The following is a 110,201-nucleotide window of genomic DNA, read 5'->3' as shown; positions in this document are numbered from 1 at the left end:
TATTTTCTGTCTATGATCGATACACGTATATTTATGTTGATATGTGATATAAAAAATTATCATACCAAAGCGATTAGGAGGTAAAAATACGTGACAAAGAAAAAGTTCTTTAGTTAACCCGTATCACGTTCCGTGCCACGTGGATCACCGGTGACCCACATTTCCCTGAGTCGCGAGGAAACTTACTTCCGTGAAACAAACAATAGTAAAATCGGGACGAAACCCTACAAACGAATACGTACTGCGAGACCACGATTACTTTTGTTTGAATTTTAAATTTCCGCAGTTGAAACGCGTCGAAACATCTGCTATTCCATCGCAGAGTGGAAGAAGATCTTGAGCTGGAATTTTCGACGTTTCTAACTGAATGCGAACGGATTTATCGAGCTTATTGAATTAATGGAAACGCGGCGCACGTATAAGACCGTAATTAAAGCGAAAAAGAAAAAGAAGGATAGAAAAAGTTGGAAGAATGCTTTTCGTGTGCTTATTACTAAAGTTGCGATAATGAATTATAAGACTTTAAAACGCCAAGAGTACACGGTTACAGTGATGAAATTGTAAAATAAAAAAAAAATACTAAGTTTTTTATCTCGATTTTATACATTCCGGTAGTAACTTTCGTTGTTTTAAATTCAGTTCAGAAAACATTACTTACAGGATGACTTGATATCTACAACATCTAAAATAATTCACTGGTTGTAATAATTAATAGATGGAACAAATCTCTGTTTAGCTTCCATTCCTTTACTCGCGTCCATAAAAGTATGAATTCTGATATACGATTCTTTTTTACGGCTACGAATCTTTACGACCTGCTATTTCACTATGAGGGGCCGTATGTGCGTGTGTGTGAAGAGCTGGGAAGATGATTAGCGGTACATGTACAGTGGACAATAGTAGTACTGTTCTCTATCAATCACGCGTCGCTATATGATTTAGTTTGTGTATGTAAGATCCGTGAAAAATATGGACCACGACCAAGAGCCGTTCCCGCACCATCTAGGGTGCTCACACACTACAGGCCACAACTACTATTAGGTCACTTATCTCTTGCATTTACTGAAAACCTGCAATAAATTTTATTTTAATGAATATTTTACATTATGCGGTACATATGATGCGAATAAAATAACAGACTCGTGATAAAACAATTAGTAAATGAAAGCAACGAAAACCATTCGTATTTTCTTAAATATCATAGGGTATCCTAGTGGTTATTACCGACTGCGTACGCGACACTTTCGGCCAATATACGTACACTTATCTTTATGATTGCGTTGGGTCTATCAGAAAGAATTGATCAGACCTGTCATTCTTTTGTCTAATCACCTTTTCAACTTTTCTACTATACACACGATAAAACGTTGGAGTCCGCTCGCAGAAACGAGACGAGCCAGCGCCAGAGGCATCTTGTTATCCGCGAATTTCCGGCCGAGTTGTTTACCGCTTTAACCAACGACCCTTTAATTACTTCAACAACCTACAGCCACGAACTTGACCGACTCTAAGAGCTACTCCTGTCGAGCGTGTCATGTTAATGAAGTTTGTCACATTCGTTTGCGGAGTCACCAAGACTTCCCTACCGATCGAGAAACGGATAATCGATAAAGAAGATACAAAAAGATGCTAAAGTTTAAGGAGAACGTAAGTGTGTACATACACTGTCGCTCGCAAGTATGTGGACACTGGTGTATTTTTATTAACAATCAACAATACTCAGTATCTTCATGTAGAATCAGGTGTTGCGCATCATACAAAATTTAAATTGTTTAAAATCTTATCAATAGTATATTAAAATGAAGTACATGACTTGTCAAAGTATCAAAAGGTTTCAAATATTATAGTAGCAATCAAGTACAATAGTGCAATTTGGGATATGCTTTTCTATTTATAGCTTGACAATCATCATGATGAGCAGAGTATAATGAACTCGTTAACCAAAAAGCTGCCACAGAATGCAACTGCTTGACGCTTATAGATGTCAATCTTTTTATTGTATACTAACTTTCAAAAACAGATTTTATCGTGCGACATTCTGCGATAACTCTGATAATGGAGAAAATTGTTTTAAGACTTTCTATTCTTAAGTTTCGTAACTAATTTATATTCCATCAAAAATAAGTGAATGTCCACATATTTTTGGACGTCTGTGTAGGTGGCTTGAAAGTTTCAAAGATACCTAATCCGACGAATGGAGACTTGGAAGTAATGTTTGGAAGATTCAATCCTGGCTGGCAATGTCGCTTGAGTTTCCAGTAGAATCTGTATGAGGAACTGTAATTCTGTCGTATATTCACGAGAAAAAACACGAAGAACAAATCCTCTGTAAAATCTTCGAAATTCTTTCCTTTTCTTTGTTTTCCTTTTTAAAATTAAAAATTTAAGTGCTATTAGCGATCGAGGGATCGATTAATTTAAAAAATGATTCGATGTGGGACATTAAATGGAGTAATAAACGTAATTGGTACGTTCTTGAAAGAAGAAGGAAAACATGACGATAGAAGGAAGACGAAGGAGGAAGAATAGAGAGGGAAAGAGGGAGAAGAGAGTGTTGGTTCGATCGAAGTTGTCGAAGGGAGGGCGCCACTTTGCCGGCCATCCCATTTTCATTAGCTCCTACGGATCATACACTTATCAGATTATCTATACAATAGCCTTCATAACACGTAACATAACATGCCTCCACAAAATCCAAGAAAGGTGATAAATTTTTTAAAGGAAAAAGAAATTTTATAAAAAATTTTAACAACAAGAGAGGTGTCATATTTTTTAAAATAATAAATACCAAATAAGGAAACAAATATAAATACGGATACAAGGACTAAAGAAACATCCAGTAATAAACAAGAGAACGCAATGATGCTGCGAAAGAGTTACGGCAACAGAAAAGTAGTAAAAAATTATTTAAAAAAGAATTGAAATGAAAGGATTGTAAAACCACTTAAAGAAACAAGAATCCTGAGGTAAAAAATCCCTACAAGAACACCAGAAATCAGTTGCAGAAATGGCAAATACTGCCATGAAAAGGAAATAAAATGTCTTTAAACAAAACACTACGGACTAAAGTACTAAAAATATACCATAAAGATAATACCGACGAGATGACCGCTATGTCGATAAAAAAAAAAGGAAAAAGATCTAGCAATAAAAAAGTCCTATAAAAACACCAGAAGCCAGAAATAGAAACAATAAGTCCCATGCACTTTCACGAACTACTGTATATTTGCACTAGATACTTATTTTGTAGCTTCTATGATATTTCCATATTTGTTGCAAATTTTATCGATATAATCATAACATGACATGATGCTCGTACCATACTTTATTACAGTGCTAATGAAATTTCAAAATGTTTCGTATAACAGATGCAGTGGGGGAAAAAGTAAGTGAACTAATAAGTAGTAATAGTGGAAATACAAATAATAGTGGAAATTACACAAAATTATAAATCTTAATTTCTATTACTTACTAAATAATTTTGTATACCGTAAGAACATTCAATAAACAGAATTTAGGTATATAATACTGATACTAAATTGTTCGATTAAACTTCATTGATATCTACTACCTGTCCATTTATTTTTGTCCTCAACTGAATAATATGTATATTCATAGAGTGCATCTATGTCAACAAAAAGACAATGTAGAAATTCAACGAACTAAATCCCTAACGTGACCGGACAATTTCCATTCTCCATAAAGCAGATATCTTAGGAAAGGACGAGAAGGAAAATGTTTTGGTGACACCGAAAAGGAAAAAGCTGCCTGTCGGCTACGGATCTCGCGTTTGCCGACGGAATATTTACACGAGTAGCTGCGACACACAGGTGCACGCTTTGATTCGCTGACACTAATTGCGAACCGCGTCTGGCTAGCTCTTCTCGGTCTCAAATTAATTAATGGCATAGCAAATGACGAGTCGCTCGGAGATTCGCTCGCTGAGCTCTCGTCGCGCTGGGAAAAGCGAAATAATACGGCGTACGATCGTGCCGCGAATATCAATGCTTCCTTCGTTGTCATCAAGAAGCGGAGACTCGTGCTCGTTAATGATGTACCATCCTATATTATAGGATCGTTCTGTAGCTCCTCTTCTTTTTTCACTTTCTATCTTCCTCCTGTTTATTCGTTTTTCTTCTTCTCTTTTTGTCTCTTCTTCACAGTCGAGATGCAGGACAAACCGTGTATGTGTGTGTGTGTGTGTGTATGTGTGTGCGTTCGTTGCAATTTCACAGCCGGTGTGTATTTAACCGTCGAAATAATCGCTTTAATCCACGCTTCAAACCCGAGCCACTTTTTTGCAAACCGCGACATACTAATCCATTTCGCTTCGTTACGACGAAAATGGCAACCGACCATTGATATCCGATATTTTAGTAGTGTGAGTATAGACGATCCATTTTTGCATTCGTTATCCTTTCAGTACAGTCATCAATTTTCTGTACGAATCATGAGAGGTCTTTCACTATTGTTATGAGTTGAAAGATCGCTACGCATATGTTACTTGTTATTAGAATCTAATTATGTTTTTGAATCTATACATCGAAAAGAAAGATATATAAAAAGATAAAAATAAATTACCAGATCTTTCTGACAGAAAAGAAGTAGTCGTATTTTGTCAGTAGCGAATACGTTAATTGAATAATTTTAATGAGTTAATACCATTCAGTTATAAACAAATTATAATACCAGATAAATATGGATTACCCTATTAATTTATATTAATATAAAATGAGCTACCATTGCATATTAATATATCATATTATCAGATAATCAAGTGAATTAATTTAATACATGTACCATCTAACCTCTGTACTAAACCTTCGACACAATTCGAAGAAAGCTTCCGCCGCAATTCCTCTGCGTCGTAAAAGTGTTTAACAATAAAGATTTTGCTTAATTCCACATTCTGCAGCTCGTAAAACTGTTATGAAACAACGTCGCTCGGATTATGAGATAGTCGAAAAAAGTGTAATATTCCCCCACTTTTGAGTATTTCATTCGTGGTTCGATCATGAATTCGCAGAATCGAGTGTATCCGAGCGAAATCAAAAGGAACGCTCCAACGAAATTAATTACGCGCCATCTTCAAGCACTTCAGAAAGGAAGATACACTCAAAGAGTCAATTGGCCACTGGCCAAATGGACTTTTACATACGCTCCGCTTACGCAGTACTACTCAAAATCGGGGAAAGAGTTCACGATTGATTCATCGTTTAGCATAGATCTGTCGAAAACATTGATTTCTTTTGTTATGCATTTGTAGGGCATTTGAAAATATAGGGCATTTGACACGATTGTTGCACATTTATGGGAAAGTTGAAAATGTAACATAATATGCAAAAATAGATATTATATACAAAATGTGGCACTCTTTATAATATTTACTAAGTGAAGCAATTTTTTAATCAGATTCTATCATTTTATTTATATCCATGATATGAATTTACATAAATATCCGCACTCTACTTATGGATTTCCTTTTGATGATGAATGATCTTAGGTGTTAACTGAACTCTTTTACGATCTTTACCAATTAATATTATTGAATTGTCAAGTTATAGGTTATGGATTTCTCTTTTATAATTTTATAATTTTACATCGAATATCTTGGAACAGATAATCAAATGATTTTTAACTTGTAAATTTTTTTGTAAAGTTTCATTTGATTTGTACTAGTAACTTCTGTTACTATTAAAGCTTCGATTTCCATATGGATGATTTTGAATACACTGACGTTATACTATGGAAAGGTGATGTGAGAGGAAAAGAAAGAAGAAAACTTTTCCACCTAGTAAAATCATGAAACGATCTCCTATGAATATATATAAGTCTAAGAATATAAGGATTTTGCATGAGGTATTTAAATCGTGGCAAACGCAATGCGGAAGAATATGTTGTCACGCGTGCACGCACACGCAGAACATAAACACTCGTATCGCGACATGCGACCGACCTTGATCCACTTTTTCTCCCCCGTGTACTACCATTTCTTTCGGTTCAAAGAAAGCACGCGAGAACCGGCATTATATTTTGTAATATGCTGCAAAACATCGTACCTTCTCGAGATTCCTGACGTCAGATTTCTGATGATGATATATTAAAAAAACTGTCATTCTTCTACGTCATGTCATGTAAATGAAAACAATTTTATTGTAACAAAATTCAATAATCAATCAAACAATCGTTTTATTTACAAATTACAAATAGGCTAAATAGTCAAACATCTTTAATCCTTGCCTTCCTTTTCTTGAGACTCTTGCTTCTCTAAAAGTGCGCTTGTAATACCTACTTTTTTTAATTCAGCCACCAGTTCGCCATTTCTGTGCATTTCTAAAAGAATGTCACATCCTCCTACAAATTCTCCATTTATGAAGACTTGGGGTATGGTTGGCCAGTTTGAGAAATCCTTGATACCTAAACATAGTTATAAAAATTATATATTATTTTATCGTTATGTATATTTATTTATTTTAATTGTTCTTGGACTAATCCTCTATTACTCTTTGTACAATTTTCTTTCGGTTGTTTTTATCGTCTCAAAGAATTTCTGTAATGGTTTGGGATTTCGTCATACTTGTCAGGTTCAGTTTATTTCTATGAAATGCGCTATTGATTTTCCAAAGAATATTAACCTTGTCTAAGCAATTCATCTTCAAGAACATCATGAGCATCGTACTTGACATCATGCATCTTCAATATTTGTACAACAGCATTGCTAAAGCCACACTTGGGACTGTCTGGGATACCTTTCATGAACACCACAACTTTGTTTTTCTGTAAAATATAGTTGACACTCACTTATAATTATCTAGTAATTTAAACAATGTCAACACTATGTATACTTCCAATTGGTTACAGCTTTGGTTTACAAGTTTGACATATATTAAATATTGACGTAGTCGACAACGTATGATGGAAGATGCACAATAAATAATACAAATCATGGTAAATTCCATTCATTTAATAGCAAAATAGTTGACAGATGTAGACGCACCTTAACGAGGTTAGCAATCTTATCAGCGGTCGTTGAAAAACTTCTTATAGAATTATACAACCTAAATGGAATCATGTTTAGATACTATTGTTGAAAATCAGATAATCAAAACTCGAATTTTTTAATAGAAAAACAGCACAATAGATTACCCGGTCAACACATTAATAAAGAATGGATTGCGCCATATTAATTTTCTTTTTTTACTTAAAGCAACCAGTGTTGCTCTCTGCAGGCAGGCACTAGAAACACATAGACTAATTTTAATCGACATGAATTTTTATAGTATCTGTTTTCAAGTGTATAATTATAAATTTCATAAAATTATTTATAATATAGTAACATTACTAGGGACGAGACGTAACATTAAATGGAACTTTATATGTTAGGTTCTGAAGTACCGACTTGCAAGAAAGATCAGCATGCTTCTTACGCCCTCTGCGATTTGTTAAAGCAAACGCAGGAATTATATGTACATACATACATACATAATTCGTCTCATTTATAGGCATTTGTCGTGTAGTGACAGATATCTCGTTTGTGAGTGATCTGTTATCAGGTGATCCTCAAACATGAGATAAATTAGATCTCTACATAATCAGTACAGCAAGCAACCATGTTTTCTTTATCAATACCACCTACGTTAGATGTCTCCACCATTCCCTAGATTTTTTATTACATTTCTAATATTACATGCATTAAATTCTAATAAAAAATTCGTATGCGTGCATTTATGTAACTATTACATTACGCTTATATTACATGATCTGACGTTATACTAGATTATATCGAGCCACTTTCATCTAAATATTACACTAAAATTATTTCATGTTCATTGACAAAATGATATTGCCACTTTACAATATCAATTCAATGTATCTATTTCAAATTCTACTTTATCACACCGATATCGTGTATCGAGATTAATTTTACCTTCATGATATTTACTAACGACCAAAATAAAATCTTATGAACATTTTTAAGAGATATGACAATTTTTTGAGAAATACGGTGATGTTTCGGTGGATTCGTAAAAGATAGCGTCGTATAACCCCGTTTTACCGTAGCCACTTCAAATTCGATCTACGTTCATGGCCTACTTCCGAGGTCTACGCTCGTAACGCAAGGAATCCTGTCTACGATACTTTTCAGATCATTAAATATTCTTCTCTCGGTAAATATTAAACGTCATCTCAATGAATCACGTACGGTTGATTTATTCGAACCCAGAACAATGAAAAAAGATTCCTCATAGCAACCTCAAGGTCCCAGGATTGTCGAATTAAAAATAGAAGTTAAATTAAATTTTAATCGTAAATAAATTTTTAGTCTGTCGTCAACAATTTTGTGACGAAACATCCGTCCCGAGAGAATTTCTTAGAATTGTTTATTTTCGAGACAGTCAATCTGTATCGTCATCAATTTCGACGTAACAATACAACAGCGCAATTCGTTAGCCAGAATATCACTATCTTTCTTTCAAAAGGACTCATTGATGCGAAAAATATCGATTTTTTCAAAAATAATCTGTAACAGAGTGCATGAGCTACCTAGCATGAACGAATTAGAAAAATATACGAGTGACTTCATCCATGATTTTAGAAAGTATAAATTACTAACATTTTGTGTAATTTAATATACTTAAATAAGGCATTATACATATTTTTTTTAAGTTGACAATCACGTGCTCGTTCTATGTAATTATTATTTATTGAAAAAATATGTTATATATATTTTTTCTTTTCCATTCATAACCTTTAAAATGTCGTTTGAACAGCTATGTCTAAAAATATATCACAGTAAAATTACAATATTTGCATATATGTATTTTTCCATTAAAGTTATCATCAGAACTTAAGGTCGTTTGTTTTTGTAGATCTTGGCCAATGTACACACTATTATTAAGTATTGTTTACAAGTCATAATTAGTGTTTTTCTATTTTCTGTTTGTTACGTGTTGTCGTACAAGTTGTTTAAACGTGTCATAAGACAAATATCTTTCGTATCTTCGTACGTATCTTCCTTTTTCCATTGAAGTAACGTTGTACACATAACCCACGCAACTGTATTTTCCTCGTGACGTAACAGTGAAAAATCGTTACAGGGAAAACTCGTTAACCGATAACACGTCCGCAGCACGTGGTTGTCCTTTCCGAAGCAATGACGTCAGATTGAAATCATGGTCACCGTGACCGATCACCATGGAAACTGTGCTCGGAGCTAGTATACCGACGTGAGAACGCCCACGAGGATTTTAAAGTTCGAGTTAGCCTGACGGGAGAGCGTCCTGTGTATACAGCTTCACGGATGAGATCCTTGCGATAGGTCGGGGATGAAAGCACGAAAATAGCAACAGGTAAAAATGTTAAAAAATCTTTCGATTGCGAGCGGATCGCATGAAATCGTATGAAAACGTTTTCATCGTCAGCCGTCAGACTGAAATTCATTGGAATCCGAACGCGTCCGAACAAATAACGGCTAATTTTTTTTAATTCGACAAAAATGAAACAATTCAATAAAAAAAAAAAAACGATTTTTCACAATCAACATGAACATTGACAGTATATTTTAATTTATTCGCAGTGTGGTTACAAATTGTTTCAAAATATCGGAATTTATTATATTATATATACTATACATGCCTCGTAGAATTCTCACACGTGTCCATCTAACCTAACCTAACAGAAGCGCGTCCTTCTAGCGGATGTAATAGACACTTTTTTTTTTGCCATTGCGTAAGACGCGACAGGCCTACTTATTGTCCACCTTCTACGTGTCTCTGTTACAATCGTACAGCCAATGAAGTTCGAATAATTCCTCTTTCTTTCCTTTTTTAGAAACAGTTTCTTCTTCTCGCGACATTCCTAATGATGGCCGACGAAACCGGGCTAAATGTTACGTAGCAGTGGAATTCAAGGCGCAGATGAATATGTATTAAGAGTAGAGTATACGTATAAACTGTAGAAACACGGATAGAAGATCGAGCTTAATACACGAATTTACATACGCTTACAACTCTTTGGGTAAAGTAGAGTTACGCGAAGTACTTTACGGATACACGCAACAATTGCGTATATAGAATCTTGTAACGCATGCTTACATTTGGTTACTTTTCTCTGTGTAACTTACGTAAATGTTCTATAGAGAGTCGAGAAAGCAACGTTTCACCTAATAAGCGGAAAGAATTGTTTACGTAGGTTAGGGAGAAGAAGTAAGAAATAAGGGACAAAACGAAGAGAAACAGTGGTGGGATTATACCATACCTTATTCGGAGCCAGGCGATTGTTGCACTATTTTAACGCGGCTCGCTTTAACGTGACTACACCGTGACGAGGGGTTTCACTTTGCCGCAATGTTGGCAGCTACTGCCAGTTAATGCATTTTCACTGGTGGGACTGTGACGCTAAATGATACGGTTTCCTGTTCACGAGAAACTCGAAACTACCCACGATACAAGGTAGTATACCAAAACTCTACGTGCGGCTTTATTTGATAAGCGAAAATATAACCTTCGCACAAAAATTACGAATCCCCTCTGCACTATTTGCAACCGAAGCTTGTAGCGTATTTTATTACGTACAAATACAATCGTATACAATCGTATCAAATCAACCGCTCAACGCTGTACAGAATGACTATTTTACCAATTTTCTAACTCATAAGCCCCCAAATCGTTAAAGGAACAGCTTGAGGAAGTACTTCTCCTTATAACATGAAAAAAAGATGAAAAATATCATGAGAATGTTTACAAGACGTTAGTAAAATGGAATAGAAATAAGTAATCGGCGTCAGTAATAGGAAAATGGTTTTGGTAAGCACACAAGACTTCGATGTTCGTCAGCTTGTCTCGATCATTCTCGCGGAGCGACTCGGGTGGGGGAGGTTGTCGGCACTGGCGAGTGGCGAGCATCTGCGACGGAGAACAAAACGCCAGAGCGAAAAGGAACATGCTAGCCAGAACAACGAGGAGAAAACGATTCGTGAACGAGGAACGCGAACGTATCGCGGCACGTGCGACGAGGAGGGAGAAACCTTACGCCGATTCCTCTCGAGGTCGAACACGGGAACGAAACAGAAAAAGACAGAGACCGGTCCGCCGGTCGTTCTGGCGCATACGCAACGAACACGATGCACGTCAGCCAGAAATGAGAAAAGATTATCATGCGCACGTATATTGTGGCCCGTATATCGAATTCGTGATAAGAATGATAAAGACGTTTGCGAACCATGACGAGCGCTTTTTATACGCGACTGGAGAACGTTACTTAAAACAACAACCGGACACAGTTGACGTTATACGCGATTTAAGACGTGCTCGAATATAAACGTGTTTATGTCGTTCCTCGATGTTAAACGATTAACATTTTACCATATGCCTTTCCTGCTTTTTATCGATTCGCGGTATCAACGGTTATTAGAGGTATACAAACGTTTAAATTGCTACCCTTTATTGTGAATCAAACGTTACTGCGATTACAACAAAATCAATTCCATGCTCGTGTAGAACGATCAAAAATCGATGATAAAGCCATTAGAAAAAAGTAAAAACGGCTGGCAGATGGAATCGGAGAAAACAATGTGAATCGGAGAGACAGAGCAACGACTCGACTTCGTCCGAAAGAGAAAGAAACGTAATCGAATAACGCGCGAGAGAAGGACGAACGAACTGGTTGGTGGATAGAAAGAGATGGAGATAGGGTACGAGGAAGAGTGGAAGGGAGGAAGTGAGAGTGGAAGGGAGAGAGTGCCACGCGACGCGTTAGGCAGCGTAAGAGAGAGAGGCGGTTGGCGCGAAAGGAGTGGGGTTAGTAAATCGAGTGGCTTGGCGAGCGGCGGATGGTATCCTGCGAAAGAGGAAAGTGCGGTAAAGGGGGCGAGGACAAATGACGAGGCGCGCGAGCCATCAGGGCCGTATGCTAGAGAACACGCGACACGCGTTCCGGGAGCCATGGGTCGCGCGCGACCTTAACCCTTAAATAGTGTGGTTAATAAAAGTCAAGAAGCATATGAGAAAACACAATGTCTGATTTGGAGTAGGTACGAATAAGGATATATATTAAGGAATAAGTTTTGTATTGTAATATTGTAATGATATATGAAGAGCTGGAGTAACATTATTTTATGAAAATTTTTATGAAGGATCATGATCACAATATAAGTTATGAATGATAATTTGTATGAAATAATTTAATATTAGATAAGTTGCCCATTGTAACTATACTGAAATCGCTTTTATATCTTACCGCGGTGAGATTGCGTAAAGCAGTTCACGAGGCACTTGTGACGAGATTTCATACCGCCTACTCGATTCATAAGTCTCTGCAAGCTGTTCGCGATGATTCGCCACGAAACATCGTAATTCAGCCGAAACATGTTTACCCGAGATACCGCGGTCTACGTTTCTTACCTCAATCTTTTATAACCATACTTTCCATCGTGATTTTTTGTGAGATATTGAACGCATTTTCGCGAATCAAAATTCGAAATATTCGCTTTGAAGATTATTTAATTGACGATAAAATCGATAACTCGACTTTGTCAACTACCTGCCGCGTCCATAATATGGGTAGACGACAGAATCGGCTACATCTGTCTCGTTTCCCGGGAACCATCGCTAAAAAGTAGCGGGTTAAAACCTGGAGACGCATAACTTTGCGTTTACCGGCCGGTTACCGGTAACCCGGACTAGCTATAACCTGGAGAGCGGTGATGGAACCGTCGTGAAAGACAGAGCTCAAGAATCGTAACGTCGAAGCGAGATGGAGAATCGGGCTTGTCGATAGAGTGGGAGAGGATATGGACAGAGAGCGAGATGGCCGTTGAAATAGAACGGCAAAGAAGTTAGGGGCCAAGGGAGGAACTGAAATAGAGAGTAGAAGAGAATTCATGAGTGCCTCGCGGACTTCTCCTCTGCATTAACGGTCTCAGACTACAAAGTACGAGAGAGAAATGAAAGACGAAGAAACGCGTACACGCTCAACGATGAGACCTATACACTATACAGTTTGTGGACTCGAGCAGAGTGCTCGATGCGTCGCACTAGCCATTGCTTGTTCAATGCAAACGTATCGTTACAGTTTCTGGTAAAATTCCTTTGTCAATTAATATTTACAATATTCTATCTAACATTTTATATATGCTTTCAAACCCAATAAATCGATAACGTTATAGGTTAAGTATGTAACTCCAAAAGTAGTTTAAGTAATTCCTTTACCCTAACTTTAACAAGGTGCGTCTACACTCGACCCATTTTTTTAGTAATTTCTCTGAAAATCGAACAGTTGCGCGGAGAAACTCGATTACGGTTTTCCGACTCATCTTTTCTACTACAATCACTTCGTTCCAGAAGTTATATTACGATTTTTACCGCACCCTATATATTCGAAGGGAGAGGAGAAGGGAATGAGTGAGCGTGCAAAGTGCGGCAAAGGGAGATAGAGACGGAGAAAGCAGCGATAGAGAGAAAGGGGTGCGAAAAGTTGGTAAGGGACGGCGTGGGGTGAAGTGGGAACGACAGACGTTCTACCGTTGCTTGGAACGAGCAAGCTTGGTTCGTGAGCGCGGGGCGAGAGAGAGTGAGAGAGTGGGGGGATGAGGTTCAACCGATGGGTGGTGGGGGGCGGTTAGTGGGTGGCAGCTGAGAACGGAGTGATAGGGGAAATCAGTCGCGGTTCGAGTACCGCCACGTATGCACGTGAGCGGGTGTGCTCGTCTTCTCGGTGAGCTTCTCTCTCTCACTGTCCCTTTACGACGCACCGTAGTCGTCCTTCCTTCTCTTTTCTTTCCGTCCTACACAGAGGATTCCGTCAAATAAATACAATAGCCGCGTTCTTTGGAATTTTTTCTCTTCTGAAAAGGAAATTTCTCCCAACTTGTTCGAAAGAATTTTACATTAGATCTTTCGAAAGAATTGAGGGACGCTTGCGCGCCGTTCTTCCCCAGTCGAAGACGGGGAATCACCGACACCAGGCCAATCAGAAACATCGATGTAAACAGAGAGTAGAGTTTTAAACGGAAAAAGAGTTTCGTGGCTCTCGAGACGCTCGCGTTCCAGAAGCGCTATCTCGTCCTTTCCACCACAGCTCTCTATTTTTCTCTCGCTCTTCGCTCATTCACTCTCTTTCTAACTTTTTCCCTCCCACTCCCGGTCTCCTCTTTCTCTAACCGTCTTCTTCGCTCTTAGTCTCGTGACGAAAGGACGTTCGAGATAATCCGAGCGGACGTTTCTTCGAGGGGAAAGTCTGACTTTGATATACATACCAGTTTTCAATTGCCGTTCGACAGAAGATTCCGCGCGGTCTCCACGTTCTCTTTAAATACGAACGATATCATTATTCTTGCTTCTGTGGCCGTTCGGTACGATTCGACTTACGTATTGGTAACGTGGTCGGTTACTGTGGGAGGTGGAGTGATACAAGATATTTAGTCGGTGCTAACGGAGAGACTACAGAAGCCGAAGGGCCATAAAAAGGCAGGCCAGACTGGAACGAAGAGCCAAGATGCTCGACTTCGAACAACAGGCGAATCAGGCACAGGCTCTGGCTTCGCTCGACGAGGACTGGCACCTGCTCGAGGGTGAGCGCACGACCTTCGCAATTTTTCTTCTCCAACCTCTGTCCTTTGCGTTTTCGACACGCGCGCGTACACACACATACATATACGCATATATACATACATATGTACAGATGTACACCTATATATGTAGGTACATGAACAGTGGCGTCGATGCTAGATCGGTGTGCACCTGGTGAAAACCTGTATCGAGGTGGATGCCTGGTTGACCCTTTGGGGCATGTTGCTTCCATGCTCGTTGCTCGAGTACATTGGACAGTGTCACGAACGATAATCCTTGAATGCGTCGCCCGACCGGATATTGTTAGGGGTTAATCGAACCTGAAAAATGTCGAATAACATCGGTCCAATGAGGTATTAGATTTTTGCTGGAGAGATCGATTTCTCGATGGCGTTCGCTTTTTCTTAATTCGCTTTTGTCGCCAACAGCTGTTTCTAGGTTAGATTTGATTTCTAAGACGTTCATCGGCATACGTGTGCGCGTTCGCATCGATGTGTCACGTAACACACGGTACACAAAGCACCGTTGACTGTTCGTATTCGTCGACGATCGTATAGAAGGTAATGGAGAAATAATTAAGCTTCAAAACGACGATATCGATAACATTTCGATGAGAAAGAAAACGTTCTATATCCGTTCTATATATCGAGGCTACGGTGTTTCTTAAAGGGTCGCGTATCTTATCGAATCGAGCTTCGAACAAAATAAACTGCGAAGGAACATATTGTTCGAGGACGCATCGACATCGACCGAGTGTTTTACGAAGGATAAAGCCTGACCCGTAACACCCCATGAACCGCGCGTTACCGACATTTGTTTTCTTGCGCGCGGTTTCACGCGTTTTTACGATCGTTTGAAACGCGTCACCGCTTTACCATCCGAGTCGAGATTATGGAGGACCGTTTGATTTGTGGCTAGTTTCATTAGGTATGCGACTTTCATTGTCGTTGTCTTTTTACATAACGTTTACTCGTAATTCGTAAAACAATGTCACGGTGACGTTCGATCATTAATAACGTGCGCAAATTTTATCAGTGCGATCTTCAATAATAAATATCTTGTACTTTTCAACCGTTCGACAAATGCGACATATTCCTATTGTAATTTTTATTATCTTTGGACAACGTCCTCGTGACGAATAAGCAATGTTTTTCGAAGTGATAAAATTCCTGTACAACGAAGATTGTAAAAATGGTGACTGAATATGTTAGTACGTAAATGTAGTGAGATGCGAACCATGTGACATTTGGCCGTATAGGGTTTGAACATCCTTTTATTGAACAGCTGCTTTCCGGACCGGCCTCTCCACTTTCTTGTCCCTTTTACTGGCCGCACGAACGTCTGGCGCCGTATTCACGGCTTTTATTGTGATTTCTTAATACCCACCGCAAGAGAAGTAACGTGAATTTTGTGTTATATACAAAAATACAACAGATAAGCAGATCGGCGCCACTGTCCAGTTTAAATTTTAACGATAAGTAATACTAACCTAATATATTTCGTTCTGCTTGTAACATTGTTTTCTGCATGTGCATGCCTATATAACTTTAGAGGCGTAGACATAGTGTAATTAATACAGTCGAAGAAAGTCAGAAAGTTGAAAGGAAAGAAAAGTGAAAGGTGGGAGCGTGAGCATGTACGACGTGATCTAATGTAATTTATTCGAAAATTATATTTCGTGCAGCACTAAGATTAATAACGTGTATACATGGTTGGTACGGAAGAAACACTTTGGCGAAGAAAATCGAAAAGAAGAATGATTGGTTTAATAAGGGGAAAATCGATCGGCATCAATTGATATTACTGACTCGTTACGTTTATCGACAAGAAATTAATCGCGTTCGCATTTTGCACCAGGAAACTATGTAGTTACAGTTACAAATATTCCTTGCGCGCTTTGAACGCGTCGTGTGGGATAGTCTGGTTAATTGACTTTTAAATTTGTTTCGGAAAATTGAGATTCGCAGTTACGTCGGCTCGGAAAAACACAGTAGGAACTTTATTTAATATACAGCTCGTATTTCTGTTTGCTATTTTCAACATTTTTAATCGTATCACTCCAAGAATTTCAAATTAGCGAAATTTTGGTCTTTTTATTTTACATCGTTAATCATCTGGTACTAATTCGAATGAATTTTCAAACATATTAATATCTGAAAAATTCTTAAATGTATAGAATGTGTGAAATTCTCTATTTAATTCCACGTGCAATTAATGTAGTTAGATAATTTTAAATATTACTGGAGGATTCTTTATGGCCATATTTTGATAGCGATATTTTCAAAAATTTTAATCGTGTTGTTTCAAGAATCTGAAACTGATGAAATTTCGTTCTTTTCTCTTTCACATCATTGAACCTGGAAATGAATTTTCAAACATTTGAATATTTGAAATCTTTTTCAATATACATACATACGTATAGAATATAAAATCCCCTATATCAATTTTTGTTGTAATTAACACAACTAGATGATTAACGAAAGAAGTAAGTAAAATATAGCAGTAAATTCGAAAGAAACCGGTGGTTTATCGTGGGGATCTTTACGGGCATGTTTCGCTAGTAATATTTTCAAAGCACTTGTCCGTTATCCGTAGCGTACGGACACGGCACATCGACTGGCACGTATCGTGCCACGGGAAGCACGACTCGCACCTGTTTCACAGCACATAAATGTTTGCGGGAGCAATATCGTGTTTGGCAATGCCAACCTCACCTGGCCGTTTCTATCAGACGCGTATTTTTGCAACAGACGCGTAAATCGTTGTTGACAAATCGTCAACTTAAACTTTTAATATACCATTCAACTTCTATTGTGATTATCCTCGTCGTTTATTTCGTATTTATTATCGTTTAATATACGAACGCGTTGAGTATGAATTACGATTATCGTTATCACAAACAAACATCGACCTACGATGCTCATTGCCTACAAGCGTAAAATATACCGATAGAGAGTAGGGGGAACGACTGGTAAGAGAACGATTCTAGAGCGACTAGAAAATTTCGCGTTTACGTCAGATTTACACCTGTTGAAGTAGTGGGCGTCAATTTGTAACATCTGTCGCTCGCTATATCTGTTTAAGCAGGCAGTTAGCGTCAAAAGAGGTGTAAGTAAATTATTCCTTCATTCTTACCAACCTGAACATAATTGCTTGGCTTTTTCAACTTTTTCGAATTATATTTTTCAATCTTATCTTTTGATATTCAATCAATATAATAGAAATAGAAAATTATGAATTTATTAATGTTAAATAATATTGCGAATAGGTTAGGTAATGGTGGTAATTCTGTGGACGACCTTTTAAGATTGTATCATAAATTTTTTAATTTAATTTTTCGATATCCAGGTCGAAATGATCGAATGGAATAATTTAAACTTGCCGATTTTAAATAATGTGAATAGGCAATGGTGGTAATTCTGGTGAGAATGGAGGAGCCAGCAACCTGTCGTCTGAATTTTCACGGTTGTATCTCGTCGGTGCGCTAGGGAACTCCATTTTCATGAATATCTAAGGTCCCCTACAGCTAAAGCTTCTCATCAGACGAAGGTTTTGCCGCGAAGGGATCGAGAAATTCGTCCCTTCTCCGCGCACATCTCTCTAACTATGCGAAACTTCTTCTCTATATAACCTGCGTGAACTCGCATGTCGAGTTTCGGCTTTTCTTCCTAGATTGAAACAATATCGCGCGTATTTACATTTCTCAATTGCTAGTTACCTGATCACTAGATTTTTTTTACCATCTATAATTTTTCTCACTTTTATCATTTTCACGAAATTTGTACATTAGGAGACCGATTAGTTTTTCAAAATTAAATTTAGGTTAACTTAGTGTACGTTAACGAATGATCGAGTTCTATGTATATATATTAGTTAAGATTATCGACTGATTTAAAAGAAACTAGTAAATCGAAATATTTCTCCGTGACTCCGCGGTCAGCAGCAGCGTAGAGTTAGTGGCGAATAAGAACAATTTTTCGTCGGGTCATCGATTCGCAAAGGCATTGGCCTAATTGCCGAGTCAGGGACACGCTAACATTACAGGTGTATATGCGTTTCGATCGCAGAGCTCGCCCGTCTGAAGGACCTCCACCGGGAGTTCGTTCACTCCTTTCCTACACTGTATCTTCTATGTAAGTATACATATAGCGCGTTTTATTCCGACATCGCACCGAAAATATTCGAATCGTTAAATGCGTGGTTTCTTCAAATGCAACGAAATAATTTGAAATCGTCGGTCTATGATTCATAAGATGGCAAAATTAAAAAACTTATTTCATATTTGTGCATTTTTCTACGTAGTTTTTATTTACTAAATTTATGAAAAGTGGAGTTGATCAGAGAGGTTCGTATTAGATAATATAGGTTATGTTGTCATATACCAACACCGTACGCTTAAAAGTTAATTCCATGTGTTTCCATAATCTCTCACGTAACGATAGTATAGGTTATGTTGTCATATACCAACACCATACGCTTAAAAGTTAATTCCATGTGTTTCCATAATCTCTCACGTATCCTATCAATTTATTAAGAAGTTTTTCATCTCTGGTGTCAAAGAACCTAACGACGGACAAAAGAAAGATAAGCTTTTCTCAATTTCGATGATAGAAACTGTTTATACCATTGACGGCGTTGAATTTTCATCGTGCGGCAAGATTTAAAATGCATCCGTTTCACCGGTGGAACTATACTCGTCCGACGACCGAAACGTTTTGATGAAAAAAATGCAAACGCGTAGGGCGAGAGACACAGAAAGTGAAAGAGAGAGAGAGAGAGAGAGAGAGAGAAAGTGAGAGCAAGGGAAGCTGGGAAGTATGGAGGGAAGAGCGTAGCGGAGGAGAGTAGTGGCGTATATAGGAGAAGCGAGAGGGAGAGAGGGAGAGACAGCTTCGACACGGCAGCATTGCGGCAGAAAACTGGTCCAGGTGCAAGCTCGATACTCCCAGAGAGCGTGATTCGCGTTGAATATTCGCCGGTGTAGAATTCCTTATCCCGCTGCAAAACCGCGCCATTCTGCTCCCCACGCAACGGTACTTTTCGCGTTTCGTCGCCTTTCCCCTCGTCTTTCATCTTCTATTCCCTTAAATTTCATGTTTCCACGTTTTAGATACCAGTTACTATTCGATCGTTCAATCTCGTTGATAGATCCTTCGACATTTTTTTATAAATTCGTTATTGTTTCTTTGAAGTTCTTTAGGAATCTTCTAGGGATTTTTCGAGGAATATTTTGTACTCCTTATTTCGTTTCGCCTCTTTCAGCGTCTATATTCACAGTTTCGAACTTTACTTGTTATTTCTGATAATTTGATTATAAATATAATAACGCATTGCTCTGTTATAAATGTAAAAGCAATATATCCGTGTAATATGTACGTTACAGGGAATCTCATTTTTCATATTTTCCGTAACAGAATTTGGAATCTTAATTGAGAACTTGCATGGTGGATTGAAGCAACGTATCTACCATAGTGCAACGTATTTAGTAATATAATGTACTTTTATATATCATTAGAAACAATAAATGTATGAAATTTGTTTTCTTCTTTCTTAACCTTAAATTGTTACACATCTGCATGTGGCGCTAGTAACGTATATATTTGCTATGATCTTTTCCATTATGTACATATTTCTATTATCACGTATCTGTTCCACAAAGGTACGAATTAGGTTAAGGAAGTAAAAAGTGGAAAAAATATAGTAGAAAATATAGTACAAGAATGGCGTGATATAGTTGAATCGCGAAGAGCCTTCGAATGATGTTCATCGTGTATGCGATTCGAATGGCAAGAAATTAGATTTGTTTAGCTGAAACACGGATAATTGTCGTTCGGAGGTTTGTTCGGTGTTTCCAGCGAGGTCCTTCGAGCGCTGACCTTTCCCAAGGTTCCGAATTCGGCGCGTCCGAGTCTTTCTCCTATGAGGATACGAAACGAAATATGGGCAAGTCCATATTAAGAATGTCGATGACATTGAAATCGGACCGCAAAGAGCGAGCTGGCGGCTCGTGTACCAACGACCTTCTATTATCTACGTTTGTCTTTCTCTAGAAGGAAGATCTTCGAAATTCCACTATAGAAAAATTCTAAATAATTCCAGAAAAATCCTGATGATTATATAAATCAAAGGATATAAAATAACGTATACACCAATTACAATTAGAAGCATAATATATGAAGATGAATGTTATTATTACAATTTCAGGAAACGAAATCACCTATATCGTACACTACTGAAAATAATTAGAAGGCCATTATTATGAACAATTTTATTGCATCATAAGTTCCTTGTTTGATAAACATCTTTTTTTGAAATTGGTATATATCAGTGGAGCATATCTTTCCTGGAAGCGTTAAAGAATCTGAATTTTAAACCAAGTATCGTTGATTAAATTATTGCGAGATTGTTATTAACCATTACGAAAATTACAATAACTGAAATAACAGCTAGAAAAGGATCGTTCTCTAGTATTATATCGTTTTACGGTTGTACACGATAATTTTATTATGTCGAAATGATTAGAATCATAGTTTTGCACATTAACCGAGGGAAACAGTGAATAAAATATGGCGTCAGGATGGGAACGTGTTGCAAGTAATTCGACTCGGCTCGTAATCGAACGCGATCGGCCATGATTACCATTAATTACGAATAATAAATTACGAGGCCGTTCACGATCGACTTATCGTCACGGCGCGATCGATACGCGTCTCCTGCGCGTCCAACGTGTCCAACGCGTAAACACTCGTCGATTTCGAGCCAATGTGTTCGTATCGGCCACTACTAATAACTTACGATTCGATTCACGACTCACACTGGTTCACGAAGATATTTGAGCACTTATCTAACATATAACGCCTTTATCTCTTTGTGTCTGTGTATGCATATGTATAGGAGCTACGAGATATTTACTGTGAACAGATATAGTGGCAGACAAAAGAAAATGAAAAATTGATACATGCATATACAAGTAGAAGCAAAATATGTATTAAACATTCTTTCTGTGCTAAACACTCGTCCATTCTGAGACATACAATTATATTATACATTCGATTCTCTTGTGAATTATAATTCAGTTCTGTATCCTACTGTAATTGTACTGTATATGATACATACGCGTTCAGAATATACAAATACTATTACTTAGGTTTGTAACATGTCTTATGGTATTTTATAAAAGACGTTTGACGCGACCTTACATAAAATAAGCAATAAAAATGTAATTCAGTTTTCTAAAACTACAGCGTTTTTTCCCGTTTTACTCTTTAGACTATAATTCTTTTGGGGGTTAGGTTATACGTCGTTGTATGTATTTCATAAAAAATTAGTATACAGCACGAATTAATTATATAAAGAATCTAGTGAGCGTTAAATATGATTCCGCCGAATATTGAGGCCATTTTGCTGTTCATATGTCATACAGCAGAAAAATACAAATTGAAACCTATAATTATTATAACGAACAATTACGTATTCTTTGTTTTTAAATGTACTGTGCAACTACTATAAAATCCATGCTATTCAAATGTACTGTGAAAGATAAACGAGAATGCACAAGATATACGTAAGACAATCCTTTTTAAGTTTTGCAATACGTTGTCATTTTTATCGAAATGTCTTTACGAGAGACTAATCATCGAATTGGGCGAGAAGATTGTTGACGAGAAGATTGTTGACGAGAAAGAAAAAGAACGGAGGCCGAAATGTAACGAGGCTTGCGAAGGTCTCATCCTGCGGTGACGCAATGGAAAGTGGGAGCCGCAAGGCTGTTTCCACTGCGCGAATAACACGCGCAATACTCCTTGCAGCTTTATTATTATCCTATCGCCTTCGTGGCCGTGGCTCGAAATCACACTGCAAATTAGCAAACAGCCGCCATTCGAAGTATTCTTTGTCGAAACGCTGGAATCATTAAGTCTTTCAAAAGCAAATCTCCCTTTTTTTTTTTATTTTGTAAAAAAGGTTGTTTTTCAGTCATCACGAATAATGGAAACACATCAATTTCAACGGAAACGTACATGCTTATCGCTTACTTGAGTAGTAACTCATAGGTTAAAGAGTTTCGTGAAAGGTTTAACCTCTTGACTCGTGATTTTTTAGTAGCTATTATACTAGGGCGATGTTAGTTATTTACTGGCGTAACACCGCGGCAAACGTAATATTCAAATATTCTATATAACGTATATTTAAATAACCTTTGAAATTGAGGTTAGAATTCGAACTACGTTTTGTCATGGATATAACCTATCTTTATTAGATCGAAGCTGTAGTCTTTGCCATGTCTGTAACTCGACTTTCAATATTATGAAACAAGAGGCTAACAATCGTTTAATTGTACGAAATCTTGAAATTACAAATTTTTAATTTCTAAATTAATTAATAATTAAATTGATATTTGATCGATATTTTCTTTTTCGAAAATATCAACGTACGACAAGTTTTCTCGCGATAAACGTGGAGTTAGGAGAACGTTCGATAGACCGATTAACGAGCAACGTGTAATTAAGCAATGAGGGGGTGGGGGGAGTTGCGAGAAGGTGGCGGCCTTTAAGGAAGGTTTACGCACGGGCGAAAGTGCTTCCCTGCTCGTGCCACCTATCAAGCAGGCGCTCGTGTACGCAACCGCTACTTTAACCGGACTTCCGGAATGACATGCTACCGTAGGTCGCTAGTCTCAACTCTACCACTTTTTTTTACCTCGTTTCAGCTTTATCGCCCACTTCTCCTTCCCCGTGAAACGCTACCTTCTCGAACTATTTCGTTATAATATCATATATTCCATCCGTACGAGGAATAAGCTTTAATCTTTAACCTTGCTGCTTTCGGTCCACTTCCACTCACTGTATCTTTTTCACATCGAAAAGCGTTTCATGTTTGAGCGAAATATGAAAGAATTTCATATTGATTTCTTGCTTCGATTTCATCTTGAATATCTTAACATTTTGTGGATTGGAGACGGGAACAAAGTTTCTGAGCGACCGTGTGAACCGTCTTTTCAGTCACTAGAAAAATACGCGGGAATTAAAGGTTATGTTATACGCAATACACGGTGCCCATAGTGTTAAGACATTAAGAGCCTCCTTATTTGTAGGAATAAAAACAAGATTGCAAAATAAAAATTAAAAAGTCACGATAGGATTAACTCTATTATGTAAGACTCTTGTCAAACTTCTTTTTTAATCTGCATTTGATATCTTAACTAGTGTCGACACTTGTTCAACTGGTATTCACAGGTCCCGTTTTACTAAATACACGTTTCAGTCAAGCACTATTTTTATTTTCATACATTATTTCGATAACATTTATATTTGTTCAATTAACATTTATCGTTGTTCACCCTCAGTATCTTTTCTCATTTCGCAAGAACCATGAAATTGAAAGTATACATTCCTAAATCGATAGTGATCGTTTTCATATGTAACGTATTTGACTAGTATCTATTAATGCTGCCCTGGTAGAATTCGTTTTTTATTGTAAAAACTGTACACCTATCCTTCCTAGTTTAAATATGTTAACGCTTGAGCAGAGACGTACCGTATGCGACATCTTGTTTCTTCGTAATATCTTAATTAGTGGCATAAATTATCCGATAGTATTCTCGAATTGTTTAAAATCTATGCTCCTTGCAGAGCTTCCACATTCTCATTCACGCTTTTTGTACAACAACACGGTACCTCTAACGGTAAATTTAACCCTATTAACCGAATGCGTATGTCGGTTAACAAGCGTGATAACAAAATTGATAATTTTCACAAGTTTGTAACAGTCTTGAAAACAGTCTTCCAACGGGCCATCATCGACAGTTATTTGTTACTTGTAATGGCTATTCTCAATTATTTTTATCGACTATTATTTTCCTGTATCTTATTTATCGTTTTTATTTTCCATCTGCTTTGTTCGTCCTGTATTTAATATTTTTTGTATTTAATACACTAGCGGCAGTTTCACGTTAGTAAGTATTCACAATATTACAATTAACCTATCAAAAACCATTCTTATTCGTTTGATCTGTCATAAGTACCAATATGATACTAATGTTTCTCTGTATTTAGTTAATATATATCCATCCACTTTATTCTGCTAGATTTTGCTCTCAATTTACCAGAAACCATTACTAGTCCTCTTATTTAGCAAAATACCAATTTAGTATTATTTCTTTGTATTTGACTAGTATCTGCTAATCTCATTTCACTAGTATCTTTCATTCTCAATTCACCAGTAAACTGTCCTTATTCCCCTAGGTTAACACGGTACAATGCAGAAAAACCATTCCCTGTCCTTTTTTCTATTTTATTTAGTCAATGACCCGTTTAATGCTATCCTATAGTAGGTGCCAGTCTGTTAACACATTCTTTATTCCGAACGCGTGCAAATATTGGAATCTCGATTAGCACTTTGCCATTCGTTAAATATTTTATTGCCTGTTTCGGCTAAACATGTATAGTAGTATGGTACATGTATGTAAGCTTGTATGGTAGTTCCAATGTTCACTTCGTCTGGAATCTGTTCTATGTGCTATCTGATCACACAGATCTAATTTATTACATTGTAGTGTCTCTTTAATAGTACGATTACATATATGTATACAGTGGCGAATATGTAAACAGAAAAAGTATGTAAACAAAATAGACTGCGTTTACTGCCGTCTAGTGTCTAATTGGTAATATAATTACATATACAGGGTGGTTGGTAACTGGTGGTACAAGCGGAAAGGGGGTGATTCTAGGCGAAAAAAGAAGTCGAAAATATAGAATACAAATTTTTCGTTCGAGGCTTTGTTTTCGAGAAAATCGACTTTGAATTTTGGCTCGGTACGCGTGCACTTTATCGCGTCTCGTTATAACGGATCTCACTGTAGATCGTTGTCTCGATGGAAAAATTAAAAAAAAAATTTTTATTCTATATTTTCGATTTCTTCTTTCGCGTAGAATCACCCCCTTTCCGCTTGTACCAACCACCCTGTATATATATGGATATATGTATATATACTGTACTGTATACATATATATATATATATATATATATATATTGGCGAATATATAAACAGGAAAAAATATTTGATAAATAAATCACGGGTTTTTGTATGTTTACGTGAGATCTAAAAGTACAGAAACCCACAGAACGCGCATAATATTCAAAGCTGTATGAAATATACGAAGTTTAACACCTATTATAATACGTATTCTAATATCACAATTATTATTATAATATTTAATAGATAAAACATTCCGTGTAGAAACCTTCCTTCGTTTGTCTTTATGAAAATATGAGTTTGCATGAATATCTAGTATTACAATAATTATGATCTACAATTATCCACATCACAAACTATATGTACATATATATATATAAGTATCTACCAATATCTCCAAAATTCTATTTCAACCGAACTTAGACCAGTGCATTTTTTCGTATGTAGCTTGACATAAGCAAACGAGCACGCGACTAGGCGAAATAAGCGGAGAAGTGTAGACGTTTTGTAGTTCCGGGACGACGATGCATCGGTGATTCCAAGGTCAACGAGGCGATAACTGTCCGCGTATACCGTATGTATACTATGGGTTATCTTTCTTAGATCGACGGGACGCGACGCGATGCGGGGAACGCGTGGCGAATGGTTTGAGAAGGTGTCGAGAGGACGGTCAGCGTTTATTATGCCGGTGCTATGCGCGCGTATACACCGACAGAGAGGCGGAGTTGCAAATCAATAACCCGTGTTATAAGGCATTTGGGCATACCGAGAATATCGATTATGTAGCGTGGTCGTCACACGAGAGCTGTCCAAAGACGATGGCCACGCGTAAGCCAGAACTTGATTTTGCTTTGTAAATTAGGATGAACGTTCGAGTTTGGTCGATCGTGAGATTATTCGTAAAGAATACAACCAACGAACGATGTTAAGCTTTATATATTTATAAGTTGATAATTGACTAGAATTAGATATTACTATGCAGGCGTTTGTCGAATGATGCTTCTAATTTGATGTATGCTTGCATCGCTTTTAACTTATTATATATATATTATTAAATATATAAAGCTGAAAGATAAATCAGATATATACATATATGTAAACTCTTTAAGAGTTCAAATGCGAATACGTTTGTACGACCGTCTCTCGACGCACGACTTCTTTTGTTTCACGGACAGAGCGGCTTTCTTTGTTTTACGGAGAGCCATTTTGAGAGACATGCATTTCCCAAACGTACGGACAGAGATCAACATCGGAGATACACAAGATCACAGAAGAAAGAGTAATTATTTAAAACATTGAAGACTGACGGAGAAAGATCGGTATAGTTCAGGACGTTGAAAATCGATTCTCGATTTTCAGGTAGACATTGCACAGTACTTGCTATTTATTGTTTACTGTTATTAATTGGTTGTTGTTTATTTAATTATTACTGTTATTAATTGTTGTTAATTATTAGTTGTTGTTTATGTCTGTATTTCATTTAAGTATTTTCACAATAAACTCGATTTTCAGATTTTATACATCTGGTTTATTTTTCAGCTTTACTTTAACTCTCTATTCTGCTTCTAACCTCCACTCAATCCCATACTTCATTTAGACCACCCATCACATCTAAAGTGATACACCCACCCGTAATCCCATTGCAAACACACATATCTCAATTTGGTTTTAATATTTTGATGATTTATTTGAATGTCTTACGGGTACATCTCGATTTACAATATCTTATCCTATCTTATACACTATTCTTACCACAAAGGACATAACCTAACAAACAAACACTCACCTCAGTAAAGAAATAAATCAATCAAATTCGAAGATGGTATCTCACTGGGGGTAGCCATCCACATGTTATATTATTATACCACTAAGCTATAATATTTTACCAAATGTCCTACTGGACAAATTGTAAAATTGAAATAAATAAATAAAAAAGAAAACTATTCTTACCACAGAGGACCTTCTTTTTCTACCAGTGGAATCTTACTAAATTGGAATCAAAACTAAAGCTAAACCTAGCATAAGTTCGGGGTAACAGATAACAAAGCTAACCTTAACTTCAACTTAACTTCAGCTTAAACATATTCAACGTAAACATATCTTAGATTTATCTTTTATGGTACACTATATGTTGATGTGTCTTCATTACACGCGTCTTTGGCACACTGTGATTCGGAACGAATCCCATAGTTCCCAACTAATTAAAATACGTTGAATTTCGTTTCAATATATCTGTTCGTAAAAATTCAGTTTCGATATGGGCATTGTGACAACGATATACGTACTTGGAAATCTTTAATTGAAGATCTTTTGTATGCGATGCTGTAAGTGCAAAAAGTTAAAAAGTGCTTTTTTTTATAATGTCCTACACGCTAATGGAAATGCAATAATATAGAATCTAGGAGAAGTGTAAATTTGTAAATAACTACTAATAGCGTTAAAAGGCAACCGATAGGTAGAATTCAGTGAGTACACTGTAGCAGTACCGACAGTTTTTCGCGAATATCTCGGAAATTGACGATAATGTTACCAGGCCCGGTCAAATGACCGGCGACATAACCTAACATACAAACACTCACTACACTAAAGAAATAAATCAATCAAATTCGAAGATGGTATCCCACTGGGGGTAGCCATTCACATGTTATATTATTATACCACTAAGCTATAATATGTTACCAAATGTCCTACTGGACAAATTGTAAAATGTAAATAAATAAATAAAAAAAAAAAGAAAAAAATGACCGGTTTCAAAATTTAATTAAAAATCGCACATTCGTCGTTATTTCTTTTGTTCATCGAACTTTATGTGAATTCTTATATTAACAAAAATTGTGAAGTAAAATAGCCAAGGTTAGTGTTAATAGTCTAACATTTTCGTAGGGAGAAAAAGTTGTTCCGAATATGATATTTTAAATATATTAAAAAAATCGTCGAAATCGACATTGTGGAGAAAATTTTTTAATGCTTATCGAATTTTCTTCGCAAAGGTTCTACTTTTCCGAGTTATTTGGAATTCTTTCGATATAGAACCAGGGGCGGAGGACGTGTTGGGTGTTATTAAAGTACTACGATGTTTAACTTCAACAGTGTTTATTTCGATGTCGAGTGCGCGTCGTTTTTAGATCGTAACGTGACGCACGTCGAGCTCAAGCGATGACGATACAGTTCTGATGCTTACTGAACTAAACTGCTACTGTCCCGATACAGCCTTGATACAGGCTTCATACTAACTTGATACAGAATTGATACAAACTCGATACAACTAACCGTGCGACTACCAGCGATTATCATTGACTACCATCAACTACCGTCTCGAGCTTTTCTTCGTTTCCTTTTTTGTCGGAAGAGAAAGTTTCCTTTCGAGATTTTTTTTTTTTTTTTTTTTTTTTTTATTTGTTGAAATTACAATCGATTCTCGCGTTGAGAATTTTCAGTAATTTTTCTGGTGTGGCGCAGTGACATGGCTGTTTACTTACAATAAGTTAATACTTATTATAGATAGGTATAATTTATAAGTATTATAAGTAAGTGCATATGCTTAATTAGGATAACTAAATGAATCTAACGTTTAGGTCTAGCGGGTAGTGACTCTTCAGCCTGCGAATCTGGTCCGTCGTATCGAGTAGTCCAGTGATTAGGGGGTAGACAAATCCGTAGACAATAAGGCAATAAATTTTTTTTTTGAAGGCCCGTTGGTTTTTTAGTAGGTCCCGGGGTTTTTACTGAAAATTCTCAATGCGTGAATTGATTGTAAATTTTACTAAACAAAAAAAAAAAAGATAAAAGTCCCGGGGTTTGTTCTTTTACGACGTCCTGCCGTCGGACAATGCGGCCGACACATGTGGTTTAACCTTGGAACTTTATCTACGGCCATGGGTCGCTGCAAACCTTTCCAAATGGTGATTTTATAACCGTGGAATTTGAAAAAATTTAGAAATTCCGCAAATTTCGAATCGTTGGAACTTCATTAAGTTTAGAATTTTTTACATTTGAAAATTTCTCTTCGAATCGTTCCATCTATTTGGAGCTTTGCAAATTTCGAAACTTTCGATTTTGAAATTTTTTAAACATTATATTACGATATAGACGAGGAAAGATATAGATATCGAAAAAAAAAAAAAAAAAGAAAAAAGAAGCGAAACAATTGAGTCAAATGAAAATTGCGAGGGATGGATGATGATTTATTTATATACCGCGGCGTGCCGAATCGATGGATAAATGAGTCGTCTACAAAGGTTGACGAGCAACCGTGGCGACAGAGAGAGGCTCTGTTGAAAGGATTAATGAAAACGAGGGTTCCGAAGTTGGGTCAATGGCGTAACCCGAGGGCGTGTAACTTGCTTCCAGTTCACCCACGTATATACATCTATAGAACCGTTTCGCTTTTCGCCGTCTTTATTTACGCAAATCAATCATAATCATATTATCATCGTATGGTGCACAAAAATCTAGGAAAATTTGTCATCGTCCAAAGGTGAATTTTAAGCAAGCAAACGAGAATAATTTTCTTCATTTATGTAATTCATATATATGTATGTCGGGTTAAGGTTAGAATTTTGGGCGTTTGACGAACCTTCGCTCGAATTTACCATCGAGGTTATAGCTGATATTTATTGGTACAAATGTGGTCACTACAAGAGGCTACAAGTAATAGCGGCGATCGGATGGTCGAGACGTCGATGACAACGAATTCAGGTTCTATAACGAATCCACGGTCAACGGGATGACGACTGCGATGTGATACACGTATGACTCCACGTACAAGTAAAACCTATTTGCATGAACTGACTTGCAGTCCAAGTGGAACTGCCCTTATGTATTCTTCTCCCCATCTCTCTTTGTTCTTACGGAGAGCTATATAATTATTTCATACCTGTGACCCGGTATGTCACTTCAAGCCCAAGCCCATCGTCATAAAATCGGATTAGAACATTAAAACTGTTTCTTAGTTTTATTACTTAAGTGTAGCTATAGTAAAAGTCTGGCTAATATATTGGAGGTTTTCACAACATTCCAAAAGGGAAGCCTCGATGTCCTTTCATCTCCGACGTATATATTTATTTCATTTATTATTATTATATATATATGTAATAATAATATATTGAGCTGTAATCATGGTCAGCAACAAATATCCGTACTGTGATCCAATGTACATGTCTCGAACCGAGGAAAAACTATGTTGCAGATAGCGGATGTATACTCTGAGCGTGGCCTAACAAGGTTGCAAGATATGAAAGTTTAAAGGCTCGAGATTTTTTTTTATTTATTTATTTAAATTTTACAATTTGTCCAGTAGCACATTTGGTAAAATATTATAGCGGTATACTAATATAGCATGTGGGTGGCTACCTCCAGCGGGGTATCATCATCGTGTTTGTTAGGTTATGTCCTTTGTGAGATTTATTGGGTGTTTCCCTTTTAATCTTCTTTTTATGCTTGATGTGTCGATCGTTTCCGCTGCCAGCCGGTTTAGGTGCGTTGCTATTCTTTCTCTGTACCTTCTTGCACTTCTGTTGATCTCCTTCTTGACCGTTGGTATTCCCAGATCTTTCCGAATGTCCTCGTTTCTAACGTACCATGGCGCGTTTACTATTGTTCTGAGTATTTAAATTGCATTGCCTCTATTTTGGTTATATGGCTCATTGCTGCTGTTCCCCATAGTGCTATTCCGTATGTCCAGATTGGTTTTATGACCATTTTATATATTTTTAGTTTGTTTTCTATGCTTAGTTTGGATTTTCGACTTGTTAGCCAGTACATTTGTCTCCTTGCCATCTGTATGGGCTATTCTCAACGCGAGAATTGATTGTAATTTCAACAAATAAATAAAAAAAAAAAATAAATCTGTATGGGCTCGAGAATTAGCAAAGTTAATAGTATATCGCTTAACAAATCCTAATTTCCCCCATGTATTTTGGAGATTGGATTTTTGAAAGGAAAAATGCGGGGGGGGGGGAAGAGTTGGGAAATTGGAATATGGAGGTGAGCAATAGGTAGGAAAGCGATTCGCGCAGCAGTCTGTCGTCACGATTGATTAGCGAGCAGAAACGTGGCGCATACGGCCCCCCGCGGTACGCACGTGAACGCACGTGAACGCCCTGTCGATGCAGATGTAATTATAGATTCGCTTTGACGCCGTAAAACGCTCACCGCCGTCATAGCTACGTGTCTTATTACCTCTGTAGCCAGTTAATATACGAGTTTACACCGCGCTCAAATGCTTGCCTATATCGATCATAGCAGCGAGGAGAAAGCCACCAAACGAAGCAGCCATTCTAACTTCCTCCGATTCTTTCGTTTATCGTAACGAGCATCGAAAGTATATCGCAACGATAGCTTGAGAGATTGTGCGCGTTATATCTCTGGCGAACGGGTAGAAGAAGCGTGTGTTCGAATCTGCGTATGTTAAGAATTTTTAAGCGTCGTGCAGTCCCTTCGAGGACTGTTCGATTTCTTTTTTGTAAAAGAAACGATCTCTCGAATCAATTCTCTGGCGTTCGATTTTTCCAATCGATCCAATCGATTCATTTATTCTTTAACCTAAAAATAAATTCATCGATTCCAGGCTTGTCGAGCTTAACAGTCGAAGAAATGATTCCGTTCGATTGGTCTTTCCGATGGGAGGTTAAATTGTCACCAACTGAAACACCAATTCAAACAGCTTCGTTCGGCTAGTTTTTTAATTGCAGACAATAGCTAAACTGCGAGTTTTTCCTGGTATTTGTATTCGATTTATAGAGTTTTCAAATTCTATAAAGTTGCACATCTATGGCTGGCATAAGAGGATTACCTATATCTATGAAAGGGCGTGAGAGGGGGGGAGAGGAAGAGAGGGAGAGAGGGGGGAGGGGGAAGGGAGGGAAGGGTGAGAAAGAGAGAGGAGGGGAGAGAGAGAGAGTCAGTTCTTTGATATCGATTTTTTGAAAGGATCGATTACCATGATTCGATTCAGAACCGATTCGAGAATCGAACATTCCCAAGTCTCTCAGAGTCTGCTTAGCAAAAAGATAATATTGTCTCCTGACTAGGTCTCTATCCTCTGTTCCTTGACAATGCAATGTCGAATTGCTTGCCGTCAGTAAAACTATCTCACGCATTTTGTAAACGGTCATATCATGGACACATAGCTCGATGCCGAGTCGAATCGTCGGCCATCGACTTTCCAAACATTCACTGAAGCACCCTACCGATGTCTTTCTTCGATCCTCGGCACAGTCATAAATTATGGTAAGGTCAAATAGGCTATCTGCCATCATATCACGAAGACGCGTTGCCACTACAAGTACAAGTCAGAATCGTCTATTACCTAATAACATCAGTAAATTGAAAAATAGCAAGATATAGGTTATAGACTTATTGTAAGCTTATCGTCCACAATTTTACATTACGACAAAATTCGAGTACAACGATCAATTGGCTTGTAATTAGTAAAATACTCTTGCAGAACTTTACTTATCTCATTACCAAACTTGCACTTCTTATCCAAGAGAATATATTAGCTTGATAATTAATAATTTATAAAATGTTGCTATTTAATATTCGTCTAATTGAGCTGGAGCTAGAGTCCATAAGAATGCACTCGAAGAGAAAATTTACAAAATATTACAATTTTTAGCGAACGAATTTTCCCCTGAAATTTCATATATGTTTGATTCATTTGATTTTAGATTCAACTAGAATCAAACATACGATAAACACTTATTATTCAAGTTATAGTACCACGCCAGAATAATTTACTTATATTAAAGTATGAAAGTTTACTTATATTAAAATATATTCGAGAATGAATATGGTGGAATTACTTGGATGTAAAAGAAACTAAAAAAAAAGACTCTCAAAATATGACTATTTTTAGTAAACTTTTTCTTCAGAATTTTATCCTAGAATTTCTGATATTTCTGATAAATTTGGCAATTTACGGTTAAGGTATGCTCTAGGAGGAATATGGTGGAATTGGTTGGACTGGCGAAGGGAACGATGTTTTCAGTTTGTCTTGGGAGTAGAGCGAGTCGACGAACTGGAAGGAAGGGAATAAGTCGAGAGAAAAATACGCGATGGCCGATAATTTGCCGGTGTCGCGGCATTAATTGGGCGTCAGGCATACGTAACGCTGCCAGCTCTGCCGCGTAATTATGTCGACGGTCGATCAACATCGTAAAACACCGAATTATTATCGGTCCTCGAAAGAGAGAGAAGCGCGTGTAATATCGATCGCTCGACGTAGTTCTACCGCGACGACGATACCATATTCCCTCGGCCAAACCGCAACTTTCATTCGATTTTATTACACCGGATAATCATCTTCTTATGCCCATTAATATTTCTCTCCCCTTTATTCGTATATCTATGATCTTTAAGTAATTATTGTAATTAACTTCACTTCTCTACATTGTACACAATTTCCAAAAGATCTACTTTCATTTACTTACAATCAATCATCATGCAGGTTATTTAATTTATAGGATATAATCTTTATTTTTGAATCTTGCATCAGGTTACATAATTTTACAATGTACTTATTATCTTCTTAGGTTCCAACTATAAGTATATTGAATTGTATATACAGATCTTGAACAGAAAGGTTATGGATATACGTACATTAATCCATTAACTTTCAATCTTTTCCCTGAAATTATTGTGTAATACAGATATTCCATATAATTGGTTTTCTATAGATATGAGAAACATATTTTTCAAGTATCAAATTTCATGAATTATATGGAATATATTCATGAATTAGAAAGAAGTCCCATTTAGGTGCCATATATACCTATATATATGCTATATAACATGTACAAATTCCTCTTTCTAGAGATATATTTCTTCCCAAATGCAGTGGATTGTTCTGAAGTTTTAATTCAAAGTTTAATTCAGAACGTTTGACGATACCTTATGTACAAATAGTACGTTTAATTTACACGTACGTATCTTTTTAAATACTTCCTATAATTAATAATATTCTAAAAATTAGTACTTTCATAGTCATAAAAATAGTCATAAAAATAGTCATAGAAATAATCATAAAAATAGTCATAGAAATAGTCATAAAAATAGTCATAAAAATGTCAATCCTCGAATAGCTCAAAATTATGCATGTAGCAGGGGATCTTGTATGTAGTTAATTTATGCTTGAAGTCTTTAGGGATCGGTATAGCGTAGATCGGTTCATCCCATACTCAAGAAGTAATGGAGCTAATGTAGGTCTTCTTCAAGGCATAGACGCAGGTATGCTTTTCGCATGGACAGGTGAACTAGAAAGTCCAACAAGTTAGAGAACTGGCATATAGGAATGCAAGGGATTAGCGCGTGATTACGCGTGTTTTCGATGCATAAAACACAGAGAAGGTTAATCAGAGTGTCGTAACATCGTTACGCCGCGATCTACCGATAAAGTCGATTGCGTAAAACATCTTGTCATCCCTGTCCGCCAGAGGGTTCTCTCAGCAAACGTTTGTCATAGAACGTCATCGCCTATTCATTCGATAATTCGATCACCGAATTGCATCTTCCATTGTTTCCGCTCTCTTTGGCTGAAATATCTTACCCAGTACTGCTTTTTGATGACGTATTAAGATATTTCAAGTTCCCCATGATTTTAACCTAGATATGTAGTTGAAAATCAAATTACAAGAGAATTAAGAAATATTATTAGATAACAGCAGGTTATACTAGATTGTAGATTGTGGTCTTAAGTATTATATACCAAAAATTGTAAAGAATTCAGAAATTCGCAGAAGAGTACTAAAAAAAGTTAAAATACACATGAGACACATATATTTATTTAAATTTGAGTTATAAAAAAAGTGAATATCTTTCACGAAATATTTTTAATTGACGGAGGAAGAGAAAGTCGGCGCGATATCCCAAAATAGGTCTTTTTAATCTTAACCAAGAAAGACAGGGTTATCTTCTATTTCAAAATATGTAAATTTATAATGCATTTTATGATTGATCTTAGAAAAATGATTTTATTAACCTTTCGAGTGCTATTTTCATCGTTAGATCTCGAAACGAATCCAAAGAAATATGGTATTATTGGGAGTTACGGTTAAAAGCTGCAGCGGCATGGCAACGCAACGAAGCAGAATTGAACGAAATCGAGCACCAGCGCTTTCTACACGCGTCTACGAGCGTAAATACACGCTCGCATATTATATTACCGTTCTAACCTGCTTTTACTCTTTCCTCCGCTTGGTCCCGCGGTCCGTTTTCTTGCTGTATACTCGCTCATCCTTCTCCATCCGTGTCTCTGGAAAGTTTCACTTGAAACGGGCCCGTTTTTAATGCCTCGTTATTACACGTTTCATAGTTGAAAGAAAGAGACACGCATCTCGATCGGAACTGTTTCTTCGCCATCTTCTTGAGTTTCCCGCGACATCTTTCCTCCATGCAAGTCGGCTCAATGTACTAAGTATCCTCCTATCTAAATGATTTAAGACAGATTTTGACAAACTTCAAAGTTGAAAAAGTAAAATTTCAGAAACTTAATATTTCAACTATCGGAGTAGTCAAAGGGATCAACCCATTTTTTTATAGGGACCTTATGGATACACAACGATACATAATTTTTTGAATGATTTGAGTAATTTTTAGTAAGGTACCTATATAGAAGTTCCCATTTCACGTGCCATTCATTTTGATTTCTTTCTTGAAATTATTATGTAATGTAAATGTTTAATTGATCTTTTTTTGATAGTAACAAAAAAAATAAGTTTTTAAAGTATCAAACTAGAATGTACAAGTTTTATATCTCTATTCATTAGTAATTCTAGTATTTCAATTTGGTCCATGACTCTAGCTATGATATAATATTACGTATATGTATAATTAGGTTATAATTGTAACAAGAAATGTTGGCTTTTCACGTATTCGTTGAGCATAATTTTTACTTTTGGAGTCGTCCGAGGGTAAAAAGACGACAAGCCAGGGAGGTCGTTTATCGCGAGCCGTGATCAGTCGAATCCATCAGGGAACAGTGTCGAGGAGATTTCAGCGTTGTCGGAGGCCAAACAGGGCCGGCTGATCGATCGGATTCACCGGCAGGAGGCGCCTCGAAATTCCGTCCTTTCGACAGTGGTTGCCGATGGCCTCTGCGAATGCCTCGAATTGCTTCCAATGGTGTCATGCAACATCTCGAATCGTTTCGACCATTATTCTACAACTCTCGACAATACCAAACCTACTAACCTAACCAAACCTTAAATAAAACTTATTATACAAATACAAATATAAATAAAAGTAAATCGATTATTCAGTTTGCTTCGCCGATAGTCAATATTAGTTTGACGCACGTGAAATATCAATTTTTCAAACAGGATGTTAGATTATGTATTCAAATATAATATCGAATAATATCGAAACTGCGTATATACTGCTTCGTTAGAATCCAACTTTCGAACAGCCATATTTGATATGGATCAATTGAGTGCTTCGTATCGGTGGATCATTTCGGTTTTGTATTTTTTTTTTTTTTTTTTGTAGAATATTTCCTCGAGCGTAAAACAAAAAAAGAAAGATGAAATGGTGGCAAAGTTACTTTGCGCGGTTCAGCCTCAAGTTTCGCGGATTAAAAATGTTAAAAGCAGCGCGAGCTTGCGGCCAGATAATTGCCAGACGTAACGAACGACGCGCACAATGCGAGCTGGAAAACAAACCAACGCCGTTGCTGTGCATGTGCGAGCGGGCAAGCGCGCGCGCGAGCGCGCCGCCAGTAAAATTCTTTGACTCTCCCCTATGACGCCTTCGTTCTCCTTTTTGTCCTCGCCGTCTCTCCCCTTTTGATCATCGCGGCAGTACCAGGGTCTTTTTAACCAAAAGAAAACTACCTTGTTGGGAAATTAAAGAAAAGAGTGTAACCACAGCTCTGCAACGTAACCCGCAAATTGTTTTTCATTATTTTACCTGCGATAGTAATAATTCGATTAACAAGCATTTACAGAAAATGGGAAACTCTAGGAATATTAAAATTAAACAGAGGTTTACGATAATTGAATTCAAATCTCCCGGGTTTCCTCTGCCGGGTCATTCGTTCAATTAAAGGATAAAACACCTATTGCGAATTTATTGGCTTCGTTCTTTACGTTTGAAATTCAATGCTTTCAGAATAAAATGTAAGGATTATAGCATATTCGTCCACAATGTTGAATTTCAAAATAAAAATAAAAGGAATAGAGGATATTCGGTAAAATAAAAGAATAACTAATCCAAATTCTTATTAACACTTTGAAAAAGTAATTCCTTGATGCTTGAACCATTAGTATATCTATTATAGAAATTCCTATGTCTTCTATTCTCCTCGTTATCTGTGAAGTATTAAAAGTGGCGCGCTCTTTTCAAACAGCTTCGAATAGAAAGTATAGAAATCTGAAAAAAAAAGGTTCTAAAATTAGATGCAATATTCATGAAGAAACTCGTTTTCCTGTTACGGGCAACATCTTTTTGCGCACGTAACACAGGCGGATCTTTAATTTTCGAGCCGGAGTACGACAGATACCGTAACTGCACGGGGAGACAGCCCCCCTCTCCCTTCCGCGGTATCGATTGCGCCCTCGTGTGTCGTCGTAAAACTTCGGAGATGATCGCAGCCTCCGTCGCTCACGGGCCACTAGCAGGTGCGTAGGATGGGGTCAGGGGCCCGGTCTAACTGCGATTCACGGACAAGGTCCGTGAAATGGTGTCACGGTTACCTTCCAAACTATATCGTCTTCGTTAATTACACGTATCTTATCTATACTACATGTTACGCCTTGTGTAATTACATCCGAAGGTATCTTCAGACATTGAGAGATAAAGAGAAGGTTATTATTATCCTCTCTTCATTGCGCAAAGTACATAGGCATAACACGTAAAGAACTAAGTTCAAAGATTCGAAATTTCTATAAAATATCGTTCGACATCACAATAGTCTTTTATCTAATTTATTTTTGCGAAAGAGAAACTCTTTTCTAAAGAGTTGTTAGTGTTTATACCAATAAGGGTTATTATTAATTTTTGAAACAATGAAAAATCCATAGAATAACGCGTCGCAAAAACGTTGACGTCGCAACGCGAGAAGTCCTTCTGATCAGGACTTATTTAGCGACACAACATTGCACACCGTAGACTTTTAGTTGTAACTGCGCGCCTTTCACCAAGCTATAGTCCCGTCATAATTAGATGGACCGACGTTTCGTCATGTCCGTGCGTCACTGACAATTAACTTAAGATAGCCGGCCGTAGAATCGCGTTGGCTACAAACTAACTGCCATCTAAGCGAGAAGAAACCTCTTGCAATACTACTGTAATATATAAATATTTCAACAAATTGAACAAAAAGTTATTGATATGAACCCTAAATTTAAAAAAGAAATTTAAACACTCAAAAAATTCCGCCACTTTTATCTATGAGCATGCGAATAGGGAATCTGGTGAAAATCGATTAATCGAAAATGTCGGCGCGATTTCGAGACAATGGCGGCGTAGATGTATCGGTTATCGGTGTTAAAAAGATCCGCTCGCTATTACACAGAGGAAGAATCGGGCATAAAGAGGATTTTCCGGAGCGAAGATTATTTAAATCCAGGCTGAAAGACATTTCAATGGAGACACCGATACGCCGTGTCACCGTCACCCTCCACGTATCCTCCGCAACCCCACCGACACCATCGCCGCTCACGCTCCTCTTAAGAACAACAACCGAAAGGAGTCAAGGTCGTCGCCACTACTGTGTTTTCCTCTTCTAACCTTTCAGACCCTGCCTCTGTCCTAATCGATCCAAGTGTTAGGAAACATATTTCTCTAACATTTCACGCTACCGTTATGGACCGTTTGTTTATTAGACTGTAGATGTTTATACAATTCGTTGCTTTCCAAATTTTCATAAATAGTAAGTAATATCTTAAAACATAAATCGCATATTCTACGCACTAAAAATTAGTATTTGATTTAGATTAGAAATACGTTTTTATATAATTCTTATTTATAGGTTGGAAAGTTTAAATAGACAAACATCGAAGCGTGGATATATAGAATGACGTAAGACGTAAACTAAAGTTTAGTTTATTTAGAGGTTAAACTTTTTTAATATTTAAATGTTAAAATTTAATACTTTATTCGTGTTAGAATTACGTTACATTTATTTATGGGTTAGAAAGTTTTAAATGATACATATCGAAAGCGATAGATGGAGGATTAAAGCGTAGATTAGTCGAGCGGTGGCGCGCGCGAATGTAAGCTCGGAAATGATCTCGCTTACAATTAGTAGATCGGGGCCGCGTATTTCCGCTCATCTTGCGCGCGCCTACTATTTAACCTCGTTTCTTCTATATCTTCTGCCGCGTTGTTTCTGCTCTCATGCTCTTTCGGCTTCTCTTTCTTCGTTCGATCGTCTATATCCCGAACGTGCGCTGAGATATCGGATAACAAGTCACGGGGAACGCGTAAAAAGTAAACTTTCAATCTTGTTGGCGCGTCGCGTCGCGTCGTTAGAAACGCTGCGTGAGAAAGCCGCGCCAGCATTATGTGCATAGTGCATAATTATCTTCTTACCGGTTGTTTGCTAATTTTCTCTTCTCTTGTCATTCTCTTCGACCAAAACTTAATTATCGAAAATAATGGTCATACAAATTCCCCTAAAATTTCTATAAAATATACTTCAATCTTGTTCTCATTTTGACAAACAAAGAGAGTTTGTAATATTTGAAGAATTAAAGAACAAAAATCATATATACCAGTAAGAACGTTTTCATATTTTGTTTAAGCTTGAAATATTTTTCAAGTTTAGGAAAATGATGTTACGTCCAGTTTTATCAAAAATACACACGTTTATCGTTTAATTAATTAATAACTTACTGAAATTCAAGCAATATAAAATGTATAAGAGTTAAATGTCGGAAATAAAGGACAAAAAAATGGACAAGGTAGAAAAATGGTGATGAGAATGGAGGCTGCTCGTACAGAGGAACGGGGGGATCGGTCACGAAGAAGTTTATTTTCCAGCTGGCCGTTGGTAACACGGCAGCTATCTATTTGGCCGTTGGTATCTAACCGAAGCCATGGTACGCTCGGCGATGTCGCTTTTAATTCGGTAAGAAACTGGGTTTCTGGGTCAGAGAGCCGTGATACACGAAGCAGCCGACGAGCACCACTGGCAAACGGCTTCACATGACTCTCGGGGAAACGACTTTCTTCGGACCAGTGCCGTATCTTTCGCGACAACCTTGCATCTATACATTCGCGCCCTCTCTCCATATTTTACGCTTGCATCTTACTTTTTCACACTACGCATATCAATTATTTATATATTTGGTATTGAGATTGCAAACATTCGTCATATTCGAATGACTCACCCTTACACGAGGAGAATCGTTAATCTGAGACGTTACTGTGACCGTATAAAACAGATATATATTATGCACTTATCCTTGAATTTTTTAATTAGAAATGGTAGCTAGCTATTCGCGTAGTAGAACAGATGTGTTAAGTAATTAAATTATAATCTAAGATCATAATTGTTAATATCATCCAGATCTTTGAAATTAATTCCAAATAGAATGTTTTTATGCTTAATTATATTTGGGTACGATTCAAACTATTTCTCTGTATATCGAACGGTAGACATTAGTCTAGGGATTTTAGGTATTTATGAGAAATTCAAAGGTTTCTCAACGCGAGAATTGATTGTAATTTCAACAAATAAATAAAAAAAAATTCAAAGGTACAACAAAGCGTAGAACACACACATATAGAAATATCTAAAGCGTACTCCATTCGTTAAAACATTCAATAGTTTAATGATATTCATAGAAATATGAATGTTCATAAATATTCTCAGCCTAATAACTATGTAACAATATAGAAAACTGGTCGCTTGTACACGTGATAAACGAATGACGTTCGCGAACTATGTAACATCATCGGCAAAAAAATGACGGCTCGAATTTCCAAATCTAATTCACACATAAAAATTCAAAAGGATGTGTGATGAGTTGTTTACGTATCTCGACTGCATAACGAAAGCGAGAACTGTAGAAGAAGGAAGATGACAGGAGATCGACGGGACCGTATTACGTTACGTTCCAGCCGTTTCGGAGAAACACACGGAGCGGCAGGGACATTTTTGTCGAGAGTGAAAGTCCGTAGGTTTCGATGGGGCAACGTTAACTTTTACGTTCTCTGTCGTGGAATGTACACGTCGATCGGCCGTTCTAAGACACTCTCGGCGCCCGGTTTAGCCTTACGTAAATTCGACGCAATGTTATTATGTAGGACTCCTGTCTCGCGTCTGGGTTAAAGTACATTAACTGCAACACGCGCCAAATACAGCAACCGATGAATGATTCGATAGGGGATGCGCATGTCGCGATCCTTTCTCTCGTAAGTGTCACCGACAGCTTTCGATACTTCGATTCTAGATTTTCAGTATATCAATTTTTTATCTGTACGTGAGTTATTGACTGTAGGATCTTGATCTTCTCCTCCATTTTGAATTTCTGACATATTATCGATCTTCAATGTCCGATATATCAATCTTTGGTTATCGATTGTTTATTTTTCGATAATATAGCGATTCGTTTATGTAGCGATTTTTATCGTTGACTTCGAGCTTCTGACACAAGAATTTTCGATTTATCGGTCATGAACTATCGATTGTTCATTCTTCGATATATTTATTGCTCATTTGTCTGAAATCTCAATTTTTCCACATAGATACACACATCAATCAAATTCGAAGATGGTATCCCACTGGTATGTGGATGGTAGCCATCCACATGTTATATTATTATACCACTAAGCTATAATATTTTATCAAATGTCTTACTGGACAAATTGTAAAATGTAAATAAATAAATAAAAAAAAAATATATATATATACACACGATCTTCGCTATGTTAATTTTAAATTGCGATTATGCATTTTGGATATTTTTGATCGTCAATTTTCCATATATCGATTATCAATTTCCAATGAGTTGGTTTTTAGTAATAACACGAACGTTCGACGTGATATGTTTTAGATCGAGCACGCGCGCCGTTTCGTTGAACGCCTCTTGCTTATAAAACGCTGTGTCACGAGAAACGCCGTGTCACGAGACCTTGCGCGTTCAAACTTGCTACTCCCAACCGATTAGCGTTCGAATATCCGTAAATTACGTCACACACGACTAAATTAATTCTGGCGACTATGTTGATCAGGATCGTTTTAAACATTTAAACGACCACCGGAATAAACCGAGCAGGCCAATTCCATCGACTGACTCTCAGTTCGTAGAACGTGTCGGAACGTGTCGAATATACGCTAATATTGATAATCCGACTGCGTATTTTTATACAAATTCCCCCTTTTTTTTCAATATAATTAGAGAGATGAAACGTAGATAGAAAATCGTTTTGCCTATTAAATCTTACAGGGACTACTATACTCTGGATATTTTATACGTTTTGCGTTTTCAAATTTCTTATTTATTAATCAAATTCGAAGATGGTATCCCACTGGGGGTAGCCATCCACATGTTATAATACTATATCACTAAGCTATAATATTTTACCAAATGTCCTACTGGACAAATTGTAAAATGCAAATAAATAAATACAAAAAATATTTCTTATTTCTTATTAAAAATCCACGATCTACCGATAATAAAATCTGTCAATTGAAAGTATAAGGCATTGAAAATATAAAACGTAAGATGTAAAACGTGGTAAATATAATTGGTTGAAAAATATGAAGCAATCGGAAACGAACAGGCACGGTTAAAGAAGCAACACAGCAAGGTCTAACTGTACACAAGCCGCGGACGTAGAGCGAGAACAAAGAGGGGATAGCCAGGTAGGATAAGAATGTCGGGCAACACACCGGTTGGGAAATGAATTGTGACGTGGCCTGGCATTGAAAGAGACACGCGTGTATGCACGGACAACCGAGCTCGTCCACGATCGCCTTGTCTAATTTCTCGTGCGACCTGATTTCTCAAACTTAACCAAGCTCGTTGGAAACGCGATGACACTCCTCGAACGCTTCCGTTCCGTATTCGGTTAGCGGACGAATTTTGGAAACTCCGGTATTTGACTGGCTTCGATTATCAAAAAATCAATGTACATCATTAAGTAATTATATTAATAGGTAGTTCTATTAAATGAATTTTTCTAACATAGAGAATTAATAAATTCAATTACCAAATAATTTATGTCGAAGATTACACATCTGTGGTGATGGTAAAAGTAGGTTAGGTTAAATAGGGTTAAATAAATAAACAAATGATGCATACACTTGGTACGAAACGTGGTTTATCGATGATTAGTTGTCTAAAATATCTTTAATAAAACGTTCATTGAAGATAGTTTACGTAACACGATCGAGAATAGGGAATTTTCAACAGATATGCGAAGGTTGTTGCACCTGTGCCAAAAGGTTAGTGGAAAAGTAAAATTTTTTTTTTTATTTATTTATTAAAATTACAATCAATTCTCGCGTTGAGAATTGGAACAGTAAAATGGAAAGAGTGGAAGCGAAGGATCTAAGAAAAGATGGAAAGCGGTTTATCGATATTCCGCGGAAACGCGAATGGTAATAGAGTTTTAATTACCGATTAACCTTCCAGGGAGCAAGCTGTCACGTTAGTGCCGTGTTTTATTGTCTATCAACAACGTAAGTGGGTCGCGCGGCCGCCCTCGCCTCCCTCGGGGATTTCCCTGCTCTTATTTCCGCCGGTCACGGCACCCAGAGTATCTCTGTCACGTAATTTCGACCTGGTTTTACGTCACCTGTTTTTCTAATTTCTAAATGTATTCTTCATATTCTGGAATCTTGAAATTTTCGCGTCGATGAAATTTCGAATTTCCAAAGCGTCAAACTTTCAAAGTTCCGAACGACCGAATTTTTAAAATGTCCAACTTTTACGTTCCAAATTCTCGAAGCTTCGAACTTTCGATGTTCCGAATTTTCCAAGCTTTCAACTCGAATTTCCAAGGCTTTTCAAGCTTTCCATGTCCCAAACTCCTGAATTTCCAAATATTCGATATTTCAAGCTTTTGGATAATAAGCTCCTGGCTTTCAAATTTTCAAATGTTCAAAAAGTCTCTCTTTCGAATTTTCAAATATCCAAAATTTCGAACCTTTTAACGTTGAAATCTCCAAATTTCGAAATCCTCGATTCTTAAAACCTCGAAGACCACGGTGAACGTGGCAAAGAATTTGCAAAAGGGGCGATGCCCTGAAATCATAGAGCAAGCACAGAAAGCTCGAAAATGCGGGGAACGTGAAAGTTTAGAGCGCGAACGTCCCAGATGTGCGGTTTTTCTTTCGCTATGATGATATTCTCTTTGCTGTTCAGCTCCGTTAAAGACTCTATATATTAATTGATATACGAAGAACGAGCCAGAAACTGCCTACTAATCGTAGATTATATCATAGTTGACAAACTAGCCATGTTAGATGCGATCCACCGGGGATCGTTGTTCCTTTGAACGAGGTTCGAGGGGCTTCTTCGTCTAGAAAGAGACGAGGATTAAACAGGACCATAAATCAACTGAAGGAAACGTCACTGTTCACCCTCGCAACACCTGGCTGGCTGTTCTCGCTTTGAGCACGTTCAAGAATATTTTGACGTGGTAGTTGTATTCTATTCATCCAGTATCTGTGTCTATAGTCTCCAGAAAATATTTGTCTTCAGACCCTTTACCGATATAACAATGAAATGGTTGGGAAGCATTACTAGAATTGAGAATTTAAAAATTGCTTGTTGTATAGTTGTGGTAATATTAGTAGAATTTTATAAGTCACAAGTTAGAAGTTATTAATATTAATAAATACTCTTGAGTAATAGTAATTTCAGGCACGATCGAGGCAAATTCCCAGTGGGCCGGTAAGGATTTGGGGCCGCTGTACGTAGGATTTAATTAACGAACTGAAAATGAGGGGTCGGCCATGTTGGTAATCCGTCGGTAAAAATGTACAATAGTAAATAAGTAATTTTGTAGAAATTGCTATTTCATCTGGTAAGAAGGTATTATGTTGTAAAAGAGAAGTTGGGAGAAGTAGTTTGTCAATTTGCTGATTAATTGATAAATTATTATGAAAGAGAGTGCAGGTATAGGGAAAATGTCTATATCGTTAGTCCTAGTCTAGTTACTTAATTTTAGAACACATTAGTTTATATTCTGCGCGATAGAGGCAGCATTAACATCGTAACAAAGTAAAGTGAGTTCGATACAATACAAAAATCCAACAGTACGTTGTGACGAATTGCCACTGTGAAAGTTCGCAAGAAATTCTAACATTCATTTTCCCGTCTTTGTCACTCAGAATTTCGAAATTACAAAGAAAGAAAGACCCGCCCAGCTGGAAGCAACTAACCTTAAAGTTGGGATCCCAAAATACAGATATATCTGTATAGTTTGGGTATGCTATAGACGTTTTGATTTGTGGTCTAAATTGGGCTCATTGACAAACTGGTCCCTCAGTAACGGAGGTCTCTTTGGTTTCCAGTTACTTGCGCCAGTCCTTGGTCGCGGTAATCCTTCCAGAAATAAGTGGCCGACTATTTTCGGTGTTTGGGAAAGCAACGGGAAATTTGTAGAGACCAGGAAATATCTTGTTCGATCGTATACATACGCGTAACGTCGCACACATTTAAAATCGCTTCTAGATACGATATTACGTGGGATTACGTCTATCTGGTTCCGTTTTTAACGAATCTGCGTGGTTGTTTGGACAATTTTGAACGTGGAACGAGGCGAACTCTAGTGTCCGTATTAAATCGAGCATGATCGCTTTGTTCTAGCGAGACTGGTGAATTTTGAGGGTCGACTAAAAGGGGTTGCGTCACTCGTACACCCCAAAAGGCGAACCGAATTAACCTAACTTGCTCTATTATTTATTTGTTTCGGCGAAAGGTTACCTCTTTCTTCTTTGCTTTATCGACAAATTTTTATCACGTACTTATTTTTATGTAGCTATTTTTATACCTTTTATATTACTTTTATCTTTCTTATCCTCGTGTTACTTATAGACACGAGGATAAATAACGTCTTGTAAACTTATTGTTTACTTATTTCAAAATAAATAATTCTCTGCCTCTTGCCGAAAAATTTCCCTAAACTTTGTCTTGTTTGCCATCGTGTATACACAGACCTTGGAAGTAGTCCCGAATTAATCTAATCGGTATTTACCCAACCTAATCTAACGACCGATCGCTCATATATTTTTTCTTTCGAAAAGTCCAAATCCTGCTCGTTGGATTTCTTGTACTTTGAACAATTTCTCTAAACTTTGCCTTGCTTGTTCCTTTATCTTTTCCTAGTTTTTCTAGGTTATGTGCATAGGGATTGTGTTATTCTCTAGTATAGGATCACAGTCGTCAGAGTGGTCGTAGCACGTGAATAAACTCGGTTATATCGGTCGTGGACAGATTGATGTACAGTTCTCCCCTCCGACATCTGTGGCTACAAAAGGGCCAGTAAATTTGTGAAGGATCCCGGCAATGGCTCTACGGTTTGTTTGTGCTAGGACGCTCGATCTTTCCGGCAAATCACTTTTCGCCCCTCCCTTTCACATTCGATCGTTACGTCCATGCGTTAATTAATTGTTCAAGGATTGATCCTTCGCGATTCGTTTCGTTGGGTTAATTTGAATCGAAAGGCAATAGAAAAAAAATGAGGAAAAAAAATTTTACGTAATAAACGACATAGATGGAAAGTAGGGAAAATAAGAAGTTTCACGAAATAAAACAATATCGATCGCGCACGACGGTGGTAGACGGCCATAGAAAGAACCATTATCGAACGTAAGTAATTCTGCACCCTTCTATTATAGGACGGCATTGAGATTGGCACACCCCGACCAGAGAAAAATCCGGCTTGCTCCGCTTAAAAGGGGTTGTCTTTGTGTCTCGATTGCGTAAGATCAAAAAGGGCCGGGAGGCTTTATACGCGCGATTTCGAGTCACCGGCGTCGGTCTACACTGGCAGAAACTCTCGGCAAACAGATTTCCGTTCGAGTTTCAATTTCAATTACGCTTATCAGTCGTGCAGTAGTTAAAAACTGTTCGGTCGACTTTGCTTAATTCTGGAATAATCATGTCTATCGATATCCTGCCATTTAACGGCCATTTCATTTGCCTAATTAATTTTCCTTATAAATGGCGTAACTTGTAAAAATAGAAAAAGATAAAAGAATAAAAAAGGCAAAGTTTAGATAGATTTTTCGAAACGAACAAAGAAATGTGTGGATCGATTTTTCACTTAGAGATTCCTATCTACTTACGTATAAATTGTCTATGGTTTATGGTTACTTATAATTTTCTTATAAGAATTGTTGTTCGTGGTCACGATTATTCCGAGGAACATTCATAGGTTTAGAGCCGCTTAACAGTTTCATTCAATTAACCTGGCAGCTTGACAGATGTAGATTACAAGAGTGTATCGTGTCCCGGCTGTGTTTTGCGACACACGGGTGAGGCCCACCTGACTGCGTCACAACCGTGCTTTACGTATGCCTCTGTGGCACGCGAACCAGCAAACTAACCTCCCCACTCCTGCTCGAACTTCGCTTTAGTTGACTTTAGCCGTTGTAACAGTGTTTAGTCGCATCATCAATCTCGACCGCGACTCCCTTTCTTACGTCTGTATCTAATAAGGACATCGTGCATAGAATAATCTGTATTCTAATTATGGTGACCTACCATCTACCGATTATCTTATTTTTTATTTATAAATATCGGCTTCCTAGGGGTTTCAAGAAAGAGCCAAGAAATAGTCAGGAAGTTTTAAACGTTTGTTCTTTTCAAGAAAATACTTTTGAGGAAGGCCAGTGTTCTGGTCTTGTATCAGGAAACAATTGTATTTAATTGTTGACGTCAATAGATTGACGATGGATTGACGTCGAATCTTCTAACAGCTTGTCGTTCTAGGGTCGATTTTAGACTATCGAATCTACCAAAATGATGTATTTCAATTGGATGATTACTAAAAATATATGTACAAGAATAAATATGATTATATACCGCTATAGTTACAATTGTTTATATATAGTGTATTCAAACACACACTAGGTCAGATTTAGCGTTAAGGATACGATATTTCTATTTACGATGTTCGATCGATTTTTAATACAGGATAAATAGTTTCCGAATATCCTTCTTAACTTCTCCGTTCGGTACTTGACCGATGGAACTTTTTTATTCGAACGAATTATTCCATAAGTCAGCGTGCACGCGCGTGTGGCGCGACGGAGTTGGCCGAGGCGATTCTCCAGACGTTATTTAGTTAAAACAAATATGTAGTGGGGAATTGAAGCGATCGCGATTACACTTCGGCCTCAAAGTGGGATTCGTACGAACACAGATGTGAATCGAGCGTGTCTCGTGATCCGTTCCGAGGACCGGAGATCCATTCTGTTTCGTCGCTTCGAGTATACGAAGGACGTGCTTCTTATCGCGATCCACCGTGTGTTGCAACCCAAACACGCAGTTAAACGGTATTGTTTAACTATTTCCCAGGAATTGTTTGGCCAATACCGCTTATCGAGCGAATGACAAGCTGCAATCAACGTTCTAACTATCTTCAATATTCTTTGTACTTTTCAATTAACCTATTAACTGCAGAAGTCGAGCTTACAGCAATTTCATTATTTAGAAATCCTTTAATTCTTTACATGTCATTGTATCTCTATTAAAAGTAAAGTATGTATATTATGTTCAGATTTTCAAGAGATAAAAGCGAACTAAACAATTTGTCTGTATGGATTCTTAATTTTACGATTATAGAGATTTCTAGGCAGAACAATCCGATTAACGGATTACATAGAGAGATTAATATGATAGGTTATTCGAGGAATGTTTACGGGAAAGACCGAGGTAAACCAAGACGTTTTTTCTGGAAAATACTTTTTATCGAGTACCGATAAATTTATCATAATGTAAATAAGATTCTTCGAAAGGTTATAATTACGATTCTTAAGAAACTTCTTATCGTTGGCAATGATCGAACAGAGACACGTATTTCTACATTTATTTTAAGAAAAAGTCGTAATATCTTTTCGAAGAAAAAAATAACAAGATTGAGAGTCACTGTATCGCGCATTGAAAATCACTTAGGGAGCGATGCTTTTATCAAAGCAGACTCGTCATGTATGTCGCGTTTACGCTACATAGAGACGGTGTTCAGCAGCGCCACGCGCCTATCGGGAGAATTAACTGTAGTTTTAACGTGGCTCCGACTCAGAAACGAGGCGGTCCACGTCCCTCGATGACGACGTCGACGACGACGACGCGATGCAAAAGGATACAAGCGTGTATGCGTGTACACGTGACGTTTACACGCATACACGCGGCTCTCTTCTACTCGGATGCACAAGAGGCGTTCGGGAAGTAGGGAGCTCCAAAGATAGCGTTGCAATTGCTTTCGAACCCTTTTGAATACCCTTTCCACGTTTATTTCTGACAGGCCGCTCGTAAAATTCGTTCCTTCTTCGTACGCGTACGAAATTAGGTTACCAGTCAATGAGAATGTTTTATGAATATAGCGACTGAGTTAAAATTACATCTTCTTTTCTTTCTCTTTGAAAATATACGAACTTCTAAATTGAAGTATTAATTGCGTGACAATTACTAAGTATTAGTGAAACTACTAAACGATTAAATAGGATTCTTAAACTTAACATGCACGTGGAGGTACGATTTATAGTACATGTAGCTTAAGAAATTCATTTCCTCGAAATATTCAATTATAACCTGCCGTAGCGAAAATTCTTTGTGTTCGAGGAATCCCCTACGAACGTGACACAAGGAAAATCTGTTAAAACAGAAAGAAATTCGATGAACCCTTGCACGAAATTTTTCCATCAACGAACCAGAAACATTGGAACGTCGTTCTCTTGGTTCGACGACAGGAAGATTCGAAGGGCGGGATACATTTTCGAGACACCCTGTGTGCAGTCGCACTATTCGTTCGAGGGGAGAAACCTCGGGCATGCACACAGAAAACAGAGACGGACGAACGAATGGAAAAGGAGGCGCTGCGGGTCGAAAGGTACGGGAAGGAGGAAAGAGTGCCGCACGAGCGGAACGAAAATGAAGCTACGATTCTTTGCCCCCTCCTCTATTGCCTCTGTCTCTCTCTACTACCGTCAGCACGACTTCTCTTTGTTTATCTAACGCGAGAACCCTGCAGGAGAAGAGGAACATCGACCAGGACGGTGACATAAAAGTTGAACGAAGATGCACGACACGAATAACATGTGCCACATTTTCGAGTTAAACGAGCTGCTCCCTAGTTTTTATACTCTGACTTCTGACCAATTGTTTTCTATTTAGAAATAATTTATAGGGTTCTCTTGTACAATGCAATATTATTAACGAAGTTTTACGTGTTGTAAATAACAAATTATATATATCGGTAGATTCTTTTCCATGATTGGTAGTACTTTAATAATGAAACAAATGAACTTTTACAAGTAAATTTTACAAATTAGAAGTTGTTCGCTCATTTGCTTAATGTAAAATTTTACTATTTTGTGATAGAAGTCTGTAGCCTACAACACACTAATATTACTTATTTATCAAGAAGTAAATAAGTATTAAGAAATTAATAAACGTGAAGTTAGTCAGCTTAGCTTCTGAAAGACTGATATATATATATATGTATTTTATCATATCGAAGAAGTGATTTTCGAAGAACATGAAGAGATGTTAGAATTAAAAGAATTGTTACGGAGTTAAAAATTGTTTTTTAACGCGATACGTGTGGATAACGAATTTGCTTATCGTTTCTACGAAGCACACTCTAGCAACTGAGTTATTCCACCGATCTAAACATGGCGAAATATTAATAAGATTTTTTACAGCCGTATCAATTGTGACGATAGTAACTTCATACGATAAGAATAGTAGTTATACATATATTGTAGTTTAAATCGTTTGCGAGACAGATGTTCGAACTTGGACGTGAATCAATGATCACCGATAGAAAACGATATTAAATACGCCATTTCTTGGAAATACAGCGCACGAGTGATGTCTTTGCTGTTCTTTCCGCATCGCAACGCTTCAAAGAAGCACAACTTGGGCGAGTTCTTGACATGGCTTAAAATTCGTCCCGTTTCGACCTACCCGATAACCACGTAAATTTACGAGCTTCTTCCGTCGGGACTATCGATTGGTTTTTTGGTAGTCTCAAGGCCGGTCGAGATAGAACATTTTGAAGGCTCTCATAAAAGCCCAAACCTATGTTTTCGACAAAGAATGCTATTAACCACAGAGGGTAGCGAATACATTATTTTTGTTGTGTGTTGTCGTTGATATGTATGTGTGATTTTTCATTTCACTTTTCTAATAAGTCTATAAAATTTTATCAACAACCAAGTGAAGGATTATATTTGGAATGTCCAATAGGGTTGGGCTGTAAAAATAATAGTATTTACCCTCATAACATATAGAAGGAAATTTTTGGTATTTTATTAGTTTTGATATATCATCAAAATTGATTATCATTATTGAAATTGATTAACTGTAATCTTCATATGTTAAGCAAAGAATAGTATTAAATTACACAAGTCTGGAGACCTCATCGGGGTTAAATAATTCCTTTCTGTCGATTCTAAATCTCATTCGTAATTACCATTAGAACTATTTATTTTTAAACGATCATATAAAAAGGATAATACAACATCGTTTAAGTTTCGGAAAAGAGAAATGAAATAGCAAAATATGTGATGGAATGGATCGGCACTTTCCCCAGCGTGTTTGCGAAATCCATGGATCGCAGAGGATTACTCGGAGTTATAACGCACGTAAGAAGGACAAAATAGAAGAGCAAGGCGGCGACGCGGAATCTATCGAGAGAGCACACCACTTTCGTGTTCTGAAATCCTGCTCGACACGTACCCGAACGCACACTCTCTCGATGTCGCTCGCAGCAGCGTGGCGGCAACGTTACGATGGAAACGCGCGCGCATCGCCACCGGGACACGGATATTTCTGTGTGCATTAAGTGGCGGGACAAGCCAGACACACAATAGACGCGTATCAGGCCCGAGACATCGACCTTCGAGTAGCCAGGTAGACATCGCCACTGCTTTCAAAAAATACGTTTGAGAAAGATTCGTGATCTTGTAAGGGCTAAACGATTACTAAATTCGACAAAGGACTTGATCTCCTAAATATTATGACTGTACGAGATAATGATAATTGAATTACACAGAAATTGCATCAATAAATTACAAAATTGGAAAGTAAGGAAATGTGATAACATTATAAGCATTATTTTTTGTTATTTACTTTGGAATTTATTAGTATTTCTGTATATTATTTTTTTGTTATAAATAAACTTATGGAGGAATGAAATTTTCATTTCGTTCGATTTCGAAAGAAATATGCTTTGTTACCTAGTTAGAGGTTAAAGCGACCACTTTCTTTAGAAAGTATGCTCAGTGCATAAATATCAGCTGAGATATCGCAGTAAATTTTTATGTAACGAAAGAACTCCGCGTAGAAAAGAAAACGGTTTCTAAGTACAACAATAATAATAATAATAATAATAATAGAAGTTCTGTTTTCATTTAAACGTTTAATAAATCTATGTTATACTCGAATCACGATACCGGTACAAAGGATAGCACTCTTTTACACATGAGTACTTAAAAACTGTTCACGTGCTCCTCTATGTATCACAGACGTCGAGGTTAAAGGGGCTTGTAGATCTAGTCACGGTGAGAAGAGTCGCGACTCAAAACAGTATAGAGACGCCTCTGCCATATGTCAGAACGGGACAGACTACGTAGACGGAAGGATGAACCAGACGAAGAAGTGAGAAATCTAAGTGAGAGGTCCTTGAAACCAAAGAGCGAGTGAGCGAGCAGATGAATGAGCAAGTGAAAGATCCTGGAGATGAAACGGGTGTATGTAAGAAAGTGAGCGAAAGGGAGCTACTTACGGTGCTTGAGCGAGAGCAAGATGGCGGCCGAGATGGAAGAGGACGCTCGATCGAAATGGCGTGGCAAGAGAGAGGAGGAAAAAGTAAACAACGCGCGAGCAAGAAACGGTATAAACGGAAGAAGGAACAAAGATCAGGGAGGAGGAGAACGTGTACACGAGGAGAAAGAGAGACAGAGGAAGGTTGCCGAGAAGCGAATCGGCTAGAAGCAGGTAAGAAGGGAGCGACCAGCTGTTTCCTTGTGTGACGTCACGCAGGTGCCTCACGGCCGGTTGGGGGAATGAAGGTAGACAGGTGGACAATGCTCCTAACCCTCTACTCGTATCTGTATCCTGTTTTCCACCGTCGTTTCGTATTTAGCCATTTTTTTAATCGTATTCTCTTTTGGTCTTTTGATCTTTCGATTATTGCGACATTAGAAAGAAACGTTAATCATAGATATACGAAGTATAAACTGCGGATGCCATATTAAGAAAATGATTAATTAAAAAACTAATTAAAAAAGAGATAGAGATAAATAACGGGGTTCCCCTATCACCGAAGACCACGCTCTTCACAAAGCATCCATGGTCTATGTCTCTTATGTCTATGTCGTTAACTTAACTTCAGCTTTTACGCGTTTAGTTCAACATTATGGAAGCGTTGGTAAGGGTTCGTTCGAACGAATCAAACTAAAATTCGTTTGGTATTTGACGTTTCAACCTCGTGTGCTTTGGAAATGTCACATTGTCTGTGTTTCAACAAAATATATACCAACGACTTTATGGAACTTTTGCTTTCGTTTCGCTTAACAGTATATTACAATGCACATTCTGTCATGGAAATGAGCGTAGCATCGTTTCATGGTTAAATACTGCTTACGAAGAAGCAGGACGATGTAGCGTGGCAAAAGGAACTCGAGACGAACTATTAATCCTAGAAAAAGGTCGTTTCTTTGATTAGTCGAGGAAACGCGTAAAACCGTGACTCCAAGTCCTGAAGGGAGAAGCCGTTGGGAGATCCGATGCAGCCATCGTCCAATGGCATCCATCCCACTGTGTCTGCACGCATGCGTGTTCTTTGTGGCTATGCACACACGCATTCACGCACGTGCCGTCGTGCACACTGACACGCGTCCCTAGAGGGGAAATACAACCTACATATTTCGTCGAAGAATCGACCGAACTACCAGCGAACTAATACCGCGGCTGATGTCTCACGAGATCTTCCGATAAACCGACATAAATAAGATCATCCACGTTCAAGTAAGCGTTGTAGAGTTTAGTTGGAAGGATAAACTTCTTTAAAAGATACATACATAATTTTTTAAGATTGCTGGTTAGTAATTCTCTCTTCCGAATTTACTTGGTGACCATCCATCTTTCTTTCTTCTTCAAGTAAAAGAACAAGACTATATCCATTCTGAAACGTTCGTAGCATTCGAATTTTATAGATGATCTTTTTTATATTAAATGTTACAGAATTTAAAAACAACTTCCAAAAAATAATTGTTTAAGATATATTTTTAACTTTCATCTCGTAATTGTTGGAAGGTTTGTCCAAGAGCAGCCTTTGTGTACAGATTTATCGATTTATGACTCTTGTTTCGGTTCATAAATATGGTGGTTTGTGACTGTTGACGTCCGACAGTCGTATTTCCAAAAACGTCTCCGTTCGAAGACGTTAGGCCACGCTCGTATTTTAATAACCAAGAGACGACTATGTCGCGTAGTTCGCAGATTGACATGTTCGTGCCCGCGAACGACTCCGCAGATTGGGCCTGAAGCGATTAATCACGAACATTATCTTATCGCGAGTTGAATGCTCCTATCAACGATGCGTCGCAAGCAATCCTCCGCTATTGCAAGATTGTGCAACATCGTGCGGAACATCAGGCTAGATCCACCAATAATGCAGAAAAGCGTTGTTCCACTTTGCATTAGGCCCGTTTATTTCATCAAGTAATTTAAACATTCGCGTTTCAGGCTTATAATTAAGTTTCTTATATTTAAAATTTTTCAAATTGGAAAAGTACTTTTTATATTCTCCATACCCATTTCCTTGTTCTTGTCAGTTGTATTTTATTCGATGTATCTATTCGTTTCTCAATTGGCGAATTAACAAGACTTAATAAGAGACTTACTATCTCATAGAACTATTTGTCTTTTCTATGCTAAATTCAAACACATATTGATTACTACTAAACTCAATTCAATTATTCAGTTATAAAATGTTCGTCGTTTCCCAACAACAAAATCTAGAGTTATCACAACACGATAACATTACGATCCAGTGATAACGTAACCATAATAGGCCGCTACAAATTCGTTCCAAACTGAAATTTTATGTGCTTTTTTCCAATAGTAAATCTTAAAAATTACCATCAACGCAATGGACATTTATAAAACATGCTTAATATCTAAATTTAACAAACAGTTAACAAACGGTTGTCGCAACAAAGGATTCAGGAGCGATGAAAGCGCCGCGTAACTACAAAACCATCAATTTGGATAACGCAAGGTCTTGCCATACTTGGCTTCGAATTCCCTAAGTAGGCAGGTATGCGTATGACTAACAGTGTCTCAGCGAGCAGGCGTGCGGCTCTCTCTGTCTTTGTTTAATGCCTGTCGTCGCCTATAACTCTATCTCTCTCACACTCACGCTCTCCCTTACAATTAGCTGTCGGAAGTATAGGAAAGATTACTCACCCAAGCACATTGTTTTCATTGTCCCGTGATCTCGGAATCGATAGGGTCGAAAACAAAAACGAGGAAAGGACGTTTAAGTTTATGGACGCCTATAACTTCTCTTTGAAAATGGGATTAGTTACATCCTGTACTAAAAAATTCTTTATTTAATTTGATGCGATCGATACTTTATTAGGTATATTTCTACGAATTGAGGCTATTAAAATTTCGATAGTTCGGAGTGACTTTGAAGTGATCTACATTATCCTTAAATATCACCGATACTTTTGATTTTTAACGGCACGTTGAATTAATGAATTTGCTGTACATATTGACGAAATTGGTGTACGTAATCTTTTAACCCTTCGCAGTCCAAGCACCATTTGACGTTCTATCTCAATCAGTTCATACTCGATTATCTATTTTGAAAATCTATTCATAATTGAAATGAATTTTTATATTTTCATTTATTCATTCACTCGGTATCATCTCTATTAGATTAATTTGGAACATAAAGAATACAATTGTTAAAGCTGAGAAGAATCGAGTGGAATAGAATAAAATGGAATAAAACAGAATGACGTAGAATGTGATAGAACGTATTTAGACATATGTAGAACCACGAAGGGTTGAGGCGTGTTTTCATCAAACACCAAGTCTTTTGCAAAAGTGTTGTCGGCCATCGAATGCGTAGCTATTTAAACAGCTGCCCCGCGGAATCTCGCATTTGACCTATAATTAAATGCGCTATTTTTCGCCGCACGCCGATTTCACTCTTCGTGTGTTCTCGAGAGTTTCTTCGAAAATTGCACGCTCGGAAGGTCACAGATGGAACCGAGGAATGATCGAATTTTTCCTCGAAGTTTTTCTCTTCTCGTGAAATACGCGTTTACTAGACTCGGTCCAGTTTCGTCAAAAAACGTTACTTCCGGGAATAAACGAACGTTCCTCGTAAATTGGAAATGGCGGAGGGACTTGACGAAATTGGGCCTGATGTTTGCTGGCCGGGCAGTACTCTTAGAATTTACAACACTGTGAAAATACCGCGCTTCAGTGTCTGTGTATATTCAGTGACTCATTTTATTAATTTATCTTATATATGTTCTATAAAATATTCACAAATATCATTAACATTGTTCATTGACACATATTATTAACATAATATTAATCTGAACGTAACTAACATTAGCAATATTTTTTAAATTTTCGATAGGATATCAAAAACACATTTTTCATCCGAAAATCAAATAAAAAGATAATTTTGATATAAGATTGGTTAACAATGTATCGAACTTAAAAAATGCTTCTCTATGCAAGATAGAAAATGTAACTTATCATGTTCTTCGTCTATAAAAATTATACAATGCAATGAATATTTTGTTTAAAAAATATAAAATATATCGAACAGAAATTTAAGAGGTTAGATTATTCTTTAGCTCTCCTGGAGACAGACAAACATGGACAGAGACCGCTTCTGTTGCGAGCCCTTGGATTTGTAGTAACTTTCTTATCGTTTCCAAGGATTCATCTCTGGATAGAGGAATTCGATGGAGATGGAAGAAAACGGATCGTATTGTACGCGCGTGCGAGACCGCAGAACCCTCGCGCTCTTTCTAATCAAATATTTCGCATCGTTAAGATACGCTTAACGAGCGAGAGGGGCGATTTATTTTCGTCCGCCTTGGCAGTGTCTATCATAACATGATTAACTATTCGCCAGCGTCAATTCCCTCTAACCGCTAGCTAACTAACTCTTTGATTCTTAATGAACCGAACAAAACAGTAATAACCCTGTCAACTTTAATACTGTAATTCCGTGCAGGTTGTAGTATTGTTTATTTTATCTCCAATGACTTACTGAGAAAGTATTACGTTATTATCACATAGCTGAAAGTATTTGAACGCTTACAGACATTTTTTATCGATATATATACTATGTGTTATACAATAGACTTAGAAATTATATTAGTACTGCGGCAAAATATGACTATTATGATTATACGTATTGGTAAAGTTTGAAAGTCTACAATATATAGAAGTTACACAGGGCCGCAATTACCATAAGGCGCATTAGCTTCAAGCAGGGAGCCTCGCCCTTCATCGCGTTACATTTTCAAACTTAACTTTAAACCTTAATTAGGCCGCATAATAATGTTGTGCCCAGTACCTGCAAAAGTACGAATACAACCTTGAAGTTAGAAAATATTTAGTGTCAGTATATAGAAATCAGCAAATGAATTACACAGTCAGTTATTGATTATATTAATAAGCTACAATTTTTGGTGGAACCATCTTTAATGCTTATTATATGTTGAAGATGGCTGTTCGTTCTATATACATACGAATTTTTAATGAAACCTGTTCCAGTACCTAAATATCTTGTTATTGCTGTATATATTTTCAGACTGATTTCAGATTTTACCAATATAATAATGTTAATCGAGTCTCATTACAGTACTAATGAAATTTCAAAATATTTTATTAAAAACACAATACGCACAAAAAAGTTTTTTTATTGGAGATGTTGAATGAGTTATTGTAGTACTATCTAAAATGCTAGTCAAATATGCCCAATATACTAGTTAAACGTGCACGTTTGTAAATGTTATGAACTGAATTTTCACAATTCCATAGTAGTTATCGATCAGTTGAAAGCATTGATATACGAATTGGAAATATTTCATTGCAACTGTGTGATCCAATATGTAAAGTTATAAATATACTGCAGATGTTTATACAAATTCATATTTTTGAGGGTATAATTAAAAAAGTACAGATTCGATAGAAAGTCGTTTTATCCATCAAGTATTATGGAAAGTACTATATTTCCAATATTTTATATATTTTTTCATATTATATACGTTCTATGCAATTCTGCACTTTCCAGTTTCCTGTGAACGCAAAAAATTCCGCGGTCAACTTCTCAGGTAGAAGTTTCCCGGTAATAGTTTGGGTTAGGTTCGATGGCGGTTCGAAAAGTAAGGTTCCAAGATGGTTGAACGCATCAAAGCAGAGCAATCGGTGTCATAGAGTGGTATACTGCAGTCTTTATTTTCAGTGACACCGGTGTCTATTTTTAACTGGCTTTGGCCACCTTCGAAAGCGCCTCCTCATCGAACATTGAATTCGATGTATCGATACTCTAACCTCTTACTATTGACCGTGCAATGTTATTAACCTGTATTTTTCACTCAAATAAAGGAATGTTTACGACTTCCATTTCATAACAACACGCAAACGAACATATACTGGCTTACGAAAATATTTGAACACTGATAGAAATCTTGTGTTAATAGATTATGTGCGTTATACAAAACCTTATGAAATTTCATTTGCATGATAATTAAACAGGATCATCATGATATAGAAGTTAGAAGATATTATTACGAGCATACATTTCACGAAGATCACCTATAGTATTTGAACAATCTATTACTCATCATACATTAATCAGCCGCAGTATCTTTACCAATTTTACAACTAATTCTATGTTTGTGACCATTATTCATGTTGTATATTAATTCCTTATTAAATAAATACGTATATGTTTGCAATAAATATATTGTAGCTTCTATACATGTTTTTGAATTGATTTGAAATTTGATCAATATAAATAACCATGACAAGCCTTGTCTCGTTAAAGTGCTAATAAAATTTCAAAAAGTTTCGTATAACTAACATAATATACTCATCAAAATTTTCTATAGTAAGTATATACGAATATTTTCGCGAACCACCATAAGCATCTATTTTTGTATTGACCCATCGGATGGCCTTAGGTAACCCTATATTTAATAAACACACATGATAAATACATATAATAATTACACATGATTTATACTCATCAAAGTATGTCCTCTATGATTGCATCTATGCGTCACCTACATGTATATTCAATTTAGAGGAAATCAGTGGAACAGAGTAGTAAATCTTGCGTGTACGTCAAAGAAATGAATCCATTCTTTCATTAGCGTGCGGTTGCGCTGGCAAACGTAACTATAAGGTGGTATAGACATAGCACAGAGTCTCGCGCGGCTCTCCCGTATCCTTTTCCCGTGATTACAATGCAGGGACGTACGATCGGCGGTACTGATAACAGTGTTTACAGAATCTGGCCTGGCGTTATCTTCGCCAGCTTCCGCAACGTCCGTGCTTCTTTCATAAACTCACGCGGAATTTGTTAACCTTCCATTTACGTTGCTTGACACAGATTAGCGAGATTTTCCTTAGCTAACCTCTATTTTAACCTTTACGACGAGTAACGACATCCGCACCATTACCACATACGCGTAGGTTTTTTGAAGTTACTAGATGGTTATTTGTCGTGTTTCTGTGGATATTCTATATACGGTGGTGGTCAAAAGAAAGTTACACACTGGAAAGTTTAACTCTGTGAATGTTAATAGCTTTTGCATTAAATAATTTCTACTGTTTCCGCGATAGTAACATATTTGAGGTATAGTTACATTTATTCATCGCTGTTGTCAAATATAATGCCATTTTGCAAAATTATGGTGCCTTTCCGTAACATTTATCTCTTAAACGTGTACAAAACAACTTGTAGCTTTTATGTTCATTTTTAAATCTGTTTTGAACTTTATCGACACAATCGATAGTCGATAGTCGAGTCTCATTACAGTAGTAGTTTCAAAAAGCACGATATACATATTCGTAAAAGGTTCTTACAAATCCTCAAATTCTTTCGTGAGCCATTGTGCGTAAGTGAAAACTATTATCCTTGCACAAAGATGATGTTATAACAAAGAATTTCAGAATTGTTTGAATAATTCGTTGATCGAATAAATGCCTAAAGTTTTTACGCATGGCATAAAATTTGATCGCGATATGATTTATGAAGTTTAATTACCCTTTAGCGTTTTACTTTTAAGGTTATATACCGGCAGTTGAAGGGAGGTTTGAAATTTGAACAGTCCAGATATGATCAAAGGTAATCTCGTGAAGGAAAAATTCGATTCGACGCATGCACTGGTCGTTGCTACAAAATTGAAACGCGAATAAGCGCTCGCAAAACAACCAATATACGCTCTGATAACTCCACGTTTTCCGATAGGTTAGGTCAGGGACCAGAGTAGAGACTAGAGACAACCTTTCGAATCTCGATATGTATCTATCTATACGATCTTTTTTCTGTTTTCATTCAGTGTTCATTGCCACGGGATGAGGATACTTTTGTTTTCTTCGACAGATACTTTGTTTATAAAATGTCAAAATACTGTACACGCTTCCTGAAACGTGCTTTTATAGAGAACAAATTTGATCGATTATTTTATGATTTATTACTTATTCGATAACATTTTAAACATCAAACATAAAATATTCTTACACCTTCAGCAATACTTTACATTTTGTATATCACAAGCTACAACCAGTATTAATAAATATCTTCGGGTAACATGAACGAATTTAGTAAGAAGAAGCAGACGATGTTTTAAAAGCAAATTTTACTATCCGACGTAAAGGCTGAAAAATGATAAAAGACCAGTTTATAATCTAAAATTTGTAACTTGTCAATTCTCAGTAATATTGCTAGTTGGTGAATTACTGTGCAATGATCATATCGCTAATTGGATTCATTATCTCTTATCATGATGGTTACATAACCTCTACATTGACGATTAATACTGTTGCTCTGTAGCGCGGTTAATATTCGTTTTTATTCGATTGAAAACTCAATATCGCAACTTGTCTGAATTCACTATTATTGTTGTTAAATTATTGCGCAGGGGGGCTGTGATATTTTAAAAAAGGAGCGTAAAATACCAAAGTATTTTGTAAGAAATTCGTCGATCGTTATAACACGATATAAACATGACGCTGAGTCTCTAATGAAAACGGTCGAACGCAAGTGGAAAGCCGTCCTCCGTGTCGCCTCTCCGGCTTTTCTTCTCTTTTTTCCCCTCGCTCGTTTCCCCACCCACCCTCACTCGACATTCTCCCTCATTCTCCTTCTGGCTCCATCGACTTTTCTAGGGATCTCACGGATAATGTATAGCTTTCATTCCTAAACCATACAACCCATGTTCCCGCCGACTCGTAAGTTCTAATAAACAATAACTTTGGTTTGCAGTAGTTGCGTGGAACATTTGCATTTTTCTTCCTCCCCGTCATTTCTTTCTTTCTTTCTGAATTTGTAAATGAAACCGAGGAGATATTATGCGAGTTTAAAATTACGACAAAACATGCAAAAGTTGTTTGAAAATACAATGACGTGCGAAAGTATTGGAACACTTATAGTGGAACGTTTTCATGAACATATGCTGTAGGTTGTATGAAATATTTTGAAATCTTAGTAGTACTGTTATAAATAGACTGCGAGTATCTATACAGAAATATACAGGAATTTATTTCTTATAATGGTACATAAAGAGAGTAGCAACTAAACAGAAATTTGTTTTTATATATTTTTGCATATTATACTCATTCTGTGCTTCTTTGCGCATTTTTAAATTTTCCCTATATACATAAAAATCTGCAGTTTAGCAATTAGGCTCGATTATTGTGATTAAAATTTTGAATCAATTCGACAAATATACATACATATATAGAAGTTAAAAAGATAATTATTGCAAACATACGTTTATACTAAAAAATTAGTATACAGCGTGAACAGTGATCTTAAACATACAACCACCGCTAAAGATAGTGACCCAATGTAGTGGTTTATTAATGTAATGAATAATTCACAGTTTAAAGATTTTGATTATTTCTGTGAAGTGTATGCTTGCAATAAATATCTTATAACTTCTATATACATTTTTAGATTCGTTTCGAATTTTACCAAGACAATCATGATCGAATCTCGTTACAATAATAAACTTCTAAGACGTTTTATATAACATACATAATATATTGATCAAAAATATACAATTTTTTAAATACTCTACCGAGCTGCTGTATAAAAAGTAGTTTTATGAGAAGAAGATGATAACCGTCGATAAATCAGGGTATCGATTAAGAGTACAAATTAAAATGTCGATTTTACAAAGCGGAGAGGTTAGGATCCAGTTTCGTCCAGCGCAGACGGAAAGAAGTGAAAGTTAATTTTTAACCGGCCGTTACAAAAGCATAATTGCACAGTTAGCCAATCGGGCGATCATTGTTTTGAACGGAATGATAGATGCCATCAAACTATCATTAAAGTTGCGGTTACGTAATTGACTCGCGTCGAGCGTCGGAGTGGTTTGCATCTTTCTTGCGGATAAGCCCGTATGTGTATTAATGTGTAACGCTACCACTGCTCGCTCGTTATTAATACATGTCGAAGAACGTGTGCCAGCGATCATGATTTATTGTCAGTCAACCACTACCATTTATGTGTACTCTGTCAAGATTAACTTCTTCGTTGGAAACGCATTCATCACTTACACAGATCGTAATTAATGTCAGGCTTTAGTTGATCATCCAAAAGAATTGTATTTCCATGTAGTATATGTATTTTCTTTTTCAATATGCAGTAGCTCCCGAAAGTATTATACGAACTATTTGGAAATTATGTTGTTATCATTATCATATTTATCATCATTATATTATTGAAGTTTAAAATAAACCTAGAGATAGCCAAATGTATCTAAACATTTTAAGGTTAATTATCCATATTACCTATATAGCGAAAGCTCTCGATATTTAGCGGAACCATTTTTAAGACTCATTATGTATTTAAGATAGGTGTACATAATACACATATACTAATTTTTTACGAAGTGTCTTCTAATTTCCATATACATTTTCAACTCGGTTTCAAACTTTATCAATATAATAATAATAATCAAGTCGCACTATAACGCTAATGAAATTTTAAAATGTTTTAAACAACGCATACGATACGATTCGTAAAATTTTTCTATGTTAGATGTTTCAACACCTTCATGAGTCGCTCTATATCGATAAAAGTGAAAGGTGCTACAAATTCTACGTTTGATCCGAATCTCTAAAAATACTTAATAAATTCATTCTCAACGTATCTCAAGTACTTTTAAGTTTCGTCAGTCATGAAAGCACGCGAATGTTTCAGTCGAACGCGACCTTAAAAAAATGAAAAAAAAAAAGAAAAAGAAAAGAATCAGGCGTTTTTGATAGCGTGATTCAGGTAATACGAGCGCAATAGCATATCGAGCATGAGACCATCCATGCTGATCGATCTTCCGGCATGGCGCGACTAACTGTGAAAAGCTGGTGGCGCCGACAGCGCCGCCGTCGTCGTCCTCGTTCTGTCTTCATCGGTTTTCGGTGTAGTTGGTGTCGTTTCGTTCGTGTAAACACAGTGTGCGGTGTGTAGTCGTATCGTATCCCTCCTTCTCGCGACCTCCTCCGATAACGAACGTGTTTTACGCACCACACCAAAATAATCCGATTACCGGGCCAAGCTGGCCTTTAAAAGGCGCCTTCAAAACGGGAAAAGGGCGGGAAAAAGGGAGGTCTTTAACCTCTTTGACTCGCTTTGCCTGTTTTACCTCCGATTCCTCGTCAAGTTTTAATGAACTCGTCCTAGCCAGCTTCGCCTAATCAGATTCCTCAATTTGGAAAATCGCCAACTTGAACTAAATTCCCATGACGTTTTAGTGTATTAATTTATTATTATTTATTTTTTTAAATTCATCTCCTCTCCCGATTCGTCAATCTGTGAAATCAGAAGCGCGAACTGGATTCCCTTAATCCAATAACCGATTACTCATTTCTTAAATCACAAACTTCTACGATTATAGAAAATTATCTAATAAAAAAATAATTTAATTTTCGTGAAGATTTTGATAGGCATTGCACTAGAAGCTAGATCTCTAAATAAAGAGATTGTATCCGAGAAAGAGATATTTTATTTTACGTAAATAATAATATTTCAATGTAATAGTGTATTATTTATTTTTTTATTTTCTTTCAAAATTCATCTTTTGCCCGGTATCGAAAGAATTTCAACAGATTCCGATGCATTCCGGGAATTCTCAACCACCGTAGAATTTCTTGGTCTACCTGAACACCGTTTCCGGTTTGTTCACGCGATAAGAGTCAGGAATTTGTGTTTTAATCGATGGCCCCCGCGGAATTCACAACGACGCGGTCGAGTTAATAAAACGTTTCAATTATTTATCGACCCTGCTCGCTGAAATTAACGAGTCGCTATTCGATATCGGATATTCGAAATAATTGCCATTGTGTCCTCTAAAAAGCCTCTGGATTTATAGCGTCTTCCGCTGCACGAATTTTCAGTTAATTTACATAACGTTAGGTGAATGTCGAACTGGTAAGGTAAGGATCACTTTTAACGCGATCTGCACCGAGATCGAAGCTTCTCCTCCGGAATGTGACGTTCCTTCTTTTTCTTCTCTTTTTAATACATTCATTGTTCAGTGAGCTTAGCAATGAACGAGATCTTCAATTTCCAATTTCTTTACGTTACCATATTTCTCCAGAAAGTTCACGATTTTAAATGCACTTTTATGTCTACTAATACTTTCTAATATTGCAAATAGAAAACTACAGAGGGAAAGACGCGATAAATCACGTTTCCCGTCGTCTGCAGCAAAACAATTTAGAAACTCAGTACTTACATATCCTTTTATTTAATTTTTAGGCTAACCATATATGTATTTCTCCACTGTGTCATGACTTTAAAAATACTGCTCTTGCCAGAATATTAATGTGCTGAAAGACATTGTGTGTCTCAATATTTTGATATCTTTGTCTTCTTCAAATCTTCGTCGATAATATCAACTGTAATGTGATATTGAAATAAAAGAGATCAACAGAATTATACTTGTTTTTGTTTTTAATTAAATTATAAATACAAATATTATAATTATGTTTTATTTAAAAAAAAACGCCTATTAATACTTAAGTTATTGATGTCTAAGTTAATTAAGAAATTTAGAGATCATGAAATATTGTTTTATCTTCTTTAAAATTCTTATAGAGAATTATAAGCAACGGTTAATAAAATGGACGGTGATTTGACGTTGGTTGGACATCATTTTTAAATGAAGCGCGCGCCTGAACGATCAGGAGAATAGAGGAAGTGGCAAGTGGCAGGTGCGCGCGAAAAAACGACCACGACCGATATCTTCGGAACGCCTGTTTATCGATTTGCCAGACGACCGTGTACAATACCTCTTACTACACAACCTGTGTTTCCACGAAGAGCACTGTGATCAGATTTCGAAAGATCGTGACTTGTTTACTCGGACGCTACTAAAAAATAAGCATCGACTAACTGTCATTTTCTGTCTCCTTTTAATTACATCTTTCACGCATCTGTTTAATGTTATGAAATTAAAATGTTGAATTTTCAATCGAATATAAACAAATTTTAACCACGCCAAAGACAAACATTATTTAGTGGTCACTGTAGAGATTATGTGACACTTGTGACAGGAGATTATAAAAACTGTAAGATTCATATTAGGGATATCTGGGCTGTTCTACAAGATTTAGGTTATAATTTTCTTCCTTACGATTTTGCGATTTTTTATCAAATAGGATAATCAGATGATTTATTATTTTTAAAATCTTATTTTTTTTTATTATCAAATTTGTTAATGCTATGCAAGGATTGCCCGGAAAATTGACGATGAAATTTAGGAAAAGTTTAAAAGTATTAGGAAGGTTCTCCTTTCTTCTCGAACACTTTCTATTAGCCAATGCCAGATTTTATTCCTTAATCGCTACACTTCTACGTTCGACTGCAAGCAGTATTTGTTAGCACATTCAACATACGGCACATAAAATCGAAGAGGGGTTCCTGGTGGCAGAAATCGATCTTTCTATAACGTGTACTCATTTATCCACGCGTTATACGTAAGAAAATAGGAAATCCCGATGACACGTAAGTTCATGTCTCCCGCGTTGAAGGTGTTAAGCAGTTTTTTTTGTAAAAGTACATAACAAAATATGATGTAATAAAACGATTTCTCAGAAAAGCTACAAGTCCTTGTAACTTGTGACTTGTAAAATTTCCCCAATAATATTAACTCGATTGTCCAAGGCGGCCAAGGATTGTTCAAGTTGATAAATGATGTAATATTAATACTTGAAAAAGATATTAAGGAAAAGAAAAGAAAGAAGAAGATGGCGAGAGAGGATTTAGTGATCAATTAGCAATAAAACAGATTGCAGGCCTTGGAGAGTTTACAGTTCTCGAAAGTCCCAGGCCCTCTATCAGTAAAAGAGGTTAGTAGCCGTGGTAGAAAATAGGGGCTGGCACATAGAGAGCAATGGAGCCGAGGTTCCATTGAGAACCGTCAAAGCAGCCCCTACAATCACTGGTGGAGGCAGGTCGAGGGTGCACCTCGGTTAACCCCGTATATACGCTATTCGAAATAATAATTTCCCACGTGTTATTAATCCATTGTACGCTTCGCTCTCCAGCAAACAAAATCTTCGATACCTCGTGTTGATTTAATTTCAACTGTTTACGTCCATTGCCGTTCGACGCGATAAAATTGTGGTCTTCTTTCCTTCTTTACCACTAAAGTGCGGTTACTTATTATATCGTTTATCTTACATAAGGCATTTACATAAAAATATATGTTTTCTTGTGAATACATTATGTGTGTCGTACAAAACATTTTGAAATTCCATTACTAAGTCGCTGTGTAACGAACTATATAGAAAATTGTCACTCATAAAAATCAATGATTCGTCGTCGGTCTCTGAAAGTTTAATAACGCAAGGGAAATGCAAAAAGGACGGGAGAAATAGAGAAATGGTAGCAGGAAGGAACTAAACACGCTTTCCAATATTTACGAATAACCGCACCCGATTAACTGGAAAGCCGAAAGCGAACGAGTGTTTGAACCACTGCCTGGAGGGGGCGAATTGACCCCCGAACCGCTATACACGCTTAATGTAACGCAGGCCAGTGAATTACAAAGTGACCCAGCAATCATAGTCAAGAATAAAATGTAATTGCTAACCTTTCGTTTAACGTATTATATTAAATAAACCGTGTCTAAATTAATCATATATACGTCTTTATGTCTATACATTTATATTAAAGAAATATATATATGTCGGAGATGAAAGGTCATCGGGGCTTCCCTTTTGGAATGTTATGAAAAACCCCAATAGCCTAGCCAGGCTAGGTTTTACTTGTACGTGGAGTCATACGTGTATCACATCGCATTCGTCATTCCGTTGATCGTGGATTCGTTATCGAAGCTGAATTCGTTGTCATCGACATCTCGACCATCCGATCGCCGCTATTACTTGTAGCCTCTTGTAGTGACCACATTTGTACCAATAAATATCAACTATAACCGCGATGGTAAATTCGAGCGAAGGTTCGTCAAACGCCCAAAATTCCAACCTTAACCCAATATATATATATACCTTATTATCCCAAACGTCTAAAATAGATTAATAATATGAGTTATGCAGTCTAGAATTAATCAAGTAAAATTCAACTGATATTGTCTAAACTTATATTTAGTCACCAAGCGACATAATATTCAGAAAATTAACAGTACTGGGTCTATCATATTTCTCCCCTCCCCATGTTTTTAAACACATGTCACAAAGTCAATAAACAGAGAGAGAAAAATCATGAAGATTTGGTGCACGGTAATCTGATTAGATAGAAGTGGTGGCTGAAAGGAAGGATCGATAAGTTGGCGAGATAATCGGCGAAAGAATCACAGCGACTTAACCTATAACGTTTAGTGGCTCGGTAAAAGATGCGAACTCCTCGTTGGGAGCTCGAGAAGCCTTCTACTAAATCTTAGTTCAATAAACACTCTATAGAGCGTGTTACTGGAATTACCCGGCGTTAGTCGGCTCGCAGATTAGTCGAGAGCTTAACGATCCCCCTGAGGTCCGATGGAAATCGACCGTACGACTTGTTATTCAGGGAATAAGATGATCGCGCGTCATTAATTAATTTCCAGAAGCCAAAGCATTTAACTCTTACTATTTTTTGCGTTAATCTTCTCTCTGTTATCGTCTGAAAACTTCGATTAATATAGAAGCAACGACTACATCATAAAACAAAAAAGGTAAAGTTCATAGCGTTTTTATTGTTGATTTTTATCAAATCACGAAACGTTCGAATAAATACCGCGTATAATGTGGTCTCGCCATCGTACATACATCGCGATCTAGTCTAAATAAAACTTATTTGAAAACTTATTCGTTATAGATGACGCAAAGTCTAATTCTAGTTCAGTCTTTCTTAACCGTTTCTACGAATTTTTCGAATGACCTAATGCAACATGTTAATCGAATAAAGTCGAGTGCCAAATCGATAGAGGTTAACCAAAGACACAGGGCAAAATAAAGGGTAAATTCGGGCGTGTCAATCGGATAAAAATGATGGGTGCCGGTGTAAGTGGTTAGTTTCTGTGCAGAATGCGCATAGAGAATTTTGAAACATCATAAAAATCGATCGGGCCACCTCCTCCTCGGTTAAACCGGCTGTTCACAGATTGCCGGTCCACACTGACACGCCGAGAACGCAGCAACTGCGTTGCCCGTGTGCTCGTACTCTGGCGGCAGTGAAGAAAAAAACAGACGAATAAAGGCCGAACAAAGAGGGAGGAAGAGAATCTATAAGCGAAGAGTGGATGTGAGCCTGAGTGGGAGCGAGAAAGGTGACGAGAGAGATGGCAGAGTCAGTGTGGCGGAGGGACAAACTGAATCGATGAATAAGCTAGAACGAACGAGACAGAGAAACAGAGGGAGAGGAATGTCTGACGATGGAGCGAGCGAGAGAACGGAGTAAATATAATATAACCGGGGGAAGGAAAGAGAAGGAAACAAAGTGAACGAGAGGAGTGTGTAAGCTCATCACTCAGCGGAAGAAAAAGGAGTGAGTTGCCGATCGAGCGAGCGAAATGAAAAGGGTGGAAAAGGGATGCATTACCTGAAGAGAAAGCGAGACGGCGAATCAAGTGAAAGAAAAAGAGTGGACGCGTGCGATGAAAAAGAGCAGAGGAGAGTAACAGAAAATGAGACTTAATGAGAGGAACAAAAGTGTGCGCGTTAAAGAGGAACAAAATCATATGAGTTAACGAGTGAGACAAAAGGACACTTCTAGAAAAAGTAACGCGAGCAAGAGAGAAAAAGAGGGGAAAAAGGAACCACGTGACAATCGTACAAGGAAGAACGGTAAACGAACCAGAACAAAAAACTTTCTTTCTCTGTTTTTCCCTTTAGAAGAGAGGGCCAGAGAAAAGAGGAGTGAGAAAAGCGATGGTGAAGTTCGAGGAACGAAGTAGAGTAACATTCAACCACACGTACTCGTCTTTCCCTTCTCCGTTCCTCGCACGTTCTCCCCTCTCCGTTCTCGCGACGAACCTCCACCTCTACGAAGCGAGAGAATCTACTGTATTCGCGCTCTACGTCCGCCCGTGTATTCGAGCTTCGCGTATTCGTTGCAAACGGCACACCGTTAACGGTACATCGCGTTCGTTACAATTATTACAAACATTCGACTCGACTACGGTTCGCCTCCAGCGTAATGGCTAACCCTGATGGCACGATACCGTGACGAGTTTCGAATTCCTATCTTACGTGTCATCTATGTACTTTGATTCTTTGTTAGATTTCGATTTTCATACTTTAAAATAGTAGAGGTTAACTATAACATTGACGGTATGATCGTTAACGATCTTCGCTGGTGGATAACGTAGCTTCAGCCGCATCTTCCTTTCCATTTTTAAAGGAAGAAAGATCTAATTGTTTATTCATTGGGCTAACAATACCGAGGAAAATACGATTGCCGCGGTTCCTCGACATTCCTCTGATTTTTTGCAAATTATTTGCCTCGAAGTGTCATCGATATTCCGTATTTCCGACGCATCTTTCGAGCGGGAACGATATTCACTGGAGAAGGTGGCTTGCAGGAGAGCTGGTCGATCGGCAGGAATTAAAATATCGAGCGTCTCGAATAGAGGAGCGCGTTCGGGCATCGAGCGAGACGAGAGCAGAGAGACAGAGACGGATAAACCAACAACAAGGATAGAAGAGTCGAGTAGTCCTGGCTTACTCTGTCCTTCTCGCTCTTTAGACTACGTCGAAACCTCTTTTCGTCCCTCGCTTTCCTTCTCTACTCACCGGCCACCGAAAGAAAGATAGAACTCCTTTTTGTCCTGGGACTGAATAATCCTTGTCCAAACGATTTTAGTCGATGTCTTCAGGTAATATTATTGAATGCCAATCGACAGATGATCCTTTCCTATAACCTTCGTCGCTTCTGATTTGACAGATGTTACTCCAGATTAGAAGTTACTATTATAAAATTTGGGCTCATTTCATATGTCTAAAATTACTGGAAAGATATTAAAAATTACTCTAACACTGAAATATGCATTAAAAATTTGATTTAAATATTATCTTGTAGCACGGATTACGAGTAAAAGAATAACGTGAAAGCAACCTGCAATCCTTCGTTGGGAAGTCCGGATCTCTTCGGAACAATTTTGCACGTCCAGTACCAGTTGGAGGTCGTACTAGAGATATTCTCGTCCTCCATGTTGAACCAAGACTCTTTATTCATGCATTTTATCAGCTGACCTAATTCATCTGTTATATTAAATTTTCAAAATCGTAAGAAATACATAAGGCAGCGAAATCACGAAACAAGAAATAGGATAAAGGCAAGAAGAAACGAAACGAAAAAAAAGCAGAGGTAAATACAGTTTCATATAATACGTACAATATAAACATTTTCAGATTAGTTTCAAATTTCATCAGTATATTCATAGCAGTCGTGTTTTTTTATACATAGTTATAATGAAATTTTAAAACGTTCATATAGTACACACGATATACACATAAAAGTTTTCTATTGTAAGTTGTCAAAATACTTTGGCGAGCTACTATATATGTGTGGAAAAACGCGAGTCAGGATTCGTTCGTAGTGAAACGTTGCCACGCTGGTGGGAGCGTTGTACTCTGGCTGTCTTGTAATTGAACAGACACGAGCCACCGAACTTCCTGAGTCCGTTTCAGCCTGAGGGAGAGAAGGATCCCTATTTCTGGTCTGAGTTTTAGGCCCGATTCTACAAGCTCGCCACACCGGCCCAGGATTAGACGCTTGTTTGTCCTCGCTGTAGCATCCTCGGGTTTTGGTTAACCATTTCCTTAGGTGTCACTATTTTTATTCAATGTCACGCCCGTCATTTTCGACCACTGAGCCCCTACACAACGGATCTACGCTTCGCGTCTACGTTAGAATTAAGAAATTTCCGTTGAATTTTGATACTTTGAAATTTGCTCGCTTCAAGAAATTTCTTCAAGATCTGATTTTTATTTCTAAGACGTTATTCTACTCGTAGGAATACTTTTAAGAAAATGTTGATGTTTGGAGACAGAGTGGACTAAATATAGAATCGAGGAATTTTTCTGACGAAAGCCAAATATAAGAAACGTTCATATGTGTGACATCGGTTGGTTTATCGTCGAAGGTTGCTTTCAAGGTTACGGACTGCTCCTACTAATTTATTCAGAGATATTCATGTGATGAAATGTTTTATCACTATAATATATAAGTATTTAAATGCTTTGTTAAATTTTATAAATCTTGAAAAAAAAAATATAATAACAGTCGCTCGTATCAGGGGATTGATAAATTGTTATTGATAAGAAATCGAACAGTTGGGGAATCGTCTATTCAAAATGTCGAAAAGTCTCTCCTATTGGATCGATTCTATAGCGCGAGAAGGAGAGAGATAGAGATAGTGGACTGAAAGTAAGTAGAAGCTTTGACTGTGTCTCCGTGGGATCGTGGCGGGATTACCGAAGGGTTAAAGGGGTTAAGCAGCCAAGACCTTTCGAATTCGAGGGGCCCGATAGTACCCAGCCATGGATAGATCTCTCCCTTTCTTTGCAACTGAACTCCGAAGACTTGGTGGGAAACATTGAGATTTAATATCTGGAGGAGGACGTGGCCAGTAGCAGAGAAAGGAAGTTTATCGTAGAAAACGTCTCGAAAGTAGCTGAACACGCCATTCGTCTTGCAACTGAGCGCACCCTGTCGTGTGTACATCAAACAATTTCAGATTCTTTGTCTTTCGCACTCAATAATCTTCATTCTCAAATTCAAATCTATATTTTATTGAATATTTAAAGAAACTGAAGATTATATAATTAATTATAATAATGGGATATTTTTAAGTTTTTTAAATTGATAATTTTAGACATTTTAAATCGATACTGTAGGTTAACCCATAACTGATATTGCTGGTTCTATGAAATCCTAGGTATTTTTACTTTCGCGGTATTTCGTGATTGCTAGCGAACATTTTTGTCTACCATTTTGATAAAATGGCCACCATTCAGTTAAAAGTGGCCCACGTTTGAAATTTCAAATGGCTGTGTTCCTTTGAGGAATTTCCAAAGTAAGATAAAACACATGATAATCTTGTAACAACAAAATACGCCTTTTGCCTGTGTTTCGGGATTCGAAAAAGATACACAGCTGGAATCAGGAATTTCCTTGAAGTTTGATTTTCATGTTTGGCCTCACCGACCTGGCTGCTAACCGACAAAAATTGCAGCGTACTCACGAAGGACGGTCGAGGAAGTGGAGAAGGTATATAGTAATGGCAGAGCAACGCTAACGGTGAAAAGAGAGAACAAACGAACGAGCATACACGATAGAAGAGGATGGGATACATTCACGGATAGGAAGAGGGGGACAGGGGCCAAGGAGGAAGGGAGGAAACCGCGCGAAGGGGAAAACGACTCAACTCGGAACTCGTGTCGTAGCGGTACTCGTTTTCTCCTCGGCACCGCGTATCTCGTTGCCACGAAATTGAATAACCGCGATATACCGTGGCCAGCGCACAAAGTTACACTTGTTCAAGCTCGAATTTCTCGACCTCGAATTCAACGTGATTGCAAAGGAACGTCTTGTTTTTGAAAAACCGAGAACAGATCTAAAGAGTCCCTTCAGCTTCATCTATGCCTAAAGTAGCGATTTCATTTTGTGAGAATTTAATGAATGTTTTTGTCCAATTAATACTTTACATACGTATGTCTTAAAATTGATTTCTTTCTTTTTATATTATAGTTCGTATTCGTTAATAAAATTTCGACAATTTTGGAAAGCGTATTGATTAATGTTGTCAATTAGATCCTAGATATTGTTTTTCTTCTTTTTCCAAGTGAAGAATCTTTGGGAAGCGACAAATAAACAATTTAAGAATACACAAATATTTAACGCAGTTCATTTTCAGTCCCGATTCGCATCACGTTACGATCATACACCTTCTCCCACACCCTCGCCTGTCATTACTTGTACAGTACACGAAACTCAAGGGAAAAGGCTTTCCCCACTCGACCGGCTGGCTGGTTAGGTGCTTGGTCACGTGTTGCGCGATGCGAGTGCGCGCCAGTCAGAACGTCGTTGACCGTTCAATGTAGCGGGTCGAATCTATCATACCGATACATATTCCTTCTGCTTTGATATTGTCATTATTTACAACGTGATCTACTATATTCTACAATGTAATAAGACATCATAGAATTATACAGAAGAATTGCACAATAGATTATAACTGCGCAGTACTATAAACACATTATCAAGGTTAGATTCGATCCATTGTATCGATCGTTCGTCAGTGTTCTGATTTATAGACGCTTACGTCAGTATGACATATAATCTGATGCTCAAACACAACGAGTAACGATAATGCATAATCTTATATCATCCATGTATGACTTCTGTGATATTATTGATATTAGAATGCGTGTGATCTATCTAAATACATATTTAATATTTCTATCTATAAGAATATAAATATATTCATGAGGAGCTAGATTTAGCAGGTGAAGGCACGGTTAACGACTGTAGTCGCGCTTCGTGCATTCTGGTTCTACGGTCTTGGCATCGCCGGAGCCGAGACTCCATGTTCTATAGGCGCCAACAAATTACAAGGGACGACTTGGTCGAGTGTGTACCAGGCGCGCAGGTTTACGAAGAGCTGTAGAGCTGTTATAAGTATCTTTTCACGAAAACCAAATATGTGCATACAAACCATCCAATTAGACTTATAATATCTATTTCAATCAATATAACATAACAAATACAATAACAAATAACCTTATTATTTAGTTCATTTAAAAAACAATTATTCCACAAACAAAACACAATTGATGCATAAAAAGAAAGTTTCAGTCTAGGATTTTCAAGACTAGAAATAAAGTAAAAATGGATGAACGAAAGAAAAGCGGGCAAAGTCGATATCGCAAAGTATGTCGGACCGAAGCAAACGAATACCGCTAGGTACAAACAAGTACGGACTCGGTGCGTCTAGTTTGCGCCGTACTGCGCATCGTTCCACCTCCTTGCTCCCCCTCCCTTAACCTCCACCTCCTACCCCCTTCGACAGCTACCTCTCTACCCCGATCGACCCTTGCTCGTCCTACACAGGATAACTTTCATTCGAACAGGCTAAAACGTTACGGCATAACTTGAGACAAAGGGCGTACTGAAACTTGGTCCCGTAACCGTTTCATTCGAAATAGAGTTCCTTAATAATGCATCCTCGAGGAGATGATGGTTACACCGGTTCGGTACAGGTATCCTTTGCGAGTTTAGGATAATTCACATCGCTAAAGGAACCCTTACCTGTACCATTGTTAGTATCCTTGACCTGACTAATACTTCACGGCAATTAGTATTAGGAGAAATTCCTAATCTCTTTGCTTTTAATCTATTCAAAAATATAAAAAATTTCATATTTGGAATTTTCGGTAATCTAACAAGTTAGATGATTCGTGATAAAGCTTAGAATGATTTACAGTCGCCGTGTGTGTTTTGCATCACGGAACTATAAAATCCGGTCTCAGATTTTAAGCCAAATATCGATTAGCGGCTGCAGAGTTTCGTGATTCGATGTGTCCCGTTCGCTGTCCCGTAATTGTTTCCATACAGCGGCGTGTATCGCATATTGTGCATAATCGCGTGCAATTTACATAGGAGTGGGCGGGCGCGCGCGACCAGAAGCAGAAAACCGTAACCCCGAACCGGTGAATTACGAGGTCGCCTATGAAGCGTCTTTCCTTCGTCGTCAGTTCGTTACGTAATTAACGATCGATAAGCTCCTTAGTTGCATATCGGCTATTTCTGCACGCGCCTACTTTTCACCTAACCTCTCCTCTACGCAACGTCTTCCAATCAAACGTGATTTTACAAAATGGCGGTTCCGCAGTACGTATTACATATCTTTCGTTAATTTGTCTCCATCTACTAATTTCTCGATGAATGTTTCACGAGAGAGCACTCGGGGCAAATGGAGGGCCGAAGGTAACTTGAAACTATCAATTTTTCAGTGGAAGTAAGAGGCGGCTTATTTTCTCGATGAAAAAAAAGTGGAAAGAGAAGAAAAAACGGTCCTACAGGAGTCAACCTTTTCCTCGCCGCTTTCACGCAACGGCCCCTTTAAGACCTAGCAAGAAAACACACGGGGCATCTCCGCTCGCCGCAAAAGTGCTCTTAACCCTCTCGTGCTTTGCCCTCCCCCTCTCCCCTTCGCCATCGTTCCTCCCTCCTCCGCTGTTCTGTAGGCTCCGGTGCCGGTTGGTGGCGGTCGCCAAGTTCCTGCTGGATACTCTCATTAGATTACATCAAAACGGAGGAAAGCGGAAAGATCTGTGTTCCATTATATTCGAACGCGTGCGCACGTATATAACTAAAAAGCAGAACGCGGATCTCCGTTCGGTTAAGATTGTTTTTTTCTCATACGGTGAAAGGAAGAGATGAAAAGACACGAGGGGTGGACTAATATCTATCTTAATCGTAGGATTAAGTGCTGCCGGATCGCTTTCGTTTTCGTCTAATCGGCCGTCACAGATGTCGCTGACGCCTTCGTTCCGAATCAATTGCAAATCGATCGAGATTTAAAACGTTATTCTACCAATTCTATTTTGTTAAGTAAAATGTTGTTTGAACGAAATGATACATACTACAGGTAAGGTTGATGGCGTTGAAGAAAGTCGGAACGGTTGAACGAGTCTGAAAACAGGTCATCGAATTAGAACCGAGGAACGAATGAATATGCATAGACCGAATTAACAACGTAATCGCAGAAACGGAAACAAGGATCCGCGTGAAAAGCCGGTGTAAAGAAACATGTTAAGCTTCGGCCAGGCGACATTACCAAACAAAGGGTTAAGGGACAAGTTTAACGTTTTGATACGCGAGTGGTGTTCTTTTTTCCTCTGTATTCGCGTGTAGCGCTACCGTGGTATACGGGCGTATGTATGAGCGCGTGCGCGTGCGCGCGCACTACAATATTTCACGTGGACGTTCGCACAAAAGCGCACGGCGCATTATCATATCGCATTACGGTACTTACACGCGCGTACATCTACTAAATTCCACGTATGCCATCGGGTATAATGTACCCTTCCTATCTACCATTAAATCAAACGCAAACCACCTAGCCGGTCGGACAGTTCATTTGGTTTCGCCAGTCGAGGCAGCGCGCGCGCGCGCGCCGCCACCGTATTCACTACGGAAATCGTAGCTTTCGTTCCGCGACCTCCGACGAAAACAATGGCAATCATTTTTCGACCGTGGATAATCACGGGCAATCCCTCGTGAACTTGGCAACGACGTTGCAATTAAATATAGATCGGTATTGTTATACAGGAGAACCATTCCGTGCTAATTACAACAGGTGTGGATACGGTGTGAAAACAAATTGATTAGGAGATATATATCTATATCAAGAATCATAAATCGGACGCGAGTCACTTAACATTCGCTCGATTTGTTTAACCCTACCAGTAGCAGCAGTCCCTGTCCCACGAGTCCACACCTGTTCCGTGCCGATCAAAACCTAGACCTATTCGATCCCGTGAGAAAAAGGTAGCGATTATACGAACGCGTATGTGTGGATTGCTTTTTCGGTGGTGAAGTTTGTACGAGAGCTCATCGTCGGGGAAAAATCGCAGTATATGTATCTCGTATACCGAAGGACGTGTACGGGTTTAAGCAGGAGATATAGAGGGGACCAGTGACGGAGGGGAAACGAGGAATCGTAGAGGACTACGGGGTAGATGGACCGGTAGACGAGAGGACGGAGGGGTGAGGATGAGAGCGATGGTGCTCGGTGGGGAGAAAAGGGACTCGGAACTCGTGTCGTAGCGGTACGACGTTCGGTCGGGTATCTCCGCATCGTGGGCCACACGCTCGGCCGGTATCGGCTCGCATACGCGCTCAGTCGTGGTCCGGCCTCGCTTGCGTACAAATGTCAGGCGGGAGCCATTTGATAGGACAACAGCATACGTACACAGTGTTTTCTTCTTCTGTCGTCGTACATACGTGTGCCCGCGAGAGTGCTTACATATACACAGACCTGTGGCAAATATAATACACGTTCGTATATATACGTATATCTAATACGCTCATTTCTCTTTCCGACTTTGTCCTTCGATCATCTCTATCTCGTCTTCTCGCGTAAAAGTCACACGTACTTAGAAGGGACTTAAAGTGTCGCGTGCGAGTACACCGGGAGTAACAATACGACAGTGCTGTATCGAAACGTTATCTTGTGACTGATATCGATATATTATATCTGTACATATACTGATAGTGCAGCGACAGCAGTGACGAAGGGACGTCGAGTCTAACGTGCTCCGATTAACTTCGTTCCGTTAGTCAGCCGAGTGTGTGGTAAAGCTGAGAGTGCCTCCTGCGAGAGCAGGAAGGAAGAACAAAGAAGCGACGTCCTCTGCCAGTCGGTGGAAGCAGAGCGGGGCTTGCGAAGACTGTCCCCTTCTGAAGTCTCTCTTCTCTCTGGATCTTCACCCCTTTCTCTGTGGATCTTCATCTCATCGGGTGTTCTCCTACTCTGGGCTCCGTCTCTGTCTCTTCGCTTTCTTCATTTCTTCGCCATCGACATCGTGTGAACACAGCAACGAGAAGTTGGTTTCGTCTTGAGGTAAAGTGATTTTGTTTGACGTCACGAAAGCGATGTCAAGTTGAGCAACCTCCATCCAACGTACGTCACCTATTTGTTCCCGTACTCTTATGACTCTCTACCCCCTCCATCTTCTACTCACTCCGCTACTCACTCCACCCCTCACCTCTTGCAACCCGGACTCTGTTGATTTCTTTTCCCCCCGCATCGCGTTAAGTACCGCGCGTGATGATCTTGCGACGAACAAGTACCGATATTATGCGCTTATGCGTATGACACAGCATCTGTTATCAATGGATAACGTAATCCGGGGAAAAACCTCTTAGTACCCTGGGTTTTTTATGTGGGCGTTACTCTCAACGACAGATGAACTGACTTCCTTTTCTTCGAGTAGCTCGTCCAGATAATCGCTCGAAAACACGGGGCTGTACTTTTTGTTCGCACTGTTGCTGTATTGTCCGAATGAAACGACAAGAACGATGCGAACTTAAGACTAGGACTGCGCAATGAGAATCTATTTTTTCCTCATCGTATATCAAAGCGGAATATATGTGTACAATTGATTTCCTTATGGAGATAAAGTATTTTGTTGATTCAACACCTTACGAGCTTTATGTTTTACGAGGCTTCAACATCTTATTTGAAGTACATATATTTTTGAAGATTTGAGTAGATTATACAGAGAGCGTCTAGTTTTTTGCAGGTAAGAACGAGACGCTATTCGTTACTGTTTAATCTGCCTTCTATCTAGTGTTGTAGCAACGGTTCGATATATCGTTACAGCGTATCTAAATAGTCCACAGCCTTCGATTTATCACGTTCAGCGGCTGCTTAGGGAATGCCATTAAGTGGATTGCTTAGCCGCTATCGATTTTGTATACTTTAGAGTCGTAACGTGTGATGTTAGCCAATCTGTATATCTCACTCCATTTTTCGATATACGCTCGTTTCCAACTATAATTAAAAACGGTTACTAATTTGATTCAAAATTAACGATCATACAAAGGCAAGCTATTATCTCAAATCCTTAATAACATTTAATAATATATACAATTTAATATAAACAATTATGCACGAACTAAAAAACACTAAGAAAACGAGCGAAAAATATAAATATGGCAGAGTAGAAAGGGCGACAGGGAATTTCTCAGCGCAAACTCATTCAACGTGAGCTGGGCTAGGTCAAGGGATGAATAGCGATGCGATAATATTTTCCCAAGCGTTTTTAGAGGTCGATGAATCGAGAGAGTTTCGTCCCCTGCAATTGTAACTGTATATAGTTGTAACTAGTCTCTACACGAAATCTTTTTCGTGTATCGGCCACAGTACCATATAGACAATTAAATCGGGAATCGCTAATAGAATTTCATAGACCAAAGTCGTTTCGATACGATTTTCGTCGCGCTGCTGCGGTTTTCTCGCGCTCCTCCCTCCCTCAGTCCCCATTCCCCTTCTAAACGATGTAACATATGCGCGCAGATTTACGAACAGAGCACGTATCGAGTTATTATCACGGCAACCGCATTAACCCCCGACTACTCGACCGGTAACAAGGGCCACCGATACCACCGCCTGTCCGAATCTATTTCGGATAAAGCCATAAAATTACTACTTTAAGTACACTTACTAATTCATTTATATGTCTGAAGATTACAAAGGAAAATAAGTATAACTTAGTTGACTCTTTTAAAATTTTGATATCATTTAATGGTTAAAAAAGTGTATTTTAATATAACTACTTGGTTCAAAGCCTTTTAGTATAGAAATAATTAACAGAGCCATAAAGTTCTATGGAAAATTAATGCCTTACCAAATATCTAAGATATAATAACTGGACTGTTATAAAATTGGTGAATCGGCAAATGACGAATTGTAGGTTATAAAGTTCTTTTATAATTTTACACGTTTAATAAAGTACTTGATTTTTAATTGATTTTTGTTAGTATATTGAAATTATTAGAAAGTGAAACTGCCTTCTTATTAGTGCAGCCAGTTCAATTGGTGAATTAATGAATTTAGTAATGAATTTTATAGATCTACCGTAATATGTGGATAAAATGTCATTGTCCGATAATTGTTGCGCGATTCGCTCGCCAGAGCGCGACCATTCGCGTATCGAAGCCTTTAAGGTCCCTTTATACCGCGTGCGCCGCATTCTTCTTACTGGTTCGCGCCTTGTCTCCACTTACATTCAAGGACGATTCAGACGTAACTGCTCTCTCTCGCGCGCGCGCACCATATATATTCTTTACACGGTTTTAACTTTGAAATGACAGAAAGGAAAAGTCCGTGAACAGAGAAATATAGAATGACATTCTTATAACGTAAGATGGGGACTTCTCATATAATGTAGAATTGATAATTGTTTGGCAATGTTTCTTGAAATCATATATGTTGTATTTGATATCTCGAATAAGAAATCTTTGTAGTTGACGAATGCGAAGATAGATATATCATACAAATATTGTTCAAATATATTTGTAAGAAATATTGACACGCCATTGTATTTATCCAATAGCATTTACATAATTAATCGATTCGAGCATACTAAATTTTTAGTATATTATACTATACTAGCTTTACTATACTATACTATACTCTAGTATACTAGCTTTCATACAACTACAAAAATTTCTGATTAGGATGAATGCCAAATATTATGAATACTAAAACCTCAATGTAGAAACTATTAAAAAGCGCTTCATTGGAAAATAAAGATAAGTGGTAAATGCTTTTTGTAGCTACATTAAGTAGACAGAAAAAGTTTACGTAAAGAGTAGACGTTCGTTTTAACTGCGTAACAGACGGATTAAAGTTACGTTAGTGGCCTCCTTCTGCCGCGGCTAATCTGCATTATTCTACGTGTTATGTATCATCTGGTCGAACGTGCGTGTTCTCTTGACTTAAAATTCAACAACGGCATCGACGTAACTATCTACGACTTTGTCGAGACGGTCCCTCGCGACATCCCACACTCGGTCAACAATAGATAGAGCCTCACATACATAACCTACCGTTTAGATAATGTATCGGTCATCGAGCGTTCGGTATATAGTCCAACTATCGTAATCGCAATTCCACCAAGATTTAATACCGCATATTATACCTTCTCCGACCAAAATTGAATAATCGAGTTGTTGAAAAAATTCCTAGCATCTTTATTATGAATTTCTTTCAAATAATAAAATATTCGAACGAATACTATTTTTATTTAGATATTACAAACAATTAAGAAGAAACACACGAGAATTCGTTCATAAAACAGGTTTCTGTTTTATTTTTTAATAAGACAATGTCGAGCCTTCTATACCCAAACAATTTTAAACCGTAAGTGGAATATGCATTCAACTTCATGTATCTTATTCACCGAATATGGTATAACCTCCTTATTATTCATCGTGGTCTTTGCAAATTTTATTCGAAAGACGTAGACAAGAAATGAAATATTGCAAAAGCCTGTAGGAGCTATTCGAATGAATTCGTTATCAGAAAAGTGCAATTTTTCGAGAAAAACTTTTTTGAGTATGCTTTAGATCAAAGCATACTCAACATATTTTCAATGTTAGGAACATCGACGTGATCTTTTCACCATTTTGAATTTTCTCAGTTAGTAGAGGGCGCGCAGGTTGCGATCACAAGTTAATCATCGATCCAAGGAATCGCTGCGCACTTAACGGTGATTTATATGTTTGACTAGCGGATGAAACTCGAATCACGGATAATAAAGGGCGACTAAACAGAGAAAAAAATCGGCGCGGAAATTCGGTGCACGCGTCGAATATCGGGTGAAACGTATCAGAGGCAGACGTTAACTCCGCTTTAAAATTCTACGGCACGAGGCTCGTAACTATTTACGTCCTGGCCGAGAGCATATAGCCACTTTCATAGGGCTACGCGACGCATCTGTTTGACTAGCGAACACACATGCAAGGCCCCGTTTCTCTTTCTGTGCGCGCATCGAGACGACGATCTAGACTTTAAACAAAGGTATTATCGCGCATACCAGATCTGCGTTGAATTACAAAGTAACTTGCGAAAGGGCATCCACTTGGTATCTCATGTAACCACTTGCAAAAGAACCCAAAGAACAATGGCCAGGTCGCTCAATTAATGATATCAAAAATCCTGTTTCAACGTCAGGGTATCTCATAGATAATAAAAGCTTCTGGATCTGAAGTTTAAATATACCGCAATTTAGTACTGTTAATCAGGCTTACAATAAAAATAGATAGTAAAAGATACGCAATAGATTGGCGAAGCATATCGTTTATTTGAGTGTATGTAAAATCGATACAAGATATTAGACTCGATTTCGAACCAATATAGAACGAAAAAAAAATAATATTTCTAGAATTAATGTAGTATTAGTTAAAAAGTGATATCTTTGAAAAAAAATTAAATAAAAGATCGTGTTACAAATCTACGCAGGATTTTACAAGAGATATACTGATTTGTGATATTTTTGTTTGCTACTGGACATTTCATAAATCTCTTTTTATTACGGTGTACTTAATATTCGTGTATTCGCGAATATGCAGAGATAAATTTCTTACGTGATATTAAAATATCGTTCATGATAACAGTAATACCAGACAGATCGCGTCTTTTGATCATCCGACCGAGCTTATTTTGCATTCGACAAGGACGTTGAATAACGATTAGCGACTCCCTACATTTATTAGGTAGGTATATGATTAATGAGCGGCGCCGCGATTGTTTTTTAACCGAGTACAGCTTCTTTTGTTTGCATACCGGTGATTTCTTCTTTTTCCCGCGACGTTTCCCGGATAGTTATCGATTTCTTTCTGTGGTTGTAACTTAGACATCGACATAGGACGCTTGAACTGGTGGTCGTACCAGTTATGCCATAAACTATATATTGTCGTGGACACTATTGTAACGATGAAAATATTTATAACCGCGCAGAAGCGTTCATAAGCTGGGAACTCGTGACACTTTGACCGTTAATGCTATCGCGTTACGAAATAATCGCCTGGTCGATAAAAAAGTGACGATTGTCTTTCTCATGTGAGTAAAAACAGAGCGTGCACTTTGATCAGTTTCGATACAATTTCCGTTTCTTTCCGCGGCCATCTTTTACTCTGTTGGTACATTGGAAAAATTATCAACTAATTAAATATCCCCTTTTCTGCATGTAGGGTGTCTCGGGATTTAACAGACAAACATTGTAAATGTGTTATGTGTCATGATCAAACATAAAATGTCATGACATTATGTGCTTTTCGAAAACAATCGTACAGTTGTAGCATTTAAACTTTGCACTTTGCACTTGCTTGACTCAAAGTACAAATGCAATAGCTACATGACTGTTCCCGAAAAAACAATATTATGCCATTCCAACAGCATAAAGATTTGTAATCTAAAATTCAAACAAAATGTGTAAACATAACATTTATAAACATGGATCGTTTAAAGCTTTACTAAAAAGTTATAACAGATATACAAAATACAAAGAAAGCAGTAGTTTATCCTCGAATATCGCCTTCAATTTTGCGCCATTAGACTTTTATGTGTGGACAATTTTAAAAAAGGTAGATATATCGAACAAGTATTAGATTGATACATTAAGATGAAATGAAATCAAAATGTGGTTCATAAGGTAATAAACTTTTTTATCGCTGTCACTTCCGTATCGACAGGAACGGTAAACATTTTGAAAGTACCGACAGCTAATGATCAATGTCTTGTAGCATATAACCGCAAGTTCATTATTGTTCTCTTTGTGCTATATATTATTATAACGGTTTTATAAAGCTTTAAATAACTCATATCTGTAATAACATTTCTTACTTGATTATATCCATAAAACATATCGACAAAGTTTGGATGTTAAATCCTAGAACCCTCTATTATATGTTATCAAAGGAATGGTTGAAATTGTCACGGTGTGTAGAAACTCATCGTGTTCTTTCGACTCTCGGATGCGGAGAAAAACCCGTTAGAAATTGTTCGATGCTACTCTTGCATGTCGCGAACGGCGGGCGTACACGCTTGCCACAGAAGCTTCGTGTAGCGGTAGTGGTTACTCATGGTGCGTGTGCAACAGCAGCAAGTATGCGCGTCCGCCATAGGCCCTTTCTCATCGTCAAGTTACGAAGGCCGAGTAGCGAGCGCGTCGAAAGAAGAACATCGGCAGCGTGAAAGTAAAGAAAGTGGGCCGCTTCAAGTATCGTTCAACCTAGTACATACTTGCATACCTACCCTCCTCTTTTCGCAGGCCACGATTCTTCCTTTTTATTCTTCCAGGATCGTCTGATCATGTCAAATTTATGATTATTTGCTAAAAATTTAAGATGTTTTGTTCAAAATTATATACATACTTTAATTTTAGTTAAAGCTAGAGTTTGTATGTTTGAATGAAGTGTTTTAAACATTTTATTTTCAAAAAAAGTTTCAACGATTTTGTCGGTAAGGTAAACTCATTTGGCGGGTGGTTGAAGAAGGAGATTGTTCTAATCAGGAATTCGACGGGCACAAGTTAGTAAGAGTTTCTTTTAATTCTAACTCGTATTCCATCTCCGGTTTACAACGCAACACGAACAAAACAAATCCGTGCTAATTTCTTAAGAGATTATCGATTACCGATCGGGTCTCGACGCGGCGAGGCTGTGGAGCCCGCGCGCACGATTCCCCCCTTACCGTTCGGTTACTTTTACCAAATAGCATCTCTATTACCATTCGTAACGCTCTGAAATACAAATTAATTGTGTCCCGTCAGAGATTCTAGAAAGTTGTCGTCAAGGCGATTGTTACGAAGCTGGACGCTAGCCAGTATCAACGTAGCTTCACTACTGTCACGCTGAAAATCACTCGACGCGAGATTATCGCGTGATTTGTTATCTATTAGACGTATACATAATCATAGTACCTAATTGCATATAAGTACCTTTTTTTATTGAACACATGAAACATAATCAGTTCATAAGCAAATATGTGTTATTTATAAGATATGCTATACAAAGTAGGGTATAAAAATAAAGAATGTGTATGACAACGTGCAAACCTAGAAACGTTAACAGATGTATAAGATTAGAATATAAAAATAAGATTAAGATAGGTCTATAAGTGGAGGAATTTTTTTGAGTCTTTTCTTAAGTTAGCACTTGAGGCCTACATATGTGACATAATAATATGTATATATATATATCCGCTTTTTATTTATTAAACCAATATAATATAACGCCATAACTTTCCTAATAGGAAATAAGCAACTGCACCTATTATCATTGATAGCTACTTAATATAAATATAAGAGTATTCTATAGTAAAGAAGATGAAAGTACATTACGTATATTTATTTATACAAAGCCTATTATTAGAAACTTTGATTCCAGCCTTATTACATACTTGCAAGTAATAATGTACGCCTAAAACATGATACGACTTGTATTTATGTGTGTACAAGCTGTCTCCTTAAAGTTAATTCCATTTTTACGAATCTCCTCTTGTAACGTTGAAAATTGAAACGAATGTTTTCTACGATGTTAGAAGTTCGTTGGTCCGTCAACGGACGTTGGTGAGGTTAGGTGAACTTCTTACTAATAGTATATAAAATTGAGGTGACGTTTTCCCTTTTTTATGTCAGCATCGGGTTTTCTCGGTACTGAATCTCTTTGAGTGGCAACCAAGTTCGAACATCGGGCAAAGCTTCCCAGGGTCGCGTGAAAAATAATCCAATTAACCATAATTGTCGTAACGCGAGGCGAAACGTGCACTTCCGCGACTCTTGCCAAAGATAACAACGCCGAAATTCCCTCCGCGGATCTTTGTCGCCCCCTATTTTCATATGTCGCTACTATGATTCTAATTTAAGACAAAACATATTATGTAGTGTTTACATAAAATTACATAAAATGCAGATGACACGAGTAATCGTTGTTGAATCGATATTCTATACGCCATATTGATTTAAAGGTATGGTTAGTTTGATTTTTTAATCTTGCTTTTATTGTATATTTTTGGTAAATGGTTGGCACATTTCAGTTAATGATGTGAGAAAGGAACATTACCTACAGTAGGTATGACACGAATAATTATCCTCTGATTGATCTTAATTTAAATTTAAAATGAATATTTCTAAATTATTTAACTTTTTTAAATCATGAATTCTTTGGAAAATCTAAGTTAGTAGTAATAAGAGGTAGAAATTCTTAAATTAGTAGTAATTAAAAATACAAATTTAAATTAGGGAATAATGAGAAGCAACAATTTTCTGTTTAGGAATTCAATCATCTACGTGAATAATGGTTGTAATCAGGTGGAATGACGAAAAAACAACTGGTTGGTAAAGGTATCGCGATTGCGTGAAACGTTTTGCCGTCATTGTTTCTAACCCCTTTGAATAAAATCGTCAAGGAGTGGATTAGTTGGCACGGTTCCACCATCGACTGGCTTCCCGGTACTCCGCACGATTGTTGCAAAGAACATTTTATTCCCTGAACCCATTCTACGAAGAAATTATATACACCCCTATTCTAACATTATTCTGTAAATTACAAGCAGCTAATTTAATATCTTAACATCACAAAATTTATTAAAATAATTCTAAAAAAGCAATGTTTGATTTAATGAAGATTTGAACTGATCATCTTGGCGATTGCAATCAAATGTTTTCTTCGTTACGCCAAGTTAATTGTTTTTTATTTGATTTTATATTTTTATTCTTATTGATTTTTTATTGTATATTTTTAATCATTTTAATTAAACAAAAGAGTGGTCGTCGTTAAAACACGGTAGAATTCACTGCTATGAAACATTCGCGAAGATTAATCGATTCTTCGAATGTGCATCCGCGACCGTAAGTTACAGTCGAAAAGCAATATCGGTTAATTCGCAATCGAATTCGCAGGAAATTACATTCGACGAAGGTATATTTGCGAGAGGCCTTCAAAATGCAACGGATCAACCGAAACGATCGTTTGCAACTAACCATTTTATCAAGGTTCAAACAATTTTCTCGGAATATTATTCCTAACTTTTCTTTCCCCCTTTTTTAACAGAATATTTCACGCGATTTTTCGATTCATTGAATCCCGTCGAAATATTTTTCAGATAGATACACCATCTCTAGGTGTATACTCTTTACGAAAAGAAAAAGCGCGAAAAAGAAACATGGCGGCGATTGAACGTTTTATACTTCGATGGTTATTTTTCTTTCTATCGTTGTAAAAAAAGGTACGCACTTTCTCGCGCGTTTCTTCCTTTGTTATTTGAACACGATGCGGTTGCAACATACAATCCGTCCAGTTATTTCGAACTCACGTACACAAACGAAACGTATAATAGAACGAGGCGCACGTACACAGCCTGCTACAAAACAGACGCGCACGAGAAAAAGAGGAAGCTTTATTTCTTTTTACCGGCCAATTCGATTACTCAAGGCACGCTTCTCACATGTACATACATATAGTACATATAACCTCTTTTATGATCTTCGAAAAAGTCCCTATACTCTCTACGTTGCGTTTCGTCATATCATGTAGCACTTTTCAACGTGAATTCCATGTAAATAGTTAGCGATTCAGTCATGCTCGTCTAAGCAGTCAGTCGATAATATAAATTCTCCTCTTGAAAAATAACCAACCGGTAGCTCTCGTCTGTTCTTAGTGGAAAAGAGTAAAAATAACCCTATACGTGTCTTTCTTCTTAGGTCTCGTGTCTTGGATGGAACGTGTCGTAGACCCTGTCTTGTTTTTGTAAGCGCAGTTACCGAGCCTTATCCATGCAAACGCACTGGCGATACACACTTAACCGCACGCACACTGAATTCGTTAGACCCGCACGTGCGCGTATTTAACGCACCGCGGACGAGCATCTTTTTCAGGCAACTAGTAAACACATACGCGTGTATATACAGACTTTTTTCCCCCGAGGAAGTTGCTTCTCATTTTTAGACGCCTTCGTTTAAAGCCATCCATGCTTTTCGGCGTTTAGACATTTACCAGTGCATAGTCGATAAAGTCGGTAATGAACTTAAAATTTAATATGGCGGCAAGTTATGAATATTTAAACATTTTGGTAGCGTTATAATGAGACACAATTATGGTTCTGTCGCTAAAAATTAAGATAAGTCTAAAAATGTATACAGAAATTACAAGATATTTGGTGTATATATTTAAACAATCAAAATTACTCGTTATATTAATAAACTTTAATATTCAGTGGAATCATCTTTAATAACTGTTACATATATGTTTAAAATGGCTCTTGGTATTGTATAGGGATTTTTAACTACATACGTGATGTAACAAATGTTTCGTAACTTCTATATACATTTTCAAACTGGTCCCAAATTTGACCAACATAATAGTGACAGTCATGTCGTGTCACATTATAATGTTACTGAAATTTAAAACTGTTTTATGTAACATACGAGTTTTCGCGAAGATCATCGCGAATTGTGAAATCAGTTCGATCAATTGTATCATCGAAATGTCACTAGACAGCGCGATCCGCTAATAAATACGTTGTTGGCAAGCAAACGCGTTTCCCATAACTCGTTGCACGCGATATACATAATACGCTATGAACCAGTCGTTTCGTGTATACATATATGCTTGCAAATATGAGTTAAAATTACAATTTATCTTCAAACACGTCGGAAACGATACACGATGAAAAAGGATCCTTCTCATAAAGTTCCTTTTACGAACTGAAGGGTGATGGTATACTACATATACTATACATATGCTATACTGGATACAGCCCTGATGGGTTGGTTTCCACGGCAGTGAGGACGGTTACAGCGATTTAAAACGAGTCTATGAAAGCCGCGCAACATCCAGCGAGCATAGCACAGAGAAAGAGAGAGAGAGAGAGAGAGAGAGAGAGAGAAAGGGAGGGGGGAGAGGGAGGATAACATTCCAGCGCGCAAAGAGAGGGATCCGTAGTAAATTTAGCGCACTGATCTCATTCTATGGTGAATCCGTGGACGAAAATAGCGGAGCGGTGAATGTGTTATTAAGGTGCGTTTAGGTCGGACCGACATGTGCGCGTAATCGGTGGCCGACAGTCACGCACCGCGCAGCTTGAATTCGATTCAATAAGACGTTGAACGCGTGCCGCCTCACTTATCGGTCTTGTGTGTAAATTGAACCGCATCTTCGTTCAACAATACACGTATCATATAAATATGGAGACTTATTATATGTATAGGTTAATTTTAATTGGGAAACAGAAAAGATAAAAGTATATGTTTCAGAAGAAAGTACGAATTTCATATTGAATAGTCGTCGATATACAAAGTGTTATAAAATATGGAGCCAGACTTTGTGAACCGACAGTACTCACTGAGAGAAGTAAAAAGAAAGATGTCTAATCAATGTACAGTTTTGTTATGTCAAGTTTTGTTTAGACTTTTTGTAGTAAATTTATCAGCAATGAATCGATTACAGTCTTTAAGTGACGCTATAAAAAGAAATCGAGAGGATTCAAGGCAGGTAGTTGAGGACTTAACCTTTATCTATTTCGTATCGACAGTTTGATCTAAATATTGTCTTAAGTGAAAAATATGGGAAATATAAAACTTGATATAATATTGGAAGAATCAACATAATTACCATTAATTAAACATTTTTCACTGTTCTCTCGGTAAGTATTATACCATCAATTCGTTTTTTAATAGCGTCCTGTACAAAGTATTCATAGCAAGAATGTTTCGTTTTCAAGTGTATACTGGTCAGATATCGCCGTAGGTTGTGGCTTTCGCAGCTTGGTGCGTGACAAAGCTTATTAAAGGGTGTAATGGCAACTTAATCTTTCCGTGAACTTTAGGTATAATTAACGTTTACTTCTCGATTTCTATCCGCTTGTAACGTGGATTTTTATGAACTTGAAGTCATTATCGTTCTCTCTATCGTATAATGACTAGAAGAAGTATTGCTACATATCAGATTCTACATTTCGCTTTTATAATATTTTTTCGTAGTCGTATGAAAGTATATATTATTAAATGATATAAAGTTTAATATATTTGAATGTAATTAATTAGTATGCGAATGATATAAGAAATATACTATGGCGTGTCAATGCTTTTTGTAGCCGCTATATGTTATACTACTCGGAAAAAAAGGAGCTTATTTATATTGTGGTAACGGTGTTTTAACGAATTAGCGAAAACGTATGTGAGATTTTTCCTTTTATTCGAATCGCTTGTAATCGCATTGGCCTGTAAAAAGGGGTTAATAGCCGGTACCTAAACGCACCTTTACGATGGAAATGTATAATAGAGGAACCGTGCGTACGCGCATCCGCGTTCGTTCACTTCTGGAATGAGTTTCGAGCCGAGACGAGTAGCGGACTAGCGCCCAGGTGGCGCTGCGGGCGCGACGCCAATCGAAATTTCGGGAGGGCGATGACTGGGCTTCGCCCCCAGAAACTGTGATCTCGTTTTTCTGTCACTGACCTTCCGCGAGCCGCTGGTCCACACACAATCATTGTCGCGCGTAATTTCTGTCAGTTAACCAATCATATAATACACTACCTGAACTTCGTTATCAATTTGTCACCCTTTTTTATAATGTATGATAGTTTTTGACAAGAATAAAAAGATGCTAGTTACTAAGACGTGGTGATCGTTATTTTGAAACTATGAATATTGTACAATCATTGTATAAGTCAGTTGCCTGATATTTTTTATATTTTATTACTACAAAAAGCTTAATCTATATCCTTTGTGTATAAGAAAAACATAGATAACATCTTGATTGTTTATCAACTAAAAGGGTAGTACCTTTTAAGGAGTTGTAAACCAGGAATAATAGATATTCTTATACTTACACCACTAAGATTTTCAACATATATGCATCGTCAGGAGCTCGATTAAAACGATGAATTAGAATTTAATTTAGGTTAGGTTTTGAAGAAGACTAATTTACTACAAATATTTCTTTGTACAATTTCTTTGAAAATACTTCATTATAATAACTAGAGGGCGCTGTATGGTTTCCTTTTTATACGATAACATCTCAAACATGTCAATAGTTTGCAAAGCTATATTTGTGGTGTATATATTCGGCTTAAAGCCGCAGATGCATACGAACGAAGAAACAAGTAACATACTTGAGCTATTGATGATTCCGAGTCTCGGGGATCACCGAACTATGTGACATCTTTAGAATGCTAAGCATCGCTCACAATGGTAGAAATTCAAAGGAATCCAAAAGTGTAGGCATTCAGAGATCGGCTGCTGTGTCGCTTTGCTCGATTTTATGAATTCCCTTAGGCACGCGTTACTTTCCATCGGCGTGGGCATAAATACCACTGCCGTTGGTGGCGGTCACGCGCGTCACAATCATTATGCCACAATAATTATTAATGTCTGCATTACGTCACGCTTATATACGCGATACGCGCCTTCAGGGAAATCCTACGCGCGTTAACGTCATTAATGTCGTGTGTGTCTTCCAAGCGTTTCACATTAAAACAGGTCATTCTTTTTCTGAAAATCGTTTTATCAAGAATTTTATTTGTATCTTACACTCACGTATCACAAAATTTCACAATTCGAAATGGGAACGTAAATTTATTTATTAACACATTACATACGAGCAAATAATTTTCATAGATATCTGTCTCTATGTTATATGATTTAATATATGTAATATAAGTATTATAAAAATTTCTACTACAATTTCGTAATATTTATATTAACCGTATTGAAATTTCCATCATACACGTAACATAAAAATATATACCAGCTCGAAACATATAACCTAAAATTTTTACATGGTAATCGCGTGAACTTATTTTGTCAAGTCAAGAATCAACGAAAGATTAGGAAGCATTGTTTTCATGGAGGCGACTAAATCAATTTACGCTGATCGAAAACGGCCCTCATCTGCAACGAAGAGCGTCGGAATCGGATATCTACCAGGTGTTTTCTATTTCCTCAGGTTACGAGGGGCTCGCGTAAGGGCCTGCAAGTTGTGCGACAATTTCAAGCGTTATTTGTTAAGTTAGATTTCAATGTCTATATCTTTAATATAGTGATTTTACGTATGTATTTAATGAACGAATAATTCGAATATCGTCGTAAGATACAGTATATGGTATCACTACAAGGAATGATGGGAAGAAAATTGTCAAGGATGATGAATAATACCCGAAAAGTGCGACTCTCGAGATTGGAATAATCGTGATCGAGAATAAGCGAACCAGATGGGTTTCTCTGACGCATCCGCGAGGACGCTCAGCTAGAAATAGAGAATGATTATGCCCGGAGTAATCTCAATAGTGACAAACATTTTCTCCGTCCATAGTTAAAATTAAGACAAATTCTGGTCTTCAATATTGTCGTGTCGAATAATATGATAATCTACTGGGATACATAAAGATCGAACAGCGAGTCACGTATTAATTAAACGCAACAGAAGCGCTTTAATCGGCTTGAGTGCACTTAATTATAGATACGTCTCGTTTACAAGAAGCTACCAATCGATAATCGATCAAATTGAAGTTTGACAAATCAATTTAGAAGAATGTCAGATATATTCTTAATTATAAAGACTCTTATTCAGTTAATAATCCATCGGTAATTTAAAATAATGAGTAAAGATTCTTGGATAAACGCAAAGTTTCAGTATACACTTGCACCTTCGAATGACGCTGCTTCGTGCTTCAAAAGTTCATAGGTCCCGCAAGTACACACGGGCCCCTTCCCCTCTTCTCGTGTTATCACAGCAAAAACACGGGCATGGCAACAAGGAGAGTGGCGCGTCTCCTAACCAGCTGGTGGAACGCGTGACGTCACGCGTCTACCTACACCGAAGCTACGGCTGTCCTCACCCTCTATCAATACACACTCGATTCTCTCCCCACTACCGATATCACATCTCTCCCACCAACGAGAGGCTGTCAGAACTAACACACAGTCGGCGTATACGTGCATATTGTCGTACGTGGCACGAGGCACGTGTCAGGGCCGTAGCTCTCGTTGGTGCACCTCCCATGAGAGACTCATTAAATCGTCCTGCTATACTTATTGATAATCGTGACGTGGAAGGGTAGTTAAACCTATTTGTGGTTATATTTATTGCTAACGTAAATTGATCGATTGTGATACATTCAGTCGTGCCTATTATTGGATTTGCACTTTCCTGACACGAGTAAGGTGAACAGTATTTTATACTAAGATGAGATTTTCAGCAAGATTTGACTAATACAACTATTGTTATACGTCGAATGCGAATGTATTTAATATCAGTCGATTTCATTTAATCATTTAATAGTTATCTTCTTCAATTGGAATTAGATATCGATCTTGATCAATACGATGGTAATATTAGAACACATAATAGAATTCATTCTTTATTTAAGTGTATCATTTTCGATATATAAAATGACACGATCGATCAAATCGATCGTCATCGATAAAGAAGGATAAAATAAACAACAATCGTATAGGAAGCACGCGTTTACTGACACGATCCTGAATCGTAGTGGATACACAAGGAGGCTTGTGTGATAGCCGAGTATCGGCGACACGAGCCGATCCGTCCCCACCACTTTACCGACCGATCTCTGGCTCGAGTCTAGAAAAGTGGTAGGGTGGCGGTGGTGGGGATAACATCTGCTCTTAGCGTGATTGCCGTGTATTGATGTGGCTTTATGGCGCGCGGCAGGCTGCGGGCAACAAAGTAAGCTTACGGTCGTTAATGTTCCCTACTACGTGAAATTCGAGGCCGCCTGAATATTGCGCCGCGTACAACTCGACGTGCTTCACCGCGTTCCAAGCGAGATTCGCAAAGTTACGGCACAGGCCGGCTTCGACGGGCAAGAAATGCGAAGACCGTTCGGAGGATCGGTTTGATAGTTTGATCGGACCTAAAGATGTTAGGTTAAAGGGTTAGCGTATCTGCGTAGCATCGATATATATGTAGTGTACACAGTGTACATAGACAAGTAGATAGGGTCAAGATTAGTATAGGGACGAATCGCTCGCAGAAACGACATTCCGCGTGATGTCGCAATAAGCGCGTGGAATAGCCATCATAATACTCTTTTGTACATTACATAATAGTTTCAGAAAACTGTTGTGCAATTATTTTTCCCCTCGATATAAATGAAGCATTTTCTATTACGCGAGGTTTTATTCATACATAACATAACAATATATAAACGGCGCTAATTCTGCCGTCATTTTAACAACAGTAAATAACGACGATATAAAAATCAGCCTTTTTGCGATAAGATGTCACTACAATGGTGGCATTTAAAATTTGCCTGCAAATTATAAATATTTATTGCTTTAACTAATTGATAATGCCACCAAAAAAATATGCCGACCGCAAAGAGTTAAATTTAAAACAGTGACGCAAATCTCCATGGCGATCGGTCTGTCATTGATAATGCGATATCTATGTATGACTTGTTGAAGTAATAACGAAAGGGAGGTGATCGATTAGAGGGAGCTCCAGACAGAGTATTTTGCCTGTCGATTTGTCCTCGCTCTCGTATTCGCCGAATCTAGGGTGTGTTGTGTGAAATCAGTGATTCGGAGAAAGTGAAGGGTGACATTCTTTTCGTGCATTCCTCGCTTCCGTGTTACCGATTCGTTTCCAGATGCTTGCGTGTTCGTGCACGTCGGATAGAAAATTCGCCAAAATTTCGCGTCCGAGCTTTTTTCCATCCGTTGAATTTTTCAACCTGTTGCGTCGTGCTCTTTTTTCTCGTTTTATTTTTTAAATACTATTGGGATAATATGGCGGAACGTGTTCTTGTAATATCGAAAGTGAATGCGGTTTTTGTTGTGGCTGTTCCGATGAAACTGTGCGTGAAAAAAATACACGAAAAACAGAAAAACAGCGTAAATATGGAAACAATTTACTTGCAAATGAATTATCGAGATTTTTATATCGCTTTATTTCACTCGTGCGAACGATTAACAAAAGTGTGTGCATATTTCTCTACCACCAAAAAAAAAGAAGAGAAATACAGAAATATTTGTTTCAAGCGACATTCGTGGACGACGATACACAACGAAGACTTGGAAGAAACCAAGGTCGTTTAATCGGCGCTCATGGCTCTTAAACTTAACAAACACGTCACTGGGTCGATTTGATTTTACGTAAGACTAGCTTGCTCTATCTCATATATTCTACAACATGTAATAATTGTAATAATACGTTTCAAGCTCTCCATATTTTATTTTCTGCGTCCGTTACCTTAATTTAGTTTCGTAATCATCGAAAAGCATCAATATGCGCATTTTTTGAATTCGTGTCATCGCCGAGTCCTTGGTATGTATATCTAGTTCACGAGAAAGTGGGTCCTCCTCTAGCAAACTAGCAACCTAATTGGTCGCTGTTAGACTTTCTTTTACAATTTATAGGAATTACATGAATTTATACCAGTCTACTTAAAATAATCCTTTATAACCAGTTGATCCAATCGCATTAAATATGAAATCACGTTCCCTACTTCCGTTTACCTTTATGAACTCCCCATAAATATGAAAATCGTCGTTGCGCTGTCGATATATTAAAACGTCTCCGGTTCAATTGTAAATATATGTTCGAATAAATTCGAAACGATCGAAACTAATCGATCATGGTTGAGTAGCATAGAATCCTAAACGAATAAATGGACTATTTTGAGGTTATCTTAAGCGACATTACTGTTTTTCAGAAATCTCGATTTTGTGTTAGGTTTCTCGGTGATGTCGCTCTAGTCGGGGCATCGTTACGATAGGTCGCAACACTTTCGTTTACGGTTACTAACAGGGACTATTCTAAATACGAGCAGTTTTTTTTCTCCGATGTCTTCGCTCATTGTGGCTACGAGAGAAAGTCGTCCGAATGGTCACGGCCTATTTAACGATTGGCTGGTGCAATTTCAACGCCACCTTTTTGTATAATTTAAATCCGTAGAACTTTCGAAGAAATTTGTTAAATTACGAAAAATCGACATAACCTTAACGATGATATTTTTACATGAATTTGTTAACCACAAAAATTACGTTTTGCACGATTTTGTCGCGTAAAAGATGTTTTTTGCTTAAGAAAAAAAAAGGAAAAAAGGAAAGACAGTAACTACAGGAAAAGAGTGGAGAGAAATGGTTGAAAAAGGTCTAACGGGCTTGGGGAAACGGTACCGCGTCCTTCATGGAAACGAGCCTTCTACGAGTCGTGGCTCTATCAGCTTGAATCTTAAAGAATCTTTGTTTCTCGAGCAACGTTATCTCGAGAACATATCTTTCTTCACAGAGTATCGTGACATCCACTTCCTTGATGTTCAACTCCTCTCGGAATCGCTAACTACGTTTACACAAAACTAAAATAATCTTTATTTTCCTGAAACACTGTTTAGATCCAATCGGACAATATTTCAACCTGTTCGAATAATTATCACATTGTCTATCATGCAAATTTTATATATTTTTTAATTTTATCAATTTAATTTTTTCAAAGATATTATACAATATAAAATATTCTGTTGCATTTGTGCATTTTTTTCTGACAATGTTACTTAACTCGTTTTGTAGCCCATATGATTTATTTTATTTTGCTCATTCTAAGAAAATTTAGTAAAACGTAGACCACCGATGACCACTGTCACAGTCATATTAAATTTCATCATTCAATATTTTTATGATGCATTATTTGAGAGTCATGAGAATGTCGAATGTAAAATCTATGGCTGCCGAGTGGTGGTTATCTTTCTTTTTTCGTGGTATTATCAAAGATACGCGCACGCGGTGAGATAAAGCACAAGGTCCGATTTAAAAGAAACGCATTAATTCGAATGAAATTCAAAGGGGCGCTGACGGGTGACGTGCACGACGGTGTGGATGCCTCGAAAAAAGAAACTCGCTTGTTTCATTATTCGAGCCGAGTAAAAGTACTTGCGTTGGCGCAATTAACGAGCTCCGCCAGGAATCTTTTACTCGTGATTCGCGCGCATACGTGTTTATGTATGCACTCGCACCGCTACCTGTTCACTATCGTACAGGGTATCTTCAGTTAAGTGCTTGCCGATGTGTTCGAACAAAAACAAAACGACTAGTATTCCGGAACAACGTTGCTAATAACCCTCTGTCGGTAAATATGCAAAATTACATCGAACGAATGATCGTTTAAACGTCTGAAATTCAACGTCCGTAATTTCATAACCTTAAGTCCTGTCTCCACTGATACAACAACGATAAAACTTTTTTGTTACTGTTTCATGTTTCTCAAAAAAGTCGCAACTTGTTATCGAACGTTTTTCAAGTTTCTGGGTATTTCTGTCGTCGGTAACAAATATGGCCGGTTGCTGTCGGTTTCCGTCTGGGGCGGTAGAGATCAACGGAAAATAGAAAACGCGTAACAATAGCAGCAAATGTTCCTTCAATGCATTCTTGCTGCTGGCAACAAATAGCCTTGAGGCGGAAACAAAACCTAACTGTTCCTCAGATTATGTTGCTGCAATGTGGACAAAGTATTTTTATAACCTGCTGTTTGTTGGATATGCAGCAACAAGAGGCGTCAAAATGGTCCTCGTTGTTGCTTCAGTGAGGACAGAGTTTTAAATACACGGATATTAGAGCATAAGAAAAAGTAAATGTTAAACGAATTTGTTCGTGGAATCATCGATTTGTTTGTCTTTTGTAAATATGTATTCCATACGATTCCTTTACGCAAAAAGAGAAAGTGATAGCATCTTTCTCGTCGCTAAATGTGCACGCTTCGACTGCAAGACAAACGACGCGTTGTATGTAGATGTGTGTAAGCTGTGTTCGTTGGTGCGCGCATGCGCGAGCCGCGCGTAGTACACACGGCCAATCGTGACGTCACGCGACGCCCGATAAACACTTTTGTTGTCGTCGGTCTGTCGTCGTACGTATGCCGCGATTACGCGTGACGCACAGTTCAGTCCCAGACACCGACCAAGTCTGATGTGAACTGCGGATTTTGTTCGATTGATTTCGCAATTTTACATCACGTAGATTTTTACATAAAACAAATTTTCTTAGTGATAATCGTAACTTGTCGTGTAAACTTACCAAATGTTTTAAAAACATATTGTTATCAATCACGTCGTTAATCTATTGGATTTCTTTCCATTTTCTTTGGCCGTGTCATTCGAAGGAATGTGGAAAGTGTAGTGAGTGCATGGCCGACGTTACAGTTTTGCATAGCTCGAAAGTGAGTTTCAACATCGTCGACTTATAACATTGTTAAATGGTGTATCGCTTTCTTTTTTATCATTCTACAGTCGTTTTAGTTAGTCGTTTGCTATCACTAAACGAGTTAAATGTGACGATATGGTGATTCAACAAAATCTATTGAATCAGATTCTGTTACGTCGAATTACTAGTTACATACATATTTCCTTGTAAATCTTGTTATAGATATTCGTAACGAATGTAATATTTCCAGTTATATAGCAATAAAGTGAAACTTTGTGCATCAAAATGTTAAGAGCAAAGCGTAATCTGTAATGAAGTTCTATTTCGATTATAAATATATTTATCAACGTTTAATGAATGCATCACGCGCTCTCTATAAACGCGAAAAATGGGCCCGATAAGACATATTCTCTGTCGATAAAACAGAGTGACCAAAATTTTTAGATTATTCATTAAAGACGGTTATTGACTAATTATTATCTCTGCAATTCATCAAACATTGCATCACGTTATCTCGAAGGAAGTGGAAAAGTACCGAGGACGATATTTCGTAATTTTTTGTCTCGGCGGAGAGAACAGAGACGCGAACTGCGGCGATCCATTGTGAAAAAAATAAAGTGAGCGGTGATAAGTATCACGGGTGAAATGACAGAAACTATCACTGATATATCTCTGATTAGCGGGCACAAGAGTATAAATCAGAATTATTAATATAATAATTATAATATTTAATATGAGTATAAATTAGTATGATAATTATTCGTTATAATAAAGTGCGATCAGGTATTAGGTTTTTGATATATTATCAGAATTTCAAGTGAAAGAGCAGGAAACATGGAAAATTTACTTGTACTACTAAAACAAGCAAAAGATAGCAATGTAGAACATATTGGTGTACTTATTCGATTGACAAAAATTTTACTTATACTCTTTTGCTTTCCTACCAGAAATGTACACCACTCTGCATATGCGTATTTGGATACTTGATACAATCCAATTAAAACATCGATGTTTGTTGTTATATTTTTTACGTTATGATAGAAGAATATTTTTCTACTATTACATTCTTACAACTGGGATCAAATGTCCTGCTAAATTGAAGCCGAAAGGAAGTATTTCATATATTAAAGGAAATTTCATATTTATCTTGATTAAATAGCTGACACTACAACAAATTTATATAAACTTTTAGAATATGGTTGGAAACACATTCCAATCATCCTTAGATTTCAACATTGAGTAGACATATGTACTTAAAGTACTTAATTTAGGTGTTCCCGTAAAAGTAATTTTGATTTACGTTCAATTATTACCTATCTATTTATATTAATTAGTATCAACTATTGTGTTTATCGATACATATCTACTAACGTTGTATGTGGTGATATGCTTGAGATAAAATCAGAGGCAAAAATTAAATTAAATAATTTTATTTAAAACATATTTTATATATTTGCAATGATTTGTAAGTATTCAAATACTTATGTACGGTAGTGTACATACTTAGGTTCAGCGTCCGCATTTATTTATAAGCATGCAAAAGTGCCTCGGTGATTTCTTTTTAGTTGCGCATTCCTTTCAAGGCCCCTGCAGGGAACAGTCGCGGACAGCAATGGTGTCTGACCCGGCCGTCCCCGTGCACCGACCGCTTTCTACTTTGAACGGTTCAATATGGAGCTCCTCGATGCCCCTTTCCTTATTCACGCTTCATACAGTGGCTCACGAAAGTATTTCAACACTTATAGAAACTTTTTAGAATGACGCGTTTAAATGGATCTAATTCCGACCGAGGTCAAAGCTTCGTTTAATTGCCAAACACTATGTTACTGTGATGTAAGATTAGATGTAACGGCATCGAAGTGACGCAGTTTTTAAAATACTTCTCGTAAGGATTGGATGGTATCCAGTGAAATTGGGGCATAAAAATTATTGTTCGATCATTATGATCGATCTAGACTTATTCCGGTCGGAATCCATGATAATTAAAATCCAAACGATATAGGTTAGAATTATAGATAGACTGCGGACAAAAATATTATAAATGCTCTTTATAATATTTGGTAGATAAAACAATTTTCTATCGAACTTCTATTCTTTTAATTACATTCCCAGAAATATGAACTTGCGTAAAAATTTGCAGCATTTACATTTTTCCTTTTACTTCGTTAATCTTTTTACGTTTCTTCGGCCATTTCTGATTTTTAATCTAATTAAATTTTTCTAAATATCTTCATTTTAAACAAAGTATGAAGAAAGTCTTATTGGTATGCATGATGTTCCGTTTCAATTTTATATTAAATCTTCTTGAAACATAAATTCTTTTTTGTTGCTATATTGAGAGTAAGATTCAAATATAAAAATTCGACGGTTTTAATTTTCGTCTAAATCGGATTCATATTATATTTTAACAGATTCAATATTAATTTAATTTAATAATCCGCACATGATCAATGAACTTCCTTTTTCCACTTGAATTTGCTCGCTCGCATAAATAATGTCGATCGTATTGACAGTTATGTTGTTTCAAATAACTGTACCGTATAAAAATGACGAAGGAGCAGAGAGAGAAGGTACAATGTACGAGAAAACGGGGGGCGTTATATGTATGTATGTATGTATGTATGTATATATGTATACGTGCAAGTAAACTTACCGGTGGGAGAAGGGAGAGGACGACGCGCACGAGTCAGCGACTCCATAGCAGACTTTACAGGTTAGGTAACGTGTATCCATGGTGGTTTTTTCCCTGCGGAGAAAGTTAGCTTAGGTGCATTTCGAGCGTAAAATCGTCTCTTCGTGTAGCATCAGTCTTCTTTATTTTCCGTCCCGACTTAATTAAATAACCTTTTGATGACAGTTCCGCATCTAATTCGCATAACCGTACTAGACACTATTGACACTTGTCAAAGAGTCTATTTGTTAGGATGACGCATTTTCAAAATCAGTATTCAATTTTTTGAGGCACTACAATCAATCAATCACATCATAATAAGATTTTCCATTAATTAGCGTTTCATAACGAGATAAAGTTATTTAACAAGTGTCAGCGCGAATTATATATTTTTTCAACTTGTTTAATGTACATGACCGCCATCTTGTTGGCTTGTAAAGGTATTGGAGGTGCCATCTGTCGGCTAATTGAACAATTTATTTTCAGAATTATTTCCGTTTACGTGTGACTCAGGCGGTTATTCGCGGAAATCATCGAAATAGAGATTCATCTTCCTACTAAATGTTGATTATTAGGTTGGGAAACGCGAATGTGACTCACTTTGTAGGAAGAATGTATAACTGTCAATTAATCACGCGAATATATCGATGGAGGTTAACTATGCCTTTCGTAGACCACGGATTTAGTTATTTGCTTTCTACGCAGTTTCTTTGATCCATTACTGTAACGAACGATTTGATTCTGTGTAATTCCTATAGTCAACTTTGTATAACCTAACCTACACGTCTGTCATATGGAACTGTACAATTATTGGAGAAAGAAAACTAAAGTCAAAGTCACTTTGCAAAATTTAAGAGCTCTGTCATGCGTATAGCATGCAACGAAAGTTTCAATCAACTTAGAAGTTACTTCCTCTTTCGAAAGGAAAGCGCGGTACGTTTAAAAAGTCGAATATTCAAATATTGCAAGTGCCTGTTGCAAATGAAAATTTTCCATGACCTTATTGAAGTGTTAGAAGCTTTTTTAAGATATTTTTTTCTGTGAAACTTATTACAGTGGAGAATCCCGTTGCTCTGATACATATAAAAAGTATATGCCCTATAAATAGTATATTACGCATCTCTTAATCGTTCACGCATGCTCGGATCATGCTTATAGGATCATTGACACCGTATCAATTCGTATACAATCTCCACTTAAACTTAAATAATTATTTTAACAACTTTTTATCAACAGAGTACGTTTTATTGGTTTATTAGGCAGTAAACGAAATGTGTATAAATGCAACTGTGTATCATCAGTTGGTCGGGCAGATCCGTACGTTACGAAGCGAGGAATTTGTTCTCATTTTGCGAAATGAATTACGAAAAGTGCAACATCGATCACGAACGCTTATTTGCTCAAGTTGCAGCTACTTATTACGTCCCATTTTCATGGCAACCGTGCAACCGGAGTGAAGTGTGTTAGAACGTCATCGACGAGAAATTTGCAAGCGAATTATTCATAACGAACAGTGTTGACCATCGATATCACTAACCAATTGCTATCTCTGTTTCTTTCTGTCGAGAGTGCTCTAATTTCATGCGATAGAGTTACAAGGATATCACTCTTGCTAATTAGTCAAACCACATAAAACACTGGTTATAATTTATATAAGCAACTAAATTCCCAGAAAGTATATCGTTATATGTTTGATATAGAAATAAAACTGATTTTTAACTTTTTAATATTTTTATTGTTTATAGTTATTATTAAACTCGCCATATATTATGGAATTAATCACAAAACACATATTAATGAAATTGCTTCTCGTGTTTATTTTATTATGGCTCAACAGAAGTGCATACTCAGTAGATGCAGGTCGTTGTATAGCGGAAAAAATGAGAAAATTTGGTCAATTTTTGGTATAGAGCGCGCACTACGTAAACACGTAAATACTTACGTACCGCTAGACTGCCCTCTATGGTCGCCGTTTTTACCGCCTCTCGGTAATACCGTTATGTCTACATTTTTTCTCTTGTCTATTACATGTTCAGATTTCTAGATTTAAAGACAATGGACTGATAACAATACAATACAAGAAAATATCAGTATTTCAAATATATAAACTTGTTACTATTTTATTTTTTCATTTGCATACCTGTTTCTTCGAAATGAAATATATTGTATTTTATCAGTAGATTTTTTTATCAACTTTATTGTTCTTCTTGTTTTCTCGTTTGTATGTTTCCTAATATCTTCTTTCTCTCGAACTACTTTATTCACAGAAAGCAATAGAATACAGAAATGATAATAAAATTAGAAATACATATTTGGATCAGATAGACTGATATGATAGACTTTTAACCCTGCTAAGAAGCAGGGTTAAAATATGAGCTGTAATTTCGAAAATGAACAATTTTTTGTTCCTTATTTTTCAGACGCTAAGATGAGATTGGAGGAAGACCTTGTGATTCGTAGGAGCAGACCAACGATGATTTCGGCCAAGTACCGTGCGAGGGAGGAACGTCGTCGCTTGCTTAAAATTTCAGCCGGTAAGCTAAGGAGGATCGAGGACCCAGAGGCTAGCCTGTGCAGATCGGTTCTCATAAACAACGCCGTCAGGCGACTGCAACGTGAAAACCGAGACGAAAAGACAAGGAATTACGGCCTTCCGGTGGTCACGTATCTAAATGATTCCACGAAAGAGAATAACGTCTCCAGCAACCTTATCGTCGGAGTAACAGACGACGAAACGTCCTCCAGGAAGAGGTAAGAGAAACTATTTAATCAAAGTTTTCAAATATCAAGGATCCTTGCTGATATCAGTTATAAAACTATAGCAGCGCAATATGCATAAAACTTCACTTAAAATTAGCATTTTTGGATTCTACTTGACAGAAGATATCATATGTTGCAAAAAATGTCACAAATATAGTACGTCCCAAAACGAAGTTTTAGCTGAACGTTCGATTATAATTAATTATAGATATATTTTTTGTATTTTGTACATAACCTATGTGAACGGTTGCGTTTTCTTGGAAATAGCTTCGAAAGAGGTCAGAGGATGCTCAGAATAACTAATTCGTAGTTGAACTTTCCCGTTCTAGAGGAAGAAGAGTGGCAGATCTTGCTCGCTGTTGTTAGAGATTTGTTTTACATAATATAGATTGCGCAAGTAGCGACAGCTCGCGTGTCGGTTGCGCAATACCTTCGGGCACGATGTCTACTCTCGCTGCCGTCTCTTAATAATTTCCGAAACAACCCATATCATTTTCGTTTTTTTCAGATTAAGCGATGACACGCGGAACGATGGAATCAGCCCCAAGCGACAGAGGCACGATGATCTTGACCTTCAGGACGATGTGTTCAGCGACTTTTACATTCTGCCACCTACTCCGCGATTACTATCTCATATAGACGAAGTCCAGGAACCCGAATCTCCGCATCATCACCATCTGGTGTACTCTGAGGATCGTCTAGGCTCCGTAGATGTTCGGTCGACAACAACGATCATCAGCAGTAGCACCGCAAACACAACCACCACCACTAGCACCAGCACGTCCGCGAGTAGTTGCTGTAACTCCGTCATGTTCCCTACCGAACTAGATGACACTAGCAGTCAACTAACCAGTGTTGCTAGATCTACCGATGTAGGCAGCATAATGGAGGCTTCGGACGTGGTCGACCCTGACAGGATCTGCGATTTTGCAAGGTTCGCAGACTCCGCCAAGAGTCTAGAAGAACGTTTAGTCGAGTTACAATCGCTGGACGAACATTTTGACTTGGCGAAATTCGAGAGGAACAACAATCAGAGTTGTGGCAGAGCGTTCCACGATATCCAGACCTTCCACAGTTTAGTACCTGGACTGGAAACCTAGAAGGGAGCCTCGTGCCTCGAGCACCCTCCTCTCGTCGTGTCTGGCTCGACAGAAAAAGATGACCACGAACACGATAACGACGATGATGCGGGTAGACGGCTTCGCGGCACATACGAGGAACCACGGCGAGGATGAACCTGAGATCTGGGGGGGGGGGGGTGAACATTTTGTCTAGAATATGGCGCCATCTATGGGGCTTTGACTTGATGGCACGAGCATCGTCGACACGGCTGGACGACCTATCAGAGGGTGGTCTCTCTTTAATATTTGGGAAAGCACAAAGGACGAACTTTTGATACCGAGCTGTACCAGTAAGAGAAAGATATATGTAGGCTTGCGTAAGGCTTATTTTCATCGTCCTTGGGTTTTTTTTTTATTTGGTCGTTCAGCAGCCGTCAACGATTTAAGACTGCGTGGGGGATAAGTAAAGTACTTTTAGTGGATGAAATGCGTTTTCAGCAGTTCTCGGTTCGATGAAAGTCTGGCTTCAATTGAGTGTTGTCGATGTGTACGTCATCAATAGTTGATATAAACGTTGTTGGTTGTACGTGCATCGGTACCAAAATATTCTGAAACACGCATTACATATATAATTTGTATATATTCGAGTACGTTTCTAAGAGCACGTTAACGATTATATTATAGTGGAGATATTTCCGGAGAAAGTGAATAAGCGCCGACACACAAAAGAAAAATGAGACGCGTGCGTCTGTTGTGTATAAATGCCTTTAGGGTAGTTGTAAATCGATGTAAACGCGAAGTGCGCCCGATATCGAATGAATTTCACTATCGCGCGATTATGCCACAATGGGCCTTCAATTTTTGTTAACGATATTTTATCGTTCCTTTCTCTTTCCTTAATTTTTTTTCGTGGTTTCCCTTGTGATTCTACAGACAATGAAAAGTGAATTTTAGAACATCGACAGATTACCATTATCCAATGTGTGATTTTCTTTCGTAAATCACAAACAGATAATGTGTTGTCGGATGGCGAAAAATCGTTGGTTGTAAAAAATATATTTCTTTATTAAACTATTTTATTCTTTTTTTGCGTTTTTTTTTTCTTTTTTGCGATATTCTTGTTCGGAGTGATAATCGTTGAACGTTTGTGTTTCTCGCGTGGCATTTTTTTTAGTTAACACTTTTTTTCCTTCTTATTCCTAATGATGAAACTCATTAGTTAGTATCAATTTGTATAACGACGAATTTTGTTACGTCGAATTACGCAACTGTATGATTTATATACACGCTGTATGCATACTGTTTATAATCATTGTTTTTAAAAAAAGGTATGTAATAAGTTCGGATTTGTAAGATGTACGTTAGCATGGATTTTGCGGACACTGTGCAGTGCAATAGTTTGTCCCTTCTTTCTTCTCACAGAAGAATACCGGAACATGTCGCAAATCGTTTTTGAACATCGAATATATTATTACTACACAGATACGTGAATACTCGAAATCGATCTGCGACACTTGACCATCTCTGCGTTGATTAATTCGTAACAGTGTCGCCATGATTCTTCTATAAACTCATAATCAGTGCAGTCTAGGTGAATTCCTTGACTATGCCATTTTTAAGCTGATTTGGAAATATACCGTCTTAATCTGTTTCTGTCCCCATTCACAAAAGTGCTAAAAAGGAATTGGACGATCAATGTCACGCGTGCAATCATTTTTTCTACATTTTGTTTAAACTGACCACTTTTATACGTTTTGCACATATTATAAATTTAACGAATCATTCACAGGAATACCCCCTGATCTTTTTGTACAGGATAATAACAGATGCATTTGAATCCTCTGAGCGTCGCGGTGTTGCTTTACGATTCGTGCCGTAACCTGTGAGGGTAGCCGCGAAACTACATATTACGTAATCGATGATTGAATCATTGTACATATAAACATTTGTACCGTTCTGTAAACCCGGTAAGAGGAAATAGAAACAATGACGAAAGCGTGAAAAGCGATGCAAAGAGAAATCCAATCTTCCTTTCGAACGTCTAAACCGCCTTTCGAGGGAAATTTCTCGACGTGAGTCGTATTATCGCGTCGAAGAAGGACCATCTCGATTCGTGGTTTGACGCGTTCACACTGTAAATAGTCACATTAGCACCCTTAAAATAACTATGTATAAAATTTCATACGTTGTTTAGGTTTTTAGTACTAGTTATTCAAGATCAGTTACCAATTATATGAACAAATTGCAAATAAACTGCAGAAATATAATATCTTGTCAGCTCTCCTTTACTCCACTCCCTTTAATTCCAAAATCAAAGACTTTACACACCACGTTTTGCCGCTCGTTTTTAAATTGCCATTATGCACCGGCTTTCGACAAACTTCGTACTACGTCGTTAATATTCGGTAGCGATTGGATGATTCTGATTGCTCCATTATCTGCCTACGTAAGTCAACATGAAAGGCTCGCGATTTTGAAAAAATTCATTCAAATGGTTCCTTTTTCTACACATATCGATCTTTATTTATTAATATTTATTTACTAATATTAATAGACTTTAAAAAGGCTAAATTCAATTTCAGATTTTAGTCTAATCCTATATTCTACATAGCGTTTAGTTCTAAATCATAGTTAAAGACATTAAATTACTTCTGTAAAGTGTTCTTTAAAAAAGACTTTATTAAAATAAATGCATGATTTGTATAGGATACGAAAGGTTTAACGATAAAAAAGATTGTAGTAAGTAATAAGAAAATAAGATTATAAATATTTTAAGAAGTTTGATGGCATAAATTAGAAAGACACGAAGAATTTTGGTTATATCAGTTACAATCCCTAGTATATTAATATATCTTGATATCTGAAATTTGGTATAAGGAAATGGATTATGGCGAAAGGAATAATTCTATATATTTCATTTTATTGTTTTTTTTTTTGGTACTTTTTTTATTGAGAGTTGCGAATATATACAAAGGATGGCGAACTAATAATAACTATTACATTAGAATCAAATAAACAAAGGTTATCATGATAGTATTAACGTGTGTTAATATTCGTTTAAATAACATAATGTTCGTAATGATGTGTGTATCGAATTTTCAAAAGATGTCATTGTATACGCCACAAAGTGTCACATCGTCGTTTATTTATTCGTATTTTGCTCTTTATATATATATAATATATATAATATATATATAGTATATAATATATATATATACATGTATGTGTATATATATATTATATGTATACGTGTAGGATTGCTTTCGCGTCACATCGACATCGGTTTCGATACATTCGATCCTCGATAAAAAGGAAAGTTCGAAATCGAAGATCGAATATAGTGTCGAAAATTGCTGCGAAAAAAAGAAAGAAAAGAAAAACAAAAAGAAATCGGATCGGAAATACATGTAAAAATCGACTGGAAATTCGATCGGCTTATCCTGATTATTCTTTCTAAGATAAGTCTAAGAAGGACGAAAGTTCTTCTTTTTACGTTTAAAACGATAAATTAGAATTTAGAAAATAAGTAACTACTATATAATTAGTATTTTTTATCTTTTTTTCTCATTTTTCTTCCAAATAAATAGTAACGCATTTTCAAGAAATAAACGAATTGTGATTGTATGGTTTCACGGTTTGCGAATCGGTACATATATTTACCGCTCTTTTACGATTGGCGGTAAGTTTAAGTATGAAAAGTGGAAAAATTTCTACATCGTTTAAGACTCGCATCCGTGTTCGGCATTTTCGGCCGGGTTATGATTTGTGCGTTTCAATCGCGACAATACGAATTCACTCGATTTGAGAAAGACGCGATTATTTGACGCAGATATAAAATCGTGTAAAAAAAATGTGAACACGTTTTCGTAGTTAACCGTAGTCGTCGTTTGTATCATCAACGAGGATTTATTTCGATTCGCAATCGTGAAAACGTTCGAAACGATTTGAAGCGAGCAAATGATATACTTTCGCCTATCTTTCGTTCTATTTTCTTAATTTCAGTATTTCCATTTAATCGTGTTGCAATGTCGATGGAGTCCTCGAATATATCATAAAAAAAAGACAAGAAAAGAGAATAAGAAGAATAAAATTCAATAGAACAAATCGTTTCGTACAAATATCGACTTCGCGAGTACGAAATATCGTGAAGTTAGCGAAGAAACAGCAGAACGATGTGTGCATCGTGTCTAGTTGACGCCAAATATCACTCAAATTCGATTTGTTCTTTTTTTTTTTTAAATTCACAACACCGAGAAATGTTATCAATGTACTTAACGCGTACTTAATTTCTTGCTTCTTTTTCTTATTGCTTTCTTCCCGTTTGCATTGCCAACATCGTTCACGACTTTTCATTTCATATAATAAAATATCTTTTCCTAAGTATAAATCGATCGATCGTTTCAGCACTTATCGATTTTCGATTTATACGCACCTGTCGTTCATCTCAAAAAATATTTCTTCACTGCAGAAACGCGTCGAATGATTTCTTTTAAAAATTTGTCAATAATTTGTCAAGAGAACATCGACAGTAATATGTAGATAGGAAATTTTTATGGATTCATGCGAAATTAAAAAATGTACATAGTGTAA

The 110,201-nt window shown here is 37.4% G+C and overlaps 2 protein-coding genes across 9 annotated transcripts; one reads left to right on the top strand and one right to left on the bottom strand.

Moving 5' to 3' along the window:
• Positions 1–6,132: 6,132 nt before the first annotated feature.
• Positions 6,133–7,283, bottom strand: LOC117212933 (glutaredoxin-related protein 5, mitochondrial). Its single transcript, XM_033458084.1, has 4 exons — positions 7,147–7,283; positions 6,998–7,058; positions 6,636–6,777; positions 6,133–6,417 (listed from the first exon to the last, which is right to left on the bottom strand). The coding sequence occupies exons 1-4, from the start codon at positions 7,266–7,268 to the stop codon at positions 6,230–6,232; spliced, it is 513 nt and encodes a 170-aa protein (XP_033313975.1). The 5' UTR covers positions 7,269–7,283; the 3' UTR covers positions 6,133–6,229.
• A 6,378-nt stretch (positions 7,284–13,661) lies between these two features.
• LOC117211252 lies at positions 13,662–107,878 on the top strand. Of its 8 annotated transcripts, none has more exons than XM_033454974.1 (3): positions 13,662–14,569; positions 104,211–104,541; positions 105,059–107,878. In XM_033454974.1, the coding sequence occupies exons 1-3, from the start codon at positions 14,494–14,496 to the stop codon at positions 105,648–105,650; spliced, it is 999 nt and encodes a 332-aa protein (XP_033310865.1). In that variant the 5' UTR covers positions 13,662–14,493; the 3' UTR covers positions 105,651–107,878. The 8 variants fall into 8 exon arrangements, with proteins under 8 accessions (XP_033310865.1, XP_033310839.1, XP_033310882.1 ...); XM_033454948.1 differs by lacking the exon at positions 13,662–14,569 and adding an exon at positions 53,360–53,660; XM_033454991.1 differs by lacking the exon at positions 13,662–14,569 and adding an exon at positions 77,879–79,012.
• The last annotated feature ends 2,323 nt before the right edge of the window (positions 107,879–110,201 follow it).

Source organism: Bombus bifarius, unplaced genomic scaffold, assembly GCF_011952205.1.
Source record: "Bombus bifarius isolate JDL3187 unplaced genomic scaffold, Bbif_JDL3187 scf7180000007970, whole genome shotgun sequence".
Classification (NCBI taxonomy): domain Eukaryota; kingdom Metazoa; phylum Arthropoda; class Insecta; order Hymenoptera; family Apidae; genus Bombus; species Bombus bifarius.
Note: the sequence above shows the minus strand (reverse complement) of the source record. Positions and strands in the feature narration are given on the sequence as shown.

Bases quoted from the DNA above. Each gene is read 5' to 3' on its own strand.
- LOC117211252 (XM_033454948.1), top strand. From the start codon at position 53,375: ATGAATGAGCAAGTGAAAGATCCTGGAGATGAAACGGGTGTATGTAAG. The intron at 53,661-104,210 runs GTAAGAAGGGAG...CTTATTTTTCAG, and splicing joins AGCGAATCGGCTAGAAGCAG to ACGCTAAGATGAGATTGGAG. The intron at 104,542-105,058 runs GTAAGAGAAACT...CGTTTTTTTCAG, and splicing joins GAAACGTCCTCCAGGAAGAG to ATTAAGCGATGACACGCGGA.
- LOC117212933 (XM_033458084.1), bottom strand. From the start codon at position 7,268: ATGTCGATTAAAATTAGTCTATGTGTTTCTAGTGCCTGCCTGCAGAGA. The intron at 7,059-7,146 runs GTAATCTATTGT...GATTCCATTTAG, and splicing joins TTTATTAATGTGTTGACCGG to GTTGTATAATTCTATAAGAA. The intron at 6,778-6,997 runs GTGCGTCTACAT...TATATTTTACAG, and splicing joins AGATTGCTAACCTCGTTAAG to AAAAACAAAGTTGTGGTGTT.